This window comes from Petromyzon marinus, chromosome 68 (assembly GCF_048934315.1).
Source record: "Petromyzon marinus isolate PM22_M1 ecotype Great Lakes invasive population chromosome 68, UKy_Petmar_22M1.pri1.0, whole genome shotgun sequence".
Lineage (NCBI taxonomy): Eukaryota > Metazoa > Chordata > Hyperoartia > Petromyzontiformes > Petromyzontidae > Petromyzon > Petromyzon marinus.
Window position 1 is genome coordinate 8,829,083 of NC_133734.1, and position 104,500 is coordinate 8,933,582.

Consider the following 104,500-nt stretch of genomic DNA (forward strand, 5'->3'; position numbering starts at 1 on the left):
AAACCCCCACGGCAACCATGAAAAAGGTGATGGTTTGTCTTACAGACTGGTTACACCGGCTTGGGTGAGGCTGGGGTTTTCACGGTAAACCGCACCGTGTAAATTCTTATTTAAGCTTTTAAATTGTCGGCTTTCGCGACCAATATTATTCATACAACGTGTTTTTGGGTTAGATCGCGTAAATATAAACGTGTCGTTAATCCGCCACCACGCGACACATCCAATGAGTACAGTTTGTCACGTAAACAAAAACACATTTCGGCTCGGGTGAGCTGTAAGTTCGTATTTAATGTAAAAAAAAAACAGATTCCCCTATAACCAGGGGGTTCAGAAACCAAAATAACAAAGAAAACAAATTTTTCTTGTTTTTTACAGTTCGGAAAGTTAAATAAAAAACAACCATCTAATTATTTCAAGAGCCGCAATGCAACTCGGTGTGAGTACGAGAGACGGTGGTGGTGGTGATAAATAAAAACGTCTCACGAAGCAGCCGTCCCTCAAAGAGCCGAACGCCGCTTCGGAGCCGCAGGTGGCAGACCCCGTGCCCTGAACCAACTGGCGTGGCCGGCAGTAATAATAATTTAATAAATATAATTTAATTGGACATTCATAAAAATGACAAAGATTTAGCGATTTTTTTTACATTTTTATCTATGAACATTTTAATTATTAAATAAGTTTCCTACTGTCACTTAAATAATAGAACAATAATATTGTAATACTTTGATGATAATAATGCAAAATGATAATAAATTTACGATGATTTAATAATTTTTCGGTAATGGTAATTTAATAATATAATTTATATTTACATTTACTAAACGCCCTTTAACAATTGCTCTCGGGGTACTATGCATGGTAAGGCAGAAAATAGTAAACATCACCCAAGGAAAGAAGTGAGAAGGAGATTTGAACATCACTAAAGGGAGAAAGACATTTTAAACAGAGACGGCTTTAGTGGAGATGTGAAGATGAGCAGCGTCTCGGTAGTCCCCTTGACCTCGAAGGGCAACGAGTTGCAGAGTTTAGGTGCCGCGATTGCCAAGGCACCGTCACCCCCCACGTGTGTAGCCTGGAGACAGTGGGACGGTGAGCAATGCACAAGCTGAGGATCTTGACGATCTTGATGGAATATTCGTGGCTGAAGGAGGTCATGGATGTAGTGAGGAGCAAGTCAATTTAAGGCGAAGGCGAGTCGGTTGGAGCTGACTTTTTCTCGTTTGTGTCATTGCCTCTTTCTCCTGCGAGGATCTGTGTTTACGCTTTGCAGTTCTTTCTTGGTCTCAATCTCTCCTTCTGAAAATCTGAGAAACGGGTTTATTCCTGGGGGAGATGTTGTCCCTGGTGCATGGCCGATGGTGAGCAGTGTGTGTCGATGGTGATTGATGTGTGGATGGTGAGTGGTGTATGGATGGTGAGTGGTGAGTAGTGTGTGGATATGGGGTGTTGAGTAGTGTGTGGATGGATGGTGAGTGGTGAGTAGTGTGCGCACATGAGATGGTGAGTAGTGTGTGTGGATGTCGGGTGTTGAGTTGTGTGTGGATGGTGAGTAGTGTGTGGATGACGAGTGGTGAGTAGTGTGTGAATATCGGGTAGTAAGTAGTGTGTAGATGATCAGTAGTGTGTAGATGATGAGTGGTGAATATATTTTATTTATCAAGGCTCACTGACAAGAAACAATTATTTTAAATTACTTTACACGGGGTTACAAACCTCACGAGGCACCCCATGGAATGTGCTCAGATGTTTGAGGAATGTAAAAACAAGCCCCGCATCACACAAACCTGTCTAGATGTACCTGTAGATTCGCGCCGTTGGCTTTAACCAGTGCCAACAATGGACTTTGTAAGAACATGATCACAATCGTGAAAATAACACATCCTGAGATGCGGGCTTTCGATTCCAAGCAGTCGCCTGTGATTAAACGTGGTTCTCCGGTGAAAGGAGTTGGTGGTTTGAGGGTATAGAGTCGCAATTTATTTATCTTTACAAAAACCCCACGGTAACCAGGAAAAAGTTGATGGTTTGTCCTACAGACCGTACACCAGATTGGGTGAGGCTGTGTTTTTCCACTGTCAATCGCAGTGTAAATTCTTATTCAAGATTTCAAATTCTAAGTAGGATTTAGCGACCAATATCATCCATAAAACGTGTTTTTGGGTTAATCGCGTGAATATAAAAGTGTCGCTAAACCCGCCACCACCAATGAGTAAAGTTTGTCACGTAAACAAAACATTCCGGCTAGGGTGAGGCTGTGCGTTTTGTCCAGCAAACCACACCGCTGTAAGATCCTATTCAAGGTTAACAAAAAAAGATTCCCCTCGACCAGGGGGGTCGCCAACCAAAACAACAAGGAGAGACATTTTTTCTTGTTTTTTTTTACAAACCCGTAAGTAAAATAAAAACCAACCAACTCATTATTTCAAGAGCCGCAATGCAACGTGGTGTGAGTACGAGAGACGGTGGTGGTGGTGATAAATAAAAACGTGGTGTGAGTATGAGAGACGGTGGTGGTGGTGGTGATAAATAATAACGAGGTGTGAGTACGAGAGACGGTGCTGGTGGTGGTGATAAATAATAACGTGGCGTGAGTATGAGAGACGGTGGTGGTGATAAATAAAAACGTGGTGTGAGTACGAGAGGCGGTGCTGGTGGTGGTGGTGATAAATAAAAACGTGGTGTGAGTATGAGAGACGGTGGTGGTGATAAATAAAAACGTGGTGTGAGTACGAGAGACGGTGGTGATAAATAAAAACGTGGTGTGAGTATGAGAGACGGTGCTGGTGGTGGTGGTGATAAATAAAAACGTGGTGTGAGTATGAGAGACGGTGCTGGTGGTGATAAATAAAAACGTGGTGTGAGTATGAGAGACGGTGCTGGTGGTGGTGGTGATAAATAAAAACGTGGTGTGAGTATGAGAGACGGTGCTGGTGGTGATAAATAAAAACGTGGTGTGAGTATGAGAGACGGTGCTGGTGGTGGTGGTGATAAATAAAAACGTGGTGTGAGTATGAGAGACGGTGCTGGTGGTGGTGGTGATAAATAAAAACGTCTCACGAAGCAGCCGCACGCCGCTCCGGAGCGACAGGTCGCCGACCCCGTGGCCTGCACCAATTGGCGTGACCGTCAAGTAATAATAATTTAATTAGTATTATTTTATTAGAATGGTATTATATTAATTTAATTATTATGTAATTGGAAATGTATAATTTTACGAATACAACTTTCCAATATTCCGTCGATTCAAATTGTAATTTGTTAATGGCTGTACAATAACAGTTGCAGTGATTTTATAATTCTGTGTCTGGGTTTGTGGTTTTATTCTATATTTAAAGCTTTCGTGACTGCAAGGATCCATACTCTTTGGTTCTATTGGGTAAAGTCACGTAGGTCAAAAATAAAATAACAAAAATCACGACGTTTCAGCCACAACACAAGCGGCCTTCAACTCCAGCGCTGTCCTCCAGACAGTCTCGTCCCCTCACCTGATGAAGGCCGCTTGTGTTGTGGCCGAAACGTCGTGATTTTTGTTATTTTATTTTTTACCTACGTGACTTTACCCAATAGAACCAAAGAGTTTGTGCCTTTATGTTTTACAGTAAAAGTTATTGCGAAACTGTTCATACCCCCCACCCCCCCGCTGAGTGAGTGGTACATTCCGAACAGCCCAACAGCTACGGTGAGCAATGTGAATCAAAGCAAATACCGTAAACGCGATTTGTTATTATCACCACAGATGATAATTTGACATCTGTGGACTGACGCACATCAGAATCGAAATATTTATACTGCAGCAGGAATCCGATGACCTGTAAAGCTCTTTTGTAACAGATGTCCAGTAGGAGCACGGGGTAAGAACGTTACAACAGCAAACAGTACACAAACATGATAGTAGCGCAAGCACAAGGAAAGTTAACAAATCACCATAACACATTTACAGTATTCTTGGTTCTTTCAGGTGAGGATGATTGCTTCTTGTGTTGCAGTCGAAACTTCGTGAGAATGGTATTGTTTTATTATTTTATTAGTTTATTGTTTCCCTTCTACGTGGTGACTTTACCGAAAGAACCAAGAATATGAATCCCTACAGTCACGAAAGCTTTAAATCGAAAAATCTTTGATGTTGTTTCGGTTAAAAACAAAAATATCTCCGTGACTTTAGCGACAAGAACCGAGGAGTTTACTTCTCATCATTTTCTCTCAAAAACCTCGCCCGCTGACTGTTTACAGCTCAGATCTAGCACGTGGTGTGGGTATGCAGAGCCGTGAACCCCCTTATCAGTGCCCTACTTTATTACGGATCGATCCAGACGTGATCGGTCACTCCGTAGTCCCTTATAAATCTCAGCGTTCATCCTTCAAAGTCCCCCATCACAAGGGAGAAACACAAACAAATAGACAAACACAATGTTTTTACTCAATTTCCCTTTTACCAGAATACGGGTAAAACCGTATGGGTTGACAGGTTTGGGTATGAAACAGCAGTCAACCCCTTATCAGTGCCCTACTTTATTACGAACAATGCAGCCGACATTACTTAGCACGAGGTTACAAACCTCACGAGACACTCCGTGGAAATGTGCTCAGGTGGTCAAGGTCACAGACACGAGCTTCGTATCGCACGCAGCTGTCTAGACGCAACGTGAGACACGTTACACGGTCGGCTTTGACCACTTCCAGACGGGGGCCAGGTCCACTCGCTACGCTCTCAGTGGGAGCTGCGCTCGCCACGACTCTCAGTGGCTTCTTCTCACCGATAGCCGCTCGCTGTGGCTGAGAGACGCTGTTCCTGGAGCGCACACGGCAGTGATGAACCAAGACACGAATCGACTCTCACTTGCGCAGAGACGAGCGTTGCATTCAAACCGCGGTGTTGGAGTTTACAGGCCACGATTTTTACAAAACCCGAAGTGGCCAGGCAAACGGTAATGGTTTGTCCCTTGGACTGATGTCGTCGGCTATGGTGAGGCTCTGTGGGTTTTTGCACCAAACCGTACCTTGTAAAACATTCATATTTAAGGTTAAAAAAGTACGTCGTCTCTATCATTGCCATTTTTAGCATGGCAGTTTAAAATTGTCTTAATATTTTCATTTTGAGACCTCCTTTGCCAGTAACAAGATATAGTAATAGGTTTTACCATTTTAACTGGCACAAAAACTTACACCTTTATTCAACGCATCATGTTTGCAATAACCACAACACAAGCAGTCAAATTGCAAACAAAAGAGACAACTCTGATAATATGCACTGTCCTTGAATTTGATTGGTCCACACCCGAGACGACTTTTCTTAGAGCGTAGTCTCCACTGGTGTTAGATCGGATGACGCCTTTTGGCGTCATCTGGACGCCTTTTGGCGTCATCTGGACTAGGCTCTAAGAAAAGCTGTCTCGGGTGTGGACCAATCAAATTCAAGGACAGTGCATATTATCAGAGTTGTCTCTTTTGTTTGCATTTTGACTGCTTGTGTTGTGGTTATTGCAAACATGATGCCTTGAATAAAAGTGTCAGTTTATGTGCCAGTAAAAAGGGTAAAACCTATTAGTCTTAATATTGTTGAAATTATCTCCCAACTTCACGTGTAAATGAGTGGGGGATCGTGTGATTGGTTTAGCAGCTGTGTGTGGGTGGGTAGAGATTGGTGTTGTAGTGGTTAGTGCGCTGTGCTATGAACCTGCCGATCCAAATTCAATTCACACTCATGGCCACCAATTCCAATGACCATTGTCTGAACCGGTCATGGGCCTCCCTTACATCGATTCAGCCTCAAATGAGTACCTGGTGTCGAGTATAAATATCACCACTCGGGAGACAAAGGCGGCAGGGCTTGGTGCTAGCCACCCACGGACTCGTGTGCCGATGCTCGCTAACAGCACTTTCCCAAGTCTGGCAAGTGCAGGTGATCAGGTGGGAGGGACATCAGCCGGGAATGGGCGCTTGAATATTCATGAGGTGGGCAGGTGGGAGAGTGGCAGGATGGGCAGGTGTATGGCCGACCAGGTGTGGGCAGGTGGGAGGGTCTCTGTAGACGGCTGGGGGGTAGTAGGTTAGGGAGTTGCAGGTGTCGGGTAGGAGAGTGTTGGGTGCAGGTGAGTGGGTGGTGGTCATCATTACCAAGTGTCGTCATTATTATCATCATCGTGCTCTTCATCATCCATCAGTCAGGATCCATTCATCATCATAGCTCATGATGATGAGGAACAAGCAAAGTGACTGAGAGTGCTGCTATAAATACCACGAGACACGCCATGGAATGTGGCCCAAGGCTACAGACAGCACTTACCTGTGAAGGCGTTAGCTGTAGATTTACAAACCGTGCCCGGGTTTAATCTCCGATAATGTAACATCTATACAAACAAAACAACAGTAACCATCCCAAAAAAATACATCTTTACACAAGTCAGTCTCAGCTATGAGTGAGTCACATTCACAGCCTTGATGACAATCTTAAAAAAATATTTTCATATTTCATTTTTTATTCACCGAGAACACATTGACCCTTGACCCACAATACAATGTAATTACAATTCACAGGTAACCCAGAACACAATCGAGTTTATACATATTTATGCGATCTAACCCAATAAACCTTTATCATTGATAATATTGGTCGCGAAAGCCTACGTGTTAAAGTCGATTTGTTTAACCAGGTGGGAACTCAAGAGACCAGGATGAGTCTCGGTTGCAAGAGTGATGATAATGATGCTGCTTCTGCTGATGATGATGATGATGATTCTGTTACTGCTGATAATGATTCTATCATTATTGATGCTGCTGGTTCTACTCCCGATGCTGATGATGATAATGATGGAGCTACTGCTGTTGATGTTGTTGCTCCTGTTACTAATTCTGCTGCTGATACTTCTGCTGATGCTGATGATCGAGTCGAGTTGAATTTAAATTTAACGAGGTGAGAACTCAGGAGATCAGGATGAGTCTCATTGACAAGAGTGACCTGGGTCGCAAAAATGAAAAAGCAAAACAAGTCAAACCCATGCCAGCAATGACGAAAGTAGAAATCTCACCCCCAGCCCAGAATACAATGCGATTAGCGTTCACACAAGTACACAACTGGTACGATATAATCAATAAAATCATCTACGCGTTACTAAACAGCCTGAGACTCGAGTTAAGTTCACTCCGGATTGGTGTCTCACGTTAAGGAGGGGCGCTGTGGTGGCTAGGAGATGTTAATTCCCCCGCCTGGTATGCAGGAGGTCGTGGGTTGGATTACAACCCTGAAAGCTGCTGTATATTTGGATTTTGCTTTGTCATTATCCCTGTAATAACACACAGTGTCTCCGTGAATGCGTGTTGAGACAATATTAGTCGTGTTGTGTAAGGTAGATCTTCACTCTAGATACATATCAGGCTTAATTAATTAACAGACTGCAAGGTCAAGAGACAGTTCCAATTTTTGTCAGCAGAGGAAGGCATTATCCCATGAATCCTAGGGTGTGGCTGGAGGTCCAAAGAGAATTAAAACCTTAATCAAAACCAACCTTTATTACAGAAGATATTGGTGGCGAAAGCCCTCCTACTAGGTTTTAAAATAGGTTATCTCTCTCTTAGCCCTGTAAAATAAACCTAGTTTGTGTGGGTGGAGGAGTCACTCAACCCCTGGTTATAACAACATTGTTTTAGCCAAGCGACGCTCAGCACACACCACGAGTAGTCCCCCCCCAGTGATGCCACCCCTTTCCCACCCCTGGTTTATCGCCCAACGAGCGAGTGACCGCGAGCGGAAGGCGCGCGTCACCCCGTAGCGTCACGTGACGCGTGTTCCAAGCACGCCCGCGGTGGAACTCCGCCCTCTCTGGGTTGAGCGCCGAGAGTGCGGAGAGTGTTCCTCGCCCTCCCCTACCAGTGCGCTAACCACTGCACCACCGCTCCACCCCACACTGCGCACATGCCCCTCTATACACTAAAGACAAAGATACCCCGTGTAGCATTAACAGACTGTTGGGGCAAGTGCTGTTAGTAGAGAGTAGCAACTATGAAGGCCGGCACGGTGGTACACGAGGGAGTGGTTAGGCAGCACCACGCCCAGAAATACACAAAGACAACGACACACACAGACACAGTAACAAAGACACACACACAGACACAGTAACAAAGACACACACACAGTAACAAAGACACACACACAGACACAGTAACAAAGACACACACAGACAAAGGCATACAGACCAACCCACTAACACAAATAAAATGATTCCCCGTGTAGCCTTAACAGACTGTAGGGGCAAGTGCTGTTTGCTAGTAGCACCTTTGAAGGCCGGCACTGTGGCACACGAGGGAGTTAGTGGCCAGCATCACGCCCGACCCGCCTTTGTCTCCCCAGTGGCGATGTTTGCACATCGCAGCAGGTACTCATTTGAGGCTCAGTCGACCTAGGGGAGAGCCTGGACCGATTCCGATAATCGTCACTGGTGTTGGTGAACCGGTTATGGGTCTCCCCTAGGTCGACTCAGCCTGAAGTGTTTCTGGTACGGTGTGTAAACATCAACACTGGGGAGACAAAGGCGGCCGGGCGTGGTGTTGGCCACCCACCCCCTCGTGTGCTGTGCCGGCCCTCATAGGGGCCGTCCATAAATGACGTCACTCGATTTTGGACAATTTTTTACCCCCCCCACCCCTTCGTCACACGGAGTCACAAAAAGTCGGACCGCCCCCCCCCCCCCCCCCGTGCTTATCCAAGAAGAAGTGTTTCAGCTATACCGTATCAGCGACACCTCACCACAAGATGTACTCACAGCACTGAAATCATGCATCAATGAAGACGGACCATCTGCTCGCATCATCAGTGACCGAGGTTCCTGCTTCATGTCAACGGAAGATGATTGTGATTGGGACGGCAATATTAAAATAATTGAACGCAATCTAAACTGTACTGTCAACCGGACGACAGAGAAGAGCACCTTCCAACTTCCATGACTACCATATTTTCCCGCGTATTTCCCACGGGGTATACCACTTTTTACAAACAAACCCCTGAGGGGTATATGGAGGTGCGGGCTATCCCAAAAATATTTTACACGTGTGACATGTCATAACTCGTTTAATTTCTTCTTGGTAGGACTATCCACTATGCAACACTTAAGTGATTATAATAAACTACGGTATAGCGACTTATAGTTACTTGAAACACACATGAAACAACAGTATGTATACTGCAAAAATCACACTCAAGAACACTCTGAAACGACAATGTTTGAAGTGGGCGCACTTTGTTTAATACTTTCAGTGGCTGTAGGGCGATGCGAAAGTTTCAGCTGAGGCTATGGATTGCACAATGGGAAGGGCCTTAACAAGCATCTACCATCTTCTTTGGTACTTTCGGTAAAGTCACGTAGAATGAGAATAAAATAATAAATTGATAAAATAAAATAACAATAATATTCTCACGACGTTTCGGCCACAACACAAGCGGCCTTCATCAGGTGAAGGGACGAGACTGTCTGGAGGACAGCGCTGGAGTGAAAAAGCCACGCTCAGATCGCATCTACCAGACGCGGAATCATAATTGCTGAGTCCCTTGGGCCGCTGCCATTGGCTGAGTACTATACAGTCGCGACCATGAGCTTTGTTTCAAACTTCCAATGGCTTTGTTGCCAGGAGGCAATGGCGTTAGTGCCGCTATTGTCTGCGCAGTGCGCAATCTACCAGTGCTAAAACTGTACAGGGGTAACTACCGGTCCAGTAGCTGTAATATGATGAGGTTGAATGCTCGTAAGCCTAACAGTACGCTTACTTACTTATCTACCAGTTATGTGTTACTTATTTATTGGATACGCGGTGTGTACCGTATCGTCAGCTTTGATGTAGTTTCTCTGTTCACCAAGGTTCCTGTACCTGACACCTTAGCAATAATTGAAGACTTAGTCCAACATGGACTGAATCCTGATGTACCTACTCTGGTTAGTCACTGCCTTACCAACACTTACTTCACCTGGAATGGTACTTTCTACAAACAAAATGAAGGTACCCCCATGGGTTCCCCCTTATAACCAGTGATAGCGAATGTTTTAATAGAGAAATTTGAAACAGATGCCATCTAGACATCCACCCTATGTCCTTCCTTGTGGAAGAGATATGTAGATGAGACTTTGTCATTTGGCCACATGGCCTGCCAGCTTTGAACCAATTTCTCAACCACATAAATTCCATACACCCATCCATCAAATTCACCATGGAAGTGGAGAAGGATGGTAAGCTACCATTCCTGGATGTTTTGTTTGAGAAGAGACCTGACGGCTCGTTGGGACACTGTCTACAGGAAATCCACTCACACAGATTCCTATCTGAAACCTGATTCCCACCACCATCCGGCACAGAAGAATTCCCTCATCAAAACGCTACACCACAGGGCCCACTGCATTTCCGACCAACACCACCTAGCCAGTGAACTGGAATACGTACACCAGGCCCTAAAGATGAATGGGTACTCGGACCGCATTATTCGCAAAGCTGTTTCTCCAACCATGGAGAAATAACCCCCTGAGAAGCCAATCAAAACCATCATGTTAGCACACATAGCAGGTGTTACCAAAAAGATTCCCAAAATCTTAAACAAACACAAGATTCAGGTCCGATTCAATACAGTACACAAAATCCGTGATCTAATCCCATCTGTTAAGGATGTCATTCCTGACATGCAATATCCTGGAGTTTACAAACTGAGTTGTACCTGCGGCAGCAGTTACATAGGGGAAATGAAACGACATGTCTCGGACCGTGTCCGCGAACACAAGGCAGATCGGACAAACGGCAGAAGCAATACCTCTGCCGTAGATGACCATTGTTATATCGCTGTGGGCTCGTGTGATATTGTTTTTTTCCGAGACCAAGGTGCTCTGCAAACCTTTGGGCTACTATCAAAGGTTTGTTCATGAAGCCATCCAGATATATAAACATAGACATAACTTCAATCGAGAAGATGGATACAAATTGAGTAATCATTGGAAGGATGTTATTAAGCAGGTAAAACTTTAACTGCTTTATGGTTGTTCTCTTTCATATCAGCTCTGAAAGCGATCTAAGAGTTCCTCAACGGCTTTGGAACAGGCTGAAGGGATGCTGCGGGTCTCAGCACCAGCGTCCCCATGTAAATGAAACTGAGCTGTACAGTTTATCATCGATTATCCGGCTTCCAACATTTATCTGGCAGTCCAAGGCTAATCGGTAAAAAACTGCTCCAAATGACTGTAACCCAGTCGGGCGGTCGGCATCGTGTGCGTGACAACACTATGCTTGAATCAAGTGTCAAATATATGCAGTACATTATACACTACATACAGTTTAACACGTAGGCTTTCGCGACCAATATTCAAAATACAGGTTTTTGAGTTAGATCACGTATAAATGTTGTGTCGTAACCCTCCACCACCGGACACAGCCAATTAGTAAGGGATTTGTTACGTAAGCAAAACGCTAATTAGTTACTACCTCAGCCGACCGGTGTATTGGAGAGTAAATCCACAACATTTACCATTTGAGTGCGACGTTTCGCTATATACAACTACTTAATGAAAATGCTGCATGGTATTTTTCGTGACTGTATAACGACAGCAATAGAAAAAACATGAATATGCACAGCGCCATCCTGGCAAAAAGTTTCATTGTCTAATTTCGCGTTCCGGAGCACCGCTCTGAAGGCTGCATTGTCACGTGATCACGGCGAAAGAGACACGCAAACTCCAAATATACAGCAGCAGGCATCAGGGTCGAACCCATGAGTTCCTGTATACCAGGCGAGGTAGTTAACATATCCTAGCCACCGTGATGATGACAGAGACACGCACACTTCAAATATACAGCAGCAGGCGCCAGGGTCTGGATCGAACCCACGACCTCCTGTATACCAGGCGAGATAGTTAACATCTCATAGCCAACGTGATGATGGAGAGAGACACTGCAAACTCCAAATATACAGCAGCAGCAGGCGTCAGGGTCTGGATCGAACCCACGACCTCCTGTATACCGGGCGAGATTGTTAACATCTCATAGCCACCGTGATGATGATGATGAGAGAGAGACACGCAGACTCCAAATATACAGCAGCAGGCGTCAGTCAGGGTCGGGATCGAACCCACGAGCTCCTGCATACCAGGCCAGGTAGTTAACATCTCCTTGCCACCGTGATGATGATGAGAGAGACACGCAGACTCTAAATATACAGCAGCAGGCATACCAGGCGATGCAGTTAACATCTTTGCCACTGTGGTATTACTGCACGCTAAATCGCACAAACCAAACCCCGCATCGATCGAGGGGGACGTGCACAACACCTGCACGTGCCGTGGGGTGAGGGCTCGCGCATGAACATCGCTGGGAGGATGGGACACACGGGGTGAGGATCCTCGTCTTCGCGGCCTCAAGGAGCGCGCTGTAGCGGGGTGGAGGGGAGAGAGATCGCCTGCAGGGGGGGAGAGACGCCTGCAGGGGGTCAGGGTCACGGTGGACGTGGCTGGGAAAGTCCCTCTCGGCGGTGTTTATTTCTTTCTTTCACGCGAGTTCGCCTGAATTCACTTTCACTCGGAGCTCCGCGTCTCTTTCGACAGAGAGGTGAGAGGAGGAAATTCCACGATGCCTCGTGGATGCCACTCCCCAGCAGGCCAGCAGGGGGCGGCAGTCCGCGCATTTGTTGCACTTCACACAGGTCGCCCCAGTAGGGGACGCTGTGCCTCCTTCGCTCTCAGCCTTTTGGGTACGAATGTTGAACTGCTTTCGCGCCGTACGTAAGTCAACCGGCGTCTAATCGGAGGTGCGGGGGAAGGACAGATAACCAAACGCAGCATCATGCAGTTTTAAAGAAATGTCTTTTCAATCTGGATGATTTAAAAGTGCATAGCTCCAGTGGCTTCCTAATATCAGAAGGAAGAGCTCTCCAGATGGCTGCAGAAGCGCATCTGAAAGCACACGATGCGGTGACCGTCTTTGTTTGATGGTTAGCCAAAATCCGCCGCGAGGGTGATCTGAGTTTGCGCGATGGTTCATGCTCCTTGATGAGAGCAGCAAGGCTTTGTGGTTAATTTGTGGCAAGCACTTTTATTGTCTTCGTTCAGGAACTGGAATCCAATGCAGCTCAATGAGCACCAGACGGACATGGTGAGATGTTGGGGTACCCATTACGACACGTGCCAAAGAATTTGATATGCCTTCAACGATATTTCTATGAGCCTGTTAGTGTTGTCGCATGCATAAATATCCATTTCACTGCAAATCCTGCTGTAAAAGAGAACATAAAGTCTCCTGGTGATATTAATAATTTACACAAAATAGCCGCGTTGTGTAGAGTATTTGTAACAATAATAGATCAGCATCCTTCCTAAAGCTGTCTATATATATATTATTTTTTAGAATATTTTAAATGTCCAAATCCATCAGCCCTAATACAGGAAAACCTTGGATTGCGAGCATAATTCGTTCCAAAAACGTGTTTGTAATCCAAAGCACTCGTATATCAAAGCACGTGATGCTCGGCAGACAAAGCGTATACGTACTACTCGTATTGCAAGACCTCGCTCGTTTATCAAATTAATATTTATTTAAAAAATTTGCTCGTCTTGTAAAACACTCGCAGACCAAGTTACTCGCAATCCAAGGTTTTACTGTACCTGGAAGTGCATGATTCCAGAAGTGTTGATTTACACAAACAGTGCTTCTCTGAGGCACAATTAGGATGCATAATGTACAGTGTTATTGGCTGTGGCTCATATCCAGACTTTCTTAGCATTCTTAGAATTTAGTAATCATACTTGAGGCAGTTAGATCCAGACTCAGGCATCTTTATAATTAGTAGGGTTCAGTTTTAATACCTTAAACTCACAGAACCAGACTAAGGTATAGCTATGTTTGACTATATATGCACAACAGTAAATTACCACTGCCCATATACACTACTGCAATACCTCGACGCGAGGTTCAGCGAGGTTGGAGTCGCGTACGGGACCATCGTTCGGAAAGGGAGTGGTAAAGAGTGCAGACTGCGAGAGAACGACTCATCCTGGGATTTTAGGAAAAGTGGCAACAGCTGATCAGTGATTCATGGTGATGTAGCAATCTCAGTCTCAGTGAAGGATCTTCCCCGGGGAGTCGGGTGTCACCTGCACTGGAAGGTGGGGCTTGCTGTCGTTTTATCACGCAGAATCTATTGTGCTGCTGCACGTGATTCACCACTCGTTTAGTCAGCCTCTCTACCCCGCACTGTGGGAAGTAATGGTGACTCAGTGAGGATTCTGGATCTGAGTCGTGCGTCCTAAGAGCACCGAGTGTGACCAACTCAGAGAACAGACAATTTACATATTCGTGCACACAAACATACACACACAATACAACTACCCCCCATATATGTTCCAACAGAATGTTGGGGCAAATGCTGTTCGTGAACGACTGTAAGATTGGCTGAGGTGGAGGAAGGATATCTCCTGAGGGTAAATGGCCGAGGGGAACTGTGTCAAAAGGGGTGTATTTATTTAACTAATGATTCTACAGTACACGGGACTGTCATACAGTTAGAGCATAAGAACCGCAAGAAAAATAAATAAGTAAATTAACACGGGATAGTTCTTTGAGCCTCCTGCTCAGAAGTGGGGGTCCTGTTGCTGTGAATTCGGATAGGGCAGTGCTCCTGCGATGTGATTTTCTGTGCAAGAAACATACTGTACTCCTGTATAGTACTTCGCTGTTTAAACCGTGTAGTCTATTTCCTAAATTCGGCCCCTTATCAATTTGTGTAGTGTAAGATTATCACACTTAAAAATGGTCCAGTCATAAAAACTATTTAATAATAATCACAAAACGGGGAACAACCACAAAGCGCGGCTCACCTCAACTCGAACCGTAGCTCTGGAGCGCCCCCCTTGTTTACCATGACATCAAAGGTAAGTTTGTCTGCACGCGTAACATACCTGTAAACCCATACGGTTTACCCGGATTCTTGCACAGGGAAATTTAGTTTTCAGGTCCATACGGTGTACAGCCGTTTCAATGTGGGCAACATTTTTTGTGTCTATTTGTTTGTGTTTTTTTCCCTTGGGATGGGACTTTGTTGGATGAACGTTGAGATTTATAAGGGAGCACGGGGTTGCCAATAAGGTCTGAATTGGTCTGTAATAAAGTAGCCACTGATAAGTGGTTGACAGATATACGGTTACAACACAACACTTGTACTGTACTCTTTGCTTCTTTCAGTAAAATCACGTAGTTAGTTTCTAACTGCTTAGTTTCTACCTACGTGACTTTACCGAAAGAACCAAAGAGTATGGATTCCTGCAGTCAGGAAAGCTTCAAATCAAGACTTGTACAGTACTTCAAACATTCAAACTGAAACATCTGAACCTCTGCTATGTACTGTACTTAATTCAAAAATGACAATTCTCAAACACCTGAACCCCCTTGAGATTTGGGGGGAGGTGCTGGGGGCTGTCTTCATGGTTACAGGGCGAGTGGCACTACCGGTTTGTGGTGGACGATTTAATTTTGTACTTGTTTGATAGATTTCGCCAGTCGCCTCCACCTGTGGAGCTGTCCACTTTATTTTCTGTGTTGTTTGTGTGAAAGTACAAAGCTCCCTTGAAGATCATCATCATCACGATCCATGGGCAGATAGCCCGTAGGTGTCAACTGCACATTTCGTCATTTGTTTCCCCATTCTTACGTCTTGTGCTAATCTCCTCAAGTAGTGCCAAATCTTTCCGGCACCAACCTCTTCATGATGTCATCGTCAAGTCATTCTCTGTTAAGTCTTCCTCTCTTTCCTGTTCCTTCCATTTTTCCGAACAACCGACATTACATTTTCCTGCTGTTGTTCATCCCACATAATGTCCAAATAGTGCCAGTTTCTTTCTCATCGCTGCCTGCAATCGGTCTTCTTCTGTGCAACCTTTGTTCTTGCTTCTACGTTGGTCAGTCTTTGCGTCCAGCTTAGATGCAGTATCATTCTGTTGCAATACAGTTCGAGTGTCAATATCTTATCTTTGTTAGTCTTTTTCAATCTCCAAGTCTCGCAAGAATACAAAGCTGTGCTGAAAACGCATGTTCTTAAGATGTTCAGCCTGGTCTTGCAGCCGATTTACCTGCTTCTCAAAATGTTATTGAATCCTGCCATTCCTCCTTTTGCCTTTGTGATCCTCGCTCTTCTTTTGTCTTTCAGGGAGTCGTTTTCCCATGTCAGTCGACTTCCCAAATATTCAAATTAATTTACATTCTCAATCTTGCCACTATCTATTATTACTTCTTGCTCAACGCCCTCCATTCCGACACCATTGACTGTCTTTTCCACGTTAATCCTCAGTCCTGCATCCTTTCCTGACTTATTCCACGTAAGAAGACTTCCCTGCAGTACTATTACGCAGCTTTCTTCCATCGGATCTATGTCGTCCGCGAATCTCAGGTTATTTATTCTTTCACCTCTTATATATTTCCCTCCTCTCTCCCTTTTGTGACCCCTAAGTAACCTCAGTCGTATAAAGCACCAATGTGATGAAGAAAAGAGACCAGAGATAAACAAAAAAGTATGTTGGATATGTACATTCTGTTAAGTCACTTATTTGAATCTACATAATTCAGTCAAGAACAGCATACAGTACAAGCTGTCTCTCCAGCCATGGGGAAACAACCATCTGAGGATCCAACCAATACCTTTACTTTGACATACATAGTAGGGGTTACCAAAAAGATTTCCAAAATCTTAAACAAACACAAGATCCAGGTTCGTTTCAACACAGTACACAAAATCCGTGATTTGATCCCATCTGTAAAGGATGTGATTCCTGATATGCAATACCCGGGTATCTACAAACTGAGTTGTGGCTGCGGCAGCAGTTACATTGAGGAAACGAAACAACGTCTCGGACCACGTTCATGAACACAATTCAGATCTGAAACACGGTAGGACCAATACCTTTGCTGTTGCTGATCATTGTTTTAACAAAGTGGGCTCACACGAAATTTACTTTTCCAAGACGAAGGTACTCTGCAAACCCACCGGCTATTATCAGAGATTTGTTCATGAAGTCATCCAGATATATAAACACAGACACAACTTGAACCGAGAAGATGGGTACAAACTGAGCAATCATTGGAAGGACGTTATTAACCAGGTAAAGTCTTATCTGACAGTGATGTTTACATCCTACCTGCCTATGTCAGCTGTTATTTCCGACTCTCTGTGTCTTTCTCTCTCTGTGCATCTCTTTCCGATCTCTACTCCAGTGACCCGGGTGCTGCCGTGGGGTCCACTTTCTGCCCCGCCTCCTTCCCTCCCCTTCTCTCTCCTTCCATGCAGCTGATCTCTCCAGTGCTGCTGCCGTGGTCCACTTTACTCCAGTGACCCAGGGCTGCCGCGGGGTCCACTTTCTGCCACGCCTCCTCCCCCCCTCTTCTCTCTCCCCCCCTACTGCCGAGGCCTACTATATAACCTCGTGCCACGGCAGATCTCTCGCCTACTTCAGCAGTTTTTTCTTGCTGTCGTTGTCCCACCTGATGACGATTGTTTGTGTTGTGATCGAAACGTCGTGCAAAGTATAGTATAGTACACAGTTTGAATATGTTGGGTACATAATGAGTCATGTATATGATTTCGATTGTTCAGCTGATGTATATATTAACCTATTTCGATGACGTATGCGTATGTCATCGGTTTTTCGTGAGATTCCATTCTGATGACATTACGTGCACAAAGCACATCTCTCATGATCGTCGAGGAACCAGAGGCAAGCGGGAAAGCATCAGTCAGGTGGTGATTAGCTGGCTTCACCAACGATTACCAAATCTATAAATATATGTGTCAATAAACCTGCTACCACCCGACACAGCCAATTAGTAAGGTTTTTCACATAAATAAAACACGCTAATTCGTTAATAGTACAGCACACCGGTGTGATGAAAAGCCAAGCCACAACATTTATAATCTGAGTACGACGTTTCACCACTAATTACAACTAGCTTCATCATTTATATATTTACGGGTTCTAACCCCCCCCCCCCCCCAAATGTGTTATTGAGGATATTGGTCGTGAAAGCCAACGTGTTAAACTTATTACCAAATGTCTGCACTCCTCTATGTATGTTAAGATGTCTTTAGTCAATGAATGTTTGTATGTGTGCATGTGGGAAGAATTTGGTCGACCCGCATAAAGCCTGCGCTTGAAACGGCGCTACACTCCATGCCATACAGAAGGGACAGACGATTTTAGTCCACACTTTGCAATACGGAGTTCTCCTGGCAGAGCCAGCTTGGGGCACGGCATCTGCTCGGCTCCTTCGGGAAGTGGGCTTCACAACATTCGAGCGGTCCCACCAACCCTCAGCTCCACAGTGCGGGATTACAGGCCACGTGCATAGCCACCACTGATATCAAGATGTCAAACTGCTACCGCCCAGCCACAGAGAAACGAGGAAACTCACCCAAACGTGGGCCCAAACATCCCAGCACAGTAAAGTGATGTTCAGATTTAATGTTTTTATTCATCACCACACACACATGGACCCTTGACCCACAATAAAATAGTATTCCAATTCACAGGTAACCCAGAACACAATCAAGTAATTTGTGTTAAAGTCAATTTGTTTAACCAGGTGAGAACTCAAGAGACCAGGATGAGTCTCGGCTGCAAGAGTGATTGCTGCTGCTTTTGCTGCTTCTACTGCTGATGGTGAACATTCTGTTGCTGCTGAAAATGCTACTATTATTATTGATGCTGTTGGTACTACTCCTGATGCTAACGATGATGATGCTAATGATGGAGCTACCACTGCTGATGCTGTTGGTCCTGCTGCTACTACTAATTCTGCTGCAGATGACACTTCTGCTGATGCTGATGATGATCGAGTTGAGTTGAATTTGAGTTTAACGAGGTGAGAACTCAGGAGATCAGGATGAGTTTCGTTGACAAGAGTGACCTGGGTCACAAAAATGAAAAAAATCAAAACAAGTCAAACCCATGCCAGCAATGAAGCAAATAGAAATCTCACCCAGAGTCCCGAGCACAATGTGATTAGCGTTCACACAAGTACACAACTGGTACGATATAAGCAATGCGTCTCAAATCATCTACGCATTGCTAAACAGCCTCAGACTCGAGATTGGGTTCACACCGGATTGGTGTCTCACGTTAAGGAGGGGTGCCGCGGTGGCTAGGAGATGTTAAGTCCCTCGCCTGGTATGCAGGAGGTCGTGGGTTAGATTACTACCGTGACAGCTGCTGTATATTTGGAGTTCGCGTTGTCATTATCCCTGTAATAACACACAGTGTCTGTGTTATTAATGCGTGTTTAGACAATATTAGTCGTGTTGTAGTGTAAGGTAAATCGTCACTCGAGATATATATCAGACTTTATTAAATAACAGACTTCAAAGTCAAGAGACAGTTCCAATTTTTGTCAGCAGAGGAAGGCGTTATCCCATGAATCAAAGGTTGTGGCTGGAGGTCAGAAGATAATTCAGACATTCAGCAAAACCAACCTTTATTACAGAAGATATTGGTGGCGAAAGCCCTCCTACTAGGTTTTAAAATGGCTTCTTTCTCTCTTAGCCCTGTAAAATAAACCTAGTTTGTGTGGGTGGAGGAGTCACTCAAACCCTGGTTATGACAAACATGTCATAGTGATGCCATCCCATTCCCACCCCATTCCCACCCCGGGTTTATCGCCCAACGAGCGAGTGACCGCGAGGGGGACGGCGCGCGTCACCCCGTAGTGTCACGTGACGCGTGTTCCCAGCACGCCCGCGGTGGAGCTCCGCCCCCTCGGCGTTGAGCGCCACGCGGCGTGCGGTGCGAGGGACGATGGCGTCAGAGAGAACCTTAAATCCCCCCACTCCCCCCCCCCCCACAGTGCGCTAACCACCGCACCACAGCTCAACCGCACACTACACACATGCCCCTATATACACTAAAGACAAAGATTCACCGCGTAGCCTTAACAGACTGTTGGGGCAAGTTCTGTAAGTAGCGAGTAGCAACTATGAAGGCTGGCACTGTGACACACGAGGGGGTGGGTGGCAAGCACAATGTCCAGACACACACAAAGACAAAGACACACACAGACACAGGCACAATAACAAAGACACATAAAGTCATAAACACACCAACCCACTCACCCAGACAAATATCCCACGTATATCCTTAACAGACTGTTGGGCCAAGTGTTGTCAGCGACCACCTATGAAGGCCGGCACGGCACACAAGGGGGTGGGTGGACAATACCACGACTGACCCGCCTTTGTCTCCCCAGTGGCGATGTTTCCAGACCACACCAGGAACTCATTTGAGGCTGAGTCGACCCTAGGGGAGACCCAGGACCGAATCAGATAATCGGCAATGGTGTTGGCGAACGGGTCATGGGCCTCCCGTAGGTCGACTCAGCCCCAAATTAGTTCCTGGTGCGGTGTGTAAACGTTACCACTGGGGAGACAAAGGCGGGTCAGTCGTGGTGTTGGCCACCCACCCCCTCGAGTGCCGTGTCAGCCTTCTGAGGCGTTTTCTGACAGCACTTGCACCAACAGTCTGTTTAGGCTATGTTTAGGCGTTGTGCCCGTTTCTCTACGCTGCTCACACTCCATGCTCTCAGGACACACGACTCAGATCCAGAATCCTCACTGAGTCATCATCACCACCCCACACACGCAGTGCGGGGTAGAGAGGCTGACTAAACGCGTGGTGGATGCAGTGCAGCAGCTCCATGGAGTCAGCGCGGTAAAACGACAGCAGCCCCGCCTCCCAATGCAGGTGACACCCGACTCTCCGGGGAGGATCCCTCACCGGCACTGAGGTCTCTACACCACCATGACGCATTGAGCAGCAGTTGTTATATTTATATAAAACCCAGGATGAGTCGTTCCTTCCCAGCCAGCACTCGTCACCAAGCCCTTTCCGTGCGATCGTCCCGTACGCGACTCCAACCACACAGCCCCAGGCCGCACCCCCCACGTCCACCTCCCAGTAGTGCTGACCCGACGAGAAGCTCTCTGAGCACAGGGCTTGTGACCAGCCATCAAAGCGGTGTGGGTGATCGGGGCGACGCTGGGAGACAGCGGTCAGCGTCACCGTCCTGAGGTCCGAGGAAATCTGGAGGTTGTTGTGGGCCGAGTTTGAGTCCAGAGTCGGTGAGCGTCCATCTGCAGTAACGATAATCACAGTAGCCGTGGTAACAACAGCACTACTATAACAATATCACTCGTGCACTAACACGCACGTACACTACATTAGAGCAATTCATAATGAGCATTGTTACACAACATAATGCATAGCTAGTGGTGTGATAACATGTAATGACACTTTGTCAGTCCACTGCTGGGTGAGGAACTCCATACACCGTGTGGTTCGTGGGGAATTGTGACCATACTACACCACGCCGGTCACTGCGTGTTGGTGAAGGCAGGCGGCACAACTGGCGAGAGCACAGAAGTACAGCACAGCGGTGCGTTTGTCTGCACTGCCATCTGCTGCCCCGCCACGTGACCCCGCAGCCTGTAGCACCTGCTAGGCAGGGTGGTGACTGCACTCGTGTGTGTGTGTGATAGTGTAGTGATGTACACTCGTGTGTGTGTGATAGTGTAGTGATGTACACTAGTGTGTGTGTGTGATAGTGTAGTGATGTACACTCGTGTGTGTGTGTGTGATAGTGTAGTGATGTACACTCGTGTGTGTGTGTGATAGTGCAGTGATGTACACTCGTGTGTGTGTGATAGTGTAGTGATGTACACTCGTTTGTGTGATAGTGTAGTGATGTACACTCGTGTGTGTGTGTGTGATAATGTAATGATGTACACTCGTGTGTGTGTGTGATAGTGTAGTGATGTACACTGGTGTGTATGTGTGATAATGTAGTGATGTACACTCGTGTGTGTGTGATAGTGTAGTGATGTGCACTCGTGTGTGTGTGATAGTGTAGTGATGTACTCTGATATTCTTCGGTCTTTCTGTGAAGTCACGTGGATAGGTTCAAAGAAAAAATAAACTACAACGTTTCGATCGCAGTGCAAGCAATCGTCATCAGGGGAAAAAATTGCAGAAAAGCTCCTGAGGCAGGAAGTTTTAAAGGTATGATGTGGGTGTAGTCCAAGGGTCATAAGCGAAGTGGGCGGGGCTAGTGATGTTAAAGTGAGAAATTAGCATGTCAATGCAATATCGGAGAGCTGCCTCCACTACGACGAAGCTGCGGAGGTGGCCGTTGTATTGTGAGAGATTAGCATGTCAATGTAAGATCGCAGAGCCACCGCCACATTGAGGAAAACGTGCAACGGTGGCTGTGTTAGTGTGAGACATTTAACCTGTTAATGTAAATACATTTAACCTGTTAATGCAAGACTAGAGATTCGAAAATAACTACTAACATCGGAAAGGTAGGATGGAAACATCACAGCCAGTTATGACTTAAACTGGTTAATAACGTCCTTCCAATGATTGTTCAGTTTGTGCCCATCCTCTGGGTTGAAATTGTGTCTGTGTCTATATATATGGATGGCTTCATGAACGAATCTATGTTGATAGCTAGTGGGCTTGCAAAGTACCTTCGTCTTAGAAAATGAATTTCGTGTGAGCCCACCGCATTGAAAGAATGATCAGCCATGGCCGAGGTATTGGTCCGACCATGTTTCAGATGTGATTTATGTTCACGAACACGGTCCGAGACACGTCGCTTAGTTTCCCCAATGTAACTACTGCCGCAGACTAACTTATTTTGCTGACGCCGGGGTATTGCATGTCAGGGATCACATCCTTCACAGATGGGATCAGCTCTCGAATTTTATGTACTGTGAAAATACGAACCTGGATTTTGTGTTTGCCCATGATTTTGGAAATATTTGTATTGACCCCTGCTATGTATGGCAAGGTGATGGTTTTGATTGGGTCCTCAGATGGTTCTTTCCCAACGGTTGGGGTGATAGCTTTACTGATTGTGTAGTCTGAATATCCAATCATCTTGAGAGCTTGGTGTACGTGTTCCAGTTCACTGGCTAGGTGATGATGGTCGGATATACATCGAGCTCTATGGTGTAGAGTTTTGATGAGGGAATTCTTCCGGGAAGGATGGTGGTAGTCAGATTTTAGGTAGGCATCCTTATGGATGGCTTTCCTGTAGACAGAGTGTCCCATTGAGCCATCTGGTCTCCTTTCGATTAAAACATCTAAAAATGGGAACTTGCCATTCTTTTCCACCTGCATGGTGAATTTGATGGCTAGGTGTATGGAATTTATGTGTTTCAGGAATTGGTTCAGAGCTGGTCGGCCATGTGGCCAATATTCGCTTATGACCCTTGGGCTACACCCATTTCAAACTTTTTAAACATCCTGCCTCAGCAGCTTTCCCGCTTTTTTCTCCTGATGATGATTGCTTGTGTTACGATCGAAACGTCGCAGTTTTTTGTTATTTTATTGTAATTTTACTTGAACCTATCTACGTTACTTTACCGAAAGACCAAAGAATATAAATGCATGCAGTCACGGCAGCTTTAAGTCATGATGTGCTCTCGTGTGTGTGATAGTGTAGTGATGTACACTCGTGTGTGTGTGTTAGTGTAGTGATATACACTCGTGTGTGTGTGTGTGATAGTGTAGTAACGTACACTCGTGTGTGTGTGATAGTATAGTGATGTACACTCGTGTGTGTGTAGGTGATAGTGTAGTGATGTACACTAGTGTGTGTGTGTGATAGTGTAGTGATGTACACTCGTGTGTGTGTGTATGTGATAGTGTAGTGATGTACACTAGTGTGTGATAATGTAGTGATGCACACTGTGTGTGTGATAATGTAGTGATGTACACTCGTTTGTGTGTGATAATGTAGTGATGTACACTGTGTGTGTGTGTGATAGTGTAGTGATGTACACTTTGTGTGTGATAGTGTAGTGATGTACACTGTGTGTGTGTGATAGTGTAGTGATGTACACTCGTGTGTGGGTGATAGTGTAGTGATGTACACTCGTGTGTGTGTGTATGTGATAGTGTAGTGATGTACACTAGTGTGTTTGTGATAGTGTAGTGATGTACACTCGTGTGTGTGTGTGTGATAGTGTAGTGATGTACACTCATGTGTGATAGTGTAGTGATGTACACTCGTGTGTGTGTGATAGTGTAGTGATGTACACTCGTGTGTGTGTGAGAGTGTAGTGATGTACACTCGTGTGTGTGTGATAGTGTAGAGATGTACACTCGTGTGTTTGTGATAGTGTAGTGATGCACACTCGTGTGTGTATGTGTGATAGTGTAGTGATGTACACTCGTGTGTGTGTGGTAGTGTAGTGATGTACACTCGTGTGTGTGTGATAGTGTAGTGATGTACACTCGTGTGTGTGTGAGAGTGTAGTGATGTACACTGTGTGTGTGATAATGTAGTGATGTACACTCGTGTGTGTGTTTGGTAGTGTAGTGATGTACACTCGTGTGTGTGTGTAATAGTGGAGTGATGTACACTCGTTTGCGTGTATGTGATAGTGTAATGATGTACACTCGTCTGTGTGTGTGATAGTGTAGTGATGTACACTCTGTGTGTGTGATAATGTAGTGATGTACACTCTGTGTGTGTGATAGTGTAGTGATGTACACTCTGTGTGTGTGATAGTGTAGTGATGTACACTCGTGTGTGTGTGATAGTGTAGTGATGTACACTCGTGTGTGTGTGTGATAATGTAGTGATGTGCATTGTGTGTGTGATAGTGTAGTGATGTACACTCGTGTGTGTGTGTGATAATGCAGTGATGTACACTCGTGTGTGTGTTTGGTAGTGTAGTGATGTACACTTGTGTGTGTGTGTGTGTTTGGTAGTGTAGTGATGTACACTCGTGTGTGTATGTGTGATAGTGTAGTGATGTATACTCGTGTGTGTGTGTAATATTGGAGTTATGTACACTCGTTTGCGTGTGTGTGGTAGTATAGTGATGTACACTCGTGTGTGTGTGATAGTGTAGTGATGTACACTCTGTGTGTGTGTGTGGTAGTGTAGTGATGTACACTCGTGTGTGTGTCTGCTATACATAAACATTGATACATGGTTGTGGGGAGCGGTAGCGCAGTGCTTAGCGCAGTGATCCGAATTTGATTCTTGCTCACGGCAAACATAATTGACGATTATTGAAATCGGTCGTGGGTCTCCCCTAGGTCGAATGAGCCCCAAATTAGTACCAACTGCGGTGTGTAAACATCGCTACTGGGGAGACAATGGCGGTCGGGTGTGGTGCTGGCCACCCACCCTCATGTGACGTGCCGGCCTTCATAGGAGCTCGCTAACAGCATTTGCCCCAACCCTCTGTTAAGGCTACACGAGGGATCTCTGTCTACATCAACGAATCGGTAGATATTGATAAGTGTTCTTTAGTAATTAACTTTTCGCACGTGTGGTGATTTACACGGGCAACTCATGTTATGCCCTGGTCTGGCTGTCTAATTAAACCTAAAGTTGCCTTTGATTCTGAGAGCTTCAGGCTGTAACACTGAACCCCACGAATCCTCAATGTGTCTGTATCTCGTTGCCTCAAGTATGAATAATGAAACCTAAACATCTTAGCCGTAGCATGTGTGTGTGTGTGTCAAGGACTCACACACAGAATAGCAATAGCATCCTCACTCAATCATACACACGTGTAGTGTTCATAGAGCTCATGCAATAGTGGTTTTTATAGATACATCTATAGTAATTTGCCTTTTTTCCTAGAAAGTGATTTATACGGTCAACCAAGGTCAAGTCCTTGGCTACCTGTCTGATAAAACTCTGAATATTAACACAGAATCCTAAAGGCGCCTTTGATTCTGAGAGCTTTAGGCATTAAGACTGAACACTAAGAATTCTAACTGTGTCTGAGTCTGGATATCGCAAGCCCTTCATAAAGCACCGGTGCAAGCCCCTACCTTGAAAACTGTCTGCGAGTCGTAAAGAACTTCTCAACATATGTACAGTGATAGCCCAGTCTGGCTCTGTGAGCCTCAGGTATTAACATTGAACCCCAATAATCCTTTAGGTGCCTTAGTAGGGATATAGCAGCCTCAAGCATTATTAATGAATAATGAGACTCATTAGACTGCCTTGGTCTGGTTATGGGCATACAGAATTAACAATGCAACCTACTGTATGCATGCCAACGGTGATGTAGTCTGGCTCGAGATGATGACATCCATCACGGAGAAGACTGATACTCGTAGATTAATCTGCTACAATGGTTACTTTGGCCAACAGCATTCTCACTGGATAATGCACACGTGCAATATCAATGGAGTTCATGTAGTAGTGAAATACACTAGTGTGTGTGCTATATATTACTGTCTAATGAATAAATTATAGTCGTAATGTTTATCTTTGCATGTGCAGTGCGGTGATAGGCAAGATTGACCGAGGTTATGCCTTAGTCTGGCTCTGTGAGCCTAAGCTGTTAACTGGGGAACCTAGGACTCATAAAAGTTCCTTAGTTTGACTCTCTGTGCATCAAACTTAACATGAAGCCTAAGACTCCTAAAAGTGTCTTCGTCTGGATGTATGATCCTTGGGTATTAACAATCAACCATAACATTCCTAAAATTACCTTGATCTCGTTTGAAAAAGCCATAAGCTTCATCATTGAACCGTACGAATCCCGCAGGCTGCCTTTGTTTCCGTGGTGCTGATGTTTGCAAGACGTACTAGGTACTCATTAAGGCTGAGTCGCGACCTAGAAGAGGTCCAACATTGGTTCTGAATTCAGCCATGGCCGTGAATCACGTGTAAGTGGCCATGCTTGTAGACCAGTGCACAAACCATCCCATATTAATTGGAGGTTCACTCTCGCTCATGCACACAGCCATACACCTACAATTAGCATGGTTGGCGATGTACGGTGTGAAAGAAGTCCAAGATACATGCATAAAGACACTATTACAAAGGCAAAGATACCCCAGTATAGCCTTAACAGACTGTTGGGGCAAGTGCTGTTAGCGAGCACCTATGAAGACCATCACAGCACATGAGGGGGTGGGTGGCCAACACCACGTCCAACCGCTTTTGCCTCCCTCTTGTCTATGTTTACACACCGCACCAGATACTCATTTGTTTGTATGTTGAACCTCTTTCGCACCGCACATAGCCAACCGTGTATTTACGGCTGATTTTACCTAGAAGAGGCCCAGGAACTGTTCAGATAATGTTGGCCATGAGCGGAAATCTAACTCGAGCGGCTGGATTTGTAGCGCAGTATGCCATCCGCGAGACTACCACCTTCCACACACTCCAATTCATCGATACATATGTAGTTACATGGAACGGGTAACTATGGCGCGTAGTGCTGGTTGCTGGCAGAGAAGGGGATCTGCTGTTGTAGCAGCCCTGTCTGTCAGCAGGTCACGTGAAAAGCCGGAGAAAGGTAAGTGGGGCAAAGGTGACAGAGGGGCACGTAAGGTAATAGCCGAGATCCTTCTAGTAGGTTCCAGAAGACGGCCGTGGCCGATGGAGGAACGAGGCCACGCTGGGTGGTTAAAAGGGGGACCCTGAGCAAGGGTCGAGGCTGTTGGTTGGAGTGGAACCCGTCGCGCTGCAGGATTCTTCGTCACCGTCTTCACCTCCGCTTCGTCGTTGGTCCGGCAGCCTGTTAACTGCCCTGACCATAGCGTAGTTACTCCCTGTCCCTGTAAAGGCTATAATAGAGTGCCTCCTACTATTAGTGTCTCTGAGTGACTCATTACACATATATACAGACACGATTACAAACGCAATGACATACACGCACACGTGGCAAGAGTCCGGGTTACTCACACATGAACGGCAGTAGGCTGACGCCAGCTCCCAGCTGTACGCTGATCGGGGCAATGTCTTCTTTGCTGGGAGATGAGTGTGGAGCTGCCTTCTGAGCATTTCTCCTATGACAGCAGAACCAGCAGTGACTCACACAGAACGTGTCTTACACAGCATCAAGACGCACAGCATCATCACACACAGCATCATCACACACAGCATCATCACACACAGCATCATCACACTACACCATCACACGCAACATCATCACAATGAATAATCACACAGCATCATCATGTACAGCATCATAACACAAAGCATAATCACACACAGCCTCATTATACAGACCGTGTTTTACACAGAATCATTACACGCAGCATCATCACACGCAGCATCATCATCACCCACAGCATCATCACGTAGCCCATTTTAAATGTGCGAGTTCATGATGAGTCCATACCGGTTTGTCTCCTTCAGGTGAACCTGCAGGAGTCAGACACAGGGGGCGCGAGTCAGTTCACCTCCAGCCACGTTAACCACACGGTGATTGGTAGACGCGATGAGCTGGGCTGCGCTCAGCCATTCGCGTATCCCGGTGTTGTTGGATGTAAACATGGCAAAGCCGTGGACTCGTTTGGACTCGATGGTTCTCATCAGCAAAGCCTCTCAAACCGTTGCCACGGCCAATAGGCGTACGTGGCACTCGACATCGAGAGGCGGTGATTGTGAACCAACATTGGAAATAATGATCCACTGCTGAGGGTGTGTGTGTCTTTGTCGTGTCCGTGTGGGTATCCGTTTGCTTGTCTTTGTCTTGTGCGTGAGTGCGTGCAACGTGAGTGTGTGTGTGTGTTGAATTGTAGTGACTTGTTGCGCCTCTTTCAACAAGCAAAACAGGATCAGGACTCAAGGTAAGTGAAAAGAAAACTGATTTTTTTCTATTTCTTTTACTTCATCTTTTGTTTAATTTACTATACAATTATTTTACAATGTTAAGTGAAAATGTACAGTATTTCTTCTTATTTATGAGTTTAACAATGCTTCAATTTTTTGTTGAACCATAACACATTTCATGACACCGACTGTTTGGGCATTTAAATAGGGTACATTGTTGTGTTCTGACTTGTGAACTGTTCGACTTTGCGAACATGCCTGGGAAAGAATTGTATTTGTAAGTCGAGTACTGCCCTGGCTCGGCGAGAGCTCTACCTGCAGGAACGTGAGCGAGTCCCTCTCCTCCTGCAGAGCGCGCAGGCGCGTGGCTGCTGCCTGGAGCTCGCTGATCTCGCGCTCGTAATGAGCGATGTTCTCCTCGATATGAGACAGCAGCTCGCGCCCCTTCACGTCCACGCGATCCAGAGCTGCCCTCTCGTCCTCATCCAGCGTCACCCTCATGCGGATGAACTCACCTGAGATGCGAGCCTTGGTCTGGACCATGCATTCCTGCAGGGGTGTGGGATGGATGCAATCAATGCATATTCAATGCTATAAATACCAATGTCACATTGTTTTCTGGCTACTCCAAACCTCGTTTGCCTTGCCTCCAGATTATATCTCTGCACTCACATCTCATTGAACAGGTCAATATCTTTTACATATCTAGTTCCTTCACATCTATAATAAAGTAAGTAAGTAAGATAAAAAGTATAATTGGATTCTTCTGAGGAAATAAACACAACATAAAGTGAAACATTAAATTGTAAATCGAAACATTATTTTTCCATACAGTCCCATTATATGGCCTAAGATGCATTCCTAAAGCAAATGTCCCCACCCAAAACATACAAAAAACGTTCAATACAACTGAGATATTCTATGCACAAATACGGAGTAACATAACGACTAAGAATTTACAAAAAATTACCTGTTATTAAAACTACCTCACGTTACTGGAATGTCCATGCTGCTCAGCATAGGCTTGCCTCTCTACGCTCCCTTCACCGCTTCAAATCACTCCTAGCTCAGACTACACACTTCAGCTGCTGTACCTGGACCCAACCCTTATTGCTTTTATTTTTTGCATTTCCCTGATGTTTTTTTTTTTATTAATTCGATCGAACAAAGACGGCCACTGCATCGCACGCATTCATGTGCACTTCTGCGGCCGTCTGGAACGTTCTTCCTCCCAATATTAGGAGGCCACTGGAGCTTTGCACTTTTAAATAATCTAGATTGAAAACTCATTTCTGTAGAACTACTTTTTGTGTTTAGTTTGTTGTCTTTCCCCCGCACCTCCGATTAGCACGATTGGCATAATACAATCATGTTTACTTCACATCGCGCTCATCTGTTCCTCACCATTAATTAACCTTTTTTTGTTGCAATAAGCTTTTTGTTCATTTTGTTAAAATTGTTAATGCTTTTTCTTTATGATGTATTTTCTTCCTGTGGCTCTGACGCATTTTTTGACGATGTTGCCTGTCCCTCCCCAAATATCAGCGCTATATCGTTTTTGTTATATGCTTGATGCATCAAGGATGTCCCTTGCAAAATAACTGGGTAACACGCTAAGTGGGATTTTCTGTGTAACAATTAATATTCAGGGCCATATCACCACGCAGGGCAGTCAAGGCAGGATAGCTACCTTCTCTGTAGACCAAACCTGGAGATATGTCAGTCAGCCTAGATTTATCAAATTTGTGCAGTATATTGTTACAAATTAATCCCTGCCACCTGAACACAGATGCCAATTACTGGGCTGTCCAAGTCAAACCTGGGTAGTTGTCAACTCTAAGTGGAGGTGTAATGATTAGGGAGTTGCATTTTGAGTGAGATATGTATATTTGGTGCGTATACTGAATCAATCTTGCTGTAATAATGCACTCCCAGAAGACCGTGGATACTGAGAAATATGTATTTTAGGTGGAGAGACAAATTTATACTGTAAAAAAATAACCTTGATCCATTTTCTTATTTATATTCTCTGCAACAAATCTAATAATTATGTTAGTGTTGTTTATTGTGATTTGAAACCTAACTATGACCTATATCATTATACCTCCTTTTCCAGTACCAAAATATAATAATAGGGTTTTTCCCCTTTTTTTAGCTGTACGCCTTTTGCGTCATCTGGTCGAGCACCAATTGGGTCGAGGCTCAAAAGAAAGCCGTCCCTTGGTGTAGACCAATCAGTTTCAAGGACAATGCATATATTATCATACAGTGTGTTTTTTCGTTTGCATTTTGACTGCAAGTATTGTGGTTAATGCAGACATGAATCCTCACAAAACGGTTTCAGTGTTGTTGCCAGAAAAAAGGGGAAAACCCTATTATTATACGACCTATATCTTTACGAGAGGATCCTTCCCTATGAACATCGGGAAGTACACCAACATTGACTCCAGAAAGCCTGACTCTGATGTTGAGCCACTGGGTGTGGAAACCAGTCCAGAGCTTGCATGTACTGAATAAATAATTTTGAAACGATGCACTCCCACGTCGTGGGGCTGATAGGATGTATACATTTTTCTCATGATTTTAAAACAGAGGCACATATTTGATGGAGACCTATTATCGGCGTATCTGGTTATATTACTAATTTTCTCCACAACATGGAGAAGCGGGAGGTGAGTTCTCGAACAACGCTCTTGCTTTACAGGTTGATCGGTCTACATTCCCACCTTCACCTATTGTCATGAGCTTTGGGTGATGACCGAAAAGATGAAATCGCGGATACAAGGAACCGAAATGAGGTTTCTCCGCAGGGTTGCTGGGCTCACTCTCCGCAATCGGGTGAGGAGCTCGGTAATCTGGGAAAGCCTCAGAGTCGAGCCCTTGCTCCTCCGGATCGAGAGGAGCCATTTGAGGTGGTTTGGCACCTGGTAAGGATGCCCCCCGGTAGACTCCTCCTGGAACTCTACCAGGAACGTTCTAGTGGGCAAAAACCACGGAGCCAGCCCAGGACACGCTGGCGGGACTTTGTCACTTGGCTAGCCTAGGAATGTTTATTGAATAGCATTCAACAGCCGGTTTCCTGTCATATTTTATCGTCATCTTTACTCGTTTAACGTCGAGTTTTTAATTCAATACAATCGTTGCTCCATACTGCGTTATTTTATCTCACTCATTGCAAGTCTTCTTTGGTTCTTTCGGTAAAGTCACGTAGAATGAGAATGAAATAATAAATTGATAAAATAAAATAACACAATAAAATTCTCACGACGTTTTGGCCACAACACAAGCGGCCTTCATCAGGTGAAGGGACGAGACTGTCTGGAGGACAGCGCTGGAGCGAAAAAGCCACGCTCAGATCGCGACCTTTAAGCTGTGTGAGAAGAAACAAAGCGCCTTGACAAAGGAATTAGCATAAAATTTAGCATTGAAATGGCTGAGTGATTAGCTTGTGACTGGTCACAGAAATGGCTATGTTAAAGTTAAAGCATACACATCGCATAGGCACCCCTTGACAAAGGAATTAGCATAGAATTTAGCATCCTTGCAGTCACGAAAGCTTTAAATCGAAATTCATTGCAAGTCATTGGAGTTATCCTGCAAAGTGCTTTGATGTCTCACGAGATAAACTGTTTTTGTTACGTAAAACGTTGCATTAAAAAATTACATTTCAACCACCCATAAACCATAAAAATGCAATATCCTGAACAGTTATTACACACTGACTCAAGCCTAACAGAGTTCACTTGAATTTATGGAGTTGTCCCCACAGGGAGCGTCATTAACTCCACTCAGGGTGAAGGTCACGGGGACACGGAGGCCACTCGCGGTACCTGCACGTCCTTGCGTGTGGCCTCCATCTGTCCCACGGACGCCTCTGCCTCCCTCCTCTTCTCCTCCACCGCTCGCATCTCCTCACCGACCCCACTCTGCAAGAGACGAAGTCACCAGAGGAGACTCCATTCCCTGAGCGTCCCGTCTCAGACCCACTCCATACGGAGCCCTCCACAGTGACGGCTCTGAATTGCCGACCAAAAGGGTGGTGAGGAAGTCAGCCTGGACTCACTTAAAAATGTTTAAAAGGCAAGACACCTGTTGCCAGAGAATCAACCCACAGTGATGTTTGTTGTATGATATGTTTCTATTACTCCCAGGTGATGTATCAGAATCAGGATATGTAATTATACTGGAGGAATCCGATGAGCTGTAAAGCTCTTTTTCACAGATGTCCAGTTGGGGTGGGTAAGAACGCTACAACAACAAACAATACAGAAACATAATAGTAGTGCAAACTACAAGAAAGGTGAACAAATCACTCAATAACATACACATACAATCAAGCCATCCCCATCCTACCAGGTATTAATTCATTTTGCAGAAGCGACCTGGCCACAAATGATAACTCATCAAAGTGGTTTATCACGTGGAAATGTATAGCAGCCAATTAGTCTCAATGTGTGTGTGTTTTTTTCTTCTGCACCTCAGTGGTTCTCACTGTCGGCACGTGGGCCTCACCTTCCGTGTCTGATGCTCGTCCTTCAGCGTGTCGGCATCATGCCCTCTGTGTTCTCCAGCGATGGCGCAGACTGTGCAGATGAGGCTCACGTCTTGCTTGCAGTAGAACTTGAGCTCCTCATTGTGCGTCTTGCACTTGCGTGCTTCAGGGTTCACATCTGGTGAAACAAGGACGTGATCCTTCAACTTCGCCCTCTCCAGGTGAGGCGCGAGGTGCTCAGTGCAGAAGGACGTCTCGCACTTGAGGCAGGTCTTCACTGCAGGCGTCTGGCCTTCTGGGCAGTTATCACAGAAAACAACACCACCATCAGCAGCAGCAGCCATGGTCTCAGTCACTCGCAGCTGCTCCATGAGGTTGGGGATCGTCACGTTCCTGGTCAGCTGGGGTCGTCGAGGGAAGGTCTTGTGGCACTGCGGGCAGCAGTAGGAGTCTACCTCCTTCCAGGCGTCCTCCAGGCAATGGAGGCAGAACGAGTGGCCGCAGCTGAGCGTGGAGGGGCAGTCAAACGTGTCCAGGCAGATGGGGCAGGTCAACTCACGGTGCACGTTCTCAGCGGCGGGAGCTGCGCTCGCCATGACCCAAGGCTGCACCCAAAGTTAGTAGCTCCCTGTCGCTCGGACAATTTTATATTTCAACAAAAAAATAGTTTTACGTTTATAATCTCTTGAGATGTTGATTATCCTTGACGAGTTGTGTTCTGTGCGCAGCTCACACGGCGGAGGCGAGCAGGGAAATGAAATGACTTCACCTGCAGTTAAGTTATAAATACCTCGAGACACGCCCTGGAATGTTCCACAACGCGGCAGAGCTCACCTGTGTAGACGTGGCGTTACAGTCACGCACTGTGTTATGTTTGTACAACAAAACCCAGCAGTAGCAGCCAGGGACACAGCGATAATGGTTTGTCCCACAGGCTGCTTGACCGGCTAGGGTCATGCTGTGTGCATTGCCACAGTGGAACCGCACCTTGAACAAACATTCTGATGTAATCGTCTTCAACCTTTGTCAACTAATATTTTAGCTACTGGCTTCATGCTTCCTCTGTTCATCTGTCAATTTTTTTTTTCAGTTCATGTATTCCTAGGATACCGTTTAATTCTAGGTGGATGGTGGTTGTATGTAGGGCTGAACGATTAATCGATTTCAAATCGCAATTTGAAACAATGCGATTAGGAAATAGCAAAGGCTGCGATTTTTTGCGATTTGAAAAATCCTATTACTCTCTTATTGGAATTGTTTCATTTTGTATTATTGTAACTTTATTTATTTAACTTAACAATTGTTCTATGTTGAAACATTTTAATAAATACATGTTGGAAGCAATTAATATAATTAAAGTTCTCATTCTTGCATTAGAATATATAAAGAGCAGTTCATATGTTGATGGTATCACGTGGTATTGCTCCATCACGTGTTTTAAATCCATTACATAGTGAATATTGAACTGAAGCTTGACTTCAATTTTTTTTTATCGCAAATCAAATCGCAATATCTGTCAGAAAAATCGCAATTCGATATTTTCCCCAAATCGTTCAGCCCTAGTTGTATGTATGTTGATCTTCTTTCACAACGTCGATAGGCAATAGTACTAATCAAACGTGTGTGAGTGTGTGCGTTTCTGGGTGAGTGTATGGGTTAGTGTGTAGGTGTTTGGATGAGTGAGTGGGTATTTGATGAGTGGGTGGGTATGAATGTTGAACTTCTTTCACACTGTATGTAGTCACTCTCGCTTATCGGAGGTGAGAGTGGGTGGTGGTTGTGGCGGCTGAGTGAGTTGGAGGGAAGGTGGGAGGGTGATTGGGTGGGAGGGTGGGAGGGTGGGAGGCGAGGCAGTTTGGGTGGCAGATTGCGTGCTGGGTGGACGAGCTGGCAGGGAGGAAGGGAAAGTGAAAGCGATGGAGGGCGGGAGGAAGGGTGGCTGGGAGGGCGTGCGGTTGCGTGGTTGGGTCACTGGGTGGATGGACTCACGCATTACCACAGCGAACAGCCTCTGGCTAAATAAACATCGTCATTCATTTCAGCTTATTATGACTATCACTGTGCGCATTCCTATTATGCATTTTAAAATATATATAGCTCAACCTTTAAAATTGTCATTACCTAAACTCAAAAAAGTATTCACTACCTATTCTAGTCAATGGTAAGATTTTACATCCTGGACTCGCTGAGTTTGGCCAATTCTATGATTTTTTTTTTTAACCAGTTAAGGCCCACTGAGTTACATAGCTCATTTTTTTTTAAAGCGACCTGGCAACGATTGAAAGCTCAACAAAGTAGCTTTTCACGTGGACATTTCCTAAGCAAAAACTCTAAACGCGTGATGTTGATTCTAAATGTCGAGGGGAAACCGGAGGAAGCAGATTAAAATCCACAAGAAAGCGGAGAGAGAGACACGCAAACTCGAAATATACAGCAGCAGCAGGCATCAGTCAGGGTCGGGATCGAACCCACGACCTCCTGTGCAGCAGGCGAGGTAGTTAACATCTCCTAGCTGCCGTGATGATGATGAGAGAGAGAGACACGCAGACTCCAACTATACAGCAGCAGGCATAACCAGGCGAGACAGTTAAAATCTTTGCCACGGTGGCATTACTGCACGCTAAATCGCACAATCCAAACCCCGCATCGATCGAGGGGAACGTGCACAATACCCGCGCGTGCACATGGGGTGAGGGCTCGCGGATGAACATCGCTGGAAAGGATGGGACACAGGGGGTGAGGATCCTCCTCGTCTAAGCAGCCTCAAGGAGCGTGCTGTCGCGGGGTGGAGGGGAGAGAGATCGCCTGCAGGGGGGGGAGAGACGCCTGCAGGGTCAGGTTCACGGTGCACGTGGCTGGGAAAGTTCCTCTCGGAGTTTTATTTATTTATTTCACGGGAGTTCGCCTGAATTCACTTTCACTCGGAGCTCAGTTAAAAGGGAAAAAAACCTATTACCATATCTTGTTACTGGAAAAGGATGTCTCATAATGTAAATGCTCACCCCGAGCCCTCAATACTCTGATAGTGCGCTGTTTCTGAGTTGTACGCCTTTTAGTGTCATCTGGTCGAACACCAGTGGAGACTAGGCTCTAAGAAAAGCCATCTCGGGTGTGGACCAATCAAATTCAAGGACAGTGCCAATATCATTATCAGAGTTGTCTCTTTTGTTTGCATTTTGACTGCTCGTTTTGTGGTTATTGCAAACATGATGCCTTGTATAAAGGTGTCAGTTTTTGTGCCAGTTAAAAGGATAAAAACCTATTACTAAATCTTGTTACTGGCAAAGGAGGTCTCATAATGTAAACAGCATCATGCAGTTCTAAAGAAAAAGTATTTTCAATCTGGATGATTTAAAAGTGCATAGCTCCAGTGGCTTCCTAATATCAGGAGGAAGAGCGCTCCAGACGGCCGCAGACACGCTTCTGAAAGCACGCGATGCGGTGACCGTCTTTGTTTGATGGTTAGCCAAAAGCCGCTGCGAGGGTGATCTGAGTTTGCGTGATAGTTCATGCTCCTTGATGAGAGCAGCAAGGCATTGTGGTTCATTTGTGGCAAGCACTTTCTGTGTGTAATGAGTGCAGTCTTATAATGTCTTTGTTCAGCAACCGAAATCCAATGCAGCTCAACGAGCACCAGACGGACATGGTCGGATGTTGGAGTACCCTTCAACGCACGTGCCAAATAATTTGAGCCTGTTAGTGTTGTTGTATGCATACTTATCCATTTTACTGCTAATCCTGCTATGAAAGAGGGAATAAAGTCCCCTGGTGATATTAATAATTTGCACAAAATAGCCGCGTTGTGGAGAGTATTTGTAACAAAAACAGATAAGCATCCTTCATATAGCTGTCTACATAAAGCAAATACAGTGGTACCCCGGAGATCGAACTTAATTCGTTCCAGAAGGCCATTCGAACACCGATTTGATCGAACACCGAATTAATTTTCCCCATAAGAATTAATGCAAATTACATTAATTGGTTCCAGACACAAGAAATATCTCATTATAAAGCATTTAATCACGAAGATTACAGTAATTACGGGCATAAAATAGAACAAAACAACAAGAAACACAATAAAGGGAATAAATTAATAAATATAAATGGAATAAATGCAATAAATGAACATTGAACTTCACTTTGCCTGCAGTAAGGAGAGTTGATGGCTTGAGTAGAAGGAGGTGGTGGTGTTATTGTTTGGAAGGGGGAGTCCCCTTCCACAATAGCGTCGGGTTACTGCCGTTCTGGCGTTCTTTCTCTTTTGTACCTCTTTTCTGACACTAACTGTGGGTCACTTGAACCCTTTCTGACTAGCAACTTATCTAAAGAGGTTACCATACGGTAAAACCTTTCTCTGGGCAAGCGTCACGCATGCTGCTGACCATACGCGTCTCAGCCGTGTCCTGGTTCTTTCAATTCGCAATTGCCCGTCGACCTCCGAATTTCGTTAGGAAATATCGCGTCCGAAAAGCGAATTTGTTCGAGTTCTGGTGCATTCGATCTCCGAGGTTCTACTGTATATATAATGTACACATCCCATCAGCCCCAATACCTGGGAGTGCATCATTTCGGAAGTGTTGATACAGTGAAAGCAAACTCTGGATCGATTCATGGTTCTGAACAATTTGTCACGTTAACTTCTACTGCAATGGATGGAAGCGTTCTCTTCTTAGACACACGCATTGCTGCTTTTCATTGTCAAATTCGGTTTTCCAATGGCACTCCCACAAGCTCTCCCCCACACTCGGTCATATTTCAAAAAGCGTGACTGTTAAATCACGCGATATGACACGAGAAATTCGTGATGAATAAGGAACGGGCGAAATGTTCGTTCCATTGTAACAAATGAGTCCAATCGTTGCTTCTCTGAGGCACAATTAGGACGCATAGTGTGCAGTGTTATTACCCGAGGCTCATATCCAGACTTTCTTAGCATTTTTAGGATTTAGTAATCAAACTTGAGGCTGTTTAATCTAGACTCAGGCATCTTTAATAATTATTAGTGTTCAGTTTTTTTATAACTTGAGCTCACAGATCCAGACTAAGGTATATATGCACAAGAGTAAACTACCACTGCCCATATACACGACTGCAACACCTCGACGTCAATACGTCACAAACGAGTGTAATTCATTATTACATGAGCGTCATTCGCACTACACGTGTGTATTATGGAATGAAGGTGCTGTTCCTATCCTGCTTGTGTGTGGAGGCAGTCGCCCTCCAACAACAGCAGAGGGCGGAGGAGCGACGCTCACAACAATGAGCGGAGCGCCGGGTGGCTAAAGCACAGCAGATTGGCACAGTAGGGGGCACAGGTGGTGCATCAGCCAGTCGTCTCAGTCAGTCGACCCGTGGCACCTGCTGGGTCTGCCCCGTGACCTCCTGCCAGCGGGCGTTCGACACTTCACGTGGCCTCAAGGTGCACATGGCCTGGCACAAGCGTCGTCGTGACGTCACTGCCACTTAGTGGCGAATGGCGGTTGTTGTTGTTGTTGTACGCACACATACGCTACGGCACTGCTGCTGCGATCCACTGCCACACACACCACCTCAAATCTCGCAAAGCCGAGCAGGTGTTGGGCCTGGGTAGGCCTCTCATGGGCGGCCACCATGCGTAGCAGGTGCTATAGGCTGCAGGGCTACGTGGCAGGCAGCAGATGGCATTGCAGACAAATACATTGCTGTACAGTACTCCTATGCTCTCAACAACTGGGCTGCCTGCAGAGTGCTATTGTTATTGTTGTGCTTTTTTAACCTTTATTACACGGGTACTGTGATTATCATTACTACAGATGGATGCTCATCGACTCGATTTAACACAAAATAACCTGTATTATGGACGATATTGTTCGCGAGCACCTACATGTGAAAACTGATTACCAAATCTCTGCGCTCCTCTATGTATGTTAAGATGTCTTTAGTCAATGAATGTTTGTGTGTGTGCACGTTGCAAGAAATTGGAGGACCCGGAGAAAAGCTACATCCTAAACCGGCACTACACCAAATCCCATACAGAAGGTACAGACGATTTTAGCCCACACTTTGAAGATGTAGGGAGTTCTCCTCGGCTCCTTCAGGAAGTGAGCTTCAGTACATTCGAGGGGTCCCACCAACCCTCATCTCTACAGTGCGGGATTACAGGCCACGTGCATAGCCACCACTGATATCAAGATGTGAAACTGCCACCGACAACTTTTGATCTAAAGCTTTCGTGACTGCAGGGAGTCATATTCTTGTTTCTTTCGGTAAAGTCACGTAGAAGGGACACAATAAAATAATAAAATATAAAACAATAAAATAAAATTTTGATTTAAAGCTTTCGTGACTGCAGTAATTCATATTCTTAGTTTTTTCGGTAAAGTCACGTTGAAGAGAAACAACAAAATAATAAAATATATATAACAATAAAAACATTCTCACGACGTTTCGACCATAACTCAAACGGTCATCTTCAGGTGTGTTGGTTTGCATAAATTTCTTTTTCAACGGCGCATTTATTTATTTATAAAAAACGTTAGCGTCACGCGCAGCGATTTGGCAGTTTGCCCAGGACTAGTCCATCTATATTTTGAAAAGAGGAGGGGGGAGACGAATTTATTTTTAATGTATGCTGTCTGAAAGCCACTGTAAGCGTGAACAATCAATTAAGAACTGAAATGGTTTATCAAATCTTTCCAATGATTGCTAAGATAGAATCCATCTTCTCGGTTGAAATTGTCTCTGTGCTTGTATATGTGGATAGCCTCATGAACGAATCTCTCATGGAAGCCAGATGGCTTACAAAGAACCTCTGTCTTGGAAAAGTCAATGGCATGTGAGCCTACTGAATTAGAACAATGATCTGCTACGGCCGAGGTGTTGGTCCTACCGTGTTTAAGGTCTGCTTTTCAAAATATAGATGGACTAGTCCTGGGCAAACTGCCAAATCGCTGCGCATGACGCTAACGTTTTTTATAAATAAATAAATGCCCCGTTTAAAAATAAATTTATGCAAACCAACACACCTGAAGATGACCGTTTGAGTTATGGTCGAAACGTCGTGAGAATTTTTTTTATTGTTTTATATATATTTATTATTTTGTTGTTTCTCTTCAACGTGACTTTACAGAAAAAAACTAAGAATATAACAATAAAATTGTCACGACGTTTCGACTGCAACACAAGCAATCATCATCAGGTGTGAAAACCACAACAAAAACATTTGAACACAAAGCAGACCTGAAACACGGTAGGACCAACACCTCGGCCGTGGCAGATCACTGTTATAATTCAGTAGGTTCACATGACATTGACTTCTCCAAGACAGAGGATCTCTGCAAGCCATCTGGCTACCATGAGACATTCGTTCGTGAGGCTATCCACATATACAAACTGAGACAACTTCAACCGAGAAGATGGATTCTGGCTTAGCAATCATTGGAAGGATTTGATAAACCATTTCGGGTCTTAATTAATTGTTTACGCTTACGGTGGCTTTCATACCGCATCCATTATTTTTCGTCTCCCCCCTCCTCTTTTCCGAACATAGATGGACTCGTCCATCTGAACAAACTGCCAAATCGCTCTCCGTGGTGCTAACGTTAAAAATAACCACTACTTTTTTCAAATTTTCTTGTTGTGGGTTTCACACCTGATGATGATTGCTTGTGTTGCAGTCGAAACGTCATGAGAATTTTGTTTTATATTTTTATTATGTTATTGTTTCCCTTCTACTTGACTTTACCGAAAGAACCAAGAATATGCCACCGACAAGCCACAGAGACGAGGAATCTCACCACCACGTGAGCCCACACATCCCAGCACAGTTAACACGTTCAGATGTAATGTTTTTATTCATTACCACACACACATTGACCCTTGACCCACAATAAAATGCGATTCAAATTCACAGGTAACCCAATCAAGTCTATGCATATTTACACGATCTAACCCAAGACACCTTTATTATTAATAATATTGGTCGCGAAAGCCTATGTGTTAAAGTCTATTTGTTTAACCAGGTGAGAACTCAAGAGACCAGGATGAGTCTCGGTTGCAAGAATGATTGCTGCTGCTGTTGCTGCTGCTACTGATGATGATTCTGTTGCTGCTGATAATGCTTCTATTATTTTTGATGCTGTTGGTACTACTCCTGATGCTGACGATGATGATGCTAATGATGAGCTACCGCTGCTGATGCCGTTGGTCCTGCTGCTCTTACTAATTCTTCTGCTGATGATACTTCTGCTGATAATAATGATGATCGAGTCGAGTTGAATTTAAATTTAACGAGGTGAGAACTCTGGAGACCAGGAAGAGTCTCATTGACAAGAGTGACCTTAGTCACACAAATGAAAAAAATCAAAACAAGTCAAACCCATGCCAGCAATGACGCAAATAGAAATCTCACCCCCAGCCCAGAGCACAATGCGATTCGCGTTCACACAACTACACAACTGGTACGATATAATCAATGCGTCTCAAATCATCTATGCATTGCTAAACAGCCTGAGACTCGAGTTGGATTCACACCGGATTGGTGTCTCACGTTAAGGAGGGGCGCTGCGGTGGCTCGGAGATGTTAACTCCCTCGCCTGGTATGCAGGAGGTCGTGGGTTAGATTACTACAGTGACAGCTGCTGTATATTTGGAGTTCGCGTTGTCATTATCCCTGTAATAGAACACAGTGTCTGCGTGTTATTAATGCTTGTTGAGACAATATTAGTCGTGTTGTAGTGGCAGAGGAAGGCGTTATCCCATGAATCGAAGGTTGGGGTTGGAGGTAGAAAGATAATTCAGACATTCAGCAAAACCAACCTTTATTACAGAAGATATTGGTGGCAAAAGCCCTCCTACTAGGTTTTAAAATGGCTTCTTTCTCTCTTAGCCCTGTAAAATAAACCTAGTTTGTGTGGGTGGAGGAGTCACTCAACCCCTGGTTATGACAAACATGTCATAGTGATGCCATCCCATTCCCACCCCATTCCCACCCCGGGTTTATCGCCCAACGAGCGAGTGACCGCGAGGGGGACGGCGCGCGTCACCCCGTAGCGTCACGTGACACGTGATCCCAGCACGCCCGCGGTGGAGCTCCGCCCCCTCGGCGTTGAGCGCCACGTGGCGTGCAGTGCGAGGGACGATGGCGTCAGAGAGAACCTTAAATCCCCCCACTCCCCCCCCCCCACAGTGCGCTAACCACTGCACCACCGCTCCACCCCACACTACACACATGCCCCTCTATACACTAAAGATAAAGATTCACCGCGTAGCCTTAACAGACTGTTGGGGCAAGTTCTGTAAGTAGCGAGCAGCGACTATGAAGGCTGGCACTGTGACACACGAGGGCGTGGGTGGCAAGCACCATGTCCAGACACACACAAAGACAAAGACGCACAAAGACACACACACTAACAAAGACACAGAAAGGCATAAACATACCAACCCACTCACCCAGACAAATATCCCCCGTATATGCTTAACAGACTGTTGGGCCAAGTGTTGTTAGCGACCACCTGTCAAGACTGGCACGGCACACAAGGCGGTGGGTGGACAATACCACGACTGACCCGCCTTTGTCTCCCCAGTGGCGATGTTTCCACACCACACCAGGAACTCATTTGAGGCTGAGTCGACCCTAGGGGAGACCCAGGACCGAATCAGATAATCGGCAATGGTGTTGGCGAAGGGGTCATGGGCCTCCCGTAGGTCGACTCAGCCTCAAATTAGTTCCTGGTGCGGTGTGTAAACGTTACCACTGGGGAGACAAAGGCGGGTCAGTCGTGGTGTTGGCCACCCACCCCCTCGAGTGCCGTGTCAGCCTTCTGAGGCGTTTACTAACAGCACTTGCACCAACAGCCTGTTTAGGCTGCACGGGGGATCTGTGTCTTTGTGTGCGTGAGTCTGCGCGTTGTGCCCGTTTCTCTGCGCTGCTCACACTCCGTGCTCTCAGGACGCACGACTCAGATCCAGAATCCTCACTGAGTCACCAACAACACCCACCCACAGTGCGGGGTAGAGCGGCTGACTAAACGAGTGGTGGATGCAGTGCAGCAGCTCCATGGAGTCGGCGCGGTAAAACGACAGCAGCCCCGCCTCCCAGTGCAGGTGACACCCGACTCTCCGGGGAGGATCCCTCACCGGCACTGAGGTCCAGACACCACCATGACACACGTAGCAGCTGTCGTTATCTTTATATAACACCCAGGATGAGTCGTTCTGTCCCAGCCCGCACTCGTCACCAAGCCCTTTCCGTGCGATCGTCCCGTACGCGACTCCAACCTCACAGCCCCCCGCCGCACCCCCCACGTCCACCTCCCAGTAGTGCTGACCCGACGAGAAGCTCTCTGAGCACAGGGCATGTGGAAGGGCATCAAAGCGGTGTGGGTGATCGGGGCGACCCTGGGAGACAGCGGTCCACGTCACCGTCCTGAGGTCCGAGGAAATCTGGAGTTTGTTGTAGGCCGAGTTTGGGTCCACAGTCGGTGAGCGTCCGTCTGCAGTAACGATAATCACAGTAGCCGTGGTAACAACAGCACCACTTTAACAATATCACTCGTGCACTAACACGCACGCACACTACAATAGAGCAATTCATAATGGGCATTGTTACACAACGTTGTAGTGTGTGTAGCTAGCGGTGTGATGACATCTAACGGGCACTTTGTCAATCCACTGCCTCCCTACACCGTGCGGGTCGTGGGGGATATTTGACCATACTTCACCACGCCGGTCACCGCGCGTTGGCGAAGTCAGGCAGCGCGGCTGGCGAGAGCACAGAAGTACAGTACAGCGGTGCGTTTGTCTGCCCCGCTACCTGCTGCCCCACCACGTAGCCACGCAGCCTGTAGCACCTGTTAGGCAGGGTGGTGACTGCCCCACCACGTGACCCCGCAGCCTGTAGCACCTGCTAGGCAGGGTGGTGGTGGCTGCCCCACCACGTGACCCCGCAGCCTGTAGCACCTGCTAGGCAGGGTGGTGACTGCCCCACCACGTGACCCCGCAGCCTGTAGCACCTGCTAGGCAGGGTGGTGACTGCCCCACCACGTGACCCCGCAGCCTGTAGCACCTGCTAGGCAGGGTGGTGGTGGCTGTCCCACCACGTGACCCCGCAGCCTGTAGCACCTGCTAGGCAGGGTGGTGACTGCCCCACCACGTGACCCCGCAGCCTGTAGCACCTGCTAGGCAGGGTGGTGGTGGCTGCCCGTGCGGGGCTTTGCGAGGTGCCAGGAGGTGGGGCGCTCTGTCCGCTAGGGCTGCACGATTTGGGGAGAATCTCTAATTGCGATTTTTTCTGACAGATATTGCGATTTGATTTGCAATAAAAAATGGAAATAAAGCTTCAGTTCGATATTCAGTGTGTGATAGATTTAAAACACGTGATGGAGCATTACCACGTGATACCATCACAATATGAACTGCTCTTTATATTTTAATGCAAGGATGAGAACTTAAAATATATGAATTGCTTCCAACATGTGTTTATTAAAATGTTTTAATAAAATAAAACAATCAAACATATACAACTGTTAAGTTAAATAAATAAAGGTATAATAATAAAACACAAAACAATTCCAAATAGAAACTGACGGGACTTTTCAAATCGCAAAAAAATCGTAGCCCTTGCGATTTGCTAATCGCATTGTTTGAAATTCCGATTTCGATTTGGAATCGATTAATCGTTCAGCCCTACTGTGCGGTAGTGCCCGTGGGAGGCAGTGAATCACAGCAGCAGCAGCGTGGATATAAACACCGCCATAGCGTCTCTGTGTGTGTACAACAAACACAAACATCTCCCGTGTGTCACCTTTCACAGACTGTAGGAGCAAGTGCTGTTGGTGAGCACCTGTGAAGGCCGGCACACGAGGTGGGTGTGATAGTGTAGTGATGTACACTCGTGTGTGATAGTGTAGTGATGTACACTGTGTGTGATCGTGTAGTGATGTACACTGTGTGTGATAGTGTAGTGATGTACACTGTGTGTGTGATAGTGTAGTGATGCACACTCTGTGTGTGTGATAGTGTAGTGATGTACACTCGTGTGTGTGTGTGATAGTGTAGTGATGTATATTCGTGTGTGTGTGTGATAGTGTAGTGATGTACACTCGTGTGTGTGATAGTGTAGTGATGTACGCTCGTGTGTGTGATGGTGTAGTGATGTACACGCTGTGTGTGTGTGTGATAGTGTGGTGATGTATACTCGTGTGTGTGTGATAGTGTAGTGATGTACACTGTGTGTGTGTGATAGTGTAGTGATGTACACTCGTGTGTGTGTGATAGTGTAGTGATGTACACTCGTGTGTGTGTGTGTGATCGTGTAGTGATGTACACTTTGTGTGTGTGTGTGATAGTGTAGCGATGTACACTGTGTGTGTGTGATAGTGTAGTGATGTACACTGTGTGTGTGATAGTGTAGTGATGTACACTCGTGTGTGTGATAGTGTAGTGATGTACACTGTCTGTGTGTGATAGTGTAGTGATGTACACTCGTGTGTGTGATACTGTAGTGATGTACACTCGTGTGTGTGATAGTGTAGTGATGTACACTCTGTGTGTGATAGTGTAGTGATGTACACTCGTGTGTGTGTGTGATAGTGTAGTGATGTACACTTTGTGTGTGTGATAGTGTAGTGATGTACACTCGTGTGTGTGTGTGATAGTGTAGTGATGTATATTCGTGTGTGTGATAGTGTAGTGATGTACACTCTGTGTGTGATAGTGTAGTGATGTACACTCGTGTGTGTGTGTGATAGTGTAGTGATGTACACTTTGTGTGTGTGATAGTGTAGTGATGTACACTCGTGTGTGTGTGTGATAGTGTAGTGATGTACACTCGTGTCTGTGTGATAGTGTAGTGATGTAAACTCGTGTGTGTGTGTGTGATAGTGTAGTGATGTACACTCGTGTCTCTGTGATAGTGTAGTGATGTACACTCGTGTGTGTGATAGTGTAGTGATGTACACTGTGTGTGTGATAGTGTAGTGATGTACACTCTGTGTGTGTGTGTGCGTGATAGTGTAGTGATGTATACTCGTGTGTGTGTGATAGTGTAGTGATGTACACTCTGTGTGTGTGATGGTGTAGTGATGTACACTCGTGTGTGTGTGTGTGATGGTGTAGTGATGTACACTCTGTGTGTGTGATAGTGTGGTGATGCACACTCTGTGTGTGTGATGGTGTAGTGATGTACACTCTGTGTGTGTGTGATAGTGTGGTGATGCACACTCTGTGTGTGTGATGGTGTAGTGATGTACACTCTGTGTGTGTGTGATAGTGTGGTGATGTACACTCTGTGTGTGATGGTGTAGTGATGTACACTCGAGCTCCTATGAAGGCCGTGCCGGCCTTCATAGGAGCTCGCTAACAGCACTTGCCCCTTGAGTCTGTTAAGGCCATACGAGGGATCTCTGTCTATATCAACGTATCGGTAGATATCGATTCGTGTTCTTTTGTACTTAACTTCTTGTTGCCTGTGTAGTGATTTAGGTAATGCCTTGGTCTGGCTGTCTAATAAACACTAAAGTTTCCTTCGATTCTGAGAGCTTCAGGCTGTAACACGAACCCTAAGAATCCTCAACTCGTCTGAGTCTGGATCTCTCAGCCTCAAGTACTCTAATAATGAAATCCTAAGAATCTTCGGCATAATAGCGTGTGTATAAACCACACTCACACGCATGATAGCAACAGCTTGCTAACTCGATCGTATACACACGTGTGGTGTTAATAGAGCCCATGTCAGAGTGATGTACACTCGTGTGTGTGCAGTGCCAGATTATCCTCGTAGCAAAAGTAGCTACAAATGCTACGGGCCCGGGCACTTTCGAGGGCCTAAATGCTTTCAATGTCTCAATTCTACTTCAGTGATTCTACACTTGCGCTATTACTATAGTACTATACTGCCTTCAACTTTTATGAACGACTGGGTGTTTAATGTTAGCGATTTGTTGTATTATCTGGCTGTATAGGAAATGAAAAGATTAAATTACCTTACTTTGCAAGTTAAACATATGTATTTTAATATTTACGTGTATTGTTATTTATTTAGGGCCTCTTTAAAATATATGCTACAGGCTCCGCACGAGCTTAATCCGGCACTGCACACGTGTGGTCTTAATAGAGGCAATGTAAGAGTGATGTACACTCATCTGTGTTTGTGTGTGTGCTATATATCAATGTATAGATATATTGATATGTTTTATTGTAATTACCTTTTTTCCTGTCTCGTGCTTTGCACAGCCAACCAAGCTTATGCGTTGGTCTGGCTTTCTGATAAACATCTGAATATGAACACAGAATCCAGGAGGTGCCTTTGATTCTGAGAGTTTCAGGCATCACCAATGCACCCCAAGAATCTTAAAGGTGTCTGAGTCTGGATCTCCCAGCCTCAAGTACGGTACTAACAATGAATCCTATTAAACACAACCATAGCGTCTGGTTGTTAAACATTTTCACGCAAAATAGCAACAGCACCTCACTCATCATGAGGCCTCCTTTGACAGTACCAAAATATACTAATAGGGGTTTCCCCTTTTTTTCTGGCAACAAAACTGACACCTTTTGCAAGGAATCATATCTACATTAACCACAATATTTGCAGTCAAAATGTAAACAAAAAACAATACTCTGATAATTTATGCATTGTCCTTGGACTCATCTGTTACATTGGAATGGACACTTCGCCCATTCCGTATTAATCAATTTTAAATGAATCAGAATGTTCACTATTTTACTGAGAGGCTCTCATCCCTTATCAATTTCTCATGTAATAACACGTGATATAACAGCCACACTTTACGTCTATGAGCAAGTGTGGGGGGAGCAGGTGGGAGTGCTATTAGACATCTGAACTTGACAATGAAAAGCAGCATAGCGTGTGTCCAATCAGTGAAAGTTTTCAATGAGTGCAGTGGCCCCTATTGTGTTAAATTGTTCAGATCCATGAACACTGACAAATTCTGACAAATCTTCCGATAAGCACAGTTGGCTCAGTATGTTGCAAAAGAAGTTCAAAATATATTCACACACAGAGACTCACAGACACCCAGCCCCATAGAGACCCACAGAGACCCATAGATTAGCATGGTTGGCTACGTATGGTGCAAAATTTGTTCAACATGCATACATATGTAGAGGAGTAGTATGGAGACATAACGTCATGCGCACGGTGAGGCGCGATGATGTCATGTCACCTCTGGAAACTTAAGGGGGATCGGGTGACGAAAGCGGGGTCGTTATTGAAGCCCGGGATGGAGAGTGTCTGAGGAGATAGCCAGGGGTAGGGCTGAGAGAAGTCTGCAAGAGCCGGCTACGTTTATGTGGAGTGCTGCTCTCCTCGGTCGGGTGGTGCTGGTTGAGTGAGAGAGTCAAGAGATAGCCAAGGCTAGCAGCAGATAGAGCCCGAGGTCCGCGTGAAGGGCCGAGTGTAGGGACACCTACCTCTGGTGTGTAGTGTTAACCTCTTGTGTTAATAAACTGGCGTAAGCCTTTACTATCAATTCTGCCTCCCGAGTCTTCATACACCACACAACACATACAAATGACATTTAACAAAAGCTGAAAAGTGCGCAAATAAGGATAGAGAAGTACACACTTGTAATAGAACTGACAGACAGAAACAGGAGCCCGTGCAGAAGGGAATACAGGCAAATTAAATAGCATAATATAAGTTACTAATAAAACTACGTAAAAAAAACACTCGCATTCATCAATAAGACTACCTTAAAAGGAAAAATATAGTAGTGGACGTTTCGGGCAATGTCCTTCTTCATATCACGTGTATAAATATGTGTGTGCTCTGAATAATCTGTTGAGTTGTTTTGTTATTTGTGATTGTGCACCACTGCCGACGCAGTGCCAGCATCACCAAACCAGTTGGTAAGTAAAACAAAGTAGGGGCGCTAGAGAATGGCTTGATGCCGACATCACAAGAGATTGGTGCCAGAAAGATGTGGTTACTACCTGAGCATATTGGCACTACAAAATAGAGAGGAAAGTGGAAACAAATGACAAAATATGCAGTGGACACCTACTTCAGGCTATCTGCCAATGGATCGTGATCATGATTGACTCATAGAGACCCAGAGACTCAGTGATCCATAGAGACTCACAGATCCAGAGATGTTTGGAGAGCTATAGATACTCCTTGAGACTCGTAGATACCCATTGAGACTCGTCGAGACCAATAGGGATTCGTAGAGACTCATAGAGGAAGACCTAACACAGAATGAGAAAAGAGATTAGTGCCAGAAAGAGGTGGCACTACGTGAGAATATTGGCACAAGACAGAGGAAAGTGGAAAGAAATGACGGAATTTGCAGTGGACACTTCCCACGGGCTATCTGCCCATGAATCGTGGTGATGATGATGAGGAGTGCTCAGACAGGACAGATCGCCAAAACGGACGAGGTCTGGTGGTCGACACTAATGATGGAGTGGCAGCCAATGGTGAATGCTCACCCGAGAGATGGAGCGACGATGTGAGCGCATTAGGCTAAGGCGCTCTAGATATGTAAAATGAGATATGGAGTAACTACATTGACTTGTGGAGGCATTCATCCAGCAGTGGATAGATCATGGATGATGATGAAGGTGTTGATGTCATTACTCCCATGTGACAGAAGCTGAGTTGTCTACATTATTTAGATCCACTCTACCTCCACCACTGATATCGATGCCCTCACCCCTAGTTGAGAGTGAACTGAGTGCCATGAGTGGTGAGGGTTGGATGTGTTGTTCAGTCATTGGAGACTAAGCTAAGGCTAGACTCATCACATTTGAGGATATTGGCTATCCTGAATAGGAGTAAAAAATGGGGCTTGAACCCAGGGCGCTGCTATTTGGGCTTGGCTGTTTCAACAGCACAGACCTCCCCTTTACACTGAGCCAGGTTTTATTAACTCGTTGGGGGAATGATGATGAATAGGATACCATCTTCGACAAGCAAAAACAAATATATGTCCTCTAAACCTGCCTGCATTTATATGGATGTGTGTTTCTATCCTTTGGTCTCTCTCCTTGGCACAGTAGGGGGCACGGGTGGTACATCGGCCAGTCATTTCAGTCAGTCGACCCATGGCACCTGGGTTTGTCCCGTGACCTGTCAGCGGGCGTTCGATACTTCACGTGGTCTTAACATACACTTAGTCTGCCACTAGCGCCGTGGTGAAGTAACCACCACTTAGAGACAAATGGCGGTTGTTAGCACGGTTGGCAATGTACGGTGGAAAATAAGTTGAACATACATACGTACGGGTCTTGGCCATGTGAATGTGAACTCACATGGTGCAGACAGCTTGAGCTTCTCAATGACTCCACTCAGCCAGCTCACTTCACCCAAAGTCAAGTCACTCGGAGGAGCGGGTGGTGGGGGGTTCTCAGTCCTAAGCACACGGGGAAGGGAGAGAGGACTTCACACGAGCACATGTCAACACGTAGACATACAAACAGTGCAGACACAGCACTGATACAGCACATGGTAGATGAGGAGAATAAAATCACTTTAGGGTAGAATCCTGCAGGAGGTGGGCAGGGTAATGTTCAATATTCAGTTTATTTCGATTTGTAACACGGTTGTTCCCGCTTAGCCAGTTGCCTGGCTATCCTAAAAAGTAGATCCATGGTGCGTGAGCACGGCCACAACGAAACAAAAACGTTAACGTTGCAGAGAACGAATACAGGTTCATATTCTTGTTTCTTACGGTAAAGTCACGTAGAAGGGAAACAATAAAATATAAAACAATAAAATTCTCACAACGTTTCGACTGCAACACAAGCAATCATCATCAGGTGTGAAAACCACAGCAAGAAAATTCGAAAAAAGTGGCGGTTATTTTTAACGTTAACACCATGGAGTGCGATTTGACAGTTTGTTAAGATGGTCGAGTCCATCTATGTTCGGAAAAGAGGAGAGGGGAGACGAAAAATTAATGTATGCTGGCTGAAAGCCACCGTAAGCGTGAACAATCAATTAAGACCCAAAATGGTTTATCAAATCCTTCCAATGATTGCTAAGCCAGAATCCATCTTCTCGGTTGAAATTGTCTCTGTGTTTGTATATGTGGATAGCCTCATGAACGAATCTCTCATGGTAGCCAGATGGCTTGCAAAGAACCTCTGTCTTGGAGAAGTCAATGTTATGTGAGCCTACTGAATTATAACAGTGATCTGCCACGGCCGAGGTGTTGATCCTACCGTGTTTTAGGTCTGCTTTGTGTTCACGAATGCAGTCCGAGACATGTCGTTTGGTTTCTCCAATGTAACTACTACAACAGAGGCAACTTAGTTTGTAGACGCCGGTATACTGTATGTCCGGAATCACATTTTTTACAGACGGAACCAGATCACAAATTTTATGTAATGTGTTGAATCTGACCTGGATCTTGTGTTTATTCAAGATTTTGGAGATCTTTTTTTGTGATCCCCGCAATGTAAGGTAAAGTGATGGTGTTGAAAGGCTCCTCAAGAGGGTCCTTCTTCATGGTTGGAGTGATAGCTTTGCGGATTATGTAGTAGGAGTAACCATTAGCCTTAAGAGCTTGGTGTACGTGCTTGAGATCACTGGCTATGTGTTCCTGGTCGGATTTGCATTGGGCTCTATGGTGCAGAGTCTTAATGAGGGAATTCTTCTGGGATGGATGGTGGTGGGAATCCGGTTTCAGGTAAGCATCCATATGGGTAGCTTTCCTGTAGACAGAGTGGCTCATTGAACCATCAGGTCTCTTTTTTATTAGGACATCCAAAAAAGGTAGCTTCCCATCTTTTTCGACTTCCATGGTAAATCTGATGGCTGGGTGTATGGAATTGATGTGGTCAAAGAATTGATCTAGAGCAGGCCGGCCATGTGGCCAGATGACAAAAATGTCATCCACGTACCTCTTCCATAAGGTTGGGCGCAGAGTGGCATTCTGGATGGCATCAGTCTCAAATTTTTCCATGAAAATGTTGGCAACAACCGGAGATAGGACGGAGCCCATTGGGGTACCCTCAGTTTGTTTGTAGAAAGTTCCATTCCAAGTTAAGTATGTATTGGTTAAGCAGTGTCTTACCAGGGGGGGTACCTCAGTGTTTAGTCCTTGATGAACCAAGTCTTCAATGACTGCGATGGTGTCAGGTACAGGAACTTTGGTGAATAAGGAAACTACATCAAAACTTACAAGCAGGTCGTCTGGGGACAGGGAAATACCCTTGATTGTCGATACCAGGTGAGTAGAATTTTGTACCGCAGGGGTGGTTTTTCCAGTGAAAGGCCGCAGGATTTCAGACAGAAAACGTGAGCTGGCTGAGTGGAGTCATTGAGAAGCTCAAGCTGTCTGCACCATGTGAGTTCACATTTACTGTCTGAAATCCTGCGGCCTTTCACTGGAAAACCACCTCTGCGGTACAAAATTCTACTCACCTGGTATCGACGATCAAGGGTATTTCCCTGTCCCCAGACGGCCTGCTTGTCAGTTTTGATGTAGTTTCCTTATTCACCAAAGTTCCTGTACCTGACACCATCGCAATCATTGAAGACTTGGTTCATCAAGGACTAAACACTGAGGTACCCCCCTGGTGAGACACTGCTTAACCAATACATACTTCACTTGGAATGGAACTTTCTACAAACAAACTGAGGGCACCCCAATGGGTTCCCCCTTATCTCCGGTTGTAGCCAACATTTTCATGGAAAAATTGACTTCTCCAAGACAGAGGTTCTTTGCAAGCCATCTGGCTACCATGAGAGATTCGTTCATGAGGCTATCCACATATACAAACACAGAGACAATTTCAACCGAGAAGATGGATTCTGGCTTAGCAATCATTTTAAGAATTTGATAAACCATTTCGGGTCTTAATTGATTGTTCACGCTTATGGTGACTTTCAGACCGCAACCATTATTTTCGTCTCCCCCCTCCTCTTTTCCGAACATAGATGGACTCGTCCATCTGAACAAACTGTCAAATCGCACTCCGTGGTGCTAACGTTAAAAATAACCGCCAATTTTTTTCAAATTTTCTTGCTGTGGTTTTCACACCTGATGATGATTGCTTGTGTTGCAGTCGAAACGTTGTGAGAATTTTATTGTTTCATATTTTTATTATTTTATTGTTTCCCTTCTACGTGACTTTACCGAAAGAACCAAGAATATGAATTCCTGCAGTCACGAAAGCTTTAAATCTAAATTTAGAATACAGGTTCCTTAAGGAAATTTGCACAACTATGGACAGAGGAAGATGGATGCGCTGAAGCACAGTAACCCTCGCCGATTCTTTCCTACTAACGCATTCACATGTTGAGCAAACCCAGCCTCAGCCTGTGTTAGTGCACCAAGGTACCTCTCTGTCTTCTTCATATGACCCTGTGGAAGAAAACATGGACGGAAATGATCAATAATATAAGGTACATTTAATCATAGATGGACAGGAGTGATCAGAGTGTATTATTGTATTAATGTACACCACGATGAGAATAGCAACCAAGGTAAGATCATTCATGGGACGGTGACCAAAAGAAGGAAATGGTGAGGGTAATGAAAGATATCTTGGAAAATAAACAATTTGATTAAAATTTTAATGTGTTAATGGGATGAAGATGCACACAGACTCTGTCTTTGTGGGTTGGTCACTTTGTTATCAGTACGTGTACTGTAAGTGTACTGATACGTGTTCTTTTGTTATTAGAACTAAAATAATATAACTTTATCAGCACCAAGGCTCTGACAATGTCATGCAGAAGGGAATTTGACACAGTTTGGCCCCCACTATCGCAGAGTGCGGTCGTGTCGCTACCATTCTCTGCGGTGACTAAAATGTTTTAAAAACAAAGGCACTATGCCTCTCTGAATACATTTTACGCTAAATACTAGCGTGTTCCAATATTCAACGGCGAATGGGAGCCACGCTGTAACTTGCAGATGTCTGAGAATGGGAATAGGTTAACCACCGTATTGCAGGACACCACATTTCTTTTTTTCATTTCCTCACACTGAACGTCCATGAAATTTCCTCGCTTGGTCTCTATTCCCAGGTTCCTGTAACCGTGTGTTCGTTGTTATTTGCTGTACTATCGAAGCTGTCAGTAGCCAGTCACTGTTTGTTCCAAGTCTTGGGGCCTGTGCTGATATACGTGAACCCTTTAGCCAGGAGTTTCTCTACTGCTGAGGGCTCTGTCAAACTGGGACACTTGCCCAGGCTCCGCAAGCGCTCTACCTGCAGGAACGTGAGCGAGTCCTTCTCCTCCTGCAGAGTGCGCAGGCGCGTGGCTGCTGCCTGGAGCTCGCTGATCTCGCACTCGTAATGAGCGATGTTCTCCTCGATCTTTGACAGCAGCTCACGCCCCTTCAGGTCCACGCGGTCCAGAGCTGCCCTCTCGTCCTCGTTCAGCGTCGCCCTCATGCGGGTGAACTCGCCTGAGATGCGAACCTTGGTCTGGGCCATGGAATCCTGCAAAGGGCGTGTGACGAATTATATCAATTCACTTTTTCACAGCCCTATTACCAGGTGGGATAGTGGAGGTAGGTTTGCTACCTTTTCCATAGACTAAACCCAGGCATATTTAATAGTCGGCCCAGGTTTATCTAAACCATGCAGTATAATGTAATGAAGTTCAATCCAATATGACCACATTCTGTTACAAATCAATTCCTGGTTTAACCAATATCCACAATAGCGTTTTTTGGGGGGTTAGATCACATAAATATATAAATGTGTTGTTAAAACCCGCCATCACCCGACACAGCCAACTAGTAAGGGTTGTCGCGTAAACAGAACGTGGCCAATTCGTCACTAGTACAGCACACTGGTGTGTTGGAGAGCCAAGCCACAACATTTACCATCTGTTAGCGACGTTTCACCAGTAATTACAACTAGCTTCATTGGGCGACAGCCAGATTTGTGGAAAAGGCCATCTGTTTCGTTCCTTATATAGAGGCATAGAAGTGGTGACCACACTTCTGCGTCCTTGCGCAAAGTGGGGTGAGGAGGATTAAAGATGCCAGTGTAAATTATGCATGCACATTATGCGAGCCCTTTGATCTTGTCCTTCCTGTCCATTGTGCGAATTGGCATGTTCTGTTTACGTGACAACCCTTACTGGTTGGCTGTGTCGGGTGGTGGTGGGTTTTAACGACACACTAATATTTCTACTCGATTTAACCCCCAAGAAAACCTATATTATGAAATAAATTCCTACCAGCCGAACACCGAAGCCAACTCCTAAGCTGTGCAAGTCAAACCTGGGAAGTTGTCAACCCTAATGAGGAGGTAGTTGACCAGCGCAACTAAGTATGGCCACACTAGCCTCAATGGTTAGCACGATGTTGGGAAGCCTTCATCCAGAGGTGTATTGATAATGATCTGCAAATTATTGATACAATCGATAAGCACACAAGTCGCCTACTTCGCAGATCTGTCTGCATAATCTGTCAGCCCCACAGCTATTTGGTAATGCATAATTTTAGCACCATTGATTCAGTACATGCAAACTCTGGACCTGCTTTCACATGGAGTGTCTCATTAGCAGTGCCAGGCTTGCTTGAATGAATGCTGATGACCTGCCAACAATTATAGGCAATGACCCAATTTTTTATATGGATCCTAATCAGATGCAAAATTATATGATGCATGAACCTCTCCAAAGTTTCCTGTACTGAATCAATACTTCTTAAATTATGTACTCTCAGTTAGTGGGGCTGATGGGATTTTAAAAGTTTCTTACATGCATAATTTTGACATAGAGACATATATCTGAAGATGTCGTGTCTGCTTATCTGTTTGTAATAATATTCTCCACAACATGGTTATTTTGTGTAAATTATTAATACCACCAGGTGACTTGGTGCCCTCTTTTACAGCAGCATTTGCGTTACATTGGAAATCTATGCAGGTGACAACAAAAAAAACAAGCGTATCGCAATATCGTTGAAGACATCAAATGTCGACGCAATTACGTAATTATCCTTTCCATTAACATGTACGACACCGATACTCAATAACGAATACACGATACATTCATGCGAACTGTAATACAATTAAACAGATTTTAAATCTCCGTAACTTATATATTATGTTTGCTTTATAGTGGTTCCTGCATTCACTGTTGTGACGAACATTGTGTACAAATTGACAGTGGACAATAATTATTGTATTTTATTGTTTTCTGGAAGAGAGTTAATGAGTGTGCGAGAGATCACCATACGGGTAGAGCCTATTTACAGGAGGGGGAAGAGCTTCGACGTGGAGAGCCAGGCACTCCATATTAGGAAAGACCACGTGACCCACAATTTTGCGAAGAATTGAACAGGAGCGACGTTCATTGCTAGGAAACTTGTCCAGAAAAGAGCTTTAAAGGCGTCAGACAGATGGCACATCATCTCACTGCAGTCCACTTACACTCGGAGGGTAGTAAATAAACACACTGATGTGCGATACACAGAACGAGTGCATATCTATCCTCATAGCCTTTCAGGAGTGTGGAGACACGACACCAACTCAGGTCTGTGTCTGGAGGACAAGAACTTTCAGGCAGGACCAGGCGAGACTCCACGGAGTGGGACCACGCTGGGAAGAAGCCCGCGAGCTGACACCGTGGGAGCAATCGGCGAGAGAGCCAAGGCGGAGGAGTGCTCACGGTAAGGGGAGTCTCATCTCTGCTGAGTTTCCAGCCCCTGTTGGAGGTGCAACTTTGAATGACTGGTGGGTGGAATGGTCTCAGAGAGAACCTGCTCTGTGGGAGAGCTACTGGGTGCCACGGTGGCGAGATGTTAACCACCTCGCCGGGTTTGCAGGACATCGTGGGTTGATCCTGACTCTGACGCCTATTGTATATTTGAAGACTGCGCGTTCCGTGGATTTTTATCTGGGTCCTCTGTGTTTTCCCTCCACATTTAGAATCAACATCACGCGTTTATAGTATTTGGCTGCAATAATTGCCTACGTGATAAACTAATTCGTTGGACTATCATTTATGATAGCCAGGTAACTTGTGAAAAAAGAGCTTCATAGCTCAGTAGCCCTTATATGATAAAATAAACATATTCGGTTAATAAAAATAACCCATCCTCTCTAACTCCATGCTCTATGAGAGGTACGAACTCTGTATAGTATTTTAAAGGAAACACTCTTACTGCACACTGCCGTGAGTGCACAACCATATGATGGTGTACTGTATGTGAACACGCACATTTTGATCGGGTGAACCTGTGTGCAGTATTGTCTCTGCTGAGCGAGGAGAGTTGTGACCCGGTGATGTTATTGCGAGTAGCACGCTATTTGATTACCACACCCTGCTGGGTAGTTGTTGAGGATCGGGTAATACAATTCTGAAGCCTATGAAGGGTGGCAATGTCAGATGGCACTACCCCGACCCACAAGTTGCACAAACTGAACCACATTCCAATATCCGCTCCATTTCGTAACGCCAGGCATCTCTTCAGGGTCGCATCTCGTGTTGTAAAATTTAACCGCCGATTTCTAGTAATATTTTGATCCTAATTGTATTTGTTTTATTTGTTCGTTTTTAATACAATGCAGTCGTTGCACCATACTGTGCTATTGTCTCACCCATTGCAAGACATTCGAATTATCCTGAAAAATGCGTTGCAGTCTCACGAGATATTCTTTTTTTTATATAAATGTTGCATTTGTTTAAATTTCAAGCACCCATAGCCATAACACTGCAATATCCTGCACCGTTATTACACATTGACTCAAGACTAACAAAATTTCACTTGGATCTACGGAATTGTTCTCACAGGGAGAGTCACAGACTCCACGCAGGGTGGAGGTCACAGGGTCACAGAGCCCACACGTCGTACCTGCACGTCCTTGCGAGCGGCCTTCATCTGTCCCACGGACACCTCCGCCTTTTTCCTCTTCTCCTCCACCGCTAGCGTTTCCTCTCCGACTCCACTCTGTAAGAGACGAAGTCACCAGAGGAGACTCCACTCCCTGAGCGGCTCCATCTCAGCCCCACTCCACACGGAGCCCTCCACAGTGATGGCCAGTAAGTCAGCCTCTACTGACTGAACAGTCTGAAAGGCAAGGGACAGTGGAGAAGGAATTGGCCCACACTGATGATTTACATCCCACGTCGTTATGCCCTCTGTCTATCTGCTCTAGTTGTATCATTGGTTTGCAACTGAGTGGTTCTCACTCTTTGTATGGAGGCCTCACCTTCCTTGTTTCGTGCTCTTTCTCCAGCGTGATAACCTGATGACTGATGTGGTCTCCTGCGATGGTGCAGACCATGCAGGCCAGGCACTCGTCCTGCTTGCAGAAGAACCTGTAAGGGTCTCCATGCTGCTGGCATCGTCGCTCCTCCAGGCTGACAATGGGAGCCACCAGGACGTGGTCCATCAATCTCGGGTTAATCACGTGAGGTTGCAAGTGGGACTCACAGAAGGAAGTCTCACACCTGAGGCAGGTCTTCACTGCACGAGTCTTCCCATCACCACAGGTGTCACAGAAGACAACTGCGGCCATCCTCTCTCCAACTCTGAGCTGCTCCACCAGGTTTGCGAGCACTACATTCCTCTTCAGCTGGGGTCGCTCAAGGAAGGCCGCTCGGCACTGCGGGCAGCTGAAACTGCTCACTCTCTCCCAGGCACCGTCCAGACACCGGAGGCAGAACGAGTGTCCGCAGCTCAGCGTGGAGGGGCAGTCAAACGTGCACAGGCAGATGGGGCAGCTCAGCTCACTGTCTGCACAATCACTGGGAGACGCGCTCGCCATAGCTTTACTCGGACTTAGTTGCTCGCCGCGGCTCACGGAGGAGCAATCGCAGCAGCAGCTCACACAGGGGAGACGAACAAGGAAATTGAACTTTACTTCACCTGCAGTTAAGTTATAAATACCTTTAGACACGCCCTGGAATGTTCCACACGGTGGCCGTGCTCACCTGTGTAGACGTGGCGTTATAGACACGCACTGTTATAGCTAAAACTGATTTTTGTGATTAGTTTGTTGTCCTTCCCCTGCACTTCGAATTAGCATGGCTGGCTACGTATGCTGTGAAAGAAGTTCAACATACATACATAGCTTTGACTGGTCTCAAGTGATATAATATTTCTACAAACAAAACCCAGCAGCAGCATCAGCCAGGCACACAGCGATAATGGTTTGTCCCACAGGCTGATTGACCGGCTCGGGTCAGGATGTGTGCATTGCACACAGTGGAACCGCACCTTGTACAGACATTCTGATGTAAAGATTAACTTGTTTTTTCCCATCTGTGTCTTTTTCCATTTTTTTCTTGCAAGGCCTGTTTGTTTAAGCTTCAAAGTCTGTAATCGTTTTCAACCTTTGTCAACTAATATTTAACTACTGGCTTCATGCGACCTATGTTTATCTGTGAAATATTTTTTTGGTTATTTATTCCTACGACACCGTTTTATTCTGGGTGGATGGTGGTTGTATGTATGCTAATCGTAGGTGTGTAGGTGGGCGAGTGGGTTAGTGTGTGGGCGAGTGGGTGAGTGGTTGGGTGAGTGGGTGGGTGAGTGGGTCAGTATATATGTTGAACTTTTTTCGCAGCGTACGTAGCCACTCGTGCTAATCGAAGGTGCAAGTGGGTGGTGGTGGAGGTTGAGTGAGTGGGGGGTTATTTGGTGAGAGGGGAGACAGATGGGCAGGAGGATGGCGTGAAGGGTGGACGAGCAGGAGGTGATGGAGGGAGGAAGGGTGGCTGGGAGGGCGTGCGGTTGAGTGCTTGGGTTCCTGGGTGGGTGGCCTCACGCATTACCACAGCGAACAACCCCTGGATAAACAAACATCGTCGTTCATTTAAGCTCGTTATCGACATGACTTTCACTGTATATTTTCCTATTATGTAAAAAAGAGGTTTTAAATCTTCATAAAATAATGATATTTTCATCACCTATTGTTAATGTTAACATTTTACATCTTGGACTCGCTGAGTTTGGCGAGTTCTATATATATTTAAAAAATGACTTGGCCACAAAAGATAGCTCAACGACAACGTGGTTTATTACGTTAACATTTCTAGCAGCCAAACACTCTAAACGCACGTTTCTAAGTGTGTGTGGTGGGGGGGAATTGGAGGACCCGGAGAGAAATCCAAGCTACCATGGAGAAAGAGACATGCAAACTCCAAGTACACGTATAGGCGTCAGGGTCGGGATCGAACCCACGCCCTCCCGTATACCAAGCGAAATAGTTAACATCTTCCAGCCACCACAGCGAAATGTAAGTAATCGCAGCGAGATATAAAAATAATAACAGAGCAACGACAACAAGGAAACGAACTGATTTCACCTGCAGATAAATTATTAACACCTCGAGACGTGCCCTGGAATGTTGCACGCGGCAGCCCGTACTCACCTGTGTAGGCGTGGCGTCACATTCACACACACACAGTGTCAAGGTTAAAGAGTCGCAATTGATATATTTTTACAAAACCCCCACGGTAACCATGAAAAAGGTGATGGGTTGTCTTACAGACTGGTTACACCGGCTTGGGTGAGGCTGGGGTTTTCACGGTAAACCGCACCGTGTAAATTCTTATTTAAGCTTTTAAATTGTCGGCTTTCGCGACCAAAATTCTTCATTAAACGTGTTTTTGGGTTAGATCGCATAAATATAAACGTGTCGTTAATCCGCCACCACGCGACACATCCAATGAGTACAGTTTGTCACGTAAACAAAAACACATTTCGGCTCGGGTGAGCTGTAAGTTCGTATTTAATGTAAAAAAACAGATTCCCCTATAAGCAAGGGGTTCAGAAACCAAAATTACAAATAAATATTTTTTTTCTTGTTTTTTACAGTTCGTAAGGTTAAATAAAAAACAACCATCTAATTATTTCAAGAGCCCCAATGCAACTCGGTGTGAGTCCGAGAGACGGTGGTGGTGGTGGTGGTGATGAAAACGTCTCACGAAGCAGCCGTCCCTCAAAGAGCCGATCGCCGCTTCGGAGCCGCAGGTGGCAGACCCCGTGCCCTGAACCAACTGGCGTGGCCGGCAGTAATAATAATTTAATAAATATAATTTAATTGGACCTTCATAAAAATGACAAAGATTTAGCGATTTTTTTTACATTTGTATCTATTAACATCTTAATTATTAAATAAGTTTCCTACTGACACTTAAATAATCGAACAATAATATTGTAATACTTTGATGATAATAATGCAAAATGATAATAAATTAATGATTTAACAATTTTTCGGTAATGGTAATTTAATAATATAATTTATATTTACATTTACTAAATGTCCTTTAACAATTGCTCTCGGGGTGCTATGCATGGTAAGTCATAAAATAGTGAACATCACCCAAGGAATGAAGTGAGAATGACATTTGACCATCACTAAAGGGAGAAAGACATTTTAAACAGAGACGGCTTTAGTGGAGATGTGAAGATGAGCAGCGTCTCGGAAGTCTCCTTGACCTCGAAGGGCAACGATTTGCAGAGTTTAGGTGCCACGATTGCCAAAGCACCGTCACCCCCCACGTGTCTAGCCTGGAGACCGTGGGATGGTGAGCAATGCACAAGCTGAGGATCTTGACGATCTTGATGGAATATTCGTGGCTGAAGGAGGTCATGAATGTAGTGAGGAGCAAGTCAATTTAAGGCGAAGGGGAGTCGGTTGGAGCTGCCTTTTTAACGTTTGTGTCATTGCCTCTTCCTTCTGCGAGGATCTGTGTTTACGCTCTGCAGTTCTTTCTTGGTCTCAATCTCTCCTTCTGAAAATCTGAGAAACGGGTTTATTCCTGGGGGAGTTGTTGTCCCTGGTGCATGGCCGATGGTGAGCAGTGTGTGTCGATGGTGAGTGGTGTGTCGATTGTGAGTGGTGTATGGATGATGAGTGGTGAGTAGTGTGTGAATATCAGGTGGTGAGTAATGTGTGGATGGATGCTGAGTGGTGAGTAGTGTGCGTGGATGGATGCTGAGTGGTGAGTAGTGTGTGGATGATGAGTGGTGAATATTTTTTGTCAAAGCTCACAGACAAGAAACAAGGATTTTTAATTACTTTACACGGGGTTACACACCTCACGAGGCACCCCATGGAATGTGCTCAGATCTTTAAGGAATGTAAAAACAAGCCCAGCATCACACAAACCTGTCTAGATGTACCTGTAGATTCGCGCCCTTCGTTTTAACCAGTACCAACAATGGACTTTGTAAGAACATGATCACAATCGTGAAAATAACACATCCTGAGATGCGGGCTTTCGATTCCAAGCAGTCGCCTGTGATTAAACGCGGTTCTCCAGTGAAACGAGTTGATGGTTTAAGCCCCATTTTCAATGCCAGGCATGAACACAAACGCATACAGAGTTTTGTTCTGCGATTCATTTGTCCAAAGTCCAGCTGTGAGCATTGTAGAGTCGTGGTTTGACCGCCGTGCGTCGAACATCGACAATGCAGCTGGGGTGGGTTGGTAATTGCTGCCTTCTGGTTGAGATGAGAACAGCATTTGGCGATGCATCGTTGGCGGTGGTGCGCAGGTACAACTAACACAACACATTTACAATAACCGTGTTCCGAACCTCCGTTAGGCACGGTTGGCTACGTATGGTGCGAAAGAGGTCCAACATAAATGCAACTATACAGCACTAATATACACTACACGACGACACAGTATACACGACACTACACACCACACACGATACACACTGCAGACCACACACGATACACGATTATACGCTACACTAAACTATGATACAGGACACCACTATACTACGTTGACAACATCCACACGTGCCGTAAAAAAAACTCCAATATATTCGGCCTGCATCAGGTGCAGAGATGTTATCTGCTAAGCTTCGTATGCATGAGGTCAAGGGTTCGATCCCAGCCCTGACACCTGTATATTTGGAGTTTGCATGTTCTCCCCGTAGTCGCCTGGATTTTTCTCCGGGTCCTCTGGTTTTTTCCTCCACATGTAGAAACACGCGTTTAGAGTATCTGGCTGCTATACATTTCCACGTGATAAGCAACTTCGTTGAGCTATAATTTGTGGCCAGGTCGCGTCTGATAAAGAGCTATATAGCTCAGTGGGCCTTACTTGGTAATGTAAATATAGTAGATTAAGAGTTTACTTCTACGATTGTCACTTTTTGGGTCCAGCTTAGAGGCAGTATCCTTTCTGTCACACTACATTTCGAGTGCCAATATCTCCTCTCTGTCAGTCTTATTTTTAATGTCCAAGTCTCGCATGAATACAAAGCTGTACTGAACACGCCTGGTCTTAAGATGTTCAGTTCGGTCTCGTAGCTGATTTGCCTGCTTTTTCAAATATCATTGCATTCTGCCGTTCCTCCTCTTGCCTTTGCGATCCTCGCCCTTATTGTGCCTTTCGTGCAGTCGTTGTCCCATGTCAGTAGACTGCCCACGCATACAAATTCATTTACATTCACAATCTTGCTGCTTTTTTATCTGCTTCTTGCTCAATGCCCTCCCTTCCGAACATCATCGTCTCTGTCTTTTCCACGTCAATCCCTTGTCCTGTATCCTTTCCTGACTCATTATGGGTATGAACACTTCCCTGCAGTACAACTACACATTCTTCCAACCCATCTACGTCGTCCGCGAATCTCGCGCTATTTATTCCTTCTCCTGACACAGATATTTTTTTCTGTGCCGTTCTTAAAATGGCATCCATCACTCTTTCCAAGCATCTATGACGAAGTTGTTTGGTGATAGTGGACCGATACAATTGGGGACAGAATGGGGGTGGGGGGGTAGATATTTGTGTTCTTACCATTAAGGTCATTTCAATAGTCTGAGCGGTGTGACCGGCTGGCCGGAGTGAGGCTGCGTGCGTAACCACGGACAATCTTGCCTGGTGAACGCGTTCTGGTAACGCTTCCATACGTCACGTTTCGTGTCTCTAAATATTTTATTTGACCAGGTAAGGGCCAACTCGAGCTATGTAGCTCCTTTCAGAAGCGACCTCGCCAAAAATGGTAGCTCACGGAAATGCCCTTTCACATGGAAATGTATAGCAGACAAATACTCTGAACGCGTGTTTTTAAATGTGGAGGGAAAAACCGGAGAACCCGGAGAAAAATTCCACGAGAACACCAAAGAGAGAGAGAGAGAGACACCGCAAACTGCAAATATACAGCAGGTGTCAGGATCGGGACGGGATCGAACCCACGACCTCCTTCATACGAGGCGAGGTAGTTAACATCGCCTAGCTACTGTGGCACCCTTATTGTCACCCTCCCCCCTTTTTCTTTCTGCATCCACTTAAAGTGTCGATACGGCTTTAAGTCGCTTCAATGTTGTAGTCGATGTTATTTTTCGATTTTGTTGAAGTTGATATTTAATATCCTCGATCAATTACGATTGTCATGTTTCCGTGTAATAACCACTTCGTGTGATAGCTGCCCCACACTGATAATACGGAGAGAAATCCAAGCCACCATGGAGAGAGAGACACGCAAACTCCAAGTACACGTATAGGCGTCAGGGTCGGGACCAAACCCACGCCCTCCTGTATACCAGGCGAGGTAGTTAACATCTTCCAGCCACCGCAACGAGATGTAAATAATCGCAGCGAGATATAAAAATAATCACAGAGCAACGACAACGAACAAGGAAACGAACTGATTTCACCTGCAGATAAATTATTAACACCTCGAGACGTGCCCTGGAATGTTGCACGCGGCAGCCCGTACTCACTTGTGTAGACGTGGCGTCACATTCACACACACAGTGTCAGGGTTAAAGAGTCGCAATTGATATATATTTTACAAAACCCCCACGGTAACCATGAAAAAGGTGATGGTTTGTCTTACAGACTGGTTGCACCGGCTTGGGTGAGGCTGGGGTTTTCACGGTAAACCGCACCGTGAAAATTCTTATTTAAGCTTTTCAATTGTCGGCTTTCGCGACCAATATTATTCATAAAACGTGTTTTTGGGTTAGATCGCGTAAATATAAACGTATCGTTTATCTGCCACCACGCGACACATCCAATGAGTAAAGTTTGTCACGTAAACAAAAATACATTTCGGCTCGGGTGAGCTGTAAGTTCGTATTTAATGTAAAAAAACAGATTCCCCTATAACCAGGGGGTTCAGAAACCAAAATAACAAAGAAAACAAATTTTTCTTGTTTTTTACAGTTCGGAAAGTTAAATAAAAAAAGACCATCTAATTATTTCAAGAGCCGCAATGCAACTCGGTGTGAGTCCGAGAGACGGTGGTGGTGGTGATAAAAACGTCTCACGAAGCAGCCGTCTCTCAAAGAGCCACACGCCGCTTCGGAGCCGCAGGTGGCAGACCCCGTGCCCTGAACCAACTGGCGTGGCCGGCAGAAATAATAATTTAATAAATATAATTTAATTGGACATTCATAAAAATGACAAAGATTTAGCGATTTTTTTTACATTTTTATCTATGAACATTTTAATTATTAAATAAGTTTCCTACTGTCACTTAAATAATAGAACAATAATATTGTAATACTTTGATGATAATAATGCAAAATGATAATAAATTTATGATGATTTAATAATTTTTCGGTAATGGTAATTTAATAATATAATTTATATTTACATTTACTAAACGCCCTTTAACAATTGCTCTCGGGGTGCTATGCATGGTAAAGCAGAAAATAGTAAACATCACCCAAGGAAAGAAGTGAGAAGGACATTTGAACATCACTAAAGGGAGAAAGACATTTTAAACAGACGGCTTTAGTGGAGATGTGAAGATGAGCAGCGTCTCGGAAGTCCACTTGACCTCGAAGGGCAACGAGTTCCAGAGTTTAGGTGCCGCGATTGCCAAAGCACCGTCACCCCCCACGTGTGTAGCCTGGAGACCGTGGGACAGTGAGCAATGCACAAGCTGAGGATCTTGACGATCTTGATGGAATATTCGTGGCTGAAGGAGGTCATGAATGTAGTGAGGAGCAAGTCCATTTAAGGCGAAGGCGAGTCGGTTGGCGCTGCCTTTTTCACGTTTGTGTCATTGCCGCTTCCTTCTGCGAGGATCTGTGTTTACGCTTTGCAGTTCTTTCTTGGTCTCATTCTCTCCTTCTGAAAATCTGAGAAACGGGTTTATTCCTGGGGGAGATGTTATCCCTGGTGCAAGGCCGATGGTGAGCAGTGTATGTCGATGGTGAGTGGTGTGTGGATGGTGAGTGGTGTATGGTTGGTGAGTAGTGTGTGAATATCAGGTGGTGAGTAATGTGTGGATGGTGAGTGGTGAGTAGTGTGTGGATATAGAGTGATGAGTAGTGTGTGGATGGTGAGTAGTGTGTGGATGATGAGTGGTGAATATATTTTTTATCAAGGCTCACAGACTTGAAACAATTATTTAACACGTAATCTTTCGCGACCATGAAGAAACAATTATTTTTAATTACTTTACACGGGGTTACAAACCTCACGAGGCACCCCATGGAATGTGCTCAGATGTTTGAGGAATGTAAAACAAGCCCCGCATCACACAAACCTGTCTAGATGTACCTGTAGATTCGCGCCGTTGGCTTTAACCAGTGCCAACAATGGACTTTGTAAGAACATGATCACAATCGTGAAAATAACACATCCTGAGATGCGGGCTTTCGATTCCAAGCAGTCGCCTGTGATTAAGCGTGGTTCTCCGGTGAAAGGAGTTGATGGTTTAAGGGTATAGAGTCGCAATTTATTTATCTTTACAAAAACCCCACGGTAACCAGGAAAAAGGTGATGGTTTGTCCTACAGGCCGTACACCAGATTGGGTGAGGCTGTGTTTTTCCACTGTCAACCACACTGTGTAAATTCTTATTCAAGATTTCAAATTCTAAGTAGGATTTAGCGACCAATATTATCCATAAAACGTGTTTTTGGGTTAATCGCGTAAATATAAAAGTGTCGCTAAACCCGCCACCACCAATGAGTAAAGTTTGTCACGTAAACAAAACATTCCGGCTAGGGGGAGGCTGTGCGTTTTGTCCTGCAAACCACACCACTGTAAGTTCCTATTCAAGGTTAACAAAAAAAGATTCCCCTCGACCAGGGGGGTCGCCAACCAAAACAACAAGGAGAGACATTTTTACTTATTTGTTTTACAAACCCGTAAGTAAAATAAAAACCAACCAACTCATTATTTCAAGAGCCGCAATGCAACGTGGTGTGAGTACTAGAGATGGTGCTGGGCCTTGATAAATAATAACGTGGCGTGAGTATGAGAGACGGTGGTGGTGATAAATAATAACGTGGCGTGAGTACGAGAGACGGTGGTGGTGATAAATAATAACGTGGCGTGAGTACGAGAGACGGTGGTGGTGGTGATAAATAATAACGTGGCGTGAGCACGAGAGACGGTGGTGGTGGTGATAAATAAAAACGTGGTGTGAGTATGAGAGACGGTGCTGGTGGTGGTGGTGATAAATAAAAACGTCTCACGAATCAGCCGCACGCCGCTCCGGAGCCGCAGGTCGCCGACCCCGTGACCTGCACCAACTGGCGTGACCGTCAAGTAATAATAATTTAATTAGTATTATTTTATTATAATGGTATTAACACGTAGGCTTTCGCGACCAATATTATTCATAATAAAGGTTTTTGGGTTAGATCGCGTTTATTTATAAATGTGTCATAACCCTCCACCACCCGACACGGCCAATCAGCAAAAAAAGTGTCACGTTGACAAAAGACAAATAATTCACTACTTTAGCCCACCGGTGTGTTGAAGAATGAATCCACATTTACAGTTTGAGTACGACGTTTCGCTGGTAAATACATCCAGCATCATCGGGCAATTCGCCAGAATGGTGAATTCGCCAGAATGGTGAATTGCCCGATGATGCTGGATGTATTTACCAGCGAAACGTCGTACTCAAACTGTAAATGTGGATTCACTCTTCAACACACCGGTGGGCTAAAGTAGTGAATTATTTGTCTTTTGTCAACGTGACACTTTTTTTTGCTGATTGGCCGTGTTGGGTGGTGGAGGGTTACGACACATTTATAAATAAACGCGATCTAACCCAAAAACCTTTATTATGAAGAATGGTATTATATGAATTTAATTATTATGTAATTGGAAATGTATAATTTTACGAATACAACTTTCCAGTATTCCGTCGATTAAAATTGTAATTTGTTAATGGCTGTACAATAACAGTCGCAGTGATTTTATAATTCTGTGTCTTGCTTTGTGTTGTTATGTTTTAAAGTAAAAGTTATTGCGAAACTGTTCATACCCCCCCCCCCCCCCGCTGAGTGAGTGGTACATTCCGAACAGTCCAACAGCTACGGTGAGCAATGTGGATCAAAGCAAATACCGTAAACGCGATTTGTTATCACCACAGATGATAATTTGACATCTGTGGACTGACGCACATCAGAATCGAAATATTTATACTGCAGCAGGAATCCGATGACCTGTAAAGCTCTTTTGTAACAGATGTCCAGTAGGAGCACGGGGTAAGAACGTTACAACAGCAAACAGTACACAAACATGATAGTAGCGCAAGTACAAGGAAAGTTAACACATCACCATACACACATCTACAGTATTGTGGGGGCGAACGTCCCCCGCCATCACCGAATTGTCGGGGCTGTTGCCTCCCGACTCCCCCGCTACATTCGTTCCACTACCCCCCGGCTGTTCTGTGGGGTCCGGGCTACCGGCCTCCACTGCCTCGCCCTCCTGTGCTGCTAACCGCGTCAGCATGTTTCAAGCGATGGGTGATGGCGCGGCGCTTTACGCTTGCGTGCCACGGTGAGCGCGCTCGCAAAGTAGAACCCCGTCCTGCACGCCAATAAACAGGTGCGGCGTGCTGAAGCGCGATTTTCTCCCGCCCACGCTCCGTGCGCTCCGGTAATGACAAACACGCCGCTACTGCTTCGCTCCGATTTAAAGGGCCGTGTAAACAGCCGCGCGAATACGGGCACGCCAGGCGTTTTGCTTGCGACCTCGCAATAGACAATCGCGTAGGCGCGCGATCGCAACGCAGTCACACAGGTACGCGAGCGCTACGCGCTATTGTAAACAATCGTGCGGGTACATAAACACCAAACACTTCGTTTTGTGGTGTACAACCGCGCATACATATAGACACCCAGCACACTCTACCCTCCGCTTCACGCTCCCAAAAGACCACACAACACAGTTTTATCCCCCCACTAGCGATTTTATTTACTGTGAGCAAGCCGTTGAAACTACGCGTAAGTGTGTGCGTCAGTGGCTGCCAGCCTACTCTCCCGGGGATTCTAGGTTGAACCTACTCTACCTATCGCCCCACTCTCTACTCTCGATTAACTCACTCCGGACTCACTTCTCTCACACACGCTTACTTCCCCTCTGCTGCGCTGAACGCTGTAGAAGGAGGAGATTGTAGGTCGGCTCCGTCGAGAGTGGAACCTGGCTGCGTTGGAGTTCGGCACACGGACGTCCCGAACGGCTGACCCTGCTGCTCCGTGGACCGCGAAGATTTTGAAGAAGACTCTCTTGCTACCCCCAATCTCTGCGTTTTTATCCACCCTAGCGGCATTCCGTTGTTCAGGAGCGTGCTCACCCGTGCTCTTTCGTATGCAGATCTGTGACCTTTCCTGGAACAATAGGTATTCAGATGCTTCCGCCCCCGTGCCTGCCCTGTCCATTCAGGTGTCGGAATGTTCATGCCTCATTGTTCGTAGGAGTCCCTAATTGCATCTATAATAAAGGCGTGCCGCGGTTCACACACCCCAGGCGGCTCTGTCCATTCAGATGTCGGAATGTCCCTGTCGCATTGTTATTGGGGGGCCCGAATGCTACCTATGACAAAGGCGTACCGCTGTTCTCACGCTCCGTGCTATGTGTGCGTAATTGCATCCGTGGCGGCCATACGGCCTCCGCCGTGACCATGTAACTTTAATATCTGGTCATGGCGCTGCGGTTCGCATCAGCTGCGGGGGGAGATCGCCCAATTTCCCGGCCGCAGGAAACCAAAAAAATACATCTTTACACAAGTCAGTGTCAGCTATGAGAAAGTCACATTCACATCCTGATTGACAATCTTGACAATAGATTTTCAGATTTTATTTTTTTATTCACCGAGAACGCATTGACCCTTGACCCACAATACAATGTAATTACAATTCACAGGTAACCCAGAACACAATCGAGTCTATGCATATTTACGCGATCTAACCCAATAAACCTTTATCATTGATAAGATTGGTCGCGAAAGCCTACGTGTTAAAGTCGATTTGTTTAACCAGGTGGGAACTCAAGAGACCAGGATGAGTCTCAGTTGCAAGAGTGATGATAATGATGCTGCTTCTGCTGCTGCTGATGATTCTGTTACTGCTAATAATGATTCTATCATTATTGATGCTGCTGGTTCTACTTCCGATGCTGATAATGATGGAGCTACTGCTGTTGATGCTGTTGCTCCTGTTACTAATTCTTCTGCTGATGATACTTCTGCTGATGCTGATGATCGAGTCGAGTTGAATTTAAATTTATCGAGGTGAGAACTCAGGAGATCAGGATGAGTCTCATTGACAAGAGTGACCTGGGTCACAAAAATTATAAAAGCAAAACAAGTCAAACCCATTCCAGCAATGAAGCAAGTAGAAATCTCACTCCCAGCCCAGAGAACAATGTGATTAGCGTTCACACAAGTACACAACTGGTACGATATAATCAATGCATCTCAAATCATTTACGCGTTGCTAAACAGCCTGAGACTCGAGTTAGGTTCACACTGGATTGGTGTCTCACGTTACGGAGGGGCGCCGCGGTGGCTAGGAGATGTTAACTCCCTCGCCTGGTATGCAGGAGGTCGTGGGTTGGATTACGACCGTGACAGCTGCTGTATATTTGGAGTTTGCCGTGTCTCTCTCCCAGCAATAACAAAGTGTCTGCGTGTTATTAATGCGTGTTGAGACAATATTAGTCGTGTTGTAGTGTAAGGTAGATCTTCACTCTAGATATATATCAGGCTTAATTAAATAACAGACTTCAAAGACAAAAGACAGTTCCAATTTTTGTCTGCAGAGAGAGGTGTTATCCCATGAATCCTAGGGTGTGGCTGAAGGTCCAAAGTCTCAGTCTGAGAGCAGATAAACACATTCCTGCGGAGGGAGCTGTTAGGAACGTTGGGTTGCTCGGTCAATGGCCAGGGTCAACGGCGGCACGTGGTGTATTCCGCAAATGTGCCCGACTGTGAGGGCGGGCACAAGCCGGCGTGAGTAGGTTAAACGTTGAGTTTTATAAGGGCACCATGGGGTGACCAGCCCCACTCCATCCAGCCCCACCCCTCACACCCCCCACCCAGCCCCACCCTCCCCACTCAGCCCCACCCTCCCCACCCAGCCCCTCTCCACCCTCCCCACCCAGCCCCTCCCCACCCTCCCCTCTCCACCCAGCCCTACCCCTCCCATTTTTGGATGCACGACGGACGGACACAATAATCCCCTGTGGGCTGGTGTAACCAGGAGGTTCCTACCAGTATTAAAACGTTAAACAAAACAAACCTTTATCACGAAAAATATTGGTGGCAAAAGCCCTCCTACTATTACTACGTGTTAAAATGGCTTCTCTATCTCTATGCCCTGTACAATAAAACTACTTTGGTGGGTGGAAGAGTCCCTCGACCCCAGGTGATAACAAAAATGCTTCATCCCAGCGACACTCAGAACACACCACAAGTACTTCCCCCCTAGTGATGCCATCCGATTCAACCCTTGGTTTAACGCCCAACAAGTGAGTGATCGCGAGGGGACGGCGCGCGTCACTCCGCAGTGTCACGTGACGTGTGTTCCTAGCACGCCCGTGGTGGAACTCAGCACTCTGGGCGTTGAGCGCCACGCGGCATGCGGTGCGGTGCGAGGGACGATGGCGTCAGATAGAACCTTGGCTCCCCCCTGCCCTCCCCGACCAGTGCGATAACCACTGCACCACCGCTCCACCCCATACACTAAAGACAAAAATCCCCCGTGTAGCCTTAATAGACTATTGGGGCAAGTGCTGCTCGTGAGTAGCACCGATGAAGGCTAGCCTGGCAGAGACCCGCCTTTGTATCCCCTGGGGCGATAATTACTCATCGCACCAGGTACTCATTTGAGGCTGATTCGACCTAGGGGAGACCCAAGACCGATTCAGATAATAGTTATCAATGGTGTTGGTAAACCGGTCATGGGCCTCCCGTAGGTCGTCTCAGCCTCAAATAAGTACCTGGTGCAATGTGTAAACATCGCTACTTGGGAGACAAAGGCGGCCAGGCGTGGTGGTGGTCACCCACACCCTCGTGTAAAGTGCCGGCCTTTAAACATGCTCGCTAACAGCACTTGCCCGTACAGTCTGTTAAGGCTATACGGGGGATATTTGTCTTTGTATCTGTGTGTGCATCTGTGTGTATCTATCTGTGAGTGTATTTGTGAGTTTATGTATGTGTGTATGTACATGTGTCTATCTGGCTGTGTGTCTGTGTGTTTCCAGAAACAACGAAAAGCCACTACGGGTGGCCACGTGGAATGTTCGAACGCTCACTGCGGAGGAGAGGCTGCCACTCCTTTGTCGGGAGCTGGACCGGTACCGCCTGGATCTGTGTGGCATTCAGGAGGTCCGGTGGACCGGCTCTGGCTCCTGCCACCATGAGGGGTGGACAGTCCTCTACTCGGGGCAGCAGACTGCCAAACAACAGGGTGTGGCTCTTCTTTTGAACAAAAGAATGAAGGGGGCGTGGGAGCGTGGCGGTGAGGTGTGGGAAGCTGTAAGTCCCAGGCTACTTTGGGCTCGCCTTCCCATCAACCGGAGGCGAGGAATGGTGGTCGTGGTTACTTATGCCCCCACCGAAGATGAACATCCGTGGAGGGATGCAGGCAAAGCCGATGAGTCAGATGCCTTCTATGACCTCCTGTCACAGGTGCTGGCTAAAGTGGCCCCTCGGGATAGAGTCATCATGTTGGGTGACTTCAATGCCCGAGTTGGTCATGATACTGGCACCTGGTCGGGAGTGATTGGAGGGCATGGGCCAGATCAGCTCAATAACAACGGTAGGAGGCTGCTAGATTTTTGTGCAGCCCATGGGCTTGTAATTACCAACACGCTGTTTCGGCATCGGCGCATCCACACAACATCATGGATGCATGCCGGGTCCAAGCAAGAACATCTGCTGGACTACATAGTGACGGACCAGCAGATGCGAGCCCATGTCCTTGACACCAGGACCTACCGTGGAGCTGATCTGCCCTCTGACCATCGACTAGTCATCTGTAAGATGCGCCTGCCATTCTTCCACTCCGGTGGTGCGTGTACACCCAGGACCCCATTCCAACCTAAAGTGGCCTGGTCTCAGTTATCTGATGAAAGTTGCAAGCGAGAATTTCATCATCGCTTGCGGCTGGGATTGGCATCGTCCCCGACTCCTCCTGATGTCAAGGGTAAATGGGCGAGGTTTAGGACTGTGACTCATGCAGCTGCAATGGCTGCTTTGGGTACGCGGTCCAGACCTCCCCAGAGACCCTGGCTGACAGAGGAGGTGTTCAGGATGGTTGAGAAAAAGCGACAGGCCCACTGTCATCGGCTACAGAATCCCACGTCAGAGAATGAGGCTTACCGCAGCCTTCGCTCGGAGGTTCGGAGAGCCGTGAGGCGCTGCAAGGATGGGTGGTGGTCGCGGGTTGCTGAGGAGATGGAGTCTGCTTCAGTGGCCCGTGATCACAAATCTCTATTTAACTCCATCAAAAAAGTAATCTGCAGCGCCACACCTATTACCATCATTAGGGGAAAAAACGGTGACCCAATCTCTGACCCCCAGGAACAGGTTTGCAGATTTGCTGAGCATTTCTGTGAGGTCCTGGGGGAGGGAAAATCCCTCAGCCAGGAAAACATCGTGGCACAAAGTGAGGATGATCCTGCTGAGGCCGCGGTGCCTCAAATATTGGAAGAAGTCACCCCCTGTGAGTGGCTGGCTGAGGTGCCATCTGTTGAGGAAGTACTGAAGGCGATCCGGAGTCTGAGACCAGGAAAGGCAGCGGGCAGAGATGATCTCCCAAGCGAAATGCTGAGGGAGGGCGGCGTTTGTGCACAGACTACCCTATATGACATCATAACAATAGTCTGGACCACTGGACGGGTTCCGCAGGATTGGAAGGATGCCCTGGTGGACCCCTTTTTAAGAAGGGGGACCGCACAGACTGTAACAACTACAGGGGCATCTCACTCCTCAGTGTGCCGGGAAAGGTCCTGGCAAGGATTATTCAACATCGCCTTGCCAGATACGCTGAGGAGAGGCTTGAGGAGCCCCAATGCGGTTTCAGGAAAGGGCGGTCCTGCACAGATGCCATATTTTCTGTCCGTCTGCTACAGCAGAGGTGTAGGGAATTCCAACAAGACCTACATTTCTGCTTTATTGACCTTGTCAAGGCCTATGATACCATCAGTAGGCCTGGGCTCTGGGTTGTTCTTCGTGCTTTTGGAGTACCTGACCCTCTGCTCACGATCATTAAGGACCTTCATGATGGTGAGCGGGCCCGGGTAAAACTACGTGGCCGGGAGTCAGAGCCATTCCCTGTTAACCTTGGGGTGGGACAGGGATGTCCTCTGGCTAACACATTATTTAACATCTATTTTGACCACGTTGTTCGTGAAGCCTTCAATAGCTGTACCGGGGGAATCTCCATATGGTACAGATATAATGGGAGGCTGATCGACGCCCGGGTGCGGTCAAGGGATGGCTCCCTATTGTTCAACCACGTTATGTATGCTGATGATTTGGTAATAGCTGCACATTCGGAGGAGGAGTTGGAGACGCTGCTGCTGAGACTGGAGCGTGCCACTAAGAGGTGGGGCCTTACCATCAGCCCCACCAAAACTAAGCACCTGCCTGGGTATTTTGTACCATCGGACACTCCACCCCCACAACTCCCAATCGGTGATGGGGCAGTTGTGGAGAGAGTGGAGAGTTTCCCATACCTGGGCAGTCTGCTTATGACCGGCTCCAGTTTAACAGCAGAGGTCTCACTCCGAATCAGTCGAGCGGCAATATCTTTTCATCGGTTGCATAACGCTGTGTGGAAGCTACCTGGTTTGTCGCTCTGCACTAAGCTTCAGGTCTTCTTGGCCACGGTCATTCCCTCCCTTCTCTACGCTTGCGAAACGTGGACCCCCCTAATGAAACATCTTCCCCGGTTAGAAACATTTAGGCTGGCCTGCCTACGATCCATCCTGGGTTTAACCAGACTGGATTGTGTGAGGAGCTCACACATCCTTGAAAGATCTGGGCAAGGTCTTATCGGTGAGCTCCTCCACCGCATGCCGAAACAGTTTTTGTTCGGCCGGATTGAGGGTGCTAAGCGGGCGCGGCACGGGCTAGAGAAGAGATGGAGTGATGTGGTACAGGAGGACGTGGAGCTGAGTGGACTTGCCGATGACTGGTACCAGCGGTGTCAAGATCGGCCTCTGTGGAGGAGGCTCGTGAAGGATGCTACTGGGCAGTTGGAGGTAGTCGCCCTCCAACAACAACGGAGGGCGGAGGAGCGACGCTCAGAACGAGCGGAGCGCCGGGTGGCTAAAGCACAGCAGGTTGGCACAGTAGGGGGCACAGGTGGTGCATCAGCCAGTCATCTCAGTCAGTCGACCCGTGGCACCTGGGTCTGCCCCGTGACCTCCTGCCAGCGGGCGTTCGACACTTCACGTGGCCTCAGGATGCACATAGCCTGGCACAAGCGTCGTGGTGACGTCACCGCCACTTAGTGGCGAATGGCGGTTGTTGATGGCGATTGTTGTTGTGTGAGTGTGTTTGTCTATCTGTGTGTGTCTGTGTAGTCTTAACAGACTGGTGGGGAAAAGGCTGTTCGTAGCAAGTAGCAGAGCCTGTGAAGGCTGGCATTCTCGCACACGAGGGGGTGGGTGGCCAGCACCAAAACAAAAATACACACAAAGACACACACACAAAGACATAATAACATAGACACACACAGACAAAGGCATACACACCAACCCACTTTCCCAAATAAAATTATCCCCGTGTAGCCTTAAGACTGTAGGGGCAAGTTCTGTTTGCTAGTAGCACCTATGAAGGCCGGCACTGTGGCACACGAGGGGGTGGGTGGCCAGCACCACGCCCGACCGCCTTTGTCTCCCCAGTGGCGATGTTTACACACCGTACCAGTAACTCATTTGAGGCTCAGTCGACCTAGGGGAGCGCCTGGACCGATTCCGATAATCGTCACTGGTGTTGGTGAACCGTCATGGGCCTCCCCTAGGTCGACTCAGCCTGAAAAAATGAGTTACTGGTACGGTGTGTAAGCATCACCCCTGAGGAGACAAAGGCGGCCGGGCGGGTTGTTGGCCACCCACCCGCTCGAGTGCTGTGGCGGCCTTCATAGGTGCTCTGTATCAGCCTTTGCCCCAACAGTATGCTAAGGCTACACGGGGGATCTGTGTCTTTGTGTGCGTGAGTCTGTGCGTTGTGCCCGTTTCTCTGCGCTGCTCACACTCCGTGCTCTCAGGACGCACGACTCAGATCCAGAATCCTCACTGAATCACCAACAACACCATACACACACAGTGCGGGGTAGAGAGGCTGACTAAACGAGTGGTGAAAGGAGTGCAGCAGCTCCATGGAGTCGGCGCGGTAAAACGACAGCAGCCCCGCCTGCCAGTGCAGGTGACACCCGACTCTCCGGGGAGGATCCCTCACCGGCACTGAGGTCCAGACACCACCATGAATCACGTACCAGCTGTTGTTATATTTATATAACACCCAGGATGAGTCGTTGTGTCCCAGCCTGCACTCGTCACCAAGCCCTTTCCGTGCGATCGTCCCGTACGCGACTCCAACCTCACAGCGCCCCGTCGCACCCCCCACGTCCACCTCCCAGTAGTGCTGACCCGATGAGAAGCTCTCTGAGCACAGGGCTTGTGACCAGTAATCAAAGCGGTGTGGGTGTATGGGGCGACCCTGGGAGACAGCGGTCCAGGTCACCGTCCTGAGGTCCGAGGAAATCTGGAGTTTGTTGTGGGCCGAGTTTGGGTCCACAGTCGGTGAGCGTCCATCTGCAGTAACGATCATCACAGTAGCCGTGGTAACAACAGCACCACTATAACAATATCACTCGTGCACTAACACGCACGTACACTACAATAGAGCAATTCATGATGAGCATTGTTACACAACGTTGTAGTGTGTGTAGCTAGCGGTGTGATGACATCTAACGGGCACTTTGTCAATCCACTGCCTCCCTACACCGCGCGGGTCGCCGGGGGATATTTGACCATACTTCACCACGCCGGTCACCGCGCGTTGGCGACGGCAGCCAGCGCAGCTGGCGAGAGCACAGAAGTACAGTACAGCGGTGCGTTTGTCTGCCCCGCAATTTAGACCCGCAGCCTGTAGCACCTGCTAGGCAGGGTGGTGACTGCCCCACCACGTGACCCCGCAGCCTGTAGCACCTGCTAGGCAGGGTGGTGGTGACTGTGGCACCATGTGACCCCGCAGCCTGTAGCACCTGCTAGGCAGGGTGGTGACTGTCCCACCACGTGACCCCGCAGCCTGTAGCACCTGCTAGGCAGGGTGGTGACTGCCCCACCACGTGACCCCGCAGCCTGTAGCACCTGCTAGGCAGGGTGGTGGTGGCTGCACGTGCGGGGCTTTGCGAGGTGCCAGGAGGTGGGGCGCTCTGTCCGCTAGGGCTGCACGATTTAAGGAGAATCTCTAATTGCGATTTTTCTGACATTGCGATTTGATTTGCGTTTAAAAAAATTGGACATCAAGCTTCAGTTCGATATTCATTGTGTGATAGATTTAAAACACGTGATGGAGCATTACCACGTGATACCATCACAATATGAACTGCTCTTTCTATTCCAATGCAAGGATGAGAACTTTAAAGATATGAATTGTTTCCAACATGTATTTATAAAAATGTTTTAATTTAAAAAGAACAATCAAACATATAACAATTGTTAATCTTCTTTGGTTCTTTCGGTAAAGTCACGTAGAATGAGAATAAAATTATAAATTGATAAAATAAAATAACACAATAATATTATCACGACGTTTCGGCCACAGCACAAGCGGCCTTCATCAGGTGAAGGGACGAGACTGTCTGGAGGACGGACTGTCTGGAGGACAGTCTCGTCCCTTCACCTGATAAAGGCCGCTTGTATTGTGGCCTAAACGTCGTGAGAATATTATTGTGTTATTTTATTTTATCAATTTATTATTTTATTCTCATTCTACGTGACTTTACCGAAAGAACCAAAGAAGATGAATCCTTGCAGTCACGAAAGCTTTAAATCGAAACAATTGTTAAGTTAACTAAATAAAGTCATAATAATAAAACACAAAATAATTCCAATTAGAAACTGACAAGACTTTTCAAATCGCAAAAAATCGCAGCCTTTGCGATTTGCTAATCGCATTGTTTCAGATTGCGATTTCGATTTGAAATCGATTAATCGTTCAGCCCTACTGTGCGGTAGTGCCTATGGGAGGCAGTGGATCATAGCAGCAGCGTGGATATAAACACCGCCATAGCGTCTCTGTGTGTGTACAACAAACACAAACATCTCCCGTGTGTCACCTTTCACAGACTGTAGGAGCAAGTGCTGTTGGTGAGCACCTGTGAAGGCCGGCACACGAGGTGGGTGTGATAGTGTAGTGATGTACACTCTGTGTGTGTGATAGTGTAGTGATGTACACTGTGTGTGTGATAGTATAGTGATGTACACTCGTGTGTGTGTGATAGTAGTGATGTACACTGTGTGTGTGATAGTGTAGTGATGTACACTCGTGTGTGTGTGATAGTAGTGATGTACACTGTGTGTGTGATAGTGTAGTGATGTACACTCGTGTGTGTGTGTATGATAGTGTAGTGATGTACACTCGTGTGTGTTTGATAGTGTAGTGATGTACACTGTGTGTGCGTGTGTGTGATAGTGTAGTGATGTATACTCGTGTGTGTGTGTGATAGTGTAGTGATGTACACTGGTATGTGTGTGTGTGATAGTGTAGTGATGTACACTGTGTGTGTGTGATAGTGTAGTGATGTACACTTTGTGTGTGTGTGAGAGTGTAGTGATGTACACTCGTGTCTGTGATAGTGTAGTGATGTACACTCATGTGTGTGATAATGTAGTGATGTACACTGTGTGTGTGTGTGAGAGTGTAGTGATGTACACTCTGTGTGTGTGATAGTGTAGTGATGTATACTCGTGTGTGTGATAGTGTAGTGATGTACACTGGTATGTGTGTGTGTGATAGTGTAGTGATGTACACTTTGTGTGTATGTGATAGTGTAGTGATGTACACTTTGTGTGTGTGTGAGAGTGTAGTGATGTACACTCGTGTGTGTGTGATAGTGTAGTGATGTACACTCGCTTGTGTGTGATAGTGTAGTGATGTACACTCTGTGTGTGTGATAGTGTAGTGATGTACACTCGTGTGTGTTTGATAGTGTAGTGATGTACACAGTATGTGCGTGTGTGTGATAGTGTAGTGATGTATACTCGCGTGTGTGTGTGTGATAGTGTAGTGATGTACACTGGTATGTGTGTGTGTGATAGTGTAGTGATGTACACTGTGTGTGTGTGATAGTGTTGTGATGTACACTCGTGTGTGTGTGTGTGATAGTGTAGTGATGTACACTCGTTGGGTTAATAGAGCTCATGTAATACTCCTTTACACTCGTGTGTGTGCTGTATGTTAACGAAGAGGTATTACAATACATGGGCAATAGTAATGGATGTGTTTGTATGCACAGTGATGCACATGTTCAGCCACAGTTGTATCTCAGTGTGGCTCTGTGAGCCTCCAGTATTAATATTGAACCCCAATAATCCTTACTGTGCCTTGGTAGGGATATAGCAGCTTCAAGCATTATGAAGGATAATCATTAGGCTACCTTAGTCTGGTTATGAGCCTACAGCATTAACAATTAATCCTACGCATCACAACGGTGATGTAGTTTGGCTCGAGTCTGATTATGACATCCATCATAGAGAAGACTTAGCCTCGTAGCTTCATCTGCTACAATGGATACTTTGGCCACCAGCATCCTCACTGGATAATACACACGTGTAATATCAATGGAGCTCATGTAATAGTGAAATACACGTGTGTGTGCTTTATATTATTGTCCAATGAATACATTACAGTCATAATGTTTATCTTTGCACGTGCAGTGCAAGGTTATGCCTTAGTCTGGCTCTGTGAGCCTCAGCCATTAACTGGGGAAGCTAAGAATTGTTAAAGTGCCTTAGTTTGACTGTGCGTCAAACTGTTAACATGAAACCTAAGACTCAAAAAAGTGTCTTAGTCTGGATGAATGATCCTTGGGTATTAACAATCAACAATACAATTCCTAAACGTACCTTGATCTTGTTCTAAAATCTATAGTTTTTATAATTGAACTGTACAAATCCTACAGGCAGCCTTTGTGTCTGCAGTGGTGATCTTTACAAGACGTACTAGGTACTCATTAAGGCTGAGTGGACCTAGGCGAGTTCCAAAATTGGTTCTCACCACTGATGTTAGCCATGGCCGTGAATAGCCTGTTGGTGACGATGTTTGTAGCTCAGTGCACAAACCATCCCATCTTCACTGGATATCCGTACTCACTCACTCTCATCCATACACCCATACACCTATTAGCACGGTTGGTGTGAAAGAAGTTAAATATAGATCGATACAGTTTTATAAAGACAAAGATGCCCCCATATATCCTCAACAGACTTTTGGGGCAAGTGCTGTTAGCAAGCACCAATGAAGGCCTGCGCGGCACACCATGGGGTGAGTGGCCAGTACCTCGCCAGGCCGCCTTTGTCTATCCAGTGGTGATGTTTAGACACCGCACCATGTACTCATTTGAGGCTGAGTCGACCTAGGGGAGGCCCAGGACCGGTTCAGATAATCCATCACTGGTGTTGGCCTTGAGCAGGAATCACACTCGGGACGCCAGGTTCAGAGCGCAGTGCGCTAAACACTATACTACCGCTCCACAACATACACACAAGACACAATTACACGCACAATAACACACACGCACAGGTGGTAAGAGTCCGTGAAACTCACACATGAATGCCAGCAGGTTGACTACAGCTCCCTGCAGGGCGCTGATCGTGGCAATGTCTTCTTCACTGGGAGATGAGTGTGGAGCTTCCTTATGACCGTCTCTCCTATGAAACCAGAACCAGCAGTGACTCACATAGCCCGTGTCTTACACAGCACCAACACACACAGCACCATCACACATAGCCGTGTTTTACACTGCATCATTACACGCAGCATCACCACTCACAGCATCATCACACACAGCCAGTGTCTTACAAAGCATCATCACACACACATCATCCTCACAGCATCACACATTGTGGTACACAGCATCATCACACATAGCACCATCACGCGCGGCACCATCACAGCCAGTGCCTTACACAGCATCATTACACTCATCATCATCACGCAGCCCATGTCTCACACAAGGCGTCACCTCGTGTGTTAATCTGTGAGTTCATGTGTCTCTACCGGTTTGTCTCCTTCAGATGAACCTGCAGCAGTCAGACACAGGGCAGGGGACGCGAGTCAGTTCACCTCCAGCCACATTAACCACACGGTGATTGGTAGACGCGATGAGGCTGCACTCAACCATTCGCTTATCCCAGTGTTATTGGTTGTAATCAAGACAAAGCCGTGAACTCGTTTGGACTCGATGGTTCTCATCAGCAATGTGTGGCCTCTAAAACCCTTGCCACGGGAAATGAGGTGTACGTGGCACTTGACATCGAGTGGCAGTGATTGTAAACCAACATTTAAAATCATTATCCACTGCGAAGGTGACTTACACCCAGAGCATTGCATTTCCTTTGTCAGTAGTTTAGCATTTTTGGGTCGATTTTCGGGCCCAAAAACGTCAGAGAAGACCACCTTTGATACGATTTTTGGGCCCAGAAGTCGGTAATGTACATACATAACATACGTACATTATGTATCTTGATTAACTGTGAATAACCCAACTAATAATAGAGATCCATTATAATGTATATGCATACATTAACCCACCTCTCCCACTCTGGGCTTCGCACCTGATTGGCTCAAAGTGATGACATCACATTTATTCCTCTAAGACCAAAACAGAAGAATTTATCCACAATTCTGAGGGTCACCTGATGAGGATGTTTGTAATTACTGGCAAAACGTTGTACTCCAATTGTAAATGTTATTTGTTTACACTCCAACACACCGGTGTGCTGAACTAGTAACTTATTGGCATTTTATATTTACGTGACAAATCTATTTGGTTGTATCGGGTGGTGGCGGGTTTAACGACACCTTTATATTTAAGACTGATCAAATAACAAATGCCTCTGGCTGTCGTAATGTTAAAAGCTCTTATCTTTTCAGCATTACTCTTGGTTCATCGATATTTGATACATGAATTAACTAAATCTAGCAGTAAGTAACTTAAATCTGTATATTACAGGACCATGTGGTTAGATGTTGTAGTGCCAACGTCTGTATAAATTACCAACCGCTTATTAACTCGAGGGATTTGTGTGTTAATAGTTTCGTAGATATAAATATTATAATAAAAATAAAGTGAATGAACGTAAAAATAATGATAATAAAATAAAAAATAATAAAAAAAACAAAACACTATTTTTATGATTATTTTTCTATCTACATGACTTTACCGACAGAACCAAAGAACATGAATTCCTGCAGTCACGAAAGTTTAAAGTCAAAATGTTAATCGTTTATTTATTATTTGGAAATTCAGTGAAAAGTTATATTTTTACTAGAACATACAAATTCACGCTGGTGGACTTCTTTCAATACAATCTAATCTATTGTCAATTCGTCACTGCGGAGGCAACAGTGGTCAATGGTGGCCAGGTGGGGTGATGCCTACTCACTCTACCTGCAGGAACGTGAGCGGGTCCCTCTCCTCCTGCAGAGCGTGCAGGCGCGTCGCTGCTGCCCGGAGCTCGCTGATTTTATGCTCGTAATGAGCGATGTTCTCCTCAATCCGGGACAGCAGTTCGCGCCCCTTCACGTTCACGCGATCGAGAGCTGCCCTCTCGTCCTCATCCAGCGTCGCCCTCATGCGGGTGAACTCGCCTGAGATGCGAGCCTTGGTCTGGACCATACAATCCTGCAAGGGGCATGCGATGGATGCTATCATTTCAATGCTGCTATAAATACCAAAGTCACATTGTTTTCTGGCTACTCCAAACTTAGTTTGCCTTGCCTCCACATTATGTCTCTGCAAACATCTCGGTGAACAGGTCGATAACTGTTTAAGAATCTAGGACGTTCACATATATAATATGGTTAGTAACATAAAAAGCTAAATTGTATTCCTCTGCGGAAAAAAATACATCATAAAGTGAAATATTAAATTGTAAATTGAAACATAATTTTCCTTACGGTCCCGTTATATGACCTAAGATGCATTCCTAAAACAAATGTACTGATCCAAAACATACTAAAAAATATCTTTCAATACAACTGAGATATTTTATGCACAAATATGGAGAATAATGACTAATAACTTACTAAAATTATCTGTTTTTTAAAACTACCTCACGTTATTGGAATGTCCATTCATCTAAGCATAGGCTGGGCTCTCCCCCCTCCCTCTACCGTTTCAAATCACTCCTAGCTCAGATATTTGATGAAGACCAATTTTCTGCTTTTCTGGTTGTATTACTAATATCCTCCACAACATGTAGATGTGTTAATTATTATCACCAGCTGACTTGATGCCCTCTTTTACAGCAGCATTTACATGACATTGGATACTTTGGATACTCGTAACATATTCGTGGTGGTGGGGTTTGTGTGTTCCAATGACCCTCAGTGCTATGTCGCCTGGAGTCTTGTACTCCTGGTAGGATCTTCCTTGGTTAACAGGTCTGGACAAAGGTTCCAGACAAATAATGGTCCAAAAAAACATCCCTTTTTGAATGGTTAAAAAATACTAAAATCAGACAACCTCACCCAGACTAGGCATACTAGGACAACCCCATGGAGCCATGCCTGGGGGTGGTGTTCACCGAGAAGCGCCTGGTAGCCAGGTAACGACATAACCTGGTTGAGCCCTGCCCGAAATGGCTACGTGGCGCCACCATCTGGGCCCACCATCTGCAGGACGAAGGGTGAGGGGCGAGTGCGATGCCAGTATTGCAGGTAGTGGGATGGCCTCAGACGGACTCAACCTTGGAAATGGGTACTAGCTATTAGGACGTGGAATGTCACTTCACTGGGGGGGTGGGGGGGGGGGAAGGAGTCGGCACTGGTGGAGGAGGTGGAAAAGTACCGACTAAATATATAGTCAGTCTCACCTCCACACGCAGCATTGGCAATGGACGCTAACTTCTCGATTGGGGATGGTCTCTCCTATTCTGGAGGAACCCCTGTTGAGTGGCCCCGGGCGAGTGTGGGGATATTCAAAATCCCGGCTGGGTGCTGTTCAGCTGAAGTTTGTCCCAGTGGATGAGAGGGTCGCCTCAATGAGACGTCGGGTCTCAGAAAGGACAACTCTGACTGTTGTCTGTGCATATGTTCCAACAGCAGTTGAGAGCATTCAGCCTTCTTGGAGATGATGGGTGCAGTGCTCAATCACGCCGCCTACCGGCTCCATAGTCTTACTGGGCGATGTCAATGCTCACGTGGGAAAATATGGAGATACCTGGAGAGGTATGATTAGGGGGAATGTCCCCCCTGATGTGAACCCGAACTGTGAGATTTAACTGGAATTCTGCAATAGTAACGGAATGTCAATAACAAACACCATGTTCGAACATGAGGATGCTGATGTGTACTTGGTACCAGCGCACCTTGGGCCGAAAGACAATATTATACTTTACAGTTGTATTATCAGACCTAAGGACATATGTTGTGGACAATCGGGTGAAGAAATGGGCAGAGCTGTCAACTTATCACCGCCTTGTGGTAAGTTAAATCTGATGCTTGGGGCACCGACCAGATAGACGTGGAAGGCCCAAACGAATAGTGCAGCTTTTCTGGGAACGTCTGGCGGAAGACCCAGTGCAGAAAGATTTCAACTTCCACCTCTGGGAAAAACTTCTCCTGCACTCCAGAGAAGGTCATGGATATTGAGTCCGAGTGGACGATGTTCAGGACCTCTATTGTGGATGCGACTGCAAAAGCTATTGTCAGAAGGCAGTTAGTGCCTGTGAAAGTGGCAAACCTAGGTCCCACTGGTGGACACCAGTGCTGAGGGATTCTGACAAGTTGAATAAGGAGACTTTTTTTCTAGCTATACTTGGAAAAAGGTCTCCTGACTCGATTGAGAGGTACCAGCTTGCCAAGAGCATGGCAGCGGTAGCAATCACTGAAGCGAAAGCCCGAGCATGGGAGGCACTTGGAGAGACCATGGAGAGAGACTACCGAGCAGCCTCAAAGATCTTCTGTCAAACCATCCGACGCATTAGTAAGGGTCTATGGGATGTGGCCCCATCTGTTCTCAGTAACATTGAACACAAGGAAGGAGATAGTCAAGAGGTGGAAGGAACATTTTTAGGAGCTCCTCAACCCAGTGGACATGCCCTAATCTCAGATGGCAGCCCTGGAAACAGCTGGGGGGATTGGATCCATCACGGCTGCTGAAGTCACTCTGGCGGTCAAGGGCCTTCATAGCAGCAATGCTACTAGAGTGTATGAGGTTCACCCAGAGTTGTTTAAAGAGCTGGACAGTGTAGGAGTGCCTTTTCAATGTTGCATGGAAGGTCGGTACAGTACCTCTGGATTGAGAAACTGGAGTCGTGGTGCCGATTTTAAAGGAAGGGGACTAGAGAGTCTGCTCCAACTTCAGAGGGATCACACTCTTCAGCGTCCCAGGTAAAGCCAATGCTAGAATGTTGGAGAGGAGTTTCTTGCTGGTTGGTTGATCCTCAGATTCAGGAGGAACAATGCGGATTCCGTCAGGGTTGTGGAACAATGGAGCAGCTCTTTTCCTTCTCACAGATGTTTGAGGGGTAATGGGGGTATACAGCTCCAGTCTACCTTTGCTTTGTAGACTTGGAGAAAGCATTTGACCGTGTTCTCTGTAATATATTGTGGGAGGTGCTGCGGGAGAATGATGTACCGGTGCCGCTTTTGTGTGGTATCCAGTCACATTATTCCAGAGTGAGAGCTGTGTCCGTATTCTTGGTGTTAAATCAAGGTCATTCACTGTAGGTGTTGGACTCTGCCAAGGGTGCGACTTGTATCTACTCCTTTTTGTGATTTTAATAGACATGATATCAAGGCACAGTCCAAGTATGGAGAGTATTCAGTACGTGGGCATGGAAGTGGCATCACTGTTTTTTGCAGATGACTTCCTTTTTGCCTCGTCAGTCTGTAATCTCCAGTGTGCAGTGGAACAGTTTGATGCTGAGTGTGAAGTGGCTGGGATGAGGATGAGCACTTCCAAATCTGAAGTCATGGTTCACTAACGGGAGACGTTGGATTATTCTCTCCCTGTGAGGGGGAAAGCTGCCCTTTGTGAAGAATTTTAAGTATCTCGGGGTTTCTATCCCAAGTGATGGTAATTGGGAGCAGGAGATTGGACAGTGGATCGGTGCGGCATCCGCAGTGTTGCAGGCACTGTGCCGTTCCATGGTAGTGAAGCGGGAGGTGAGTTCTCGAACAAAGCTCTTGCTTTACAGGTCAATCTACGTTCCCACCTTCACCTATTGTCATGAGCTTTGGGTGTTGACCGAAAGGATGAGATCGCGGGTACAAAGAACCAAAATGAGGTTTCTCCACAGGGTTGCTGGGCTCACTCTCCGTGAGTGGGTGAGGAGCTCGGTAATCTGGGAAAGTCTCAGAGTGGGCCCGCTGCTCCTCCGGATCGAGAGGAGCCAGTTGAAGTGGTTTGGACACCTGGTAAGGATGCCCCTTGGTAGACTCCCCATGGAATTCTCCTGGGAATGTTTCACTGGTTGAAGACTCTGGGGCTGACCCAGGACACGCTGGCGGGACTATGTCACTCGGCTGGCTGGGAACACCTAGCAATTCCCCAGGAAGTGCTAGAATATCACCAGGGAAAGGGAGGTCTGGACCGCGCTACTCAACATTCTGCTGCCGCGACCCTCACCAGGACAAGTGGATTGAGAAACGAATGAACGAAGTCATGCATGCGACAATGCAAACTGGCTCATAGCAATATGGTTGAAGACATATCAAAAGTAGATTCAATTATTTAATTATCTAACCATTAAAATGTACCACATCAAAAGAGCTAATCACTAATACATCATGATTCGTGCATATTTAATTTAGAACGTTTTAAATAATAATTGGCTCTACCTTGTGTCTGCTTTAGAGGTAGGTTCATGTCATGAGAGCAAAAGTGTTCACTGCATTCCGTGTATTCTTTTGAAATTTCAACTCTTGTGTTTATTCTTGCATTCAACAGCCGATTTCGTCACATTTCATCGTCATCTTTACTCGTTTAACGTCGAGTTTATAATTCAATACAATCGTTGCTCCATACTGCTTTATTTTATCTGATCCATTGAAAAGCATTTGAGTTATTTTGCGACGTGCTTTGAAGTCTCACAGGAGAAAACTTTTTTGTGTAAAACGTTGCATTAAAAAAAATACGTTTCAATCACCCATAACTATAATAATGCAATGTTCTGCACAGTTATTACAGACTGACTCAAGCCTAACAGAGTTCACTTGAATCTACGGAGTTATCCTCAAGGGGAGAGTCACAGACTCCACTCAGGGTGGAGGTCACAGGACCACAGAGGCCACGCGCGGTACCTGCACGGCCTTGTGAGTGGCCTTCATCCGTCCCATGGACGCCACCGCATTTTTCCTGTCCTCCTCCACTGCTCGCATCTCCGCACCGACTCTACCCTGCAAGAGACGAAGTCATCAGAGGAGATAGTTCTGAATTGCCCACCAGAAGCGTGGTGAGGAAGTCAGCCTGGACTGACCGAAAAAGTCTAATATGCAAGGGACCTGTGGACAGAGAATCAACCCACGGTGATGTTTGTTGTATGATATGTTTCTATTATTCCCAGGTGAGTTTTTTTTTGTAAATCAGCTCTTTTAGAAGTATCAGAATCAGTATATGTATTCATACTGGAGGAATCCGATGTGCTATAAAGCTCTTTTTCACAAATCTCTAGTAGGGGTGGGTAAGAACGTTACAACAAACTATACAAAAACATGATAGAAGTGCAAAGTACAGGAAAGGTAAACAAATCACCAAATAACATACAAAAAAGCCACCTCCATCCAACCAGGCAAAACCCACCCAGATATTAATTATTATTTTAGAAGCGACCTGGCCACAAATGATAACTGAACAAAGCGGCTCATCATGTGGAAATGTATAGCTGCCGAATCATCTCAATGCATGTTTATTTATGCACCTCAGTGGTTCTCAATGTCGGCATGCGGGCCTCACCTTCCGTGTCTGATGCTCGCCCTCCAGCGTGTCGACATCATGCCCTTTATGTTCTCCAGTAAAGGCGCAGACTGTGCACACGAGGCTGAGGTCTTGCTTGCAGTAGAATATGAGCTCATGTTTGTGCCTCTTGCACCTGCGTTCTCCAGGGTTCACATCTGGTGAAACCAGGACGTGGTCCTTAAACTTCGCTCTCTGCAGGTGAGGCGCGAGGTGATTTCTGCAGAAGGACATCTCACACCTGAGGCAGGTCTTCACTGCAGGCGTCTTGCCTTTTGGGCAGTTGTCACAGAAAACAACACCACCAGCAGCAGCAACCATGGTCTCAGTCACTCGCAGCTGCAATATGAGGTTGGCAAGTGTCACGTTCCTGGTCAGCTGGGGTCGTTGAGGGAAGGTCTTGCGGCACTGTGGACAGCAGTAGAAGTTTGCCTCCTTCCAGGCGTCCTCCAGGCACTGGAGGCAGAACGAGTGGCCGCAGCTGAGCGTGGAGGGGCAGTCAAACGTGTCCAGGCAGATGGAGCAGGTCAACTCACGGTTCACATTTTCAGATAGAGCTGCAGTCGCCATAACCCGAGGATGCACCCAAAATAGTTCCTCACTGTGGCTCAGAGAATATCTTTCAACAAAAATACTTTATGTTTATAATATCGTGAGATGTTGATTACCATTGAGGAGGTGTGTTCTGTTCAGGAGACGCTGTGTGAGTAGCTCACACAGCGGAGACGAGCAAGGAAATGAACTTGACTTCACCTGTGGTTAAGTTATAAATACCTCGAGACACGCCCTGGAATGTTGCACGCGGCGGCCGCGCTCATCTGTGTAGACGTGGCGTTACAGACACGCACTGTGTTAGCTAAAACTGATTTTTGTGTTTAGTTTGTTGTCCTTCCCCTGCACGTCCGATTAGCACGGTTAGCTACGTACGGTGTGGAAGAAGCCCAACAAACATACATAGCTTTGACTGGTCTCAAGTGATACAATTTTTTATACAAACAAAACCCAGCAGCAGAGCCAGGGGCACAGCGATAACGGTTTGTCCCACAAGCTGATTGACCGGCAAGGGTCAGGCTGTGTGCATTGCACAATGGAACCGCACCTTGTGCAAACATTCTGATGTAAAGGTGAACTTGTTTTTTTATGTCTTTATCCATTTTTTTCTTGCAAGGCCTTTTTGTTTAAGCTTCACAGTCTGTAATGGTCTTAAACCTTGATCAACTAATATTTTAACTACTGGCTTCATGCACCCTCTGTTCATCTGTAAAAAAAAATAATTCTATGACACCGTTTTATTCTGAGTGGACGGTGGTTGTATGTATGTTGGACTTCTTTTTCACCGTACGTAGTCAACCGTGATAATTGAAGGTGTGTGGGTGAGTGTGTAGGTGGGTGATTGGTTTCGTGTGTGGGTGAGTGGTTTGTGTGTGGGTATGTTGAACTTATTTCGCAGCATACGTCGCCACTTGTGCGAATCGAAGGTGCGAGTGGGTGGTGGTGGTGGAGGTTGACTGAGTGGAGGGGTTATTTGGTGAGAGGGGAGCCAGATGGGCAGGAGGATGGCTTGAAGGGAGGGCGAGCAGGCGGTGAGGTAGTGAGGGAGGGTGGCTGGGACGGCGTACGGTAGAGTGGTTGAGTCCCTGGGTGGGTGGTCTCACGCATTACAACAGCGAACAGCCTCTGGCTAAACAAACATCATGGTTCATTTAAGCTCATTATCTGTATGACTTTCACCGTCCATTTTCCTATTATACGTAAAAAGATCGAGGATTTAAATCTTCATAACCTAAACAATATATATATTTATCACCTATTGGTAATGTTAAGATTTTACATCCTGGACTCGCTGAGTTTAGACTATTCTATAAAAACTTTTTATTTTACCAGGTAAGGCCCACTGAGGTTTATAGCTTTTTTCAGAAGCGACCTGGCCACAATTGATAGCTCAACGACGTGGCTTATTACGTGGACATCTCTAGCAGCCAAACATTTTAAACGCACTTTTCTAAGTGTGAAGGGAATAATCGGAAGATCCGGAGAAAAATGCACGCGACCACAGGCAGAGAGAATACAAACTCCAAGTACACGTACAGGCGTCAGTTTTGGGATCGACCCCACGACCTCCTGTATACCAGACGAGGTAGTTAACATCTTCCAGCCACCGCAGCGAGATGTGAAAACAAATTACAAAGCAGCGACAACGATCAAGGAAACGAACTGACTTCACCTGCAGCTAAATTATAAACACCACGAGACGCGCCCTGGAATATTGTACGTGGCAGCTCGTACTCACCTGTGTAGACGTGGCGTCACATTCATACACACAGTGTCAAGGTTAAAGAGTCGCAATTGATATATTTTTACAAAAGCCCACGGTAACCATGAAAAAGGTAATGGATTGTCCTACAGACTGTACACCAGGTAGGGTGAGGCTGTGTTTTTCCACTGTCAACCGCACTGTGTAAATCTTATTAAAGATTTCAAATTATAAGCAGGCTTTCGCGACCAATATTATTCATTTAACGTGTTTTTGGGTTAGATCGCGTAAACGTAAAAGTGTCGTTTAACCCGCCACAATCAATGAGAAAGCTTTGTCACGTAAACAAAACATTCCGACTAGGGTGAGGCTGTGCGTTTTGCCCAGCAAACCACACAGCTGTCAGGTTCTTATTCAAGGTTTACAAAAAAACGATTCCCCTAAACCAGGGGGTTCAGAAACCAAACTAAAATAGAAACCAACCAACTCATTATTTCAAGAGCCGCAATGCAACTTGGTGTGAGTACGAGAGACGGTGGTGGTGGTCCTTGATAAATAAAAACGTCTCACGAAGCAGCCGTCCCTTAAGAGCCGCACGCTGCTACGGAGCCGCAGGTTGCAGACCCCGTGCCCTGAACCAACTGGAGTGACCGGCAAGTAATAATAATTTAATAATTAGAATTTAATTTGAAATTGATAACTATAAAAGATTTAGCGATGTTTTTTTACATGTTTATCTATTAATAACTTAATTATTAATGTTTCCTACTGACACTTAAATAATCATTTTATAATAAGAAAACAATGATGTTGTAATACTTTGATGATAATAATGAAATAATATGTTAATAATAAATTAATTAATGCGGATTAAATAATAAATCAGTAATGGTAATTTAATAACGATATAATAACTATAATTTACATTTACTAAGCGCCCTTAAACAATTGCTCTCGGGGAGCTATGCATGGTAAGGCAGAAAATAGTTAACATCACCCAAGGAAAGAAGTGAGAAGGACATTTGAACATCACTAAAGGGAGAAAGCCATTTTAAACACAGACGGCTTTAGTGGAGATGTGAAGTTTAGGTGCCTCGATTGCCAAGGCACCGTCACTCCCCACGTGTGTAGCCTAGAGACCGTGGGATGGTGAGCAATGCACAAGCTGAGTATCTTGACGATCTTGATGGAATATTCGTGGCTGAAGGAGGTCATGGATGTGGTGAGGAACAAGTCCATTTAAGGCGAGGGCGAGTCGGTTGGCGCTGCCTTTTTCACGTTTGTGTCATTGCCTCTTACTTCTGCGAGGATCTGTGTTTACGCTTTGCAGTTCTTTATTGGTCTCAATCTCTCCTAAAAATCTGTGAAACTGGTTTATTCCTGGGGGAGATGTTCTCCCTTGTGGATGGCGGCTGGTGATTAGTGTGTGTGGATGGTGAGTGGTGAGTAGTGTGTGTGGTTGGTGAGTAATGTGTGTGGATGGTGAGTAGTGTGTGTGCATGGTGAGTAGTATGCATGGATGGTGAGTAGTGTGTGTGGATGGTGAGTGGTGAGTAATGTGTGTGGATGGTGAGTGGTGAGTCGTGTGTGCATATGAGATGGTGAGTAGTGTGTGTGGATATCGGGTGGTGAGTAGTGTGTAGATGATCAGTAGTGTGTAGATGAGGAGTGTTGAATATTTAATATCAAGGCTCACAGACAAGAAACAAGGATTTTAAATTACTTTACACGGGGTTACAAACCTCACGAGGCACCCCATGGAATGTGCTCAGATGTTTGAGGAATGTAAAAACAAGCCCCGCATCACACAAACCTGTCTAGATGTACCTGTAGATTCGCGCCATTGGCTTTAACCCAGTGCCAACAATGGACTTTGTAAGAACATGATCACAATCGTGAGACAATTTCAACCGAGAAGATGGATTCTGGCTTAGTAACCATTGGAAAGATGTTATAAACCATATTCTTGGTTTATCAAATCCTTCCAATGATTGCTAAGCCAGAATCCATCTTCTCGGTTGTAATTGTATCTGTGCTTGTATATGTGGATTGCCTCATGAACGAATCTCTCATGGTAGCCAGATGGCTTACAAAGAACCTCTGTCTTGGAGGAGTCAATGTCATGTGAGCCTACTGAATTATAACAGTGATCTGCGACGGCTGAGGTATTGGTCCTACCGTGTTTAAGGTCTGCTTTGTGTTCACGAATGCGGTCCGAGACATGGCGTTTGGTTTCTCCAATGTAACTACTACCACAGAGGCAACTTAGTTTGTAGACACCAGGGTACTGTATGTCCGGAATCACATCTTTTACAGACAGAACCAGATCACGGATTTTATGTAATGTGTTGAAACGGACCTGGATCTTGTGTTTATTCAAGATTTTGGAGATCTTTATTGTGATCCCCACAATGTAGGGTAAAGTGATGGTTTTGAAAGGCTCCTCAAGAGGGTCCTTCTTTATGGTTTGAGTGATAGCTTTGCGGATTGTATAGTCGGAGTAACCATTAGCCTTAAGAGCTTGGTGTTCGTGCTTGAGTTCACTGCCTATGTGTTCCTGGTCGGATATGCATTGGGCTCTATGGTACAGAGTCTTGATGAGATAATTCTTCTGTGATGGATGGTGGTGGGAATCCGGTTTCAGATAAGCATCAATATGGGTAGCTTTCCTGTAGACAGAGTGGCTCATTGAACCATCAGGTCTCTTTTTAATTAGGACATCCAAAAAAGGTAGCTTACCATATTTTTCGACTTCCATGGTAAATCTGATGGCTGGGTGTATGTAATTGATGTGGTCGAAGAATTGGTCTAGAGCAGGCCGGCCATGTGGCCAGATGACAAAAGTGTCATCCACATACCTCTTCCATAAGGTTGGGTGCGGAGTGGCAGTCTGGATGGCGTCAGTCTCAAATTTATTCATGAAAATGTTAGCTATAACCGGAGATAGGGGGGAGCCCATTGGGGTGCCCTCAGTTTGTTTGTAGAAAGTTCCATTCCAAGTGAAGTATGTATTGGTTAAACAGTGTCTCACCAGGGGGGGGGGTACCTCAGTGTTTAGTCCTTGATGAACCAAGTCTTCAATGATTGCGATGGTGTCAGGTACAGGAATCTTGGTGAATAAGGAACTACATCAAAACTGACAAGCAGGTCGTCTGGGGACAGGGAAATACCCTTGATTGTCGATACCAGGTGACTAGAATTTTGTTCCGCAGAGGTGGTTTTTCCAGTGAAAGGACGCAGGATTTCATACAAAAAACGAGCCAGTTTGTAGGTGGGGGAGTTGATAGTAGAGACGATGGGACGAAGGGGTGTATCTACTTTATGGATTTTTGGTAAGCCGTATAATCTTGGTGGCCTAGCAGCAGAAGGTTTCAACGAAAACTGTTTAGATTGATCAATTAATGCGGTTGAATAAGAAATTATTTTGTTGGTTTGTGTGACGAGGCTGTTGGTGGGATCTCTTTTTATCTTTGTATCACTACCATCGTCGAGTAATTATTTAATTTTATTGTTGTATTCTATTTTATCCATGATGACAGTAGCATTGCCCTTGTCAGCTGAAAGGACTACAATATCATCCCTCTTTTTTAATTTTTATAATTCAAAACGCTCATCTTTGCTGAGGTTGCTAGCTGGTATCTTAGCGTTTTTGAGGGTTGCAGCGATTTCAGATCTTGCTACGTCTGCAGCGATGTGACCCAGGCCCCTGAGAGCAACGTCTACTTGGGCAATGATATCATTAACTGGTATATGTTTAGGTGTGACTGCAAAGTTTAGACCTTTAGCTAAAACGGATTTCAGACCATCGGAAATAGAACTGTTACTGCGATTAATTACGACTTTGTTAACGTCTGCTTTTTGGTGTGTGGGTCCGGTGTTTTGTTGGATAAACACACGATCCAGGTCCGTTTCAACACATTACATAACATCCGTGATCTGGTTCCATCTGTAAAAGATGTGATTCCGGACATACAGTACCCTGGTGTCTACAAACTAAGTTGCCTCTGTGGTAGTAGTTACATTGGAGAAACCAAATGCCATGTCTGGGACCGCATTCGTCAACACAAAGCAGACCTTAAACACAGTAGGACCAATACCTCAGTCTGAAGAAACGTTACGTAGAGGGGTAGTGCAAGAACTGTACGTGGTTTTTGTTAATTTATATGCGATTCTTTAATGTATATGGTGTGTAAATAAAATAAAGCAAACCCTCAATATATGTACACTATAATTCAGTAGGCTCACATGACATTGACTTCTCCAAGACAGAGGTTCTTTGTAAGCCATCTGGCTACCATGAGAGATTCGTTCATGAGGATATCTACATATACTAGCACAGAGACAATTTCAACTAAGATGGATTCTGGCTTAGCAATCATTGGAAGGATTTGATAAACCATTTCAGGTCTTAATTGATTGTTCACGCTTACAGTGGCTTTCAGACAGCATACATTAATTTTTCGTCTCCCCCCTCCTCTTTTCCGAACATAGATGGACTCTTCCTTATAAACAAACTGCAAAAACGCTGTCCGTGGCGCTAACGTTTAAAAGTAAATACATAAATAAATACAAACCGCCACTTCTTTCTGATGTTTCTTGCCGTTGGTTTTCACACCTGATGATGACCGTTTGTGTTACGGCCGAAACGTCGTGAGAATTTTATTTTTTATATATATTGTATTATTTTGTTGTTTCCCTTCAACGTGACTTTACCGAAAGAGCTAAGAATATGAATTACTGCAGTCACGAAAGCTTTAAATAAAAATGTAACCGCCTCTACGGGGAGGGTTACCAGATAACTTTAAGATCCTTCAACAAACTCCGGGATAAGAAGGCTCAGCTGATCGAGCCTCTCACCTTTCTGAAGAGATGCCGCGACTCAGGGGTAATACCAATCGCATTTACACTGACCTCTGCTGCTGTAACTTTTTCTAATGCGAAACTAATTCTTTTCAAAACTAGCTTAGCTCTTATCTCAGAGAAAATCAGACTCATACGCACCGAACTAGATCAGTTAGACAAGACACTCTACAAATAACACTTATCATTGACGGCAACAATGTCCACATCGGATTGGGAACATGTAGACAATATGACAGCCTCTTCGGCTGCTACTGTCGACCAAATGTAAGGACAACCTGATTTCCAAATTTAACCTCCTCTCCAACAAAACACCGGACCCACACACCAAAAAGCTAGGCGTTAACAAAGTCGTAATTATTCGCAGTAACAGTTCTCTTTCCGACGGTCTGAAATCCGTTTTAGCTAAAGGTCTCAACTTTGCAGTCACATCTAAACACATACCAGTTAATGATATCATTGCCCAAGTGGACGTTGCTTTCAAGGGCCTGGGTCACATCGCTGCAGACGTAGCAAGATCTGATATCGCTGTAACTTTCAAAAACGCTAAGATGCCAGCTAGCAACCTCAGCAAAGATGAGCGTTTTGAATTATATAAATTAAAAAGAGGGATGACATTGTAATCCTCTCAGCTGACAAGGGCAATTCTACTGTCATCATGGATAATTTCTGATTCAACCGCATTAATTGATCAATCTAAACAGTTTTCATTGAAACCTTCTGCTGCCAGGCCACCAAGATTATACGGCTTACCAAAAATACATAAAGTAGATACACCCCTTCGTCCCATCGTCTCTACTATCAACTCCCCCACCTACAAACTGGCTCGTTTTTTGTCTGAAATCCTGCGACCTTTCACTGGAAAAAATACCTCTGCGGTACAAAATTCTACTCACCTGGAATCGACAATCAAGGGTATTTCCCTGTCCCCAGACGACCTGCTTGTCAGTTTTGATGTAGTTTCCTTATTCACCAAGGTTCCTGTACCTGACACCATCGCAATCATTGAAAACTTGGTTCATCAAGGACTAAACACTGAGGTACCCCCCCTGGTGAGACATTGCTTAACCAATACATACTTCACTTGGAATGGAACTTTCTACAAACAAACTGAGGGCACCCCAATGGGCTCCCCCCTATCTCCGGTTATAGCTAACATTTTCATGGAGAAATTTGAGACTGACGCCACCCAGACTGCCACTCTGCACCCAACCTTATGGAAGAGGTACGTGGATGACACTTTTGTCATCTGGCCACAAGGCGGCCTGCTCTAGACCAATTCTTCGACCACATCAATTCCATACACCCAGTCATCAGATTTACCATGGAAGTCGAAAAAGATGGCAAGCTACCTTTTTTGGATGTCCTAATAAAAAAGAGACCTGATGGTTCAATGAGCCACTCTGTCTACAGGAAAGCTACTCATACGGATGCTTATCTGAAACCGGATTCCCACCAACATCTATCACACCAAGCTCTTAAGGCTAATGGTTACTCCGACTATACAATCCGCAAAGCTATAAATCAAACCATGAAGAAGGACCCTCTTGAGGAGCCTTTCAAAACCATCACTTTACCCTACATTGCGGGGATCACAAAAAAGATCTCCAAAATCTTGAATAAACACAAGATCCAGGTCCGTTTCAACACATTACATAAAATCCGTGATCTGGTTCCGTCTGTAAAATATGTGATTCTGGACATACAGTACCCTGGTGTCTACAAACTAAGTTGCCTCTGTTGTAGTAGTTACATTGGAGAAACCAAACGCCATGTCTTGGACCGCATTCATGAACACAAAGCAGACCTTAAACACGGTAGGACCAATACCTCGATCATGGCAGATCACTGTTATAATTCAGTAGGCTCACATGACATTGACTTCTCCAAGACAGAGGTTCTTTGTAAGCCATCTGGCTACCATGAGAGATTCGTTCATGAGGATATCCACATATACAAGCACAGAGACAATTTCAACTGAGAAGATGGATTCTGGCTCAGCAATCATTGGAAGGATTTGATAAACCATTTCAGGTCTTAATTGATTGTTCACGCTTACGGTGGCTTTCAGACAGCATACATTAATTTTTCGTCTCCCCCCTCCTCTTTTCCGAACATTGATGGACTCTTCCTTATAAACAAACTGCCAAATCGTTGTCCGTGGAGCTAACGTAAAAAATAAATAAATAAATACAAACCGCCACTTCTTTCAAATGTTTCTTGCTGTTGTTTTCACACCTGATGATGACCGTTTGTGTTACGGTCGAAACGTCGTGAGAATTTTATTTTATATATATTTTATTATTTTGTTGTTTCACTTCAACGTTTTACCGAAAGAGCTAAGAATATGAATTACTGCAGTTACGAAAGCTTTAAATCAAAATGTTATAAACCATTTCCGTTCTTAATTGATTGTAGTTTACACTGACCTTCAGACCGCAGTCCATTCGCTGGCACTGCCTCCTAATACCTCTCACACCACGGTTAATGGTATGGTTTATAGCATGTGGTATAATAATAGATAGTATAACATTGTAATGTTTAACATAATCCATAAGAAAATATATACTATCGTAATTGCATAGTGAATATACAGCAGTGTGGTATATAGTTGGGCTCATAGAATAAGACATAGTGTAATGTTACAAGTCTAATATTTTATAGTCTAAAGTATAGGGTAGTGTAAAGTAACGCATTGTATAATTCAAAGGTGGAATTTGTCTATGGATATATTATACCATGTAGTTTAGATTGGAAGGTATAATATTGTATTGTATAGTAGTCCAGTTTATAGTACAGTTATAATGCAACACAGGACAGAGCAGCGCACCTTAGCTGTTCTGCTTTTGTATTTTCCTGTGTGCCCAGCCGCCACCCTCTTCCGCTCCGAACGAGGTTTTGGTTTAAGGTTAAAGAGTCGCAATTGATATATTTTTTACAAAAACCCCACGGTAACCATGACAAAGGTGATAGTTTGTCCTACAGACCGTACACCAGATATGGTGTGGCTGGGGTTTCCAACTGTAAACCGCACCGTGTAAATTCTTATTCAAGATTTTTAATTAAATGTAGGCTTTCGCGACCAATATTATCCATAAATCGTGTTGTTAGGTTAGAGCGCCTAAATATAAGTGTCGTTAAACCCGCCACCACCCGACACAATCAACAAATAAGGTTTGTCACGTAAATAAAAAAACATTCCCGCTAGGGTGAGTCTGTGCGTGTTGTCCAGCAAACCACACAGCTAGCAGTTCGTATTCAAGGTTTAAAAAAAAAAAAACTATTCCCCTCAACCAGGGGGTTCAGAAGCCAAAACAAGGAGAGACATTTTTTCTTTGTTTTTTACAAACTCGTAAGTAAAATAAAAACCAAACAACTCATTATTTCAAGAGCCGCAATGCAACGTGGTGCAAGTACGAGAGACGGTGGTTGTGGTCCTTGATAAATAAAAACGTGGTGTGAGTACGAGAGATGGTGCTGGTGGTGATCCTTGATAAATAAAAACGTGGTGTAAGTACGAGAGACGGTGCTGGTCAGTGATAAATAAAAACGTGGTGTGAGTACGAGAGATGGTGCTGGTGGTGGTCCTTGATTAATTAAAACGTGGTGTGAGTATGAGAGATGGTGCTGGTCTTTGATCAATAAGAACGTGGTGTAAGCACGAGAGACCGTGCTGCTGGTGGTGGTATTCCTTGATAAATAAGAACGTGGTGTGAGTACGAGAGACAGTGCTGGTGGTGGCGGTCCTTGATAAATAATAACGTGGTGTGAGTACGAGAGACAGTGCTAGTGGTGGTGGTCCTTGATAAATAAAAATGTGGTGTGAGTACGAGAGATGGTGCTGGTGGTGGTCCTTGATCAATAAGAACGTGGTGTGAGTACGAGAGATGGTGGTAATGGTCCTTGATAAATAAGAACGTGGTGTGAGTACGAGAGACGGTGCTGGTGGTGGTCCTTGATAAATAAGAACGTGGTGTGAGTACGAGAGACGGTGGTGGTGGTCCTTGATAAGTAAAAACGTGGTGCAAGTACGAGAGACCGTGCTGCTGGTGGTGGTACATGATAAATAAAAACCTCTCACGAAGCAGGCATCCCTCAAAGAGCCGCACGCCGCTCCGGAGCTGTAGGTTGCTGACCCCGTGCCCTGATACAACTGGCGTGACCGTCAAGTAATAATCATCTAATTAGTATTATGTTATTATTATATTATAAAAATGTAATCATTATGTAATTGGAAAAGGAGAATAATGAAATAATGAGTTAGCGATTTTTTTAATTATTATTAATTTAATTATAATTAAATAACTGTTTAACGCTGGCACGTAAATAATAATTAAATAATAAATCAATGTTCGCCCAATGATACTTTAACGCTAATAATGAAATAATAGTATTTTAACAATTAAATAATTAATTTACTAGTTACGTTATCATTCAGTAATGGTAATATAATCATATTTAACATTTACAAAGCGCCCTTAAATAATCGCTATCGGGGTGCTATGGATGGTAATGCAGAAAATAGTGAACATCACCCAAGGAAAGAAGTGAGAAGGACATTTGAACATCACTAAAGGGAGAAAGACATTTTAAACAGAGACGGCTTTAGTGGAGATGTGAAGATGAGCAGCGTCTCGGTAGTCCCCTTGACCTCGAAGGGCAACGAGTTGCAGAGTTTAGGTGCCGCGATTGCCAAGGCACCGTCACCTCCCACGTGTGTAGCCTAGAGACCGTGGGACGGTGAGCAATGCACAAGCTGAGGATCTTGACGATCTTGATGGAATATTCGTGGCTGAAGGAGGTCATGGATGTAGTGAGGAGCAAGTCCATTTAAGGCGAGGGCGAGTCGGTTGGCGCTGCCTTTTTCACGTTTGTGTCATTGGCTCTTCCTTCTGCGAGGATCTGTGTTTACGCTTTGTAGTTCTTTCTTGGTCTCAATCTCTCCTTCTGAAAATCTGTGAAATGCGTTTATTCCTGGGGGAGATGTTCTCCCTGGTGCATGGCCGATGGTGAGCAGTGTGTGTCGATGGTGATTGATGTGTGGATGGTGAGTGGTGTATGGATGGGGAGTGGTGAGTAGTGTGTGAATATCAGGTGGTGAGTAATGTGTGAATATCAGATGGTGAGTAATGTGTGGATATGGTGTGTTGAGTAGTGTGTGGATGGATGTTGAGTGGCGAGTAGTGTGCGCATGTTAGATGGTGAGTAGTGTGTGTGGATATCGGGTGGTGAGTAGTGTGTAGATGATCAGTAGTGTGTAGATGATGAGTGGTGAATATTTTGTATCAAGGTTCACAGACAAGAAACAAGGATTTTAAATTACTTTACACGGGGTTACAAACCTCACGAGGCACCCCATGGAATGTGCTCAATGTTTGAGGAATTTAAAAACAAGCCCTGCATCACACAAACCTGTCTAGATGTACCTGTAGATTCGCGCCGTTGGCTTTAACCAGTGCCAACAATGGACTTTGTAAGAACATGATCACAATCGTGAGACAATTTCAACCGAGAAAGATGGATTCTGACTTAGTAATCATTGGAAATATGTTATAAACCATTTCGGTTCTTAATGGATTGTATTTTACGGTGATCTTCAGACCGCAGTCCATTCGCTGGCACTGCCTCTTAATACCTCTCACACCACGGTTAATGGTATGGTTAATAGCATGTGGTATAATAATAAATAGTATAACATTGTATTGTTTAACATAATTCATAAGACAATATATAGTATCGTAATTGCATAGTGAATATACAGCAGTGTGGTATATAGTTGGGTTCATAGAATAAGATGGTGTAATGTTAAAAGTCTAATATTTCATAGTCTAAAGTATAGGGTAGTGTAAAGTAACGCATTGTATAATTCAAAGGTGGAATTTGTCTCTGGATATATTATACCATGTAGTTTAAATTGGAAGGTATAATATTGTATTGTATAGTAGTCCAGTTTATAGCATAGTTATAATGCAACACAAGACAGAGCAGCGCACCTTAGCTGTTCTGCTTTTGTATTTTTCCGTGTGCCCAGCCGCCACCCTCCTCCGCTCCAGAGGTGGGGCTGGGTAACATGCTAATTCATATGTTAATTCCGCCCACAGAGCTTAAAAGACGCGGTCCATGCTTAGCAGTGTTCACTCAAGCGCTGTCTTCTGGACAGACCTGTTTCTTCACCTGAAGAAGGCTACTTGTGTTGTGGCCGAAACGTCGTGAGAATTTTATTTTATTACGTTTGATTTGTATTCTTTTATTTCCATTCTACGTGACTTTACCGAAAGAACCAAGTAGACACAATCGTGAAAATAACACATCCTGAGATGCGGGCTTTTGATTCCAAGCAGTCGCCTGTGATTAAACGCGGTTCTCCAGTGGAACGAGGTTTTGGTTTAAGGTTAAAGAGTCGCAATTGATATATTTTTTACAAAAACCCCACGGTAACCATGACAAAGGTGATAGTTTGTCCTACAGACCGTACACCAGATATGGTGTGGCTGGGGTTTCCAACTGTAAACCGCACCGTGTAAATTCTTATTCAAGATTTTTAATTAAAAGTAGGCTTTCGCGACCGATATTATCCATAAAACGTGTTGTTGGGTTAGAGCGCCTAAATATAAGTGTCGTTAAACCCGCCACCACCCGACACAATCAACAAATAAGGTTTGTCACGTAAATAAAAAAAAACATTCCCGCTAGGGTGAGTCTGTGCGTTTTGTCCAGCAAACCACACAGCTAGCAGTTCGTATTCAAGGTTTACCAAAAAAAAACTATTCCCCTCAACCAGGGGGTTCAGAAACCAAAACAAGGAGAGACATTTTTTCTTTGTTTTTTACAAACTCGTAAGTAAAATAAAAACCAAACAACTCATTATTTCAAGAGCCGCAATGCAACGTGGTGCGAGTACGAGAGACGGTGGTTGTGGTCCTTGATAAATAAAAACGTGGTGTGAGTACGAGAGATGGTGCTGGTGGTGATCCTTGATAAATAAAAACGTGGTGTAAGTACGAGAGACGGTGCTGGTCAGTGATAAATAAAAACGTGGTGTGAGTACGAGAGATGGTGCTGGTGGTGATAAATAAAAACGTGGTGTGAGTACGAGAGATGGTGCTGGTGGTGGTCCTTGATTAATTAAAACGTGGTGTGAGTATGAGAGATGGTGCTGGTCTTTGATCAATAAGAACGTGGTGTAAGTACGAGAGATTGTGCTGGTGGTGATAAATAAAAACGTGGTGTGAGTACGAGAAATGGTGCTGGTGGTGGTCCTTGATTAATTAAAACGTGGTGTGAGTATGAGAGATGGTGCTGGTCTTTGATCAATAAGAACGTGGTGTAAGTACGAGAGGCGGTGCTGGTCAGTGATAAATAAAAACGTGGTGTGAGTACGAGAGATGGTGCTGGTGGTGGTCCTTGATTAATTAAAACGTGGTGTGAGTATGAGAGATGGTGCTGGTCTTTGATCAATAAGAATGTGGTGTAAGCACGAGAGACCGTGCTGCTGGTGGTGGTATTCCTTGATAAATAAGAACGTGGTGTGAGTACGAGAGACAGTGCTGGTGGTGGTGGTCCTTGATAAATAAAAATGTGGTGTGAGTACGAGAGATGGTGCTGGTGGTGGTCCTTGATCAATAAAAACGTGGTGTGAGTACGAGAGACGGTGGTGGTGGTCCTTGATAAATAAGAACGTGGTGTGAGTACGAGAGACGGTGCTGGTGGTGGTCCTTGATAAATAAGAACGTGGTGTGAGTACGAGAGACGGTGGTGGTGGTCCTTGATAAGTAAAAACGTGGTGCAAGTACGAGAGACCGTGCTGCTGGTGGTGGTGGTACTTGATAAATAAAAATGTCTCAAGAAGCAGCCGTCCCTCAAAGAGCCGCACGCCGCTCCGGAGCTGCAGGTCGCCGACCCCGTGCCCTGATACAACTGGCGTGACCGTCAAGCAATAATAATCTAATTAGTATTATGTTATTATTATATTATAAAAATGTAATCATTATGTAATTGGAGAATAATAAATTAATGAGTTAGCGATTTTTTTCATTATTATTAACTTAATTATAATAAAATAACCGTTTAACACTGATACGGAATAATAATTAAATAATAAATAAATGTTCGTCCTATAATACTTTAACGCTAATAATGAAATAATAGTATTTTAACAATTAAATAATTAATGCTGCTAATTACGTAATCATTCAGTAATGGTAATATAATCATATTTAACATTTACAAAGCGCCCTTAAATAATCGCTATCGGGGTGCTATGCATGGTAATGCAGAAAATAGTGAACATCACCCCTAGGAAAGAAGTGAGAAGGACATTTGAACATCACTAAAGGGAGAAAGACATTTTAAACAGAGACGGCTTTAGTGGAGATGTGAAGATGAGCAGCGTCTCGGTAGTCCCCTTGACCTCGAAGGGGAACGAGTTGCAGAGTTTAGGTGCCGCGATTGCCAAGGCATCGTCACCCCACACGTGTGTAGCCTAGAGACCGTGGGGCGGTGAGCAATGCACAAGCTGAGGATCTTGACGATCTTGATGGAATATTCGTGGCTGAAGGAGGTCATGGATGTGGTGAGGAGCAAGTCAATTTAAGGCGAAGGCGAGTCGGTTGGCGCTGCCTTTTTCACGTTTGTGTCATTGGCTCTTCCGTCTGTGAGGATCTGTGTTTACGCTTTGCAGTTCTTTCTTGGTCTCAATCTCTCCTTCTGAAAATCTGTGAAATGTGTTTATTCCTGGGGGAGATGTTCTCCCTGGTGCATGGCCGATGGTGAGCAGTGTGTGTCGATGGTGATTGATGTGTGGATGGTGAGTGGTGTATGGATGGGGAGTGGTGAGTAGTGTGTGAATATCAGGTGGCGAGTAGTGTGCGCATGTTAGATGGTGAGTAATGTGTGGATATGGTGTGTTGAGTAGTGTGTGGATGATCAGTAGTGTGTAGATGATGAGTGGTGAATATTTTGTATCAAGGCTCATAGACAAGAAACAAGGATTTTAAATTACTTTACACGGGGTTAC

The 104,500-nt window shown here is 45.4% G+C and overlaps 3 protein-coding genes and 1 long non-coding RNA gene across 4 annotated transcripts; 1 reads left to right on the forward strand and 3 right to left on the reverse strand.

Moving 5' to 3' along the window:
- Positions 1-20,261: 20,261 nt before the first annotated feature.
- Positions 20,262-33,725, reverse strand: LOC142906666 (tripartite motif-containing protein 14-like). The gene is made up of 6 exons (XM_076054942.1): positions 33,106-33,725; positions 32,397-32,519; positions 28,909-29,175; positions 28,160-28,182; positions 27,721-27,824; positions 20,262-21,121 (listed from the first exon to the last, which is right to left on the reverse strand). The coding sequence occupies exons 1-6, from the start codon at positions 33,679-33,681 to the stop codon at positions 20,571-20,573; spliced, it is 1,644 nt and encodes a 547-aa protein (XP_075911057.1). The 5' UTR covers positions 33,682-33,725; the 3' UTR covers positions 20,262-20,570.
- Positions 33,726-42,249: 8,524 nt separating this feature from the next.
- LOC116956989 (E3 ubiquitin-protein ligase TRIM7-like) lies at positions 42,250-59,241 on the reverse strand. The gene is made up of 6 exons (XM_076054919.1): positions 58,214-59,241; positions 57,856-57,951; positions 54,251-54,484; positions 53,378-53,400; positions 50,342-50,442; positions 42,250-43,560 (listed from the first exon to the last, which is right to left on the reverse strand). The coding sequence occupies exons 1-6, from the start codon at positions 58,769-58,771 to the stop codon at positions 43,013-43,015; spliced, it is 1,560 nt and encodes a 519-aa protein (XP_075911034.1). The 5' UTR covers positions 58,772-59,241; the 3' UTR covers positions 42,250-43,012.
- Positions 54,473-59,265, forward strand: LOC142906658 (uncharacterized). The gene is made up of 2 exons (XR_012930436.1): positions 54,473-56,670; positions 57,795-59,265. It is a non-coding gene; the product is annotated as an uncharacterized LOC142906658 (long non-coding RNA).
- Positions 59,266-74,557: 15,292 nt separating this feature from the next.
- On the reverse strand, positions 74,558-89,520 carry LOC116957961 (E3 ubiquitin-protein ligase TRIM11-like). Its single transcript, XM_076054943.1, has 6 exons — positions 88,371-89,520; positions 87,719-87,814; positions 82,860-83,093; positions 81,467-81,489; positions 81,014-81,117; positions 74,558-77,043 (listed from the first exon to the last, which is right to left on the reverse strand). Exons 1-6 carry the CDS (start codon positions 88,938-88,940, stop codon positions 76,445-76,447), a joined length of 1,626 nt encoding a protein of 541 aa, XP_075911058.1. The 5' UTR covers positions 88,941-89,520; the 3' UTR covers positions 74,558-76,444.
- Between the last annotated feature and the right edge of the window lie 14,980 nt (positions 89,521-104,500).

What these genes read in the sequence shown, in the direction of transcription:
- LOC142906666 (XM_076054942.1), bottom strand. Translation starts at nt 33,681, where the DNA reads ATGGCGAGCGCAGCTCCCGCCGCTGAGAACGTGCACCGTGAGTTGACC. An exon ending in GAGTGGCCTCCGTGTCCCCG is followed by an intron (nt 29,176 to 32,396) that starts TGACCTTCACCC and finishes TAGCATTGAATA; the next exon opens with TGCATTGATTGCATCCATCC. An exon ending in ACTCGCTCACGTTCCTGCAG is followed by an intron (nt 28,183 to 28,908) that starts GTAGAGCTCTCG and finishes TGACTCCTGCAG; the next exon opens with GTTCACCTGAAGGAGACAAA.
- LOC116956989 (XM_076054919.1), bottom strand. Translation starts at nt 58,771, where the DNA reads ATGGCGAGCGCGTCTCCCAGTGATTGTGCAGACAGTGAGCTGAGCTGC. An exon ending in AAGAGCACGAAACAAGGAAG is followed by an intron (nt 57,952 to 58,213) that starts GTGAGGCCTCCA and finishes CGTCTCTTACAG; the next exon opens with AGTGGAGTCGGAGAGGAAAC. An exon ending in CATATGAAGAAGACAGAGAG is followed by an intron (nt 50,443 to 53,377) that starts GTACCTTGGTGC and finishes CCGTGTGCTTAG; the next exon opens with GACTGAGAACCCCCCACCAC.
- LOC116957961 (XM_076054943.1), bottom strand. Translation starts at nt 88,940, where the DNA reads ATGGCGACTGCAGCTCTATCTGAAAATGTGAACCGTGAGTTGACCTGC. An exon ending in CATCTGAAGGAGACAAACCG is followed by an intron (nt 81,118 to 81,466) that starts GTAGAGACACAT and finishes CTGGTTTCATAG; the next exon opens with GAGAGACGGTCATAAGGAAG. An exon ending in CAACCTGCTGGCATTCATGT is followed by an intron (nt 77,044 to 81,013) that starts GTGAGTTTCACG and finishes AGTGATATTGTT; the next exon opens with ATAGTGGTGCTGTTGTTACC.